The sequence below is a fragment of the Eublepharis macularius genome, chromosome 4, assembly GCF_028583425.1.
Source record: "Eublepharis macularius isolate TG4126 chromosome 4, MPM_Emac_v1.0, whole genome shotgun sequence".
Lineage (NCBI taxonomy): Eukaryota > Metazoa > Chordata > Lepidosauria > Squamata > Eublepharidae > Eublepharis > Eublepharis macularius.
In genome coordinates this window covers 182,499,894-182,611,432 of record NC_072793.1, presented here as the reverse complement: position 1 = coordinate 182,611,432, position 111,539 = coordinate 182,499,894, and the positions used below count along the sequence as shown (strand labels likewise).

General features: G+C 46.3%; 3 protein-coding genes and 2 pseudogenes across 4 annotated transcripts; 4 read left to right on the top strand and 1 right to left on the bottom strand.

The window, feature by feature from the left end:
- Window positions 1-222: 222 nt before the first annotated feature.
- Window positions 223-17,357, bottom strand: LOC129329135 (zinc finger protein 93-like). Of its 2 annotated transcripts, none has more exons than XM_054978575.1 (5): window positions 17,327-17,357; window positions 15,595-15,680; window positions 14,817-14,943; window positions 14,183-14,275; window positions 223-11,519 (listed from the first exon to the last, which is right to left on the bottom strand). In XM_054978575.1, the coding sequence occupies exons 2-5, from the start codon at window positions 15,607-15,609 to the stop codon at window positions 9,871-9,873; spliced, it is 1,884 nt and encodes a 627-aa protein (XP_054834550.1). In that variant the 5' UTR covers window positions 15,610-15,680; window positions 17,327-17,357; the 3' UTR covers window positions 223-9,870. The 2 variants fall into 2 exon arrangements, with proteins under 2 accessions (XP_054834550.1, XP_054834549.1); XM_054978574.1 differs by lacking the exon at window positions 17,327-17,357 and adding an exon at window positions 16,953-17,037.
- Window positions 17,358-26,314: 8,957 nt separating this feature from the next.
- LOC129329116 (zinc finger protein 91-like) lies at window positions 26,315-41,100 on the top strand (annotated as a pseudogene).
- A 20,587-nt stretch (window positions 41,101-61,687) lies between these two features.
- LOC129327990 (zinc finger protein 679-like) lies at window positions 61,688-71,379 on the top strand. Its single transcript, XM_054976733.1, has 6 exons — window positions 61,688-61,847; window positions 64,055-64,111; window positions 65,758-65,843; window positions 66,552-66,678; window positions 67,702-67,794; window positions 70,450-71,379. The coding sequence occupies exons 1-6, from the start codon at window positions 61,688-61,690 to the stop codon at window positions 71,361-71,363; spliced, it is 1,437 nt and encodes a 478-aa protein (XP_054832708.1). The 3' UTR covers window positions 71,364-71,379.
- A 9,058-nt stretch (window positions 71,380-80,437) lies between these two features.
- LOC129327989 (zinc finger protein 557-like) lies at window positions 80,438-97,674 on the top strand. The gene is made up of 6 exons (XM_054976732.1): window positions 80,438-80,501; window positions 82,119-82,181; window positions 82,888-83,014; window positions 83,521-83,613; window positions 97,323-97,556; window positions 97,640-97,674. Exons 2-6 carry the CDS (start codon window positions 82,167-82,169, stop codon window positions 97,672-97,674), a joined length of 504 nt encoding a protein of 167 aa, XP_054832707.1. The 5' UTR covers window positions 80,438-80,501; window positions 82,119-82,166.
- On the top strand, window positions 97,614-111,209 carry LOC129329147 (zinc finger protein 91-like; annotated as a pseudogene).
- The last annotated feature ends 330 nt before the right edge of the window (window positions 111,210-111,539 follow it).

The following is a 111,539-nucleotide window of genomic DNA, read 5'->3' as shown; positions in this document are numbered from 1 at the left end:
AACCTCCTTTTGAATGTTTCAACGAGAGGATATTAAAAGAGACCCGTGGAGGTTTGTCTTGCCACAAAAATCTATTCAGAATTGATTGCCATTTTTTCAATTGGTTTGTTGATATTTTCACCGGAATAGATCTAAACAGGAATAGAAGTTTTGATACATAGAAGGATTTAATTATGTGGAATCTATCCCACCAAGAAAGGTTCAGTTTTTTCTTATTTTGCATATCTGATTTTATGTCTGAAATTATTTTATCATGATTAAGTTTAATAAGATCATTAACATCCACTGATATTTTAATACCTAGATAAGTTAACTGTTTATTAGTCCACTGGAAGTTGTATGAGTTTTTTATCTGATTTATCCTGTGACTAGGCAAATTCACTGACAAAATTTGGGATTTTCCTTGATTTACTATCAGTCCTGAAATTCTACCAAAGATTTCTAAAAGGTGATGTAAATGCTTTAAAGACTGATTGGGGTTTTTCAGATAGAGCAACGTATCGTCAGCGAATAAGCTGATTTTATACTTGGATGTCCCTATATCTATACCATTTATGGAGTCATTTTCTCTAATCGCTATCGCTAGTGGCTCAAGGGCGATGGCAAACAGTATAGGTGACAACGTGCATCCCTGCCTAGTACCACGTCCAATGTTGATTGAATTTGATAACTGCCCATTTACCTTGATATTTGCTTTTGGTTGATTATAGATAGATTGGATTATAGATAGAAAGTTATCGCCAAAGTTCATCATTTGCATAGTTTTAATTAGGTATTTGATTTCAACCGAATCAAAGGCCTTTTCCACATCTAAGGACAGAAAGGCCGCTTCTATTTTATTGAATTTACAATGAGCCAGGAGATTTAAAGTTCTATGAATGTTATTAGTTATGTCACGTTTTGGGATGAAGCCTGCTTGATCTGAGTGGATATATTTGTCTATAAAAGTATTAAGACGTTTTGTCATTATTGCAGTAAGGAGTTTGTAGTCGTGATTAAGTATTGAGATAGGCCTGTAAGAAGCTGGATTTAATGGATCTTTACCATGCTTTAGAATTATTATTGTAGCCATTTCCCAAGTAGGTGGTGTTTCCCCTGATGTTACTATGGCGTTGCATGTCTTTGTTAGATGAATGGCTAGTAACTTTGCATATTTTTTATAAAATTCCACAGGGAACCCATCTGGACCTGTCGTTTTATTATTTTTGGCATTTTTTATAGCTTCTAAAATTTCTTGTTGGGCAATTGGTCTTTCTAGAAATTCTCTATCTGCCATAGTCAATTTAGTAAAATTTCTAATCTTTCCTAGAAAGTTGGTAATTCTAACCTCATCTGGGGCCTTTGAGGAGTATAAATTAGAAAAGAAATCAGTGAAGATGTTTAAGATTTCCTTAGTAGTAGTTTGCACATTTCTTTTTTTAGCCTTAAGACTATTACAGCCCAATCCTAAGAAGGGCGGGGAAAGTGAATAGGAACCGAACTAAGGCTTGCGACCGCGTATCTGGGCTTTACGCCCGCGTAAGTCGCCCTCCGCCCGCGCTGGGACGCGGCGCTGGCCCGCCGGCGGGCTTACACTGGTGCAAGCCTCAGGCGCCCGGGCGGCGGCGTAGGAGTGGCGTAGAGCCCTGCACCGGCGTGGGGGGAGGGTGGGGCCGGAGTTAGTCCGCTCCCTAAGCCCCTCCAGAAGCGGGAACGCCCACAGCGGCGCAAAAAAGCTACGCCATGGAAAAAGAAGGCGTAGCCCATAGGCGCCCATGGAACGGCAAAAAACCGACCCTCTCTCTGAGCGCCCCGCCCCGCCCCCATGGCCTGAAGGAGCATAGGATGAGAACTATCCCGGGGACCAATCAGCATGCGCGCCCGGAATGGACGAGCCCCCCTCTCTGCACCCAATCATCTGTGAACGTGCCCTACAAAACATCCGGCCAGCGCCGCCCAAACCCCAGGTAAGTGTGCACTTGGCCGGAGGCTCTGCCCCTCTGTCCGTGTGCTGCGTGGCATTGCCCCTTTCAACACCGAAGGGGGGTGAGGGCATTCACGGTGGCAGGCACAGAATGCACTCGGGGGACTTTGCGAAAAAGTGGAGGAACTTCCCGTAAAAGGGAAGAAGTGCAAATGTCTGCCTAACTCCCTTTCTACCCTGACAGAAAGAATGACTCAACATCTAACTGGACTCATGCAAGCTCGTTGCTTCTAACTAAGCACAAACAAATTAACCCTTCCGAGGCAGAAGGGAATGACACTTGGCAAATTAACTGCAGCCTCTCCTGTTTCCTTGCAGGTGCCCTGACTCTGGCGCTCCCGCCTGGTGATGACCGACAGAGCGCTGACAGGTGAGGAGGAGGTAGGGGAGGGGGGGCTGTTCCGCAGATTAGTGCAAACCGCCCATTCACCTGAACCCACCCGCTCACTTGCTGCTTTGGGTGAGGCCTAGCAGGGGTGGGGGGCAACCATGGCCGCCCCAGCCGCCTCAGAGGCAGGTGCCCCGAAAACCACATGCGACCAGGTGTTTGTTATGACCAGCTCATTCCCTCCCTTAAAGGTAAAGGCTTGCCAAGGCTGAGCGCATCCTCGCCAGACCGTCATGGATCAGCTGGTCGCTGCTGGCGTCGACTATATGCATCCTCCCGGATGGCGGAGTGTGGGGCTTGCCTCGCCAGTGGAACGAGGCAAAGCCCACATGTGTCTTTTTCCCCCACAGGCACGTCCAGGGCAGGGCTGCTCCCCCGCGTCCCGCCCTCCCCAAACATCTCTGTCGGACGGTTGGCTGCAGCCCAGGAAGCACTTTCGCGCCGTGGCCTGCATCCCAGCCCCACCCCTCCGAGTGGGAAGGAGGGCTGTGTGGAATGCTCCGACTCCCTTGCTAGCCTAAAAACAAGCCCACTTGTTCCAGTGCAATAAAACGAGTTGTCAAACAACTGCCTTCTGTTTCTGCGAGTCTGACTTCGTCCTCCGCCCCTCCCGCAACACTCCCGTCACATATCTCCACCTGCACATCGCCACAAATGTATCCGACAGACCCCGTTCTGCCTCCCCGCCCCCCCTCCCCTCACAGTAACGTCAGGTAGAGGGTTGGGGCAGGGCATGTCAGCGGGGAGGGGGGAGCCACCAAGGGCGATCAGTCCCTGGTAGGGCGAGCAGCTGGCACCCGATAATAAGCCAGGGAGAGGGTTGCCAGGGGTGCTGCTGCAGGGGGGCGGGAGATGGCAGGGGAAACGGTCCGCTCTCCCAAATCCTAGCCGCATCAGCAAAGAAACTAGGGTAGAGGCAGGCGGATGCCATATTCCGGGCAGGAGGTTCCACGCGCCGGAGGAGGGAGCGGCTAGAGGTGCATGCCGCATGGGAGGAGGCGAACAACTGCGGGCGGGAGTTCATGGCCGCGGTACTGGAGGTGGGAGAGGGGCTCCGCGCCTCTCAAGCCCGTGCCGAAGCCCTGCTCGGGCGGCTCGTCACCATCCTGAACCCGCCGGCCCGCCCGCTGCAGCAGCTCCACCTGCCCCAGAGGCGCCCCTCCCTCGGGCCCAGTTGCATGCAAGAGGCCGGGCCCGTGGACGGCCAAGGGGGTCTGGCCGCCAGCCTCGCCGGTGAGCCCCGCTGCCACGTTCCGGGGGGTGGGGTGTTCTGCTGGACAGGCGGGCCGCAGACAAAGGTGTTATACAGCTGCTGGAGACAAGGGGGAAGGGTCCTGGGGGGGGCGGGGACAGCGAAGCGGGGCTTGGCCGCGTGACCTGGTTGCCGCAGCCGGGAAGGCGGGTGGAGAGGCAGCTGCTTCTGACCATGCACTCGCACAGGCGCTGGACGGCACAGGGGGCGAGCGGGGAGGGGGCTGGCGAGGCAGCGCCCGGGCCGTCGACGGGCCCCTGGCTGCCTGTCCTTCCAAATGGGCTCTGCCCAGCCCTCGACACCCTGCCTCTCCTACACGCCTCCCCTTCCTCAAGTCTGCTGGGGGAGGTGGGATGGTATAATAATAAAGACTGATTTCTGTGCAACGGGTGTCTGTGGTCTTTGCCTTGGGACGGGGACTGGGGCAGGCCCGCTGTGTCTGCCTCTGGGTGGCGGCCTCAGGCCAACCCTCCCGGGACTGGCTGCTGCCCTGGATTCCTCATGGCAGGGCGCCTGGCAGTCCCATGCCAACCTCTCTGGACACAGCTGCCACGGACTTGGCGCTGCATTGGGCAAACGAGGGAGAGGCTCCTCAGACCATGCCCACCCCTCTCCTTCCCGACTGCGAGCCCCGCCCAACGCACGAGCCAGTGTGGTCTTCCGGCATGGGCGTGATTTGCCTGCTGCTCTGGGGCCTGGCCGGGATCGCGTGCTGCCCATTGGCAGCGCCTATCCTGGCCCCTCCTCCTGCCGCTTGTCAGGAACAGCGCCCTTTGGCTGCGCCCGGCGGCGGCCGTGCATCAGACCCGCCCACAACACTTTCTGGTTCTACCAATTTGCATCTCTGCGCTGCTGCTGGCGCCGCTGTGGCCACAGTTTGCTGGCACAGGATCCGGCCCGGCGCCGCCACCACACCGCATGTGCAGCTGCACCGGCGTTGGGGCCGGCCATAGGATTGCGCTGTTAATCATGGTAGACCCTCTTTTCTTCTTTATTCTGCTAGAAATCATACGAAGGGCCTTAGGCGAGTTGAACCAGTATTTCTGTTTAAGATATAACAAGTTTTTGTGAATATCCCTTGTTTCTAATGTTGCAAAACCTTACGTTTGTTAAGCAGTTTTCTATAGTTTTTTTCATTACCTGTTTTTTTATGGTTTGTTTCCAACTGTTTAATTTCGGCCAAGAGTTCCTGTTTTTGCTTTATTTTTTCCTTATTAATTCTGGAAGTTAGTGAAATTATATGTCCCCTAGCTAGTGTTTTAATAGTATCCCAGAAAATGTGTGGGTCTACCTCTTGCGAACTATTCTCTGCTATGATTGTCTCTAAATTTTTTTCTATTTCTGCTGAACTTTGTTGATTATACAATAATTTTTTAGGAAAGCACCACTGCCTATTCTGAGATTGGCAGCACTTATTTTCAATCGTTATGCTGACCCATGCATGATCTGATATTAATATATTACCCATTTCAGAACTTAAAAGTTTATCACCTAGAGAGGAAGAAACAAGGATATAATCTATCCTCGTATAAATTTTGTGTCTGGGGGAGTAATATGAAAAGTCTTTTTCTCCTACATGAGTGTGCCTCCATGCGTCTAGGAGATTGTTACTCTGAAGCAATGTGGCAAGCCTTGTAATAGATTTCCTTTTTTGTTTTTTCTTTTTGCTTTTAACTGTTTTGGTATTGAGCACTGTTTTGTCTAGAGAGTGGTTAATGATATAATTCAGGTCTCCTCCTATTATCAGCTGACCTTCCTGAAAGGAGGATAAGGTATTAAGAGTTTCCTCTATGAATACAAGTTGTTGGTTGTTTGGTGCATATATTGAAGCAAAAGTGTATGCTTGTCCTTCTATCATACCTTTAACAAAAATAAATCTCCCTTTGGGATCCTTGAGAAGCTTTTTCTTTTGGAAAGGTAGGTTTTTAGTTATTAGAATGGCAACTCCCCTAGATTTGGATGATCCTTCTGCATGAAATTGTGAACGTATCCAATTGGCTTTTGATATGTTGGAATTTCCTGGTCTGAAATGAGTTTCTTGTAGTAGAATGACTTGTGAGTTTGTTTTTGCTAGAGTGGAAATTATGTGCTTACGTTTAATGGGGTTTCCCAATCCTCTAACATTAAGAGATGTTATTTTAAGTTTAGTGCACATTATGCACTCTTGTCCTCTTTTAAAGAGTTAAACAATTTTCTATTTATTATTCCCAGTGTACTTGTAACAGAGTATACTATGCTTTAAAATACCCTTATAAAGTGATAGGATCTAGAATTATTCTAACCCACCAAGGGGATCTTATTTTGTATTTATTTATTATTATACTTAATGTATTTATTTAATTATTCAAATTTGTCTAATGAGAAACTACCTAACTGTGATAACAATTGTTTCTTATTTTACAACCCTAATGATTGTAAACTGAGGCAGTAGTTTTGTCTTACTTTGTCCAAATTAAGTACCCTAACTCAACTAGTTTAAAAACAATCCCCTCTAATAATAAAGTCAAAAATTAGCAAAGCTAACCTTGTTTGTTATAAACACAAATCCAATAAATATGTGCTAGAGTTTAAGCAAAAAATAGAATGCCTAAAGCCAAAATTGCAAACACCCTGTTATAAAACTATTGACTATTTTGTTTTTTGTACCACTTCACAGTTAGTTGCCTCCATTAAAGTTTGCTGTTTCTCCTTCTTCATATTCTTGCAAAGTAACTTAGATTTGGCTTTATTTATATAAAAACCAGCCAACTCTCCAAATTTCTTGATTCTTTCCAACAGTAATGGCATTCTTTGAATTGGATCTTCTACAATAAACATCACATCATCAGCAAAAGCTCTGTATTTATATGAATATCCTTTGATCTTTATCCCTCTATTAGCTTGGTCTTCTCTTATTTGTTTCAATAAAATTTCTAACACCGTCACAAATAACAATGGTGAAAGTGGGCATCCCTGTCTTGTACCTTTTCTTACTTCAAATCTTGTCGTAACATTGTTATTCACACAAATTATCGCATTTTGCTTGTTGTAAATTGTTTTCACTGCCTCTATAAAGTCCTTCCCTAAATCTAATTTTTCCATTGTCGCAAACATGAAATCCCAGTTCAGCTTGTCAAAAGCTTTTTCTGTGGCCGAGATCACATGTGGAGCAGGTAGCAATGCCCACCCCCCCTCCATCACCAGCCAGCATAAGTGATGGAGGAGGAGGGAATGCCTTCCTATCCGCCCCCTCCTTTCTACAGCCTGTTGTATTTTCCCCCCACAATGGACTATGTTGCTAGTATATATATGTATATATATATGTGAGTATGTATATATATGTGTGTGTGTATATATATATATCCTGCTACAGTGAAGTGGCTGAAAAATAACAAATTGAAATTGAACCCAGACAAGACTGAAGTGATGCTTGTTGGGAAAGCAGAGATTTTGAACTTCCCACTTTTGATTGTACTTCTCACATTCGATGCAGTTCGTCTGACCCTTGCAGACTCGGTTAAGAGCCTAGGGGTTACACTGGATCCAGTGCTACTACTAGAAAAACAAATTAAGGCAGCTGCAGAAAAAGGCTTTTTACAACCTCACTCTAGCCTGGAGGATGGCTTCTTACCTCGACACGGCCGACATAACCACGTGCATCCATGTCCCGGTAACGTCTAAACTTGTCTATTGTAATGCGTTATTCATTGGTCTTCCATCTAAGTTAACTAGGAGGCTCCAATTGGAGCAAAATGACTGTTAGCAGGAGCGAGCAGGAGCATGAACATCACTCCCACCCTACAGTCACCCCATTGTCTACCTATCAGTTACTGTCATGCTCAATTCAAAGTCTTGGTTATTACATACAAAGCTCTCCAGGGCCTTGGCCCAGCATACCTACGAGATCACCTCACTCCTTATGTCATCCTCACAGCACCTTCGTTCATCTGAACAAGGTCAACTGCAGCTGCCAGCCTGCCAACCTACAAGGCTATTCGGAGGCCAGGGTTCACATCTCTCTTGCTATGCTCTGCTGCGACAGCTTCACTCATCTGAGCAAAGCTAAGGAGGAAGGAGTACAGCTGCCCGTCGAGAGGCAGTCTCTTATGGCTCCCACTTGGGAGATGTGGCTGCACACAGGAAGGCGCCCACAACTGAATCAGAACTGTTTAAGGCAGCATATTTCTCGAGTGGATGGTGGTGGAAAGTGCTGTCAAGTCATAGCTGACTGATGGTGACCCCTGGTGGGGATTTCAAAGCAAGAAACTAGCAGAGGTGGTTTGCCATTGCCTGCCACTGCAGAGTGACCCTGGACTTCCTGGGAGGTCTCCCATCCAATTACTATCCAAGGTCAGCCCTGCTTAGCTTCTGACAAAAGGCCAGAGTGGGCTTGCCTGGGCTATCCACGTCAGGGCAAAAGCACAAATAGCCTCTCCCAGTCACTCATGACGGAGGGAGGGGTGATTAAAACATAACTTATTTTATGCAGTGTCCTTCCACACTCAAAACATGTCTATAGCTCCTCCCCTGTGTCAGTTCTTTGATGGGAAGTCAGGTTTCCACCCACACTGAAGCTTTTTCCACATACCAGGCACTAATGGTTTCTCCCTTGTGAATTCTCGGACGAGGAGTTAGTTCATTCTTCTGTTTAAACCCTTTCCCAAATACTAGACATTTATACGGCTTCTCCCCTGTGTGAATTCTTCTACCAGAATTTATCTGTCATTTATTTTATTCTATTTATGTCATTTATAGTCCACCTTTTTCACTGACACTCAAGGCGAACTACACAGAATGAGATCAGGACACTCAGTTTCAAGGACATTTCCATAAACCATGTCATAGAGTCGATAAACACCATTTTACAAAGACATAGCATTAGTAAGAATCCAAGACAGAGTTGAAGAAATGCTGAAACTGAACATAAGCAATTTTAAGGCTGACATTAGACCATAAGAAGCACAGGTAGCTCACGGGAGCAGGTATTTAAGACAACAGGTAGTACATAAGGAAATATAGTGATGAAGTCTATGATCCTGGTCCTTAACTCATTAGTAAAGCAACTGAGAGCCCTTGCCTACAATATAAAAGCCTTCTTGAATAATTCTGTTTGCATACTTTGCGGAAAGCCAGGAGGGTGGGGCCTCTCCTGACCTCCTCAGGCAGTCCATTCAACAGGGCAGGGGTCACCACAGAGAAAGACCACGTATGGGCTGCTGTTGATTTCACCCATGTACAGGGTGGCACCTGCAGGAGACCCTCTTCAGATAAGTGAAGCTCATGTGGAGGAATATAGGGAGGGAGGCCCTCCTGTAGGTATGCCAGGCCTGTGAAGAGCTTTGAATGTGATAACCAATACCTTCAACTGAGCATGGTAGCTGATAGGTAGCAAACAGAGTGACTGCAGAATGGGGCTGGTGTCCATGCTCCTGATAGCAGTCGTGCCAAAGCGTTTTGCACCAATTGGAGTCTCCTAGTTAATTTGGATGGGAGACCTATGTATAGTGCATTACAATAGTCAAGACTTGATGTTACCGTAGCATGGATCCAGGTGGCCAGGTCAGCCATGTCGAGGTAAGAAGCCATCTAGCATGCTAGAGAGGGTTGTAAAAGTCATTTTTTGCTGCTGCCTTAACTTGTAGTTCTAATAGTAGCACTGGTAAGAATTAAGGATTCCACTCGGTCGGAAGCTGTTTCCGCACTCCAGCCATTAATGTTTTCTCTCATGTGTGTATTCTTTGATGGGAATAAAGGCCTCCACAATCTCTGAAGCTTTTTCCGCAGTTCTGGCATTTATAAGGTGTTTCCCCTGTGTCCATTCTTCGATGGGAATTAAGGCCTCCACTGCGACTGAAGCTTTTCCCACACTCCAAGCATTTATAAGGTTTTTCCCCATGTGTATTCTTTGATGGGAATGAAGATGATCACTGCGACTGAAGCTTTTTCCACAGTCCAAGCATTTATAAGGTTTTTCTCCTGTGTGCATTCTTCGATGGGAATTAAGTTCTCCACTTGTTCAAAAACTTTTCCCACACTCCAGGCACTTACATGGTTTTTCGGCTGTGTGCATTCTTCGATGGGAATTAAGGTCTCCACTGTGTCTGAACACTTTTCCACAGTCCTGGCATTTATAAGGTTTTTCCCGTGTGAAGTTTTTGATGGGAATTAAGGTTTCCACTGAAGCTTTTTACGCAGTCCTGGCATTTATACGGGTTTTCCCCTGTGTGTATTCTTCTATGAGAATTAAACTGTCTGCTGTGACTGAAGCTTTTCCCGCAGTCCTGGCATTTATGAGGTTTTTACCCTTTTGTGCATTCTTCGATGCGAACTGAGACTATCGCTGCGACTGAAGCTTTTTCCGCAGTCCTGGCATTTATAAGGTTTTTCCCCTGTGTGTATTCTTCTATGAGAATTAAGGTATCCACTCTGATTGAAGCTTTTCCCGCAGTCCTGGCATTTATAAGGTTTTTCCCCTGTGTGCATTCTTTGATGGGAATTAAGGTGTCCACTTCTTCGGAAACTTTTCCCACACTCCAGGCATTTATAAGGTTTTTCCCCTGTGTGAATTCTTTGATGGGAATTAAGGCTTTCACTCTGACTGAAGCTTTTCCCGCACTCCTGGCATTTATATGGTTTTTCCCCTGTGTGTATTCTTCTATGAGAAGTAAGGCACCCGCTCCGATTGAAGCTTTTACCGCAGTCCTGGCATTTATAAGGTGTTTCCCCTGTGTGTATTCTTCTATGAGAATTAAGGCACCCGCTCCTTTTGAAGCTTTTCCCGCAGTCCTGGCATTTATAAGGTGTTTCCCCTGTGTGAATTCTTTGATGGGAATTAAGCTGATCCCTGCGACTGAAGCTTTTTCCGCAGTCCTGGCATTTATAGGGTTTTTCCCCTGTGTGTATTCTTCTATGATTATTAAGGCATCCACTCTGATTGAAGCTTTTCCCGCAGTCCTGGCATTTATAAGGTTTTTCCCCTGTGTGTATTCTTCTATGAGAATTAAGGCATCCGCTCCGATTGAATCTTTTCCCGCACTCCTGGCATTTATAAGGTTTTTCCCCTGTGTGTATTCTTCTATGAGAATTAAGGCATCCACTCCGACTGAATCTTTTCCCGCAGTACTGGCATTTATAAGGTTTTTCCCCTGTGTGCATTCTTCGATGGGAATTAAGCTGTCCACTTCTTCGGAAACTTTTCCCACACTCCAGGCATTTATAAGGTTTTTCCCCTGTGTGAATTCTTTGATGGGAATTAAGGCTTTCACTCTGACTGAAGCTTTTCCCGCACTCCTGGCATTTATATGGTTTTTCCCCTGTGTGTATTCTTCTATGAGAATTAAGACACCCGCTCCGATTGAAGCTTTTCCCGCAGTCCTGGCATTTATAAGGTTTTTCCCCTATGTGTATTCTTCTATGAGAATTAAGGCATCCGCTCCGATTGAATCTTTTCCCGCACTCCTGGCATTTATAAGGTTTTTCCCCTGTGTGAATTCTTTGATGGGAATTAAGGATTCCACTGTGACTGAAGCTTTTCCCACACTCCAGGCATTTATAAGGTTTTGCCACTGTGTGAATTCTTTGATGGGAATTAAGTTTTCCACTCTTTTTGAAGCTTTTCCCACACTCCAGGCATTTATATTTTTCCTTTGTGTTATGGCTTTTCCAATGGATGCTACTGTTTGATTTTTCAGAAAAAGAATTCCCACTTGCACTGCCCCCATTTATATTGCCTTCTATGTACATTTTTTCAAGTAGTGGGATTTCATGAGCGTATTCACCTTGTAAAAGACCAGAATCACTCCTTCCTTTAGATGGATGCTTTCTCTCCTCCTTCCTCAGGGTATCAGAATATTTAGCCCCTTTCAGATCTGAATAGGTGTCCCCTTTATCCATCACTGGATGCTGAGATGTTTCATTCGGTGACCTCCACAGGCCTCCTGCAGAAAGAAAGAGAAACCTGGTGTGAGGATAGGACACCTTTACAAGCCATCTTTAGAAGAGTATCATCCTTTGCTTTGTGATGATTGTGTTTGCACGGAGGTTAAGATCACACAGTCTGTACCCGGTTCTCCCCCTCTCTTTCTTTATTCCTTCTAAGTTCCAAACTGGCAAAGCTGGCAGAGAAGCCATTCCTATGGTAATAAGTGTAGCCCAAGACAAGAAAGGAGAATGCACAAGAGAGATTCCCCCACACACACTTCTCAAAGTGACTCAGTCACTTTATGTTTTTCTTTCCCTGCCTAGGAGAATTGAGAGAGAGAGAGTGATTTGGGGTTGTTTTGGGGAGAACAAGGGCACCATTTAAGACAGGGAGAGTCAGTTCAGCTTTAATGTACCAAGCTGAGGGTCTGAAAATTTGGGTTTTTCAGCTCCATTGCCATGTGGATGCCCCGTTGCTGCTGCACTTTATCTGCAGCTGCACCAACAAGGGGGAAGCTACAGAATCCGCTCCTCGTGCGGAAGCCACCAATACCAGGGTTTGGTGCCTGGACACACTTTACAGAGTTTTATTTTTGCGTATGGTCCCGTGACCAACTAGATCGTATTAGCCAATCCATGTGTGTAATGTGCCATCAAGTTGCTTCTGACTTAAGGTGACCCTGTACATGAAGACCTCCGAAATGCTCTATCAATATAAGCCTTGATGAGGTCCTGCGAACAGAAGGCCAGGGCTTCCTTTATCGATTCAAGCCATCCTCTTTTCCGGCTGCCTTGACTTTCCCAGCTTTGCTGTGTTTTCCACCAAGTCTTGTCTTCTCATGCTGAGACCAAAGCCTCCGTTTAGTCATTTTAGCTCCTAGGAAGAATTCAAGACTGACTGGATCTAGAACCCACACCCTAGAACCCACACCCCGATCTGTAGCTTGTGGCAATTAAATGAAGAACAGCACTTCACTGGGACGGTTACTGGCAGATAGACAAGGGAGAGAGAGAGAACTCTGGCCTGGTCATGTAAGCAATGGAGATCCCAGTGGCGTTTCTGTCCCGGCTTCTTTTCACAAGGGGATTTACTAGACCAAAACACTGACTTTAAGAAGGGGGGCAGCCATTCTTTAGAGGGGTCTTCCAAGGTTAAATATGCCTTGAGCAGGCAGTCAGAAGCAACCATCAATGAGAACAGGGATACAACAGTGGATGATTGGAGGAGAGATGTCAGCCAGAAGAAGAAGGGAACAGGATTTACTATAAGCTGAACAACAAACCTGGAACCAGCAAACCAGATTTGCATCTCTCTTTAAACCCCTCACAGGGATCAGTGAAGCATGAGGAGAAAATGTGCTTTTCACATCCTTGATTGTCCTGGGCACAAACATTGTCCTCTGCAGAGTTCCATTGTTTGTTTTTTATTGGGGTGTGTGTGTCCCCAGTATGCTGTGCATTGAAAATAAATATTTCTCATGCAGTTTTTGTACCCATCAGAAGCTTCCATTTCACATTGGAGGAAAGCAAGAATGGAGAAGAAAATTAAGAGTCAAGTTTACATTGAAAAGGAGAAGCTGGCTTCAGAAGGGACAGTTCACTCTCCAGTCACATTGGATCCCCCCCTGCCCCAGGCCCAAGAGTGGCCGCTGTCTGTCTGTCTGTCTGTCTGACGCTGCTATTAAAGCTATTGTCTTAAGGTGAAATTAAAACAGGAAAAACCTTACTCAATATTCAGTCTCGGATATTGAATTATTGCCCCTATATATTTTGCCACAGAAAGGGAATCATTTGTATTCAATGATCACCACGTCACCTGGGCTCTCTTATTAGGTCGTTCCATATTTTTAAGCAGAGGGGTAATTAAGCGAGCTGTCAGTTCATTACAGACGGGACGGTCTACAACCATGTGTTCGATGGTTTCAACTTCATCATCAATCTTGCATCACCTCCGAGGGGAAAAGCACTCCTGCCCCCCACCAGAGCCCCCTGTTCACCCAGAGCCTGTGCGGCATCCGAGTCAGACCTGGTCCAGCCTGGCTGCCCTTGCAACACCATCTGCCACCGCTCTGTCCCACCCCCTTTCCCTCTGCCAGGGTCTCTGTGGAGCAGCCCTTCCCCTGCTAAACCACTTCCGCACAGTGTGTGGGGAACTAAATCAGCCTCCTGAGGGGCTGCTTCAGACAACTGGCCATTGGCTGTCAATTGGAAGAGTTTAATCCTGGCTAGGGTGGAAAACAGGCTGGGAAAATTTCTGCTGCAAGGGGCTGAATGTTGCACAGCGACACCATCCTGCAGTTCCCTCTGGAGTCACTTACAACACAGCTCTGTGCTCGGGGGTGGAGGCAGGATGTGTCCACGTGAGTTCTGGCCGGACTTGCTGTGGGCCATCATGTCTCGGAGGAAAAGCCCCTGCTTTGCTTGGCAGACCCAGCATCCCAGGATCAAGGCCTGCCAGGGAGCCGCTGCCTCACCGAGTGGACAGCACCTGGCACAAGTGATCCGACTGGGGAGGGGGAAGAGGCCTGCTTTCAGGCGTCCAGGGTCTACAAGCACCATTTCACCTTCCCCAACCCAGCCAAGCTCTTGCGTGAAGAAGCTCAAAGAGAAAAAGGCCACAGAAATCCCTCGGAAGGAAGCAAAAGGAACAGACAATCCCGCAACAAATTAAAATGGATACCTGCCAATCCCCCCTCTTCATCAGAGATCCGGAGAAAGGGCTCTTCTTCTCCTTCCAGCTTGGAAATGAGGTCAGGTTTGGCAACCTCGGGCCCTTTTGTGAGGAGAAAGAAAGAAAAACAAGATTGTGACTCTTCTGTGTGTTCATAAACTGGGCAATTCCATGCCGGGATGCCAGCCCATCCAGAAATACACAACAGACAAGGAGTAGGGGAAGGGTGGTACGGAGCCATATCTGGCATTGGCAGTACTGTGCCAGCTGAGAACTCACTCAGTGGCTAGAAATTGGGACAAGCCCACAGGGAACCTACTACAATATGACTAACACAGTGTCACTAAATTACTTGGATCAATTTTTATAAATATTTTTATCATTCAAAGTGCCAGTGCTATAAATAAATTCAGTGTACAACTTCAAAAATATGATGCCCTCTCTTGCAGTCCAGGCACAGACATGCCAGATGGGGGGGGGTGGCTCCTTCTCCACAACCCCTCCCACAAAGAGTGGCAGAGATCAGCCACTGAGCCCAGGGCAGGCAGCCTGACCACGTCCTCCCTCAATCAGGAGTTGCTTACAGTCCCTCCTCACAACCTCACGAGCAGAAGGAGGCAGCCCAGGGGAAAAGGACCCTCACCCAGAGAGGCCACGGTCCCAAAATTCTCCAGCATGACCTCCTTGTACAGGGCTCTCTGCGCTGGGCTCAGCAGGCTCCACTCCCCCTTGGAGAAATGCACAGCCACCTCTTCGAAGGACACCCGGCCCTGGAAGAAGGAGAAGAGAGTTTCATTATATTGCTGGAAAGGTGGTCCATGAGAAAGAAAATCCAAAAGGCTGGTGTGATGTAGTGCTTAGAGTGAAGGACTAGGACCTGGGAAGACTGAGTTCAAATTCCTTCGGAGACATAAGTTTGCCCAGGTGCATTGGTCCTATCCAAGTCTTTCACCCCAACCTACCACACAAGACTGTTGTTGGAAGGGTTAAGTGGAGGAGAACAGTTTAAAAATAGGAATCTTCTTACTATATAATTGAGTAAGCATATTCAAGACGACTCACTTCATACCCTGGTGCAGCACTAGAGGGCGCTGCCACGGAGGGAAGCCCAGGCAAGGCACCAGGTCCCTCCAGAAAATGTGCCATGGCGGGAAGCCCAGGCTGGGAGCAGGAGGGGAGCAGGTGGCAATGCCCACCCCCCCACCTTTACCCAGCTGATATTAGGAGCAGAGCAAGTGGAAGTCTCTTGAGGACTTCTTAAGGCCAGCAGTCTTCCTTGGGGACATCTCAGGGCCCCTCATTTTGCAGGTGGCTATGAGCCTTGTGGGGGAGCAGCCAGAGATGTCCATGGAGGAGCAAATCCCTTGCAAAGGGAAATTTAGGACAACACATGGCGTGAACTACCCCTCCCCCCCACTTACCTGAGCTGGCTGCATGGCTGGTCTTTTCCCTTCACCACACTGAGGAGACAGCGGAGAAATAGCTGAGGGGGCCTTTCTTTGGCCACCTGGGAGGGAGAGAAAGAAAGATGGAGGGTAACGCTTTTTGCTGCACTCAAATTTCTTTGCCCTTCAGCAAAGCTCTCTCTCGATTTGCTGTGAGGTGCAATTCAGGGTCTTGGATACAGAGTCTTTGGCCTGGTATCTCCCCGCCCCGCCATTCTTTACAGGGGAAGGGCCCACCTTGCTTATCCATTCAGCCCACTTTGCTCATCCATGGCCATGTTTCCACCCAAGCTTCACCCAGTCGTTTCCCGAGTGCTGAGGGGTCCCTGGCCCTGGAAGCCACTCTGGTCCCTCCTCTCCTCTGAGGGGAAACGAGACCCTCCGGCCTGCCCCACACAACTAGGGGGAGGTGCTGGGAATGAGGGGCCCGGAAGTGGCGGGATGTGAGACTGCAGGTGGGAGAAGCCAGCTAGGAATTGAAATCTGCCCACGCGGAGAAAACCAGCCCTGCCCGCGAAACGTTTCTGCCCTTTGTCTTTGCCTGTCATTGCGCCTCTCTGTGACAGGGTTTAGCAGAGGGAAGCCTCCCAAAATGGGTTCTTCCTTGTGCAGTCTGAAGAGAAGCCACCTTGAATGTATGTGTGGAGAAAGTGGGGGGGGGCAGTGTCTGAAATTGCCCTCCACCACCTCAGGCCTCTGCCAGCTCTTCCTCATGGCTGTGAGGACCAAATATGAGACTCTGGTTTAGTCCCTGTGCCAGGCAGGGGCTGTTTCTCTTCCCTGCCGACTCTTCCCCCAGTGGTTGATAATCTATGGGAGGCAGGAGGGAGAAGCCCCCTTTGCACATGCCCAGAGGATGAGAAAAGCAGCCAAGACGTTATAACAAAATGTACTGAGAGGGGGGGACATCTGAGATATTTCCCCCAGGGGAAGAAGCTTGTTGAACAGGAAGAACAGGCCATTGCTACTATTTTTAAAAAATCCCCTAGGGATTTTGCGGACACGGAAACGGCCGCCAGAGAGCCTGGTGGGGGGGAGGAGATCCAAACTTTCCTGTCCTCAAGGTAGGAATCGAGTTTGGCAAGGCAGGGGGGGCGCAGGTCTTCCATCAGCCACTGGCCTGTGCCCCCCCTTCCCCCCACCCGGGCTGAATCCTGCTCCGGGGCCTTCGGGCTTTGCACCAAGGAGGAAACTGCAGGATGGTGGGGAGGCGGGGGGGGGGGGAAGAGAGGAAGCCCAAAGGACCCGCTGTGCAGCCCGCCTCTCCATCGGACAAAGGGGGGGGCTGTTCCCCTTCTTGTCTCCCCTCCGCCTCCAACGCGGTTTTAACTCACCAGTTGCGCCTGGGACGGAGCAGAGGCTGCCCTGGGGATGCCAAATGCCCCCTTCCGCTGGAGGGAGGGGGCAAAGCAGGAAGTGACCTCACCAGCCCCCCCCCTGCACGTCTCTCGTTTAACCCGCTGGTCAGCTGGAAAACCTCACTCCCCCCTCCACCCAGCCTTGCCCGGCTGCTGCGCGCCCCTCCGGCTTCTCCATGCAGGGGCCTCCGGGCTTTGCACTAAGGAGGAAACTCAAGGATGGTGGGGTGGCGGGGGCGGGGAGGAAGCCCAAAGGACCCGCCGTCCAGCCCGCGTCTCCTTGGGGCAAAGGGGGGGGCTGTTCCTGTTCCCCTCCCCCCCGCCCCGCCCCCAACGCGGTTTTAACTCACCAGTCGTGCCTGGGGCGGAGCAGTGGCTTCCCTGGGGTTGCCAAAGGGGCCACCCGCCTCTGGAGGGAGGGGGCATGGCAGGAAGTGACCTCACCAGCGCCCCCCTCCCGTCTGCACGTCTAGGAGTCGGGGCTCACTCGCTTTAACCCCGTGGTCGACCGGCTCCCCCTCCCCCCAGCCCTGCTGCTGCCCCCCCCCCTCCGGCTGCTCTTTTGGGCAAAGGCGCGGCGGGAGTCGCGTGCCCGTTCCTGGGGAGGGGGGAGGGGGCTGGGGGGGCCCGGAGAGAAAGGAGGCGGCCATGGGGTGCCTTCGGGGACCCCTCCCGGGCGGAGCGCGTCCGCTTCTGCCGGGCCAGCCCCTTGGGGCTCCCTTGCCCCTGCAATGGTGGGTCGGCAGGCTGTGAGCCAGTAGTAAGATCTTTAAAAGGGGGCCTGGCGCGCTCACGGAGCAGAGGTCGATCCCTCACCTTGGGGGAGAAATGGAACCTCCTTGGCGTGAAGCAGTGTACCCCCGACGAGGGAGCAGCAGCGGAGGCTCTGCTCTTGCCTCCCTGTCCTGCTTGCGGCCTCTGCTTGGGCACTGCAGAAAGAGGGCGCTGGCAAAACGGACCTTTGCTCTGATCCCGAGGAGCTCTGCTGAGGTTCTCGCCCAAGGAAGGCTTCGACCGGTGGGCCTCTGCTGGGGCTGCCAGCCTCCAGGTGGGGGCTGGAGATCTCCCGGAATTACAACTGATCTCCAGGTGACGGAGATCAGTTCCCCTGGCGAAAATGGCTGCTGTGGAGTGTGTTGATGTTGATGTTCGCATCAAAGACATCACACAGGGGAAAAACCTTATAAATGCCAAGGCTGCGGGAAAAGCTTCAATCAGAGTGTTCATCTTCTTTCCCATCAAAGACTACGCCCATGAGAGATGCCATATTAATGGCTGGAGTGCGGAAACAGCTTCCGACCGAGTGGAATCCTTAATTCTTACCAGTGCTACTATTAGAACTACAAGTTAAGGCAGCAGCAAAAAATGACTTTTACAACCCTCTCTAGCATGCTAGATGGCTTCTTATCGCGACACGGCTGACCTGGCCACCTGGATCCCTGCTACGGTAACATCAAGTCTTGACTATTGTAATGCACTATACATAGGTCTCCCATCCAAATTAACTAGGAGACTCCAATTGGTGCAAAACGCTGTGGCACGACTGCTATCAGGAGCATGAACATCAGCCCCATTCTGCAGTCACTCTGTTTGCTACCTATCAGCTACCATGCTCAGTTGAAGGTATTGGTTATCACATTCAAAGCTCTTCACAGGCCTGGCATACCTACAGGAGGGCCTCCCTCCCTATATTCCTCCGCAGGAGCTTCACTTATCTGAAGAGGGTCTCCTGCAGGTGCCACCCTGTACATGGGCGTAATGAACAGCAGCCTGTACACAGTCTTTATCTGTGGTGGCCCCTGCCCTGTGGAACGACCTGCCTTAGGAGGTCAGGAGAGGCCCCACCCTCCTCGCTTTCCGCAAAGTGTGCAAAACCAAATTATTCAAGAAGGCTTTTGTATTGTAGGGAAGGGCTCTCAGTTGATTTACTAATGAGTTAAGGACCAGGATCATAGACTTCACCACTATATTTCCTTACGTACTACCTGTTGTCTTAAATACCTGCTCCCGTGAGCTACCTGTGCTTCCTGTGGTCTAATGTCAGCCCTAAAATTGCTTATCTTCTGTTTCAGCATTTCTTCAACTCTCTCTTGGATTCTTACTAATGCTATGTCTTTGTAAAATGGTGTTTATCGACTCTATGACATGGTTTATGGAAAGGTCCTTGAAATTGAGTGTCCTGATCTTATTCTGTGTAGTTCGCCTTGAGTGTCAGTGAGAAAGGTGGACTATAAATGACATAAATAAAATAAAATAAATGACAGATAAATTCTGGTAGAAGAATTCACACAGGGGAGAAGCCGTATAGATGTCTAGTATTTGGGAAAGGGTTTAAACAGAAGAATGAACTAACTCCTGATCCAAGAATTCACAAGGGAGAAACCATTAGTGCCCGGTATGTGGAAAAAGCTTCAGTGTGGGTGGAAACCTGACTTCCCATCAAAGAAGTGACACAGGGGAGGAGCTATAGACATGTTTTGAATGTGGAAGGACACTGCATAAAATAAGTTATGTTTTACTCACCCCTCCCTCTGTCATGAGTGACTGGGAGAGGCTATTTGTGCTTTTGCCCTGACGTGGATAGCCCAGGCAAGCCCACTCTGGTCTGATGTCAGAAGCTAAGCAGGGCTGACCTTGGATGGTAATTGGATGGGAGACCTCCCAGGAAGTCCAGGGTCACTCTGCAGTGGCAGGCAATGGCAAACCACCTCTTCTAGTTTCTTGCTTTGAAATCCCCACCAGGGGTCACCATCAGTCAGCTATGACCTGACAGCACTTTCCACCACCATCCACTTGAGAAATATGCTGCCTTAAACCGTTGTGATTCAGTTGCGGGCGCCTTCCTGTGTGCATTAGGCAGCCACATCTCCCAAGTGGGAGCCATAGGAGACTGCCTCTCGATGGGCAGCTGTACTCCTTCCTCCTTGGCTTTGCTCAGATGAGTGACGCTGTCACAGCAGAGCGTAGCAAGACAGATGTGGACCCTGGCCTCCAAAAAGCCTTGTAAGTTAGAAGCAGCACCCAAAATTGGGCCTGAACAGTAATGAATAGATTATGGAGCAATTATGGAATGTGTTTAATGTGCAATCTGGACCTCAAGCTAATAGTGGGTGACTTGAGGCATTCTGTACCCATTGGATTTTCTGCCTTCAATAGCAGATCCATGTGGAGTGTGTTAAAGCAGTCGAGCCACATGGTTGTTGTGGCATAATTCTCCTCCATTTTCTTTTCACAACAACCCTGTGAGGTAGGTGAGGCTGAGCATGTGTCTATCCCAAGGTCACCCAGCATGCTTCCATGGCAGAGTCGGGATTTGAACCTGCCTTTCCCAGACTCTAGTCTGACAGGGTAGGGGCCACCCCAGAGAAAGCCCACATGGGGGCTGCTGTTGATTTCGCCCAGGTGCAGGCTGGCAGCTGCAGTTGACCTTGTTCAGATGAACGAAGGTGCTGTGAGGGGACATAAGGAGTGAGGTGATCTCGTAGGTATGCTGGGCCAAGGCCCTGGAGAGCTTTGTATGTAATAACCAAGACCTTGAATTGAGCATGACGGTAACTGATAGGTAGACAATGGGGTGACTGTAGGGTGGGAGTGATGCTCATGCTCCTGCTCGCTCCTACTAACAGTCTAGCTGCAGCATTTTGCACCAATTGGAGCCTCCTAGTTAACTTAGATGGAAGACCAATGAATAGTGCATTACAATAGCCAAGTTTTGATGTTCCCGTGGCATGGATGCACGTGGTTATGTCGGCCGTGTCGAGGTAAGAAGCCATCCTCCAGGCTAGAGTGAGGTTGGAGTAAGCCTTTTTCTGCAGCTGCCTTAATTTGTTTTTCTAGTAGTAGCGTTGGATCCAGTGTAACCCCTAGGCTCTTAACCAAGTGTGCAAGGGTCAGACGAACTGCATCGAAAGTGGGGAGTACAATGTCTTTCAAGATCTCTGCTTTCTCAACAAGCATCACTTCAGTCTTGTCTGGGTTCAATTTCAATTTGTTATTTTTCAGCCATTTCTCTGTAGCAGGATACACACACACACACACATATATACTTACTCACATACATATATGTAACAAAGCCCATTGTGGGGGGGAAATACAACAGGCTCTAGAAAGGGGACGGCGGATAGGAAGGCATTCCCTCCTCCTCCATCACTTATCCTGGCTGGTGAAGGAGGGGGGTGGGCATTGCTACCTGCTCCACATGTGATCTCGGCCACATGAAGGGGTGGGTGGGCTTTGCGACCTGCTCCACACCTGATACAGGCCGGGTAAAGGGGGGCGTTGCCACCTGTTCCGCTCCTGATTGCAGGCGGATGAAGGGGAAATGGGCATTGCCTCCTGCACGCCTGATTACAGATGGGTGAAGGGGATTGGCTATGGCCACCTGCTCAGTGCCTTATTCTAGTAGGTTGAAGGGAGTGAGCATTGCCTCCTGCTCTGCACATGATCCCAACTGGGTGATGGTGGGGGGGTGGGCCTTGCCTCCTGCTCCCCTCCTGAACCATCCAGGTGAAGTGAGGCAGGCATTGCCATCTGCTCTGCTCTTAATACCAGCTGAGTGAAGTCAGGGCATTGCCACCTTCCCCTCTCCTAATAACAGCTGGGTTAAGGTGGTGGGTGGCTTTACCACCTGCTCTACTAATATCAGCTGGGTGAGGGCATTGGATGGGCACTGCCACTTGGTTTGCTCCTAATACCAGCTGGGTGAAGGTGGGGTTGGGCATTGCCACCTGCTCTGCTCCTAATATTAGCTGGGTTATTACAGGGATTGGTGGGAATTGCTGGGCGTGAGCATTTTGACCTGCTCCACTCCTAATACCAGGTGGGTGATGGTGTGGGGTGGGCATTGCCACCTGCTCCCCTCCTGATCCCATCCAGGTAAAGTGAGGCGGGCATTGCCATCTGCTATTCCTGATCTCAGCTGAGTAAATAGGCGTGGGCATTACCACCTGCTCCATTCCTAATACCAGCTGGGTTAAGGGGGGGTGGGCATTGCCACCTTCTCTGCACCTAATACCAGCTGGGTGAAGTTGGGGCATTGCCACCTTCCCCACTCCTAATACCAGCTGGGTTAGGGCACTGGATGGGCACTGCCACCTGCTCTGCTCCTAATACCAGTTGGGTGAAGGTGGAGTTTGGCTTTGCCACCTGCTCCTCTCCTAATATAAGTTGGGTTAAGATGAGCGGTGGGAATTGCTGGGGGGTACGCATTTCCATCTGCTCTGCTCCGAGTACCTCACCAAAAAGAGAAGCACCCTTAGAAACAGAACAGAAACTGTTAGAGTGGAAATGCACAGCTAAGGGGAAAAAACAACAGAACATTACAAATTATATAAAGTGATGGTTAAGCATATAAAGTGGTGCATAAATTAACAATATTCAATAAATTACAAGTGTAATATAACAAATTCCATACACATTATTGCACTAGAATCCGGCCAACTGTAGAATGAACACTAAATCCAACGTAGGTGGAAACACAGAGGAGATAACAAAGTCCGTTCACTGAAGAACGTGGAACAGAACGGTTCCTATTGTATTCATTTAAACAGTCATTTTCATAATCTTGCACCCGGACAAAAAGATAGGGGTGCGTCGTCCTGTCGCCTGAAAGACTGTAAGCGGCAGGTCTGTTGATCCCTGAAGCAGTTTGGAAACAACTGTTACCCATAACCGGTTCCTTGTTGGGTCTTCCGTCCTGGACGTATATCATTTCCTCGTTCCACCTGGAAAGAGATAAGATTATGAAAAAGGGCTGAGTGTCACCTGCATATTGGGGACAACCAAGCCCCCATCCAGATGTCCCCATCCAGGGGTTTCTGTAGGACCGGAACCCCCATAGAACGGTGCCTCCCAATCCCAGCCTGGATCAGCAGTCCAGAGAGATGCCATAATTAATGGCATTGGAAGCCCCAGAGAGGTCCGGGAGAACCCACGGAGCTGCACTCCCTCTGTCCATCTCCGGGCGCACGTCATCCACGAGGGCCACCGAGGCAGATGCTGTCAGATCCAAGATGAATGGAGGGTTTTAATAACTTTTCTGCCGTTTGTAATCCACCTCAGGCAGACTCACCGGAGAGGCAGAATAGAAAATGTCCAGATCAATACATGAGTAAGAGACTCGATTCAGCTGAGTTGCCAGGTCCAGGTTGGGAAATTCCTGGAGATGTGGGGGGGTGGGGCCTGGAGAGGGTGGGGTTTAGGGAGGGAAGGGGTCTCAGAAATGGTATAATGCCATAGAGTCCCCCCTCCACAGCAGCCATTTTCTCCAGGGGAACTGATCTCTGTCACCTGGAGATCAGTTGTAATTCCGGGAGATCTCCAGCCACCTCCTGGAGGCTGGCAGCCCCAGCAGAGGCCCACAGGGGTATACTGCCTAAGGCCAAGGAGGTTCCATTTCTCCTCCAAGGTGAGTGATCGACCTCTGCTCCGTGAGCGCGCCAGGCCCCCTTTTAAAGATCTTACTACTGGCTCACAGCCTGCCGACCCTTCATTGCTGCGGCAAGAGAGCCCCAAGGGGCTGGCCCGGCAGAAGCCGACGCGCTCGGTCCGGGAGGGGTCCCCGAAGGCACCCCATGGCCGCCTCCTTTCTCTCCGGGCCCCCCCATCACTCTCCCCCGAAGGGCAGACCGGAGCCCCCTCCCCCCCTCCCCAGGAACGGGCGCGCGACTCCCGCCGCGCCTTTGCCCAAAAGAGAAGCGGGGGGGGGGGGTGCAGCAGCCCGGCAGGGCTGGGCGGGGGGAGAGCCGGTCGACCACGGGGTTAAAGCGAGAGAGCCCCGACTCCTAGACGTGCAGACGGGAGGGGGGCGCTGGTGAGGTCACTTCCTGCCATGCCCCCTCCCTCCAGCGGCAGGTGGCCCCTTTGGCATTCCCAGGGCAGCCTCTGCTCCGCCCCAGGCGCGACTGGTGAGTTAAAACCGCGTTGGGGGAGGGGGGAGAGGGGAAGGGGAACAGCCCCCCCCCTTTGCCCCAAGGAGAGGCGGGCTGCACAGCGGGTCCTTTGGGCTTCCTCCCCGCCCCCCCCCGCCTCCCCCCCATCCTGCAGTTTCCTCCTTGGTGCAAAGCCCGGAGGCCCCGGAGCAGAATTCAGCCCGGGGGGGGATTGGGGGAGGCACCAGCCAGTGGGTGATGGAAGACCTGATCCCCCCCCCTGCCTTGCCAAACTCAGTTTCTACCTTGAGGACGGGGAAGTTTGGATCTCCCCCCTCCCACCCAGCTGCATGTATCCTCCCCCCCCCCCCCGTTAACTTGTCCGCAAAAGCCGGAGGGGATTTTTTTATATATATCAGTTGTCTGTTCTTAAAACAATGTAACTGTCCGGTTCTGAGAATTCCCAGTTTGCATTTTTAAAAATCGCATCTCTGGCCCCTTTCATGGCAGAGATAGGTCTTTCCTTGTTGTTTTCACAACAGCCCGGTGGGGCTGGAGATTTACTTGTTAAAATAAGCAAAGCTGGGAATTCAAGGAATTTGTTCCACATGGAGGTATAACACTAAGCCAATCTAGTTATGCCAGTTCAGCCCCCAGCTTTTAAAACAAGGAGGTGGGCATGAAAGGGTTAGGTGGCGGAGTACATTAATGGAAGACGGGGCAGGGGAGATACAGGAACCCTGCCCTGTGGAAGCCCCATGGCCACTGCCTTGTCTTGCCTCTTCCACAGGCAGTAAAGGATATTCCCCTTGTGGAAAACCCCTTAGATGTCCCCCGCTCCCCCTGCCTCACTCCACTTTGACATCCTAGCCGGTCTCCTGTAACCTTTTGACTGCTTTTGTCATCCTCTGGGCACGTGCGAAGGGGACTTCTCCCTCCTGCCTCCCATAGATTATCAACCAGGGGGGCAGGGTGTTTTTAAGAGTTGACAGGGAAGAGAAAGAGCCCCTGCCTGGCACAGGGACTAAACCAGAGTCTCAGATCTGGTCCTCACAGCCAGGAGGAAGAGCTGGCAGAGGCCTGAGGTGGTGGATGGCAATTTCAGACACTGCCCCCCACTTTCTCCGCACATACATTCAAGGTGGCTTCTCTTCAGACCGCGCAAGGAAGAACCCATTTCGGGAGGCTTCCCTCTGCTAGACTCTTCCTGTCACAGAGAGGCTCAATGACAGGCAAAGACAAAGGGCAGAAACGTTTCGCGGGCAGGGCTGGTTTTCTCCGCGTGGGCAGATTTCAATTCCTAGCTGGCTTCTCCCACCTGCAGTCTCACATCCCGTCACTTCCGGGCCCCTCATTCCCAGCACCTCCTTCTAAATATGTGGGGCAGGCCGGAGGGTCTCGTCTCCCCTCAGAGGAGAGGAGGGACCAGAGTGGCTTCCAGGGCCAGGGACCCCTCAGCACTCAGGAAACGATTGGGTGAATCTGGGTGGAAACATGGCTGGAAGGAGAAGGGGGTGAACAGATAAGAAAGGTGCGGGGAGATACCAGGCCAAAGACTCTGTATCCAAGATCCTGAATTGCGCCTCACAGCAAATCCAGAGAAAGCTTTGCTGAAGGGCAAAGAAATTTGTGTGCATAAAAACAGTTGCCCTCCATCTTTCTTTCTCTCCCTCCCAGGTGGCCAAAGAAAGCCCCCCTCGGCTGTTTCTCCGCTGTCTCCTCAGTGTGGTGAAGGGAAAGGACCAGCCATGCAGCCAGCTCAGGTAAGGGGGGGAGGGGTAGTTCACGCCATGTGTTGTCCTGAATTTTCCTTCGCAAGGGATTTGCTCCTCTTCATGGACGTCTCTGGCTGCTCCCCCCACAAGGCTTATAGCCCACCTGCAGAATGAGGGGCCCTGAGATGTCCCCCAGGGAGACTGCAGGCCTTCATAAGTCCCCAAGAGACTTCCCCCTGCTCTGCTCCTCCTCAAACCAGCTGGGTAAAGGTGGAGGATGGGCATTACCACCTGCTCTGCTCCTAATATCAGCTGGGTGAAGGTGGGGGGTGGGCATTGCCACCTGCTCCCATCCTGCTCGCAGCCTGGGCTTCACGCCATGGCACATTTTCTGGAGGGACCTGGTGCCTTGCCTGGGCTTCCCTCCGTGGCAGCGCCCTCTAGTGCTGCACCAGGGTATGAAGTGAGTCGTCTTGAATATGCTTACTCAATTATATAGTAAGAAGATTCCTATTTTTAAACTGTTCTCCTCCAACAACAGTCTTGTGTGGTAGGTTGGGGTGAAAGACTTGGATAGGACCAATGCACCTGGGCAAACTTATATGGTACTGAAGGAATTCGAACTCAGTCCTCCCAGGTCCTAGTCCTTCACTCTAACCACTACGTCACACCAGCCTTTTGGATTTTCTTTCTCATGGACCACCTTTCCAGCACTATAATGAAACTCTCTTCTCCTTCTTCCAGGGCTGGGTGTCCTTCGAAGAGGTGGCTGTGCATTTCTCCAAGGGGGAGTGGAGCCTGCTGAGCCCAGCGCAGAGAGCCCTGTACAAGGAGGTCATGCTGGAGAATTTTGGGACCGTGGCCTCTCTGGGTGAGGGTCCTTTTCTCCTGGGCTGCCTCCTTCTGCTCGTGAGGTTGTGAGGAGTGACTGTAAGCAACTCCTGATTGAGGGAGGATGAGGGCAGGCTGCCTGCCCTGGGCTCAGTGGCTGATCTCTGCCACTCTTTGTGGGAGGGGTTGTGGAGAAGGAGTCCCCCCCATCTGGCATCTCTGTGCCCGGACCACAAGGGAGGGCCTCAGAGGAGGTGCCAAGGGGGCCTTGATAAGGAGAGGGTGGGAGTGTATAAGCAGGGTATTTCCCCCCCGGCTGGGCCTTGCCTTACCCTGGCTGAGTTTCGTCTGTGGAGGGAACTTGGCTGGCTTCTCTGCCCCTGAGTGAGTTTTCAGCTGGCACAGAACTGCCAATGCCAGATATGGCTCCGTACCACCCTTCCGTACCACCCTCCTTGTCTGTTGTGTATTTCTGGAGGGGCAGGCATCCCACCATGGAATTGCCCAGTTTATGAACACACAGAAGAGTCACAATTTTGTCTTTCTTTCTTCCTCACAAAAGGGCTTGAGGTTGCCAAGCCTGACCTCATTTCCAGGCTGGAAGGAGAAGAAGATCCGTTTCTCCGGATCTCTGATGAAGAGGAGCGGTTGGCAGGTATCCATTTTAACTTGTTGCGGGATTGTCTGTTCCTTGTTTAAAAAAAATATTTTTAATATCTAACATAAAAAACTACAAAAGACTACAAAGATATAAGGGAAAAAGGGGGGACTGGGGAAAAGGGAAAAGCAACATATAGACAAAAAGACACACACACACTCTGCATGTCTTGTATGCCCTTCCTACTGCATTTTTTCTTTAAAGTTAACTTTCTAATATGCTATTAGATTGGTAGATCTTATACAATACAGACTATATTCAGGATCAGGTCTTCTCCCCCCCCCCCCCGTGTCTCGGTCTCAGTTCTCTCTGCGCAGTTGCAACAGCTGCACTCGTTCTCTCCTCACCCCCACTTTCCCCTTCAGACTTTGGACTTTCTTCTTGCTGAAACTCCTGATGGTTGAACAAAAAGTCTGTCAGCTGTACCAAACGCCTTCCGGAAACAACCATTTATATTTTACATCACATTTCCTCAGGAAAGCCGCAAGTGTTTTATACTTAAATCTTCTTTTACGAGCCAAAAATGGAACATCCTTCAATATTTTAACCTTGTTGCCCAAATCGTCCAAGTCCACATTATACGAATTATATAAGATGGTGTCCCGAGTCTTCTTAGATGAAAAGTCAATAATAATCTCGCGAGGCAGCTGATGCTTCATTGCATACTTTGAAGATGTCCGACGGACTTCCAAAATATCGCTTTTTAACACTTCTTTAGTTGCCTTTGCCAATGGCGCCAAAAGTCCCGACACCAAATCTTTTAAATTTTCACTTTGTTCCTCTTTTACACTCTGAAGACGCAGTACCATTTGGGCACGGTCCACTTGCAATCCTATTATTTGATTCTCCAAGAGCTTCACTTCCTTACTTGTCGCTTTCATGAGTACTGCGTTCTCGCGTGCAGACTGCTCTGCTCGAGATGCTGATCTTTAATGGTTTTCACTTCGCTTTCCACTGAATCAACCTTTTGCCCCATTTCATTTAACTTCGCTACAAAGGGCTGCACAGCATCAAAGACTGCTTGCCTCACCATTTCTTCCAAGGTTTCCCCCTTCCCCTGTAACGTCGCCATCACCAATTTACTCATTGCTGGGCTCTGCTTTTTCATGGCCATCTTAGGGGGGGGGGGGCGCCAGCTAAGTTCCGAAACTCCGTGAAGGGGAAGAAATCCGCGCCTTCTTAGCTTCAACTCCCACCAATCCTTCGCATACGCTTAGAAATCAGAAGGGATTCGCTTACTTACAGGTTTTCACCTTAAATCTGCTTATTGCCGTTCTCTTTTTTTTTTTTTGAAAAATTTTTTATTGGGTTAGAACATTTTTATTTTTACATTACAATCAATTTTCCCCTAATTTTTCATTTCTAACCCCCTCCCTTTCCCCCCCTTTTGTTGACTTCCAACAGCTTTCCCACCCTCTGTCCCTTTTCCCTTACTTCTATTAAATTCCTCTGTCTAAAACAGATATACATTCTCCATTATATTAAGCAGTACATCTTTAACTCCCTTACTTATTATACACCCAAACTATACGTCTTTAGATAAACAATTTATCCCATTTTCCAGTTTTGAATATTTCTATATAAACCTATATATCATAAACCATAAAAATTTCCCACATTTAAATCAAACAATTTGATTTGTTCTCTATGTATTACTCATTTCATCTTTTTATGGTAATTCTATATAACTCCTCAGATAGTCAATCAATTTAACTCTTCTATACATTCAGTTTGGTGCATATAAATCTTGTCAAAGAAAGAAAATATTGTTAGTTAGTCAATCCTCATGTTTAAACCTTATCATTAATTATTCTCTATCAGTTAACCTATACATATCTATATATATCTCAATCAATTAATCTAACTGCTTATAAATTCACATTTCTCTTCCTCCCCCGGTAAAGTCACCCCTCTCTTTTATACTTTTATTATACTTCAGTAGTTCTCAAACTGCCACAGTTTTCCTCCCACCTCCCATTTCTTCTCCAGATATTGTTTCAGCTTCTCCCAGTCTGTGTTAAACTGCCCTGAGTCCAGATCTCTCAGTTTTCTTGTCATCTTATCCATTTCAGCCATATACAGCAATTTGTAGATCCAATCTTCAATAGTTGGCACTTCTTGTACTTTCCATTTCTGCGCATACAAAAGTCTAGCTGCTGCAGTCATATAAAAAATCAACGTCCTATGATGGGCTGGAATTCCCTCCATTCCCAAGTTTAGCAGCAGGAGTTCTGGGTTCTTATTTATTTGAAACTGTAAAATTTCCCTCATTTCTCTTATTATTTCCCCCCAGAACTGCCTAGCTACCTCACACGACCACCACATATGATAGAGGGAGCCCTCATGTTTCTTACATTTCCAGCATTTATTAGAAGTATTCAAATTCCCTAGCGCAATCTTCTTTGGTGTCATGTACCAACGATAGATCATTTTGAAAATGTTCTCTTTAATATTGATACACGTCGTTGTCTTCATTGTAGTTTTCCACAAGTATTCCCATGCCTCCATTGTTATTTCTTTATTGAAATTTATAGCCCATTTCACCATCTGTGTTTTAACTATCTCATCCTCAGTATACCATTTCAGCAATACTTGGTATACCTTGGATATTCTTTTCTTGTCTTCTTTAAGAAGGGTCTGCTCTAGTTCCGAGTTCTCTGTTCGTATGCCCCCTTTTGCAAAGTCTGAGTTGTATAAGTCTCTAATCTGTCTATACTGAAACCAATCATAGTTAGGTGATAGTTCCTCTTGCGTCTTTATTCTAAGTTTAGATACTTCAATCTTAGTTATTTCTTTGTACGTTAAACATTGTTGTTCATTATCCACAGCTCTCGGATCTATCACCTCATATGGAACCACCCACAAGGGGGTTCCTTCTTGTAGGTAAGTTCTATACTTCTTCCAGATTGTAAATAGACTTCTCCTTACAAAATGATGCAGGAACATCGAGTTGACCTTTACTTTGTCATGCCATAGGTATGCGTGCCATCCAAAAATTTTTTTATATCCCTCTAGGGCTAATAGTTTCTTATTCTTTAATGTCATCTACTCTTTTAACCAAACTAGGCAGATTGCATCATGGTAAAGTCTCAGATTGGGCAGTTGCATTCCGCCTCTCTCCTTTGCATCTTGTAAAACTTTTACTTTCACTCGAGGCTTCTTGCCTGCCCAAACAAAATCTGATATTTTCCTCTGCCATTTTTCAAATTGTTTAGAGTCTCTGATGATTGGTATTGTCTGTAACAAAAACATTACTCTTGGTAACACATTCATCTTAACTGCTGCAATCCTGCCCAACCATGACAGGTTCAATCTATTCCATTTGATCAAGTCTCTCTCTATCTGAGTCCATAATTTTTCATAATTATTCTTGAACAAATCTATATTTTTTGCAGTCAGCTCAATTCCCAAGTATTTCACCTTACTAGTTACTTCACAATCCGTTGTTTCCATTAACAATTGTTGTTTCTGCTTAGTCATGTTTTTGCATAATATCTTTGACTTCTTTTTGTTAATGAAGAAACCTGCCAAATCTCCAAACTCCTTGATCTTGTCTATCACTTTTGACATGTTCTCCAGTGGGTCTTCTACAATTAACATTATGTCGTCTGCAAATGCTCTGACCTTATATGAATAGTCCTTTATTTTTATTCCTCGTATTTCCTCATCTTGTCGAATTTGTATCATCAGAATCTCCAATACTAAAATGAACAACAATGGAGATAACGGGCAACCTTGTCTTGTTCCTTTACTAATCGTCAATTTTTTGGTCAATTCATCATTCACTACAATTGCTGCAGTCTGGTCTCTATAGATTTCCTTGATTGCTCTGACGAATCTTTCTCCCAATTGTAGCTTTTCCATAGTGGCAAACATAAAGTCCCAGTTTAAATTGTCAAACGCTTTTTCAGCGTCTACAAAGAAGAAACCAACCTCTTTGTCACAACGCTTGTCGTAGTATTCAATAGCATTGATCACTGTCCTTAAGTTGTCTCTTATTTGTCTGTCTGGCAAAAAGCCTGCTTGTTCCTCCTCTATGACTTCCGAGAGCCACCCCTTCAATCTCTCCGCCAATATCTTCGCAAAAATTTTATAGTCATTATTGAGTAGTGATATAGGCCTATAATTTTTCACGCTAGTCAGATCTTGGCCCTCTTTTGGGATCAATGATATATTCGCTTCGCTCCAAGTGTCTGGAATTCTTTGATCCCTAAAAACTCCGTTCATCACCTCTTTTAGGAATGGTGCCAGTTCATTGGCCATTGTCTTATAAAATTTAGCCGTAAGTCCATCTGGCCCTGGCGCCTTTCCTAGATTTGCGGATTGTATTGCCATATTTATTTCCTCATCAGTTACTTCACTGTTCAGCTTATTTCTCCAAGCTTCCGAAATCTCTGGAAGTTTGGTTTTCTCCAAATATGATGCTATTGATTCTTTGTTTACTTCTTTTTTATTATACAGCTTAGCGTAAAATTTATAAAAAGCTCTACTAATGGTAGTCTGCTCCAAATACGTTTTGTTTTCTTCACAAATTTTATTTATTATTTTCTTTTCCCTTTTCTTCTTTAATTGCCATGCCAAATATTTCCCAGGTTTATTAGCACCCTCAAAAGCTTTTTGATTCAGTCTTTTAAGGTTCCACTCCAATTCTTTGTTACTCATTGCTGTTAATTGTTCTTGAAGAATTTTGATTTCCTGATGTATTTTCTTTTTCCCTGGTCTCTTTTTTAACTGTACTTCTTTGGCCTTTATTTTCTCCTCAATCTCTTGTCTTTTCTCCTCTTTCTTTTTCCTTGCTCTACCATTTAAGTCCATTAGTATGCCCCTTACAACCGCCTTGTACGCGTCCCAAACTTTACTGGTTGGTACTTCTTTATTCACGTTGTATTGTATAAAAAACTTAGTCTCTCTTCTCAGTGTTTCCATATTCTCACTTTCCTGTAACAGGTCCTCATTTATTATCCAGGCTTTCCTTTTTCTCCTTTTTCCAAATTTCCACATAATTGGGTTGTGATCTGAGCCTACCATCGGCATTATTTCTACCTCCTTAGTCCATAGCGCTAAGTCCTTTGAGGCCCAGATCATATCAATTCTTGATAATGTAAGATGCCTTGCAGAATAAAAAGTAAACTGTTTGGTTTTAGGATATTCTCTCCTCCATACGTCTTCGAGAGTCTCTTGTTGAATCAACTCAAAAAAAAGCTTTGGCAATAGTCCTCTTTTCTTTTGTGCTTTTGTAGTCTTTTTGTCTAATTCCAAATCTGTCACTCCATTGAAATCTCCAGCAAGAATTATCTGGTCATATACAAGATCGTCTAGGTGCTTCCTTAAGTCCTCAAAGAAGCTTTCCTTTGCACCGTTAGGTGCATAAAGTCCGACTACCAACACTCTCTTTAAGTTCCAATTACATTCCACTGCTACAAATCTAGCTTCCACATCTCTCATAACAAATTTTGGCTGCAGCTCCTCTTTTATATACAACACCACTCCTCTTTTTTTCTTGTTGGAAGCCGCTACAAATTCTTTGCCCAATTTTCCAGATTTTAAATATTTTACATCCTGTTTTCTAATGTGGGTCTCCTGCAAACAAACAATATCACATTTTTGTTTTAGTAGCCAATGAAAAATATTTTTTCTCTTATTCGGTGAGTTTAGTCCATTTACATTCCAAGATAATACTTTACACTCCATATTCATGGTTTTGTTGGTAAGTCTTTTTCATTGTCCTTGATAAATCTCTCCATCTCCCGCTCAGATCTGATGCGTTTTTTTGCCCCTCCAAACTCAAAGGACACTCCTTCCGGTAACTCCCATCTGTATCTGATATTCATGTCCTTCAAAGTCTGAATTAGCACTCTATATTTTTTCCTGTCCAATAACACTGATCTGGGCAGTTCCTTCATTATAATAATCGTCTTGCCATCAATCTCCAATGGATCTTGAAATTGTTTGGTCACAATCCTCTCTTTCATATTTCTAGTTGTAAACTGCACAATCACATCCCTTGGTAGTTTCCTCTGGGTTGCAATTCTCGAGTTCACACGATACGCCACATCTAGGATAGCCACAATTTCCTCCTCCTCCTTCCCCAGGTAATCAGCCAACACCTCAGTCATCTGTTCTTGCGCTGACTTCCCTTCCACTTCTGGCAGACCGCGAAAACGAAGCTGCTTCTCCATGTGTTTAGTTTCTGCAACTGACATCCTCCCCTTCACCAGCCTCATCTCTGTTTGTTGCGTGTCTATTAAATTCTCCATCGCGTCTTCTACTGTTTTAACTCTCTGCTGCGTTCCTTGTAATTCACTGCTAATCGTTTCCACACCTTTTTTCACTTCTGACAGCTCCGACTTTACTGTCTGTGTAACTTCCTTGACCTCTTTAATAAGCTCCAATTTCGTGTCCTTAAGTTCTTTCATCATGTCTATAAGTTTTTTGTCCAAGTTTTCTATTGCTGATTGCCACTCTTTTTTCGACATCGTGGGGCTTGCTTTAGCTCGCTCCCACGAATCTGCTCTCTTCCTCAGCTCCGTGGCGTATAATTAAACGTTTTCCTTTTTTTTAAATGTCCCAATCTTTACCAAAATTAATTTTTTATATCCAAAATGTCGGGCGTCTTTTCTCTATGGTTTCTCTATGTTATTATAATCCAAGATGGCCTACTTCCTCTTCCGCTGAAGCCACGACCCTTCCACTTTCAAAGATGGCGATTCCCCACTTCCTGTCCTTTGGCAAGGGCCGCTTCCCTCCAGCCACTCTATTGTTGTTACGCACTTCCTGTCTCCCGTCTTCCCACAGCAGGTCTCGCGATGGTGTCTTTTTCCCACAGCTCCAAAACCACAGGTATTCAAAACAATAGTCCGATTTTTGTAATAACTTCTTTAAACTTAGTCTCTTTTAAAATACAACTCCTGCCGAGTCTTCACCTCCTTTTCGCTAGTCTGTTGCAGTTTAAAAGTCTACTTTCTTTCCTCTCTGTTTTTGTCAATCTGTCCCGTTTCAAGAGATAGCGATCTTTACCTTCTCTCCAGCTTTCTCGGGTTGTAATCGCTGTTTCGATCTTAAATTCTCCTCTCGACTTCCCTCCCCGATCGAAGCTTGGGTATGTAGGTCTTATGCCAGCCGAATTGGCCCCAAAATTGCCGCAGAGATTATAGCCGACCCGTCGCAAGGTGGGACCTCAAGGATCGGGGGGGAGACTCCTTGTGTAGAGCCCCCCCTCGTCCGAGATCTAACTCACCCTAGGGTCTTGAGCGTTCTTTGCCTGCTCCCCGCCTGAGAGCAGTCGGCCGCGGGTTATTTTCACCCCTCCGGCCGGTTAAAACGGCAATCCGGTCAGCTCCACAAATGGAGCTGCGTTAGACCTCCATGAATCCCAAACCGGAAGTCCCCCTGCTTATTGCCGTTCTCCATGGCCCGGCGGCACGCCATGTGCTGCGCAAGTCTGCCAGCCTCGGTTAGAGCAAACGGGCAATTTACCCCCTGCATTGCTTTCAGGGGGTTCTTCCCGCCACGCGCTGGACCCTGCCTCCCTCACTGGGAGTCCTGGTCAGGCTGCTCGGATGTTTCCTCCCGGACCTGCGGAGAGGAGCGTCCGACATGGCCGGGAAAACAAAAACGAATCGCGGGTTTGTCTGTTCCTTTTGCTTCCTTCCGAGGGATTTCTGTGGCCTTTTTCTCCTTGAGCTTCTTCACGCAAGAGCTTGGCTGGGTTGGGGATGGTGAAAATGGTGCTTGTAGACCCTGGACGCCTGAAAGCAGGCCTCTTCCCCCTCCCCGGTCAGATCACTTGTGCCAGGTGCTGTCCACTCGCAGAGGCACTGGCTCCCTGGCAGGCCTTGATCCTGGGATGCCGGGTCTGCCAAGCAAGCAAAGAAAGGAATTCAAGACCACCTAACGACAACCTCTTCTATTGTAAACATTCATATAATCAATGCAGAAATGACAAATTGCCAGTATATGGGCTAGTAAAACCACTAGTTCATCGTCCACAGCCATATAGCTTCCAGTCATAAGTCCATAAGCAGGATAATTCAATCTGATACAATTCAATACATCAGTGTGAATGGCCAGAGAAGCTATATGGCTGTGGAGAATTAACTAGTTGTTTTACTAGCACTGAGCACTTTATGGGTCTTGCAACGAAGACTGTATAAATGTATTGATACAACATTGAATTATGATGGATATTGAATATTGTATGAACTGCACATATATTGGCAATTTGTCATTACTGTATTGATTATATGAATGTTTACAACTGAAGTGGTTGTCGTTAGGTGGCCTTGAATTCCTTCGTTTGCCACCCTTTGTCAGGACCCTCCTGCTTCGGTTATCTCTGGGTCTGCCAAGCAAAGCAGGGGCTTTTCCTCAGAGACGTGATGGCCTACAGCAAGTCCAGCCAGAACTCACGTGGACACATCCTGCCTCCACCCCCGAGCACAGAGCTGCGTTGTAGGTGACTCCGAAGGGGCCAGTAGGATGGTGTCGCTGTGCAACATTCAGCCCCTTGCGGCAGAAATTTTCCCAGCCTGTTTTCCACCCTAGCCAGGATTAAACTCTTCCAATTGACAGCCAATGGCCTGTAGTCTGAAGCAGCCCCTCAGGAGGCTGATTTAGTTCCCCACGCACTGTGCGGAAGTGGTTTAGCAGGGGAAGGGCTGCTCCACAGAGACCCTGGCAGAGAGAAAGGGGGTGGGACAGAGCGGTGGCTGATGGTGTCGCAAGGGCAGCCAGGCTGGACCAGGTCTCCCTTGGATGTCGCACATGCTCTGGGTGAACAGGGGGCTCTGGTGGGGGGCAGGAGTGCTTCTCCCTTCAGGGGTGATGCAAGATTGACGATAAAATTGAAACCATCGAACACATGGTTATAGACTGTCCCATCTTTAATGAATTGGTGGCTCACTTAATTAACCCTCTGCTTAAAAATATGGAACGACCTAATAAGAGAGCCCAGGTGACGTGGTGATCATTGGACACAAATGATTCCCTTTCTGTGGCAAAATATATAGGGGCAATAATTGAATATCACAGACAGAATATTGAGTAAGGTTTTTCCTCTTTTAATTTCACCTTCAGGCAATAGCTTTAATAGCAGCGTCAGACAGACAGACAGACAGACAGCGGCCAATCTTGGGCCTGGGGCGGGGGGGGGGGATCCAATGTGACTGGAGAGTGAACGGTCCCTTCTGAAGCCGGCTTCTCCTTTTCAATGTAAACTTGACTCTTAATTTTCTTCTCCATTTTTGCTTTCTTCCAATGTGAAATCGAAGCTTCTGATGGGTACAAAAACTGCATGAGAAATATTTATCTTCAATGCACAGCATACAATGAATAACCCCTGCAAAAAACCCCCCAAACAATGGAACTCCGCAGAGGACAATGTTTGTGCCCAGGACAATCAAGGATGTGAAAAGCACATTTTCTCCTCATGCTTCACTAATCCCTGTGAGGGGTTTAAAGAAAGATGCAAATCTGGTTTACTAGTACCAGGTTTGTTGTTCAGCTTAAGGTCAATCCTGTTCCCTTCTTCTTCTGCCTGACATCTCTCCTCCGATCATGCGCTGGTGTATCACTGTTCTCATAGATGGTTGCTTCTGACTGCCTTCTCAAGGCATATTTAACCTTGGAAGACCCCTCTAAAGAATGGCCGCCCCCCCTTCTTAAAATCAATGTTTTGGTCTAGTAAATCCCCTTGTGAAAAGAAGCCGGGACAGAAACGCCACTGGGTTCTCCATTGCTTATATGACTAGGCCAGAGTTCTCTCTCTCTCCCTTGTCTATCTGCCAGTAACCGTCCCAGTGAAGTGCTGTTCTTCATTTAATTGCCACAAGCTACTGATCGGGGTGTGGGTTCTAGGGGGTGGGTTCTAGATCCAGTCAGTCTTGAATTCTCCCTAGGAGCTAAAATGACTAAACGGAGGCTTTGGTCTCAGCATGAGAAGACAAGACTTGCTGGAAAACACAGCAAAGCTGGGAAAGTCAAGGCAGCCGGAAAAGAGGATGGCTTGAATCGATAAAGGAAGCCCTGGCCTTCTGTTCGCAGGACCTCATCAAGGCTTATATTGATAGAGCATTTCGGAGGTCTTCATGTACAGGGTCACCTTAAGTCAGAAGCAACTTGATGGCACATTACACACATGGATTGGCTAATACTATCTAGTTGGTCACGGGACCATACGCAAAAATAAAACTCTGTAAAGTGTGTCCAGGCACCAAACCCTGGTATTGGTGGCTTCCGCACGAGGAGCGGATTCTGTAGCTTCCCCCTTGTTGGTGCAGCTGCAGATAAAGTGCAGCAGCAACGGGGCATCCACATGGCAATGGGGCTGAAAAATCCAAATTTTCAGACCCTTGGCTTGGTACATTAGAGCTGAACTGACTGTCCCTGTCTTAAATTGTGCCCTTCTTCTCCCCAGAACAACCCCAAACCACACTCTCAATTCTCCTAAGCAGGGAAAGAAAAACTTAAAATGACTGAGTCACTTTGAGAAGTGTGTGTGGGGGAATCTCTCTTTTGCATTCTCTTTTCTTGTCTTGGGCCACAATTATTACCATAGGAATGGCTTCTCTGCCAGCTTTGCCAGTTTGGAACTTAGAAGGAATAAAGAAAGAGAGGGGGAGAACCGGGTACAGACTGTGTGATCTTAACCTCTGTGCAAACACAATCATCACAAAGCAAAGGAGGATACTCTTCTAAAGATGGCTTGTAAAGGTGTCCTATCCTCACACCAGGTTTCTCTTTCTTTCTGCAGGAGGCCTGTGGAGGTCACCGAATGAAACATCTCAGCATCCAGTGATGGATAAAGGGGACACCTATTCAGATCTGAAAGGGGCTAAACATTCTGATACCCTGAGGAAGGAGGAGAGAAAGCATCCATCTAAAGGAAGGAGTGATTCCGGTCTTTTACAAGGTGAATACGCTCATGAAATCCCACTACTTGAAAAAAAGTACATAGAAGGCAATAGAAATGAGGGTAGTGCAAGTGGGAATTCTTTTTCTGAAAAATCAAACAGTAGCATGCATTGGAAAAGCCATAACACAAAGGAAAAATATAAATGCCTGGAGTGTGAGAAAACCTTCAAAAAGAGTGGAAACCTTAATTCCCATCAAAGAATTCACACAGGGGAAAAACCTTATAAATGCCAGGATTGTGGGAAAAGCTTCAAATGGAGTGGATGCCTTAATTCTCATAGAAGAACACACACTGGGGAAAACCCTTATAAATGCTTAGAGTGTGGAAAAAGCTTCAGTCGCAGTGGAAGCCTTAATTCCCATCAAAGAATTCACACAGGGGAAAAACCTTATAAATGCCAGGAGTGCGGGAAAAGATTCAATCGGAGCGGATGCCTTAATTCTCATAGAAGAATACACACAGGGGAAAAACCTTATAAATGCCTGGAGTGTGGGAAAAGCTTCAGTCGCAGTGGAAGCCTTAATTCTCATAGAAGAATTCACACAGGGGAAAAACCTTATAAATGCCAAGAGTGCGGGAAAAGCTTCAAAAGGAGTGGATGCCTTAATTCTCATAGAAGAATACACACAGGGGAAAAACCTTATAAATGCCAGGACTGTGGGAAAAGCTTCACTCAGAAAGGACACTTTAAGTCCCATCAAAGAATACACACAGGGGAAAAAGCTTATAAATGCCTGGAGTGTGGGAAAAGCTTCAGTTACAGTGGACACCTAAATTCTCATCGAAGAATGCACACAGGGGAAACACCTTATAAATGCCAGGACTGCGGGAAGAGCTTCAATTGGAGTGGATGCCTTAATGCTCATAGAAGAATCCACACAGGGGAAAAACCTTATAAATGCCAGGAGTGCGGGAAAAGCTTCCGTCAGAGGGAAAACCTTAATTCTCATAGAAGAATACACACAGGGGAAAAACCTTATAAATGCAAGGACTGCGGGAAAAACTTCCGTCAGAGGGAAAGCCTTAATTCTCATAAAAGAATACACACAGGGGAAAAACCTTATAAATGCCAGGACTGCGGAAAAAGCTTCAGTCGCAGGAATAATCTTAATTCCCATCAAAGAATTCACACAGGGGAAAAACCTTATAAATGCCAGGAGTGCGGGAAAAGCTTCCGTCAGAGGGAAAACCTTAATTCTCATAGAAGAATACACACAGGGGAAAAACCTTATAAATGCAAGGACTGCGGGAAAAGCTTCCGTCAGAGGGAAAGCCTTAATTCTCATAAAAGAATACACACAGGGGAAAAACCTTATAAATGCCAGGACTGCGGAAAAAGCTTCAGTCGCAGGAATAATCTTAATTCCCATCAAAGAATTCACACAGGGGAAAAACCTTATAAATGCCAGGACTGTGGAAAAACCTTCAGTACGAGTGGAAATCTTCATTCCCATCAAAGAATGCACACAGAGGGAAAACCTTATACATGCCAGGACTGCGGAAAAAGCTTCAATGAAGACCTTAATTCCCATCAAAGAATTCACACAGGGGAAAAACCTTATAAATGCCTGGAGTGTGGGAAAAGCTTCAAAAAGAGTGGAAACCTTAATTCCCATCAAAGAATTCACAAAGGGGAAAAACCTTATAAATGCCTGCAGTGTGAGAAAAGCTTCAGTCGCAGTGGAAGCCTTAATTCCCATCAAAGAATTCACACAGGGGAAAAACCTTATAAATGCCTGGAGTGTGGGAAAAGCTTCAAAAAGAGTGGAAACCTTAATTCCCATCAAAGAATTCACACAGGGGAAAAACCTTATAAATGCCTGGAGTGTGGAAAAAGCTTCAGTCGCAGTGGAAACCTTAATTCCCATCAAAGAATTCACACAGGGGAAAAACCTTATAAATGCCTGCAGTGTGAGAAAAGCTTCAGTCGCAGTGGAAGCCTTAATTCCCATCAAAGAATTCACACAGGGGAAAAACCTTATAAATGCCTGGAGTGTGGGAAAAGCTTCAAAAGGAGCGGATGCCTTAATTCTCATAGAAGAATACACACAGGGGAAAAACCTTATAAATGCCTGGACTGCGGGAAAAGCTTCACTCAGAAAGAACACTTTAACTCCCATCAAAGAATACACACGGGAAACACCTTATAAATGCCAGGACTGCGAAAAAAGCTTCAGAGATTCTGGAGGCCTTTATTCCCATCAAAGAATACACCCATGAGAGATGCCATATTAATGCCTGGAGTGTAGAAAAAGCTTCAGACTAAGTGAAGTTCTTAGTTCTTACCAGTGCTACTACTAGAACAACAAGTTTAAGGCAGCTGCAAAAAATGACTTTTACAACGTCACTCTAGCCTGGAAGATGGCTTCTTACCTCGACATGGCTGACCTGGCCACCTGGATCCCTGCTACGGTAACATCAGGTCTTGACTATTGTAATGCACTATACATAGGTCTCCCATCCAAATTAACTAGGAGACTCCAATTGGTGCAAAATGCTGTGGCACGACTGCTATCAGGAGCATGGACACCAGCCCCATTCTGCAGTCACTCTGTTTGCTACCTATCAGCTACCATGCTCAGTTGAAGGTATTGGTTATCACATTCAGAGCTCTTCACAGGCCTGGCATACCTCCAGGAGGGCTTCCTTCCCTATATTCCTCCACAGGAGCTTCACTTATGTGAAGAGTGTCTCCTGCAGGTGCCACCCTCTAAATGGGCGTAATGAACAGCAGCCTGTACACAGTCTTTCTCTGTGGTGGCCCCTGCCCTGTGGAACGACCTGCCTTAGGAGGTCAGGAGAGGCCCCACCCTCCTCGCTTTCTGCAAACTATGCAAGACTGAATTATTCAAGAAGGCTTTTGTATTGTAGAGAAGGGCTCTCAGTTGATTTACTAATGAGTTAAGGACCAGGATCATAGACTTCACCACTATATTTCCTTACGTACTACCTGTTGTCTTAAATACCTGCTCCCGTGAGCTACCTGTGCTTCTTGTGGTCTAGTGTCAGCCCTAAAATTCCTTATCTTCTGTTTCAGCATTTCTTCAACTCTGTCTTGGATTCTTACTAATGCTATGTCTTTGTAAAATGGTGTTTATCGACTCTATGACATGGTTTATGGTAATGTCCTTGAAATTGCGTGTCCTGATCTTATTCTGTGTAGTTCGCCTTGAGTGTCAGTGAGAAAGGTGGACTATAAATGACATAAATAGAATAAAATAAATGACAGATAAATTCTGGTAGAAGAATTCACACAGGGGAGAAGCCGTATAAATGTCTAGTATTTGGGAAAGGGTTTAAACAGAAGAATGAACTAACTCCTCATCCGAGAATTCACAAGGGAGAAACCATTAGTGCCTGGTATGTGGAAAAAGCTTCAGTGTGGGTGGAAACCTGACTTCCCATCAAAGAACTGACACAGGGGAGGAGCTACAGACATGTTTTGAATGTGGAAGGACACTGCATAAAATAAGTTATGTTTTACTCACCCCTCCCTCCGTCATGAGTGACTGGGAGAGGCTATTTGTGCTTTTGCCCTGACGTGGATAGCCCAGGCAAGCCCACTCTGGTCTGATGTCAGAAGCTAAGCAGGGCTGACCTTGGATAGTAATTGGATGGGAGACCTCCCAGGAAGTCCAGGGTCACTCTGCAGTGGCAGGCAATGGCAAACCACCTCTGTTAGTTTCTTGCTTTGAAATCCCCACCAGGGGTCACCATCAGTCAGCTATGACTTGACAGCACTTTCCACCACCATTCACTTGATAAATATTCTGCCTTCAAGTATTCTGATTCAGTTGTGGGCGCCTTTCTGTGTGCATTAGGCAGCCACATCTCCCAAGTGGGAGCCATAACAGACTGCCTCTCTGTGGGCAGCTGTACTCCTTCCTCCTTGGCTTTGCTCAGATGAGTGACGCTGTCGCAGCATAGCATGGCAAGAGAGATGCAGACCTTGGCCTCCAAAAAGCCTTGTAGGTTAGAAGCAGCACCCAAAATTGGGCCTGAACAGTAATGAATAGACTCTGGAGCAATTCTGGAATGTGTTTAATGCGCAATCTGGACCTCAAGCGAATAGTGGGTGACTTGAAGCATTATGTACCCAGTGGATTTTCTGCCTTCAATAGCAGATCCATGTGGACTGTGTTAAAGCAGTCGAGCCACATGGTTGTTGTGGCATAATTCTCCTCCATTTTCTTTTCACAACAACCCTGTGAGGTAGGTGAGGCTGAGCATGTGTCTATCCCAAGGTCGCCCAGCATGCTTCCATGGCAGAGTCGGGATTTGAACCTGCCTTTCCCAGACTCTAGTCTGACAGGGTAGGGGCCACCCCAGAGAAAGCCCGTGTGGGGGCTGCTGTTGATTTCGCCCAGGTGCAGGCTGGCAGCTGCAGTTGACCTTGTTCAGATGAACGAAGGTGCTGTGAGGATGACATAAGGAGTGAGGTGGTCTCGTAGGTATGCTGGGCCAAGGCCCTGGAGAGCTTTGTATGGAATAACCAAGACCTTGAATTGGGCATGACGGTAACTGATAGGTAGACAATGGGGTGACTGTAGGGTGGGAGTGATGTTCATGCTCCTGCTCGCTGCTACTAACAGTCAAGCTGCAGCATTTTGCTCCACTTGGAGCCTCCTAGTTAACTTAGATGGAAGACCAATGAATAACGCATTAAAATAGACAAGTTTAGACGTTACCATGGCATGGATGCATGTGGCCAGGTCAGCCATGTCGAGGTAAGAAGCCATCCTCCAGGCTAGAGTGAGGTTGTAAAAAGCCTTTTTCTGCAGCTGCCTTAATTTGTTTTTCTAGTAGTAGCACTGGATCCAGTGTAACCCCTAGGCTCTTAACCGAGTCTGCAAGGGTCAGACGAACTGCATCGAATGTGAGAAGTACAATCAAAAGTGGGAAGTTCAAAATCTCTGCTTTCCCAACAAGCATCACTTCAGTCTTGTCTGGGTTCAATTTCAATTTGTTATTTTTCAGCCACTTCACTGTAGCAGGATATATATATATACACACACATATATATATACATACTCACATATATATATATATATATATATATATATATATATATATATATATATATATATATATACTAGCAACATAGTCCATTGTGGGGGGAAAATACAACAGGCTGTAGAAAGGAGAGGGCGGATAGGAAGGCATTCCCTCCTCCTCCATCACTTATGCTGGCTGGTGATGGAGGGGGGGTGGGCATTGCTACCTGCTCCACATGTGATCTCGGCCACAGAAAAAGCTTTTGACAAGCTGAACTGGGATTTCATGTTTGCGACAATGGAAAAATTAGATTTAGGGAAGGACTTTATAGAGGCAGTGAAAACAATTTACAACAAGCAAAATGCGATAATTTGTGTGAATAACAATGTTACGACAAGATTTGAAGTAAGAAAAGGTACAAGACAGGGATGCCCACTTTCACCATTGTTATTTGTGACGGTGTTAGAAATTTTATTGAAACAAATAAGAGAAGACCAAGCTAATAGAGGGATAAAGATCAAAGGATATTCATATAAATACAGAGCTTTTGCTGATGATGTGATGTTTATTGTAGAAGATCCAATTCAAAGAATGCCATTACTGTTGGACAGAATCAAGAAATTTGGAGAGTTGGCTGGTTTTTATATAAATAAAGCCAAATCTAAGTTACTTTGCAAGAATATGAAGAAGGAGAAACAGCAAACTTTAATGGAGGCAACTAACTGTGAAGTGGTACAAAAAACAAAATAGTCAATAGTTTTATAACAGGGTGTTTGCAATTTTGGCTTTAGGCATTCTATTTTTTGCTTAAACTCTAGCACATATTTATTGGATTTGTGTTTATAACAAACAAGGTTAGCTTTGCTAATTTTTGACTTTATTATTAGAGGGGATTGTTTTTAAACTAGTTGAGTTAGGGTACTTAATTTGGACAAAGTAAGACAAAACTACTGCCTCAGTTTACAATCATTAGGGTTGTAAAATAAGAAACAATTGTTATCACAGTTAGGTAGTTTCTCATTAGACAAATTTGAATAATTAAATAAATACATTAAGTATAATAATAAATAAATACAAAATAAGATCCCCTTGGTGGGAATAATAAATAGAAAATTGTTTAACTCTTTAAAAGAGGACAAGAGTGCATAATGTGCACTAAACTTAAAATAACATCTCTTAATGTTAGAGGATTGGGAAACCCCATTAAACATAAGCGCATAATTTCCACTCTAGCAAAAACAAACTCACAAGTCATTCTACTACAAGAAACTCATTTCAGACCAGGAAATTCCAACATATCAGAAGCCAATTGGATACGTTCACAATTTCATCCAAATCTAGGGGAGTTGCCATTCTAATAACTAAAAACCTACCTTTCCAAAAGAAAAAGCTTCTCAAGGATCCCAAAGGGAGATTTATTTTTGTTAAAGGTATGATAGAAGGACAAGCATACACTTTTGCTTCAATATATGCACCAAACAACCAACAACTTGTATTCATAGAGGAAACTCTTAATACCTTATCCTCCTTTCAGGAAGGTCAGCTGATAATAGGAGGAGACCTGAATTATATCATTAACCACTCTCTAGACAAAACAGTGCTCAATACCAAAACAGTTAAAAGCAAAAAGAAAAAACAAAAAAGGAAATCTATTACAAGGCTTGCCACATTGCTTCAGAGTAACAATCTCCTAGACGCATGGAGGCACACTCATGTAGGAGAAAAAGACTCAGGGGCCCTTCTCCCACCCCTCCTCCCACCCCCCACCAAGGCTCAGCCTGCTCCCACTTGGGGGGGCCATTTCATGGCCTCCCCAAGTAGGTGCTCTGCTCTCATCTCTACCACTGACAGCTGGGGGAGGCTTGTGTTGCCAGGGGTGGCATTTTGCATGCAAAATGCCCCCCAGCCCTCTGGGGCCCTTCTCCCACCCTTATAAAGAGAATCACAAAGCACAATTCCTGTTAAAAGCACTTTATTTCTTGAACAGCTTTAGGTTACACAGCAGGGGGGAACACCAAAGGGCATGGCAGCACTATCTTACACAAAAATAACACAACTCACTTAACATCAGAGAATCACAAAAACACAATTCCTGGCAAAAACACTTTATTTCTTGAACAGCTCTAGGTTACACAGTAGGAGGGCACAACAGGGCATGATAGCAATGTACTACAAAAAATAATACAACCCACTTCACCGTTTTTGACAGCAATTGTGTTTGTGTGATTCTCTGATGTGAAGTGAGTTGTGTTATTTTTGTGTAGTACACTGCTTTCCTGCTCTGTGGTGCCTTCCTACTGTGTAACCTAAACCAGTTACAGAAATAAAGTGCTTTTGACAGCAATTTTTTGGGGTGATTCTTTAATGTGAAGTGAGTTGTGTTATTTTTGTGTAAGATAGTGCTGCCATGCCCTTTGGTGTTCCCCCCTGCTGTGTAACCTAAAGCTGTTCAAGAAATAAAGTGTTTTTGACAGGAATCATGCTTTGTGATTCTCTGATATTAAGTGAGTTTTGTTTTAATTTTTCTGTGTGGGGGACTGCTGGTGTAATGTGTCATAATGCTTTGCCTACTTGTACTTTGGAAGGGAGAATATAATTTTTTTAAAACTTTATTTTGTGTTGTTCTTGTTTTATTCTTTGTTGTGCAGTTGGTTCCCATCATAGGGAACAATGGGGCTGGCTGGCCAGCCATCTCTGTAGGTGGTGGGGGAATTTGAGGGAGGGTGTCTGTGGTTCAGGTGCTCTTTCACAGGGACCAGCTGGCACTCAGAAGTGTGCCCACCATTGTGGCACCCCTGGGCTGTGCAGAATTGCCCAGGGAAAGAGAGTTTAGAAGTTCCCAGCATAGGGAACAAAGGGAGAGGGCTGGCCTTTGCCAGCCTGTTCCTGGGGTTATGGGTGTGGGGCAGGTGGGGGTGGATTTGGGTCTGTGAGGGGCTAATGTGGGGATTTGGGTCTGTGTGTGGCAGCTGGGGGGGAATTGGGTTTGTGTGGGGCTGTAAGGGGTGGACTTTAGGGGCTGAGAGGACCTACTTGGGGAGGCCATGAAATGCCCCTCCAAGTGGGAGCAGTCTGAGCCTTGGTGGGGGGTGGGAGGAAGGGTGGGAGAAGGGCCCCAGAGGGCTGGGGGGCATTTTGCATGCAAAATGCCACCCCTGGCAACACAAGCCTCCCCCAGCTGTCAGTGGTAGAGATGAGAGCAGAGCACCTACTTGGGGAGGCCATGAAATGCCCCCCCCAAGTGGGAGCAGGCTGAGCCTTGGTGGGGGGTGGGAGGAGGGGTGGGAGAAGGGCACCAGAGGGTTGGGGGGCATTTTGCATGCAAAATGCCACCCCTGGCAACACAAGCCTCCCCCAGCTGTCAGTGGTAGAGATTAGAGCACCTACTTGGGGAGGCCATGAAATGGCCCCCCCAAGTGGGAGCAGGCTGAGCCTTGGTGGGGGGTGGGAGGAGGGGTGGGAGAAGGGCCCCTGAGGGCTGGGGGGCATTTTGCATGCAAAATGCCACCCCTGGCAAAGGAAGCCTGCCTCTTCATTTTTTCCCCATAGGAAATAATGAAGAAAGATCAGCAGCAGCATGCTAACAATATGCTGCTCCTTCGCTTTCTTATGGGAGGATGGGGGGACCTGCTTTGGGGGGCCATAACATGGCCTCCCAAAGTCCAATCTGTCTGAAACTTGGGTGGTTGTTAGAGAAGGGTTAGCGGAAGGTCCCCACCAATTTTGGGCTTATTCGGTGGGAAAATGCCTCCTCCAGGCGTCCTGGAAGACGGAGGCATTTTCCCATAGAAAAGCCGAAAGAAAGCCGAAAGAATCCCGAAACGTTTCGGCTTTTTTCTTTCGGCTACCCGAAACGTTTCGGCATTCCCCGAAACGTTTCGGCATTCCCCGAAAGAAGCCGAAACACTTTTGTTTCGGCATTCTTTCGGCATTCTGAATGCCGAAACGCACATCCCTACTCCTGGCTCATTGTAAATTCAATAAAATAGAAGCGGCCTTTCTGTCCTTAGATGTGGAAAAGGCCTTTGATTCGGTTGAAATCAAATACCTAATTAAAACTATGCAAATGATGAACTTTGGCGATAACTTTCTATCTATAATCCAATCTATCTATAATCAACCAAAAGCAAATATCAAGGTAAATGGGCAGTTATCAAATTCAACCAACATTGGACGTGGTACTAGGCAGGGATGCCCGTTGTCACCTATACTGTTTGCCATCGCCCTTGAGCCACTAGCGATAGCGATTAGAGAAAATGACTCCATAAATGGTATAGATATAGGGACATCCAAGTATAAAATCAGCTTATTCGCTGACGATACGTTGCTCTATCTGAAAAACCCCAATCAGTCTTTAAAGCATTTACATCACCTTTTAGAAATCTTTGGTAGAATTTCAGGACTGATAGTAAATCAAGGAAAATCCCAAATTTTGTCAGTGAATTTGCCTAGTCACAGGATAAATCAGATAAAAAACTCATACAACTTCCAGTGGACTAATAAACAGTTAACTTATCTAGGTATTAAAATATCAGTGGATGTTAATGATCTTATTAAACTTAATCATGATAAAATAATTTCAGACATAAAATCAGATATGCAAAATAAGAAAAAACTGAACCTTTCTTGGTGGGATAGATTCCACATAATTAAATCCTTCTATGTATCAAAACTTCTATTCCTGTTTAGATCTATTCCGGTGAAAATATCAACAAACCAATTGAAAAAATGGCAATCAATTCTGAATAGATTTTTGTGGCAAGACAAACCTCCACGGGTCTCTTTTAATATCCTCTCGTTGAAACATTCAAAAGGAGGTTTAAACTTTCCTGACTTGGCAATTTACCAAAAAGCAGTTAGTCTGTTTAACATTCTACAACTCTTATCAGCGCCTGAACTCTCTAGTTGGAATATACCATTGTGTTCACTCCCAAAATCATTCTCACTTGGTGACTTGATTTGGAATCAAAGAAAGGATCGCCTTCCATTACATAATAACATATTTCTGTCAGCAATACTATCAGAATGGGATTTAATAAGAGATAAAATAGTTCCTAAGATTTCAAGATTCTCCTCTTTTCACAATCAAACATGGTTTCCACCAGGAAAAAACAGTAATTATAACTTGGTCCTCAAAGATAGCTTCTGGAAAAGATATTATGTCAAAACAAGAACTGGAAAATAAAACACAAAAGAAAATTCAGTGGTATGTTTACATGCAGATTAAAAACATGACAGAGAGTATAAATCTTAAAAAACTTATGAGTACCCCTTTGACTGATTTTGAACAAATTTTAAACCATACACAGAGGGAGAAAAAGGGGGGTGGTATCTAAAATGCATGCTATTCTGCTCTCTTGTTTAAAAAGTACTGATTTACCTTGCCAATCCAAATGGCATCAGGATTGCAATATCGAAAAAACACAGGAAAAATGGGAGGAAATCTGGTCATCTTCAATATTTACATCAAAAGTAATTTCTATAAGACTCCAAACGTTTAAAATTATTCACAGGTGGCACTTGACGCCTAAAAGATTGTCTACAATGTCATCCTCTTGCTCTCCCCTGTGTTGGAAGGGTTGCAATGAGGTAGGTTCCTTCTCTCATTGTTGGTGGGGTTGTCCATGGATAGCCACATTTTGGAAAGAAATATTGGAAGTAATAAAACAGATTACGAGTTATGATATTCCATTATCGCCTTCAATTATATTTCTAGACCAATGGAATATTCCGCAGGTCCCAAAAGCTATCAGGAATCTTATAGCAATTTTTTTAGTTGCAGCGAAATCAGCGACAGCTTCAGTCTGGAAACTAAAGAAAGTGCCAACTAAAGAGATGTGGCTCTCTAAGATATGGGACCATTTCATCCTGGATAAAATTGATGACAATCTCCTCAATGCTGAACGCTTTCCTGCCAGGTCTAATTTCTATGACAAATGGTTCCCTTTTCTTGAATTTATAGACATGCACGATTTACATCCCAAAATAAGAATTGCTCAGACGTTGACACAGTTTTCTGATATTTGGTAATATTATGTATGCTTTGTTTAAAAGTTATTGTAATGTTCATATTCTTCAAAACTTGTAAACTATTATTGATTAGTTGTTGTGTTACAGTTGATGTTCATTGTTGATTTCTATTTGTTGTATGTTATAAAGCTTAATTTAAAAATATTTAGGGATAGATTTAACAGCTAAAAATATTGACTTGTTTAAGAATTATGAAAAATTATGAGTTCAAATAGAAAAAGATTTGATTAAATGGAAGAAGTTAAATTTGTCACTATTAGGTCGTATTTCAGTAGTTAAAATGAATGTACAGCCTAGAATGATGTTTTTGTTATAAACGATACCAATTGTAAAGGATAAAAAACAGTTTGATAAATGGCAGAGAAAAATTGCAGAGTTTGTTTGGGCGGGGAAGAAACCAAGAATAAAAATGAAAGTACTTTGTGATGCCAAAGAAAGAGGAGGCCTCCAACTGCCAAATTTGAGATTATACCATGAGGCAATATGTTTAACTTGGTTGAGAGACTGGATTAAATTGTCCAAGCACAAACTATTGGTATTGGAGGGACATGACAAGTTGTTTGGATGGCATGCATATTTATGGTATGAAAAACATAAAATGGATTCGATGTTTCTTCATCATTATATTAGAAAGAATTTATTTGTAGTTTGGCAAAAATATAAGGTATTTCTTGGGGAATTTAGTGGGGAGCGTAATCTTTACCATTTAAAGAAAAGTTTTAATTCCTGTAAAGTTTAAATTTTAAGTAGATTTGAGTTTAATGGGAATTATTTAGTTTATTAATGTAATAAGAGTTAATTATATAGAGAGAGAATAGAAAAATAAGTTATAGAATAAGATATGGGTTGGAAAACTGTTGGAAGTCACCAGAAAAGGGGGGAGGGAAAGGGGGGGGGAAATTGATATCTAGGTTTAATAATTGAAATAATGTTTGTAAATTTGTACTCACCTAATAAAAATTTCTTTAAAAAAAAAAGAAGAAGAAGAGTTAATGTCAGAAGATGGACAAAAAATTATTGCTAAGATATACAAACTTTTGTTGAAATGGGACACAGAAGATGAAACAGTTAAAGTTCAAATGGTAAAATGGGCAATGAACTTTAATAGGGAGATTTCAATGGATTCTTGGGAATATCTTTGGAAAAATACAATGAAAATATCGACAGCAACAAGTATAAAGGAGAATGGATATAAGATGATGTATAGATGGTACCTAACACCAAAAAAATTAGCCAAGGCTAATAATCAAATGTCAAACAAATGTTGGAAATGTAAAAAAACATGAGGGTTCAATGTATCATATGTGGTGGACCTGCGAGAAAGTGAAATTATTTTGGTCTGTGATTTTTGATGAAATGTTAACAATTTTGAAAAGTAATGTAGAAAAAAGTCCTGAAATGTTATTACTGGGATTAAAGAGAGAGTATTAATTTACTATATGATGGTGTCGGCAAGAATATTGTATGCTCAAATGTGGAGACAAGAGGAGATACGAGAAATTCAAGATTGGATACGGAAAGTGCTGCACACGGCAGAAATGGACAAATTAACAAGGAATTTAAGGGGGGAAAATCCAAAGGAATTTATTGACGACTGAAGTAAATTTAAGAAATATTTAGAAAAGAAATGGGATGTAAAGGGCTTATTATGGTCTCTTGATAATTAACTACTAAAATGTAAATTTAGACTTTACCTCAATTAATATGAGGAAGTTGAGTAGATTAGAATTATTTACTGATAATAAGGATCTGATAACCATTGGAAGCCAACACAGAAAAGGGGGAGGGGTGGGATAGCATATTTGGGTCTGATCTTTAGTTATTGTATGTTTGAAATATATGTGAACTCATCCAATAAAAAATTTATTGAAAAAAAAAGTGATCTCAGCCACATGAAGGGGTGGGTGGACTTTGCGACCTGCTCCACGCCTGATTACAGATGGGTGAAGGGGGGTGCTTATGGCCACCTGCTCAGTGCCCTATTTCAATAGGTTGAAAGGAGTGAACATTGCCTACTGCTCTGCACCTGATCCCAACTGGGTGATGGTGGGGGGGTGGGTATTGCCACCTGCTGCCCTCCTGAACCATCTGGGTGAAGTGAGGCAGGGATTGCCATCTGCTATTCCTCATCCCATCTGGTTGAATGGGTGTGGGCATTACCATCTGGCTCCTCCTAATACCAGCTGGGTAAAGACAGGGGTAGGAATTGCTGGGGGTGTGCATTGCCACCTGGCTGGGGAGGCAGGCTTTGCCACCTGCTCTCCTTCTAATACCACCTGGGTTAGGCGGGGTGGGCGGGATAACCCACGTCCATGGGTGTTCTTTCGGCGCGAATATTATGCAACTGTGTACGGAAATAGCAGGTTGCCCCTGAGGAAGTCCTTATGGACGAAGAACTATAGGAAAATCTGCCAGTCTTAGTTCCGGGCACCGCTGGGCTTTCCAACTTTCATCTCTGGACCAGCCACGTACCTTTCCATCTTGGCTTTTGAAAAATTTGAAAAAAGGAAAAAAGAAATAAATTAAAGAAGACACGTTATTATGAGTCTTTAAAGAATTTTCCTGCTGCATTGCCGTCACACCCTCAGGTCCTCTTGCAGAGGACTCTTGTTTCTGTGTGTTATGAATGATAAGATTGTTGAAAAATGATATGGGAAATGATATGTAATATGTATTATGTATTATTGTTAATCATGTATTATTGTTAAAATCACTTGAAAAGATTTATAAACTGTTGCACTATAGTATTGTAGAATTTTTCTTCCCGATGGTCTTTTGACCACCTTTATTTAGTGACTGTAATCGGGAACAGCTTTATCTTTTGGCTGCTGCTAATCCCAGCTGGGTTAATGCAGGGGTGAACATTGCCACCTGCTCTGCTCCTTGTATTAGCTGGCTTAAGGGGGTGGGTGGGAATTGCCAGGGGTGGGCATTACCACCAGCTCTGCTTCTAATACCAGCTGGATGAGGTGGGGGCAGGCATTGCCTCCTGTTCCATTCCTGATCCTAGCTGGCTGAAGGGGGGTGGGCATTGCCACCTGCTCTGCTCCTTATACCAGCTGGGTTAAAATGGTGGGTGGACATTTCCACCTGCTCCACTCCTAATACTAGCTGGTTGAAAGCAGAGGGGGGGCACTGACACCTGCTCGGCTCCTGATCCCAGATAGCAGAAGGAGGGCAGGTATTGCCACTTGTCCCGCTCCTAATACCTGCTGGGTTAAGGTGAGGGTGGGCATTGCTGCCCGCCCTACTGCTAATACTACCTGGTTGAAGGCAGGGGATGGACATTGCCATCTGCCCCGCTCCTAATACCAGCAGGGTTAAGGTGGGGGTGGCTATTACCACCTCCTCCGCTCAAAACACCAGTTGAGTTAAGGCATTGGATGGGCACTACCACCTACTCCGTTTCTAACACCATCCATGTTAAGGCGGGGGTGGGCATTGCCACCTGTTCCACTCCTAATATTAGCTGGGTTAAGGTGGGGTGTGGGAATTGCCAGGGGTGGGCATTGCTACCTGTCCTGCTCCTAATACCAGCTGGGTTAAGGTGTGTGGGATGGTAGGCATTACCACCTGCTGCACTCCTAATATTAGCTGGGTTAAGGTGGGAGGTAGGTATTGCCACCTGTTTCTCTCCTAATACCAGCTGGGTTAAGGCATTGGATGGGCATTACCACCTGCTCCGCTCCTAATACCAGCTGGCTTAAGGTGGGGTTGGGCATTGCCACCTGCTCCGCTCCTAATATTAGCTTGGTTAATGTGGGGAGCTGGTATTGCCCCGTTCCCCTCCCAGTCCTGGCCTTGCATTGGCTTCCCTCCACAGCAGTGCCCTCTGGTGGTGCACCAGGTTATAAAGTGAGTTGTCTGAAACACACTTACTCAATTATATAGTAGGATTAGACTTCATTCAGTGTGTATGTGTGTTCATTTCTTTTAATTGGGTCAAATACACAGACACGCTTATAAGTGTACAATATTACTACGGCTGTCAGGCAGCCATCTCAGATTTCTACTGCATTTTTGGGGAGAGCAATGGCAAACCACCCTGTAAAAAGTCTGCCAAGAAATTGTGCTGCAACGTCCCCCCGTAGGGCAGTAATGACTCGGTGCTTGCACAGGGACTTACCCCTTTCCCTTTAAGTCCAGAATGGGTCTGCCCCGGATTTTGCAGCTGTGGGTGGGTTTTTCCCCCCCTAGAAAGGGCAGGAAAGCTTAGATTGGAAGAAGGCATGTCTCTTCTTCCCTTTTGAGGGGATATCCGATGGATTCTGTTTTTCTTCTCCGCTGGAAGGATGGAGATTTGTGTGTCTGCAGGAACAGCGAGTTTAAGATATTGGGAAAAGATCTTGGGCAAGAATGGGTGGAAGGGAGAGAGCAGGAGAGGCGAGGAGGAGCTGGGTGGAGGGCTGACTGGAGAGGGGGCTGCTGTGGGGGCAGCGATGGTGCCCTGGGCCTTCCCAAGTAAAACCCCAGAGCCAGAGTGGGGGAAGTCAGTTAAGACCCTTGCCTTCTCCTCCAGGCCTGAAGGAAGCAGGGGGAAAGGAAAAGGATGTTTGGAGAGGGAGAGATGTCTGCAAGAGACGTCCCATCTGTTGCGACCCTAATTGGCCCCACACCATTCCGTCATGCGGCATCAGAATTTTTAAAGAAATATTTTGACTTCCGGTTTGGGATCCATGGAGGTCTAACGCAGCTCTAAATGCGGAGCTGACCGGGCTGCCGTTTCAGCGGCCGGCGGGGCAAAAAATAGCCTGCGGCCACCTGCTCTCAGGCGGAGAACAGGCAAAGTACGCTCAAGTACCTCAGGGCGCGTTGATCTCGGGCGAGGGGGGGTTCTGCGCTAAGGACTCTCTCTCGACCCTTGAGGTCCCACCCTAAGACAGGTCGGCATAAATCTCTGTGGCAGAACCGGGGCCAGTGCGGCTGGCATAAGACCTACGTGCCCAAGCTTCAACAGGGGAAACTAAACGGGAACTTAAGATTGAAGCAGTGATTACAACCCAGAAAGATGCTTGAAAAGGTAAAGATCACTATCTCTTGAACCGGGATGGATTGTTAAAAGCAATGAAGTTTCAAAATGATTTTTTAAACTGCAACAGACTGATTATAATGAGGGGGAAACTCGGCAAGAAATAGATTGGAAAAAGGACTAAGTAAAAAGAAGTAATTCAAGAAAAGGGACAATTGTTTTTCATACCTGTGGTTATGAAGCGATAGCAGGCTGTGGGAGAATTTCTATCATCGCGAGAGCTGCAGCAGAGAGTCGGGAAGCAGGAAGTACGTAATAGTGATAGAGTCGTCAGAAGGAGACGGCCCCTACTGGAAGACAGGAAGAAGGGAATCGCCATTTTTGAAAAGGGAAGGGCTCTGGCTTCAGCAGGAGTGGAAGTAGGACATCTTGGATTACAAAAGACTATAGAGAAACCATAGAGAAAAGACACCCGACATTTTGGATTTTTGGAGCGGCTTTTGTTTATTTGAAGAACCGGGACTTTTAAAATAACTAAAAGGAATATTAATTCAGATGCCACGGAGCTAAGAAAACGTGCAGACTCGTGGGAGCGAGGTAAATCAAGCCCCACGATGTTGAAGAAAGAGTGGCAAGCAGCCATAGAGAATTTGGACAAAAAATTTTGTGAAATGTTAAAGGAACTCAAAGAAACACAACAGGAGTTGGTGAAAGAAGTTAAGGATGTTAAAGAGACAGTTAAAAATGAGCTGGCAGAAGTAAAGAAGGGAATGGAAACAATACAAACCGACTTGCAGGCAGCGCAGCAAAAAGTCAACGTTGTGGAGAAGGTGATGGAGAATCTTACAGAGACGCAGCGAACGGATATGAGAGTAATGAGGGGAAGAATGGCAGTTGCGGAGAGTAAATATATGGAGAAACAGCTGAGGTTTCGAAGTTTCCCGGAAGTAGAGGGAAAGACAGCACAAGAACAGGTGATTGAAGTGTTAGCTGAATACCTGGAAAACGAGGAGGAGGAAGTTGTGGCTTTCCTGGATGTGGTGTACCGAATACATTCCAGATTTGCAACCCAGAGGAAAGTACCAAGGGATGTGATAGTGCAATTTATGACAAGGAATGTAAGAGAAATGATAGTGACTAAGCAATTTCAAGATCCATTGGTAGTTGATGGCAAGACGATTATCATTATGAAGGAGTTACCCAGATCGGTGCTTTTGGACCGGAAAAAATACATAGTGTTAGTCCAGAGTCTGAAAGACATGAAAGTAAGATACAGATGGGAATTACCAGAAGGGATATCTTTTGAATTTGGAGGAGTGAAAAAACGCATCAGATCTGAACTGGAGATGGAAAGGTTTATGACGGACAATGAAAAAGACTTACCAACAACAAGGCTTTGAATATGGAGTACAAAGTTTTATCTTGGAATGTAAATGGACTTAATTCACCTAATAAGCGAAAAAGTATTTTCCACTGGCTATTAAAAGAAATATGTGATATAATCTGCCTACAAGATACCCATATTAGAAATCAGGATGTAAAATATCTTAAAGTGAGTAAACTGGGAATTGACTTTGTAGCGGCCTCAAAAAAGAAAAAAAAGGGAGTGGTGTTATATATAAAAGAGGAGCTACAGCCAAAGGTAATAATTAGAGATGTGGAAGCTAGATTTATAGCAGTGGAATGTATTTGGAATTTAAAGAAAGTGTTGGTGATTGGAATATATGCACCTAATGGAGCCAAAGAGTGCTTTTTTGAGGATTTAAAGAAGCAACTAGATGAACTTTCATATGATCAGATAATACTTGCAGGAGACTTCAATGGAGTTACGAACTTGGAACAGGACAAGAAATCAGTAACTGCACAAAAGAAAAGAGGACTATTACCAAAGACTTTCTTTGTATTAATGCAACAGGAAGCGTTGGAAGATGTATGGTGAACGCAGAATTCCACAAGTAGACAGTAAACTTTTTTCTCCGCAAGACACTCTACCTTATCATGTATTGATATGATCTGGGCCTCAAAGGACTTAGTACTTTGGACTAAGGAGGTAGAAATAATGCCTATGGTAGGCTCGGATCATAATCCAATTATGTGGAAGTTTGGAAAAAGAACTAAGAGGAAAGGATGGAGAATAAATGAAGATCTGTTGCAAGAGGGAGAAAATATGGAGATGTTGAGAAGGGAGACCAAGTTCTTCATGCAGTACAACATGAACCAAGAAGTACCAACCAACAAGGTATGGGATACATACAAAGCAGTAATCAGAGGTGTATTAATGGACTTAAATGGAAGACTTCGAAGGAAAAGAGAGGAGAAGAGACAGGAGATTATGGAAAAAATAAAAGCCAAAGAAATACAATTAAAGAAAAGACCAGGGAAAAAGAAAATTTATCAGGATATTAAAATCCTTCAAGAGCAGCTGACGGCTATGAATAACAAAGAATTGGAATGGAATCTTAAGAGACTGAATCAAAAGTCGTTTGAAGGTGCGAATAAACCTGGGAAATATTTGGCATGGCAACTGAAGAAAAGAAAGGAGAAAAAGACAATAAACAAAATATGTGAGGATAATAAAGTACATTTGGAACAGGTCGCCATCAGTAGAGCTTTTTACAAATTCTATGCCAAATTGTATGATAAAAAAGAAGTGAATAAAGATGTGATAGCTGCATATTTGGGGAAAATGAAGCTTCCAGTAATTTCGGAAGATTGGAGAGTTAAATTAAACAGTGAAGTAACAGAAGAAGAGATAAGGAAGGCAATACAGTCAACAAATTTGGGGAAAGCGCCAGGGCCTGATGGACTTACAGCTAAATTTTATAAGGTAATGGCCAATGAACTGGTACCGTTTTTAAAAGAGGTGATCAATGGTGTTTTGAGGGACCAAAGAATCCCAGATACTTGGAGTGAAGCAAATATATCATTGATCCCCAAAGAAGGACAGGACTTGACTAATGTTAAAAATTATAGACCTATTTCCTTACTCAATAATGACTACAAGATCTTTGCGAAGATCTTGGCAGAGAGAATAAAGGGATGGCTAGCCGAAGTTATTGGAGAAGAACAAGCAGGCTTTTTACCAAATAGACAAATTAGAGACAACTTAAGGACAGTCATAAATGCTATCGAATATTATGATAGGCATTGTGATAAGGAGGTTGGTTTCTTCTTTGTAGACGCTGAAAAAGCATTTGACAATTTGAACTGGGACTTTATGTTTGCCACTATGGAACAGCTGCAAATGGGGGAAAGATTCATAAGAGCAGTGAAAGAAATTTATAGAGACCAGAGTGCAGCAATTGTGGTGAATGATGAGTTGACCAAAAAATTGATTATTGGAAAGGGTACAAGACAAGGTTGCCCACTATCCCCATTGTTGTTCATTTTGGTTTTGGAAATTTTGATGATGCAGATTCGAGAAGATAATGCAATCCGTGGAATAAAGATAAAAGACTTTTCCTATAAGGTCAGAGCGTTTGCAGATGACATAACGTTAATTGTGGAAGATCCAATTGAAAACATGCCCAAGGTAATAGAAAAAAATCAAAGAGTTTGGAGATTTGGCAGGTTTTTATGTAAATAAAAAGAAATCAAAGATACTATGTAAGAATATGACTAAACAAAAACAACAGTTACTAACGGAAATAACAGACTGTGAGGTAACAAGTAAGGTGAAGTATTTGGGAATTGAACTGACTGCAAAAAATATAGATTTATTCAAGAATAACTATGAGAAATTATGGACTCAAATAGAGCATGATTTGATCAAATGGAATAGACTGAATTTGTCATGGTTGGGAAGAATTGCAGTAGTTAAGATGAATGTGTTGCCAAGACTTATGTTTTTGTTACAGACAATACCAATCATTAGGGACTCCAAGCAATTTGATAAATGGCAGAGGAAAATATCGGAGTTTGTGTGGGCAGGCAGGAAGCCTCGAGTGAAAATGAAAGTACTACAGGACGCAAAAGAAAGAGGTGGAATGCAACTGCCCAACCTGAGACTTTATTATGATGCAATTTGTTTGGTATGGTTGAAGGACTGGATTACGCTAAAAAATCGCAAATTGCTGGCCTTAGAGGGATATAAAAAATTATTTGGATGGCATGCATACCTATGGTATGATAAAGTAAAAGCAGACTCTATGTTTTTGCATCATTACATTCGGAGAAGCCTCTTCACAATTTGGAAGAAGTATAAAGAATACCTACAAGAAAGAATTCCCCCCTGGGTGGTTCCATATGAAGTAATAGATCCAAGAACGGTCGATAATGAACAACAGTGCTTAACATATAAGGAGATAACTCAAATAGAATCCTCTAAAATAAGAATAAGAACGCAACAAGAGTTATCTCCAAACTACGACTGGTTTCAATATAGACAAGTTAGAGATCTTTATTATTCAGACTGTGCGAAGGGAGGGATAAGAATGGAGAACTCAGAACTAGAGAAAGTAATTTTACAAGAAGACAAAAAGGAAATTTCTAAGGTTTATAAAGTGTTGTTAAAATGGTATACTGAAGACGAGACAGTTAAAGTGCAAATGGTGAAGTGGGCTATAAACTTTAACAAAGAAATAACAATGGAGGCGTGGGAATACTTGTGGAAACATACGTTGAAAACTACGACATGTACTAGTATTAAAAAGAACATTTACAAAATGATCTACCGTTGGTATCTGACACCAAAGAAAATTGCGCTAGGGAATTTGAATATGTCTAATAAATGCTGGAAATGTAAAAAACATGAGGGATCATTGTACCACATGTGGTGGACTTGTGAGGTAGCTAGGCAGTACTGGGGGGAAATAATAAGAGTAATGAGTGAAATTTTACAATTTCAAGTTAATAAGAACCCAGAACTCCTGCTACTGAACTTGGGAATGGAGGATATTCCAGCACAACATAGGACATTGATATTTTATATGACTGCAGCAGCTAGACTTTTGTACGCGCAGAAATGGAAAGTACAAGAAGTGCCAACTACTGAGGATTGGATTTACAAATTGCTGTACATGGCGGAAATGGATAAAATGACAAGAAAACTGAGAGACCTTGATCCAGGGCAGTTTAACACGGACTGGGGAAAGCTGAAACAATATCTGGTGAAAAAATGGGAAGTGGGAGGAGAACTGTGGCAGTTTGAAAATTATTGAAGTATATTAAATGAAGAGAGAAGTGACTATACCGGGGGGGTGGAGAGTTAACAGAAAAATTCTAAGCAATTTTATATGACTATTAAGTACAATATTAAGTATTAATAGTGTTGTTACTATAAGAATTATAGGGATAGAAACTAATTAATCTATATCTTTTGGAAGATAACTGTACAATATAGAATGAATACATACATAAAGCTGAAGATGGGTCTAATTGTTAGACTTATGTATAGGTAAAGAACAATATATAGATTAGAAGTTTAATTAAATGATAATATGTATGCATAATATGTATGTAATGTTTATAGAAGTATTTGAACTTATGTATAAAGGGGGGCAAATTGTTTGTCCCATATTGAAGAGAGCAGAAAGAGTAAGACAGAGTACAGGTTATCAAAATGATTATTATTAGTAGTATCAATGAAGAAGATAGGTTAAGAGGGTTTTATTCATATGACAATCTATATGGGAGGGAACTAGAAATAGTATTACTATTATAGATATGCTTAGAAGAGATTGAAAGTATATTATAATAAATAAATAAAATAGTTTTGAAATGAGTACAGGGAAAGTGGATAAGGGGTTGGAAAACTGTTGGAAGTCAACAAAAGGGGGGGAAGGGAGGGGGTTAGAATTAGAAAATTTAAAGCAATGTGATTGTAATTGACATCTTATGCTTCTAATCCAATAAAAAAAATTTTTTTTTAAAAAAAAGAATTTTTAAAGAAATATTTTATTGCTATTAGTTGATGTTTTCCATTTTCATTAGTTCACTGGTCTGTGGAACTCCATCTTGTGTCCAGAAGCCCAGCAACAAAAAGACATGATGCCAGGGGAGATCACTAAAGGTATGCCAACTGAGGGAGGAAAACGGCTACAGAAGGGGACAGGTGAACCTCCAGGGAGAGAATTTCAGAGTCTCCGTCACTACTCCAGAGGAGTTAGCCATGTTAGTCTGTAGTAGCAAAATCAAAAAGAGTCCAGTAGCACCATTATGACTAACCAATTTTATTGTAGCATAAGTGTTATGACCTGTACTTTCTTTGGGGTAGATTGTTCTTTTAATCTTCCCTTTACACCCTCTGGGTAGTTTGCTGCCACCAGGAATATATTATTCCAAAATATTTTATTCAAATTTCCCCTTTGGTAACGTGTTTAAGCATCAGGCTCCTTCGTGGTTCTATGTGGCCCTGAGGATAGGAACGGGAGATATAGCAATGACTGCTACTCTGGGATATAACAAAACAAAATAAATGTTTATTTTTCAAGAAGCGTATTGGTTTCATAAAAGTAGTTCTTAGTTCTCAAAGTTACTTCCTATAAACTCATTCATACAGATCTTTTCTAAGGCCTCACACACAGTTAGCCTCTTTTTCTAGACTCTATCTTTCTCTCACAGACTCTATATTTCTCTCCTCAGGCAGCACACAGCTAGCCTCTCTGGCTCTTATTCACAGGAATATTGAACCTGCTCAGGCAGCACACAGCTGGCCTCCCTTTCCCTGACTGAGTGTCCTTTCACAAACATGCTCAGTTCAGGTTCCACACAGGTTATGTTTCTCTCATAAAACACTTCAACATATTCAGGCAGCGCACAGCCAGCCTGCCTTCTCCTGACTGAAATCTTTTCTCTCTGCTCTGTCAGTCTAAACTGCCTTCACTCCGCCCACCCTCTCAGTCATCAACCAATCACATCACTCACTCTTCCCTCTCTCTCACCCCCACTCTCCACCCAGCTCAAACCAAGCATTTAAAGACACAGGCACACATTTAAGCTTTCGAGAATCACAGTTCTCTTCGTCAGATGCATGGAGGGCAGAAAGAAACTGGTCTCCTCTCCTCCTCTATATCTAACCAGTTTCTTTCTGCCTTCCATGCATCTGACGAAGAGCACTGTGATTCTTGAAAGCTTATGCTACAATAAAGTTGGTTAGTCTTAAAGGTGCTACTGGACTCTTTTTGATTCCATCACTACTGAGTCCCAGAGTCACTGCGGAGGAGGACCTCTCTGGGTAGCCACCCGCCAGGTCTTGGAAGGTGGGGGCACCCGAAGCAGGGCCTCCGAAGGTGACTGCAGTGGTCAGGGGGGGGGGTCTCTTTACATCCCCAGGATGTAACAAGGATGTCTGCCAAAGCAGGATCAAGCAGAAGTACAAAAAAGGGCTGAGTGTCACCTGCATATTGGGGACAACCCAGCCCCCATCCAGATGTCCAGGGGTTTCTGTAGGACTGGAACCCCCATAGAACAGTGCCTCCCAATCCTGGGCTGGATCGGCAGTCCAGAGAGATGCCATAATTACTAATATTCGAAGCCACAGAGAGGTCCAGGAGAACCCACGGAGTTGCACTCTGTCAGTCTATGGAAACCTAGTATGGTAAATCCAACTCCACTCCTTGCAGCAAGAAAGCCCAAGCAGAGGCCGCAAGCAGGACAGGGAGGCAAGAGCAGAGCCTCCGCTGCTGCTCCCTCGTCAGGGGTACACTGCTTGAGGCCAAGGAGGCTCCATTTCTCCCCCACAGGTGAGGGATCGACTTCTGCTCCGTGAGCGCGCCTGGCCCGCTTTTAAAGCATGGCGCTCTACTGGCTCGCCGACCCATCATTGCCGGGGCAAGAGAGCCCCAAGGGGCTGGCCCGGCAGAAGCGGACGCGCTCGGACCGGGAGGGGTCCCCGAAGGCACCCCATGGCCGCCTCCTTTCTCTCCGGGGCCCCCCATCACTCTCCCCCAAAGGCAGAGCGGAGCCCCCTCCCCCCCTCCCCAGGAACGGGCACGCGACTCCCGCCGCGTCTTTGCCCAAAAGAGCAGCCGGGGGGAGGGGGCAGCAGCCGGGCAGGGCTGGGGGGAGGGGGAGCCGGTCGACCACGGGTTAAAGCGAGAGAGCCCCGACTCCTAGACGTGCAGACGGGAGGGGGGCGCTGGTGAGGTCACTTCCGCCATTGCCCCCTCCCTCCAGAGGCAGGTGGCCCCTTTGACATTCCCAGGGCAGCCTCTGCTCCGCCCCAGGCGCGACTGGTGAGTTAAAACCGCGTTGGGGGCGGGGGGGAGAGGGGAAGGGGAACAGCCCCCCCTTTGCCCCAAGGTGAGGCGGGCTGGACAACCGGTCCTTTGGGCTTCCTCTCCCTCCCACCCACCATCCTGCAGATTCCTCCTTGGTGCAAAGCCCAGAGGCCCCAGAGCAGAATTCACCCCGGGGTGGGGACTGGGGGGCACATGCCGGCGGCTGATGGAAGACCTGATCCCCCTCCCTGCCTTGCCAAACTCGGTTTCTATCTTGAGGACAGGAAACTTTGGATCTCATCCCTCCCGCCCAGCTGCATGCACCCCCCCTCCCTGGCGGCCGTTTCCTTGTCTGTTCTTAGAACAATGTAACTGTCCAGTTCTGAAGATTCCCAGGCTGCTTCCACACACATTGGATAATCCACTTTCAATACTCTTTAGTGAACATTTGAAACTGATTTTCCATGTGTGGAACAAAAAATTCACTTCAAAAGGATTGCGAAAGTGCATTGAAAATGCATTATTCAATGTGTGTGGAAATGGCCCCCCGTTTGCATTTTTTAGAAGCGCATCTCTGGCCCCTTTCATCACAGTGATATGTCTTCCCTTGTTATTTTCACACCAGCCGGGTGGGGCTGGAGATTTACTTGTTAAAACAAGCAAAGCTGGGAATTCAAGAAATTTGTTCCACATGGAGATATTGTAACGGCCGGTTGCCCATGTCTAAAACTAAGCTTCAACTAGCCAGGAGAAAGATGGATCTCTCTCTGGGGAAGCTGAAAGCAGTTAGTCTTTAGACCTGTCAAACAGATAAGTTCTTTGAATTAGCTGTTTATCAGTACATTTATTTATATAGGGTTCAATATTGCTTTGCAACTCCTTATCAAACACACAGACCCCAATCTAGAGTTTATTTCACTTTATTGCACCCTAGTTTTTTAATGAAGCAAGTAATCAAAATATAAATGGCTATTAATATGAATCCTATAACAACAGAACATAGAAAGGCAATAAGAAATAAGTTCACTAACATTTCTTAATAAATCCTAAGTTTAACATTGCTCAAAGTTTCTATGAAATACATAGGCAGAATAAGTTCTCACCTAGATTCTCCCAAGAGATCTCTTCCATCAGTACCCTGCTTATTCTTTCTGTGTTTGCAATTATATACCTAATCATATGCAATTATTTAGGGTCTATTCACATGATAGCACAAACAAATAATGATTGGTTTGACACTTCACTGAATATTCATAATTTCATAGTACAGTCTTCCAATTAGTTAAAAAAATTATGTCATAGTCTGATCTGCAAGAGAATACTATAAATCTATGACAAGTGTCAAGAAAAAGTTGGGCGATCACCATTGGTTGAATCTCTGATAGAGGAACATCAATCTCGGTAGAGTCCACTATTTTAATTAATTGTCAAAGGATGAAAGCACACCTGCTGAATTACCTTACACATAGAAAAAATACACTGAAAGTTCATGCAAAGTTTAAAAGTTCATCTAGAGAGTATAGAAGCTAGGCCTAGTATTGTTCAGTATTGATTATTGGCATATGATTTTAATCTATATTGGCATAACAGTACAACGCTAAGACAATATAGTTATACCAGTTCAGTCCCCAGCTTTGGGGGCTGGGGCCTGGAGAGGGTGGGGTTTAGGGAGGGAAGGGGTCTCAGAAATGGTATAATGCCATAGAGTCCCCCCTCCACAGCAGCCATTTTCTCCAGGGGAACTGATCTCTGTCACCTGGGGATCAGTTGTAATTCCGGGAGATCTCCAGGGGGGGGGGGGGCGCAGCAGCCGGGCAGGGCTGGAGACGGGGGAGCCAGTCGACCACGGGGTTAAAGCGAGAGAGTCCTGACTCCTAGACGTGCAGAACGGAGAGAGGGGGGCTGGTGAGGTCACGTCCTGCTTTGTCCCCTCCCTCCAGAGGCAGGTGGCCCCTTTGCGATTCCCAGGCGTGTTTGTTCCCTCCCAGGCGTGTTTGGTGAGTTAAAACTGCCTTGGGGGCCCGGGGCAAGCTGATGGGGGGAGAAGAGAGAAGGGGAACAGCCCCCCCTTTGCCCCAAGGAGAAGCGGGCTGGACGGCGCCCCGTCCCGCCTCCAACCATCCTGCAGTTCCCTCCTTGGTGCAAAGCCCGAAGGCCCCTGCAGCAGAATTCAGCCCGGGTGGGGGGATTGGGGGGGCACTGGCCAGTGGATGATGGAAGACCTGCCCCCCCTCCCTGCCTTGCCAAACTCGGTTTCTATCTTGAGGACGGGAAAGTTTGGATCTCCTCCCTCCCACCCAGCTGCATGCATCCCCCCCTTCCTTGTCTGAAAAAGCGGAGGGGATTTTTTAAAAACAGCAATGGACTGTTCTTAGAACAATGTAACTGTCCGGTTCTGAGAATTCCCAGTTTGCATTTTAAAAAAGCGCATCTCTGGCCCCTTTCATCGCAGTCTTTCCTTGTTATTTTCACAAGAGGGGGGGTTGGGGTGGCGATCTACTTGTTAAAATATGCACAGCTGGGAATTCACGGAATTGGTTCCACATCGCTAAGCCAATCTAGTTATGCCAGTTCAGTCCCCAGCTTTTAAAACAAGTGAGGCGGGCATGGAAGTGTTAGGGGGCGGAGGACACTAATGGAAGATGGGGCAGAGGAGATACAGGAACCCCGCCCTGTGGAAGCCCCATGGCCACTGCCTTGTCTGGGCTCTTCTGCCAGCAGCAAAGCTTGTCTCCCTTGCGGAAAACCCCTTAGATGCCCCACCACTCCCCCTCCCCCCTTCCATTTTGAGATCCTACCCTCACTCCTGTAACTTTTTGACTGCTTTTCTCATCCTCTGGGCATGTGTGAAGGGGGCTTTTTGCTCCACACTCCCATAGATTATCAACCACAGGGGCAGGATGTTTTTAAAGTCAGCATGGAAGAGAAACAGCCCCTGCCTGACACAGGGACTAAACCAGAGTCTCAGATCTGGTCCTCACAGCCAGGAGGAAGAGCTGGCAGAGGCCTGAGGTGGTGGAGGGCAATTTCAGACACTGCCCCCCCCCCACTTTCTCCACACACACATTCAAGATGGCTTCTCTTCAGACCGCGCAAGGAAGAACCCGTTTTGGGAGGCTTCCCTCTGCTAAACACTTCCTGTCACAGAGAGGCGCAATGACAGGCAAAGACAAAGGGCAGAAACGTTTCGCGGGCAGGGCTGGTTTTCTCCGCGTGGGCAGATTTCAATTCCTAGCTGGCATCTCCCACCTGCAGTCTCACATCCCGTCACTTCCGGGCCCCTCATTCCCAGCACCTCCCCCTAGTTGTGTGGGGCAGGCCGGAGGGTCTCGTCTCCCCTCAGAGGAGAGGAGGGACCAGAGTGGCTTCCAGGGCCAGGGACCCCTCAGCACTCAGGAAACGATTGGGTGAAGCTTGGGTGGAAACATGGCCGGAAAGAGAAGGGGATGAACGGATTAGCAAAGTGGGCCCTTCCCCTGTAAAGAATGGCTAGATGGGGAGATACCAGGCCAAAGACTCTGTATCCAAGATCCTGAATTGCACCTCACAGCAAATCCTGAGAGAGCTTTGCTGAAGAGCCTGGCAAAGAAATCTGAGTGCAGCAAAAAGCGTTGCCCTCCACCTTTCTTTCTCTCCCTCCCAGGTGGCCAAAGAAAGCCCGCCTCGGCTGTTTCTCTGCTGTCTCCTCAGTGTGGTGAAGGGAAAAGACCAGCCATGCAGCCAGCTCAGGTAAGTGGGGGGGGGGAGGGTAGTTCATGCCATATGTTGTCCTACGTTTCCCTTCGCAAGTGATTTGTTCCTCCATGGACATCTCTGGCTTCTTCCCACAAGGCTCATAGCCACCTGCAAAATGAAGGGCCCTGAAATGTCCCCAAGGAAGACTGCTGGCCTTAAGAAGTCCCCAAGAAACTTCCCCCTGCTCTGCTCCTCCTAAGACCAGCTGGGTGAAGGCAGACAATGGGCATTACCACCTGCTCTGCTCCGAATATCAGCTGGGTGAAGGTGGGGGGTGGGCATTGCCACCTGCTCCCCTCCTGCTCCCAGCCTGGGCTTCCCGCCATGGCACGTTTTCTGGTGGGACCTGGTGCCTTGCCTGGGCTTCCCTCCGTGGCAGCGCCCTCTGGTGCTGCACCAGGGTATGAAGTGAGTCGTCTTGAATATGCTTACTCAATTATATAGTAAGAAGCTTCCTATTTTTAAACTGTTCTCCTCCACTTAACCCTTCCAACAACAGTCTTGTGTGGTAGGTTGGGGTGAAAGACTTTGATAGGACCAATGCACCTGGGCAAACTTATATGTCACCGAAGGAATTCGAACTCAGTCCTCTCAGGTCCTAGTCCTTCACTCTAAGCACTACATCACACCAGCCTTTTGGATTTTCTTTCTCATGGACCACCTTTCCAGCAATATAATGAAACTCTCTTCTCCTTCTTCCAGGGCCGGGTGTCCTACAAAGAGGTGGCTGTGCATTTCTCCAAGGGGGAGTGGAGCCTGCTGAGCCCAGCGCAGAGAGCCCTGTACAAGGAGGTCATGCTGGAGAATTTTGGGACCGTGGCCTCTCTGGGTGAGGGTCCTTTTCCCCTGGGCTGCCTCCTTCTGCTCGTGAGGTTGTGAGGAGGGACTGTAAGCAACTCCTGATTGAGGGAGGATGAGGTCAGGCTGCCTGCCCTGGGCTCAGTGGCTGATCTCTGCCACTCTTTGTGGGAGGGGTTGTGGAGAAGGAGCCCCCCCCCCAATCTGGCATGTCTGTGCCTGGACTACAAGAGAGGGCATCAGAAGAGGTGCCAAGGGGCCTGGATATGGAGAGGGTGGGAGTGTCTAAGTGGGGCTCCCCCCCCCCACTGGGCCTTGCCTTACTCTGGCTGAGATTCAGCTGTGGAGGGAACCTGGCTGGCTTCTCTGCCCCTGAGTGAGTTGGCGCGCGTTAGAAAGCACTGCCGCCTTGACCGGAGTATTCAACCAATGAAATCTCATTGCATTTGCTGTAGCGGTTACTCTTGAGGAAGCGTATGCAAAATCTGTGCTTCAGCTGGCCCCAGACCGGGTGCTGAGAAGACTGTTTTGTCAGCTTTAATCCCGCGGCTTTTCTGCTTGCTGGGAGGACTTGACATCAAACACACAGCTTAAGAAAGAACTTACACGGAAACAGGGTTTGAATAACAACTTTATTGCGTCTGGTTGCTTCAGTGGGATGAACTGTGAACTTTGCATTGCTGTACTTCGAGTAGCTGTTTGTATTCTTAATGGATTATCATGTATATTTTTGAAGTTGTACACTGAATTTATTTATAGCACTGGCACTTTGAATGATAAAAATACTTATAAAAATTGATCCAAGTAATTTAGTGACACTGTGTTAGTCATATTGTAGTAGGTTCCCTGTGGGCTTGTCCCAGTTTCTAGCCACTGAGTGAGTTCTCAGCTGGCACAGTACTGCCAATGCCAGATATGGCTCCGTACCAGCCTTCCCCTACTCCTTGTCTGTTGTGTATTTCTGGATGGGCTGGCATCCCGGCATGGAATTGCCCAGTTTATGAACACACAGAAGAGTCACAATCTTGTTTTTCTTTCTTTCTTCTCACAAAAGGGCCTGAGGTTGCCAAACCTGACCTCATTTCCAGGCTGGAAGGAGAAGAAGATCCGTTTCTCCTAATGTCTGATGCAGAAGAGGGATTGGCAGGTATCCATTTTAATTTGTTGCGGGATTGTCTGTTCCTTTTGCTTCCTTCCGAGGGATTTCTGTGGCCTTTTTCTCTTTGAGCTTCTTCACCCAAGAGCTTGGCTGGGTTGGGGATGGTGAAAATGGTGCTTGTAGATCCTGGACTCCTGAAAGCAGGCCTCTTCCCCCTCCCCGGTCGGATCACTTGTGCCAGGTGCTGTCCACTCGGTGAGGCAGCGGCTCCCTGGCAGGCCTTGATCCTGGGATGCCGGGTGTGCCAAGCAAAGCAGGGGCTTTTCCTCAGAGACATGATGGCCCACAGCAAGTCCAGCCAGAACTCACGTGGACACATCCTGCCTCCACCCCCGAGCACAGAGCTGTGTTGTAGGTGACTCCAGAGGGAACTGCAGGATGGTGTCGCTGTGCAACATTCAGCCCCTTGCAGCAGAAATTTTCCCAGCCTGTTTTCCACCCTAGCCAGGATTAAACTCTTCCAATTGACAGCCAATGGCCAGTTGTCTGAAGCAGCCCCTCAGGAGGCTGATTTAGTTCCCCACACACTGTGCGGAAGTGGTTTAGCAGGGGAAGGGCTGCTCCACAGAGACCCTGGCAGAGGGAAAGGGGGTGGGACAGAGCGGTGGCAGATGGTGTTGCAAGGGCAGCCAGGCTGGACCAGGTCTCACTCGGATGTCGCACAGGCTCTGGGTGAACCGGGGGCTCTGGTGGGGGGCAGGAGTGCTTCTCCCTTCAGAGGTGACGCAAGATTGATGATAAAGTTGAAACCATCGAACATAGGTTATAGACTGTCCCATCTTTAATGAATTGGTGGCTCACTTAATTAACCCTCTGCTTAAAAATATGGAACGACTTAATAGGAGAGCCCAGGTGATGTGGTGATCATTGGATACAAATGATTCCCTTTCTGTGGCAAAATATATAGGGGCAATAATTGAATATCACAGACAGAATATTGAGTAAGGTTTTTCCTCTTTCAATTTCACCTTCAGGCAATAGCTTTAATAGCAGCGACAGACAGACAAACAGACAGACAGACAGACAGTGGCCACTCTTGGGGCTGGGGGGAGCAACTCAATGTGACTGGAGAGTGAACTGTCCCTTCTCAGGCCGGCTTCTCCTTTACAATGTAAACTTGACTCTTAATTTTCTTCTCCATTCTTGCTTTCTTCCAATGTGAAATCAAAGCTTCTGATGGGTACAAAAACTGCATGAGAAATATTTATCTTCAATGCATAGCATACAAGGGACACCCCCTCAAAAAGCCAAACAATTGAACACCACAGAGGACAATGTTTGTGGCCAGGACAATCAAAGATGAGAGAAGCACATTTTCTCTTCATGCTTCATTGATCCCTGTGAGGGGTTTAAAGAAAGATGCAAATCTGGTTTACTAGTACCAGGTTTGTTGTTCAGCTTATAGTAAATCCTGTCCCATTCTTCTTCTGGCAGACATCTCTCCTCCGATCATGCGCTGGTGTATCCATGTTCTCATTGATGGTTGCTTCTGACTGCCTTCTCAAGGCATATTTAACCTTGGAAGACCCCTCTAAGGAATAGTTGCCCCCCCCTTCTTAAAGTCAATGTTTTGGTCTAGTAAATCCCCTTCTGAAAAGAAGCCGGGACAGAAACGCCACTGGGTTCTCCATTGCTTACATGACTAGGCCAGAGTTCTCTCTCTCTCCCTTGTCTATCTGCCAGTAACCGTCCCAGTGAAGTGCTGTTCTTCATTTAATTGCCAGAAGCTACAGATCGGGGTGTGGGTTCTAGGGTGTGGGTTCTAGATCCAGTCAGTCTTGAATTCTTCCTAGGAGCTAAAATGACTAAACGGAGGCTTTGGTCTCAGCATGAGAAGACAAGACTTGCTGGAAAACACAGCAAAGCTGGGAAAGTCAAGGCAGCCAGAAAAGAGGATGGCTTGAATCGATAAAGGAAGCCCTGGCCTTCTGTTCGCAGGACCTCGTCAAGGCTTATAGTGATAGGGCATTTTGGCGGTCTTCATGTACAGGGTCACCTTAAGTCAGAAGCAACTTGATGGCACATTACACACATGGATTGGCTGATACGATCTAGTTTGTCATAAAACCATATGCAAAAATAAAACTCTGTAAAGTGTGTCCAGGCACCAAACCCTGGTATTGGTGGCTTACACACGAGGAGCGGATTCTGTAGCTTCCCCTTTGTTGGTGCAGCTGCAGATAAAGTGCAGCAGCAACGGGGCATCCACATGGCAATGGAGCTGAAAAACCCAAATTTTCAGACCCTCGGCTTGGTCCATTAAAGCCAAACTGGCTGTCCCTGTCTTAAAAGGTGCCCTTGTTCTCCCCAGAACAACCCCAAACCACTCTCTCTCTCTCAATTCTCCTAGGCAGGGAAAGAAAAACTGAGTCACTTTGAGAAGTGTGTGTGGGGGAATCTCTCTTGTGCATTCTCCTTTCTTGTCTTGGGCTACACTTATTACCATGGGAATGGCTCCTCTGCCAGCTTTGCCAGCTTGGAACTTAGAAGGAATAAAGAAACAGAGGGGGAGAACCGGGTACAGACTGTGTGATCTTAACCTCTGTGCAAACACAATCAACGCAAAGCAAAGGAGGAAACTCTTCTAAAGATGGCTTGTAAAGGTGTCCTATCCTCACACCACGTTTCTCTTTCTTTCTGCAGGAGGCATGTGGAGGTCACCGAATGAAACATCTGAGCATCCAGTGATGGATAAAGGGGATACCTATTCAGATCTGAAAGGGGCTAAATATTCTGATACCCTGAGGAAGGAGGAGAGAAAACGTTCATCTAAAGGAAGGAGTGATTCCGGTCTTTTACAAGGTGAATACGCTCATGAAATCCCACTACTTGAAAAAAAGTACATAGAAGGCAATAGAAATGAGGGCAGTGCAAGTGGGAATTCTTTTTCTGAAAAATCAAACATTAGCATGGATTGGAAAAGCCATAACACAAAGAAAAAATATAAATGCCTGGAGTGTGGGAAAAGCTTCCAAAAGAGTGGAAAACTTAATTCTCATCAAAGAATTCACACAGGCGAAAAACCTTATAAATGCCAGGACTGCGGGAAAAGCTTCAGTCAGAGTGAAAGCCTTAATTCCCATCAAAGAATTCACACAGGGGCAAAACCTTATAAATGCCAGGATTGCGGAAAAAGCTTCAGACACAGAGGACACATTAATTCCCATCGAAGAATGCACACAGGGGAAAAACCTTATCAATGCCAAGACTGCAGGAAAAGCTTCAGTCGCAGCGAAAACTTTAATACCCATCGAAGAATGCACACAGGGGAAAAACCTTATAAATGCCAGGACTGCGGGAAAAGCTTCAATCAGAGTGGAGGCCTTAATTCCCATCGAAGAATGCACTCAGGTGAAAAACCTTATAAATGCCTGGAGTGTGGGAAAGGTTTCCGAAGAAGTGGACAGCTTAATTCACATGGAAGAATGCACACAGGGGAAAAACCGTATAAATGCCAGGACTGCATAAAAAGCTTCAGTGGAAACCTTAATTCCCATGGAAGAATGCACACAGGCGAAAAACCTTGTAAGTGCCTGGAGTGTGGGAAAAGTTTTTGAACAAGTGGAGAACTTGTTCATCAATGCCAGGACTGTGGGAAAAGCTTCAGTCGCAGCGGACACCTTAATTCTCATAGAAGAATACACACAGGGGAAAAACCTTATAAATGCCAGCACTGTGGGAAAAGCTGCAGAGAGAGTGGAGTCCTTAATTCCCATTGTAGACTGCACACAGGGGGAAACCCTTATAAATGCCAGGATTGTGGAAAAAGCTTCACTCACCATGGAGGCCTTCACTACCATCGAAGAATGCACACAGGTGACAAACCTTACAAGTGCCTGGAGTGTGGGAAATGTTTCAGAAAGAGTGGACATCTTAATTGCCATGAAAGACTTCACACAGGGGAAAAACCTTATAAATGCTTGGACTGTGGAAAAAGCTTCAGTCGCAGTGATCATCTTCATTCCCATCAAAGAATTCACACAGGGGAAAAACCTTATAAATGTCTGGACTGCGGGAAAAGCTTCAATCAGAGTGGAGGCCTTAATTCCCATCGAAGAATGCACTCAGGTGAAAAACCTTATAAATGCCTGGAGTGTGGGAAAGGTTTCCGAAGAAGTGGACAGCTTAATTCACATCGAAGAATGCACACAGGGGAAAAACCGTATAAATGCCAGGACTGCATAAAAAGCTTCAGTGGAAACCTTAATTCCCATGGAAGAATGCACACAGGCGAAAAACCTTGTAAGTGCCTGGAGTGTGGGAAAAGTTTTTGAACAAGTGGAGAACTTAATTGCCATCGAAGAATGCACACAGGAGAAAAACCTTATAAATGCTAGGAGTGTGGGAAAAGCTTCAGTCGCAGTGGAGGCCTCAATTCCCATTGAAAAATGCACATGGGAAAAACCTTATAAATGTCTGGGCCGCGGAAAAAGCTTCAGAGATTGTGGAGGCCTTTATTCCCATCAAAGAATACACACATGAGAGAAAACATATTAATGGCTGGAGTGCGGAAACAGCTTCCGACTGAGTGGAATCCTTACTTCTTACCAGTGCTACTAGTAGAACTACAAATCAAGGCAGCTGAAAAAAATGGCATTTACAACCTCACTCTAGCCTGCTAGATGGCTTCTTCCCTCAATGTGGCCGACCTGGCCACCTGGATCCATGCTACAGTAACATCAAGTCTTGACTATTGTAATGCACTATACATAGGTCTCCCATCCAAATTAACTAGGAGACTCCAATTGGTGCAAAACACTGTGCCACGACTGCTATCAGGAGCATGAACATCAGCCCCATTCTGCAGTCACTCCGTTGGCTACCTATCAGCTACCATGCTCAGTTGAAGGTATTGGTTATCACATTCAAAGCTCTTCACAGGCCTGGCATCCCTACGGGACCGCCTCCCTCCCTATATTCCTCCGCAGGTGCTTCACTTATCTGAAGAGGGTCTCCTGCAGGTGCCACCCTGTTCATGGGCGTAATGAACAGCAGCCCGTACGTGGTCTTTCTCTGTGGTGGCCCCTGCCCTGTGGAACGACCTGCCTTAGGAGGTCAGGAGAGGCCCCACCCTCCTGGCTTTCCGCAAAGTATGCAAAACCGAATTATTCAAAAAGGCTTTTGTATTGTAGGGAAGGGCTCTCAGTTGCTTTACTAATGAGTTAAGGACCAGGATCATAGACTTCACCACTATATTTCCTTCCGTACTACCTGTTGTCTTAAATGCGTGCTCCTATGAGTTACCTGTGCTTCTTGCTGGTCTTATGTCAGCCCTAAAATTGCTTATCTTCTGTTTCAGCATTTCTTCAACTCTGTATTGGACTCTTACTAATGCTATGTCTGTGTAAAGTTGTGTTTATCTACTCTATGACATCGTTTATGGAAATGTCCTTGAACTTTTTTTTTTAATAAAAATTTTATTGGTGAGTATAATTTCCATTCATTGTTTACATTCCCATCCTATCTAATTTAATCTAATCCCCACCCTTTCCCCCCCTCCTTATCGACTTCCAACAGCTTTCCAACCCCTAACCCCTCTTATTACTTAACATATTTTATCTTAAATGCTACTACCATACATATCTCTATATAATATTTCTTACTCTAAGCAATTTCAAATTCCCTTATATATACTATATATATACTATATCAAATTTACTAGTATCTCAATCTTACTTTTCAATGATTAACTATAAGTTCTACACACAATATACTTAGCTATAATCCTGGCTTAGATTAAAATAGTTAAAGTTTTCTCTTAGTGGTAAAGTCACCTCTCTCTTCTGTTTATGATATCTCAATTTAATAATTCTCAAACTGCTACAGTTCCCCTTTCACATCCCATTTTTTTTCTAAAAATTGTTTCAGTTTCCCCCAATCTGCGATATATTGTCCTGGATCCAGATTTTTAAGTTTTCTTGTCATTTTATCCATCTCTGCCATGTACAGCAATTTGTAAATCCAGTCTTCTACAGTTGGTACTTCTTGTACTTTCCATTTCTGCGCATACAAAAGTCTTGCTGATGTAATCATGTAAAATAACAATGTTCTATACTGTGTTGGAACATCTTCCATTCCCAAGTTCAGTAGCAACAATTCTGGGTTCTTATTGATTTGGGTTTGTAACACCTCATTAATTGCTTTAATTATATCTCCCCAGTATTGCTTGGCTACTTCACAAGTCCACCACATATAGTATAATGATCCTTCATGTTTTTTACATTTCCAGCATTTATCTGACATATTGGTGTTTTCTAGCGCAATTTTCTTTGGTGTTAAATACCATCGGTATATCATTTTATATACATTCTCTTTAATGTTCGTACAAATTGAAATCTTCATTGTATTTTTCCACAAATGCTCCCAGGCCTCCATTGTTATCTCTTTAGGAAATTTATTGCCCACTTCACCATCTGTACTTTCACTGTTTCATCCTCCATATACCATTTCAAAAGTATTTTATAAATCTTTGAAATTTCTTTCTTGCCTTCTTCTAATATCACTTCTTCTAATTCTGAATTTTCCATTCTTATTCCTCCTTTTAGACAGTCCGATTTGTAAAGATCTCTGATCTGCCTGTATTGAAACCATCCATAACAAGGAGATAGCTCTTCTTCTGTTTTTATTCTTAGCATTGAATGTTGTATTTGTGTTATCTCCTTGTAAGTTAGACATTGTTGTTCATTATCAATAGCTCTCGGATCTATTACTTCATACAGTACAACCCATGAAGGAGTTCTGTGAAATGTCCTTGAACTTGAGTGTCCTGATCTTATTCTGTGTAGTTCGCCTTGAGTGTCAGTGAGAAAGGTGGACTATAAATGACATAAATAAAATAAAATAAATGACAGATAAATTCTGGTAGAAGAATTCACACAGGGGAGAAGCCGTATAAATGTCTAGTATTTGGAAAAGGGTTTAAACAGAAGAATGAACTAACATCTCATCCAAGAATTCACAAGGGAGAAACCATTAGTGCCCGGTATGTGGAAAAAGCTTCAGTGTGGGTGGAAACCTGACTTCCCATCAAAGAACTGACACAGGGGAGGAGCTATAGACATGTTTTGAATGTGGAAGGACACTGTATAAAATAAGTTATGTTTTACTCACCCCTCCCTCCTTCATGAGTGACTGGGAGAGGCTATTTGTGCTTTTGCCCTGATGTGGATAGCCCAGGCAAGCCCACTCTGGCCTGTTGTCAGAAGCTAAGCAGGGCTGACCTTGGATGGTAATTGGATGGGAGACCTCCCAGGAAGTCCAGGGTCACTCTGCAGTGGCAGGCAATGGCAAACCACCTCTGTTAGTTTCTTGCTTTGAAATCCCCACCAGGGGTCACCATCAGTCAGCTATGACTTGACAGCACTTTCCACCACCATTCACTTGATAAATATTCTGCCTTCAAGTATTCTGATTCAGTTGTGGGCGCCTTTCTGTGTGCATTAGGCAGCCACATCTCCCAAGTGGGAGCCATAGGAGACTGCCTCTCGATGGGCAGCTGTACTCCTTCCTCCTTGGCTTTGCTCAGATGAGTGACGCTGTCGCAGCATAGCGTGGCAAGAGAGATGCAGACCTTGGCCTCCGAAAAGCCTTGTAGGTTAGAAGCAGCACCCAAAATTGGGCCTGAACAGTAATGAATAGACTCTGGAGCAATTCTGGAATGTGCTTAATGTGCAATCTGGACCTCAAACTAATAGTAGGTGACTTGAGGCATTCTGTACCCATTGGATTTTCTGCCTTCAATAGCAGATCCATGTGGACTGTGTTAAAGCAGTCGAGCCACATGGTTGTTGTGGCATAATTCTCCTCCCTTCTCACAACAACCCTGTGAGGTAGGTGAGGCTGAGCGTGTGTCTAGCCCAAGGTGACCCAGCATGCTTCCATGGCAGAGTTGGGATTTGAACCTGCCTTTCCCAGACTCTAGTCTGACAGGGTAGGGGCCACCCCAGAGAAAGCCCACGTGGGGGCTGCTGTTGATTTCGCCCAGGTGCAGGCTGACAGCTGCAGTTGACCTTGTTCAGATGAACTAAGGTGTTGTGAGGGGACATAAGGAGTGAGGTGATCTCGTAGGTATGCTGGGCCAAGGCCCTGGAGAGCTTTGTATGTAATAACCAAGACCTTGAATTGGGCATGACGGTAACTGATAGGTAGACAATGGGGTGACTGTAGGATGGGAGTGATGTTCATGCTCCTGCTCGCTCCTACTAACAGTCAAGCTGCAGCAATTTGCTCCAATTGGAGCCTCCTAGTTAACTTAGATGGGAGACCAATGAATAGTGCATTACAATAGCCATGTTTTGATGTTACCATGGCATGGATCCAGGTGGCCAGGTCAGCCGTGTCGAGGTAGGAGGCCATCCTCCAGGCTAGAGTGAGGTTGTAGTAAGCCTTTTTCTGCAGCTGCCTTAATTTGTTTTTCTAGTAGTAGTGTTGGATCCAGTGTAGCCCCTAGGCTCTTAACCGAGTCTGCAAGAGTCAGACGAACTGCATCGAGAGTGGGGAGTACAATGTCTTTCAAGATCTCTGCTTTCCCAACAAACATCACTTCAGTCTTGTCTGGGTTCAATTTCAATTTGTTGTTTTTCAGCCATTTCACTGTTGCAGGATATATATACACACACACACACTCATATACATACATACATACATACATATGTGTGTGTATGTATACACACACACACACACTAGCAACAAAGCCCATTGTGGGGGGGGGAATACAACAGGCTCTAGAAAGGGGACGGCGGATAGGAAGGCAGTCCCTCCTCCTCCATCACTTATCCTGGCTGGTGAAGGAGGGGGGTGGGCATTGCTACCTGCTCCACATGTGATCTCGGCCACATGAAGGGGTGGGTGGGCGTTGCTACCTGTTCCACACCTGATACAGGCCGGATAAAGGGGTGCGTTGCCACCTGCTCCGCTCCTGATTGCAGGCGGATGAAGGGGAAATGGGCATTGCCTCCTGCTCCACACCTGATTACAGATGGGTGAAGGGGGGTGTTTATGTCCACCTGCTCAGTGCCTTATTCCAGTAAGTTGAAGGGAGTGAGCTTTGCCACCTGCTCTGCTCCTTATCCCAGCTGGGTGAAGGGAAGAAGGGCATTGCCTCCTGCTCTGCACCTGATCCCAACTGGGTGATGGTGGGGGGTGGGCATTGCCTCCTCCTCCCCTGCTGAACCATCCAGGTGAAGTGAGGCAGGCATTGCCATCTGCTATTCCTCATCCCATCTGGTTGAATGGGGGTGGGCATTACCATCTGCTCCATTCTTAATACCAATTAGGTTAAGGGGGGTGGGCATTCCCATCTGCTCCTCTCCTAATACCAGCTGGGTTAAGACAGGGGTAGGAATTGCTTGGGGTAGGCATTGCCACCTGCTCTGCTTCTAATACCACCTGGGTTAGGCGGGGTGGGGGGTGGGTATTACTGCCTGCTCCATTCCTAATACCAGCTAGGTTAAGGGGGGTGGGCATTGCCACCTTCTCTGCTTGTAATACCAGCTGGGTGAACTTGGGGCATTGCCACCTGCCCCACTCCTAATACCAGCTGGGTTAAGACAGGGGTAGGAATTGCTGGGGGTAGGCTTTGCCACCTGGCTGGGAGGGCAGGCACTGCCACCTGCCCGCTGCTAATACCAGCTGGATTAAGGTGGTGGGTGACTTTACCACCTGCTCTACTCCTGTTCTCAGCTGGGTGAATAGGGATGGACATTACCACCGGCTCCATTCCTAATACCAGCTGGGTTACAAGGGGTGGGAATTTCCATCTGGTCCTCTCCTAATACCAGCTGAGTTAAGATGGGGTAGAAATTGCCAGGCGTGAGCATTGCCACCTGCTCCATTCCTAATACCAGCTGGGTTAAGGGGGGTGGGCATTGCCACCTTCTCTGCTTGTAATACCAGCTGGGTGAACTTGGGGCATTGCCACCTGCCCCACTCCTAATAACAGCTGGGTTAAGACAGGGGTAGGAATTGCTGGGGGTAGGCTTTGCCACCTGGCTGGGAGGGCAGGCACTGCCACCTGCCCCCTGCTAATACCAGCTGGATTAAGGTGGTGGGTGACTTTACCACCTGCTCTACTCCTGTTCTCAGCTGGGTGAATAGGGATGGACATTACCACCGGCTCCATTACTAATACCAGCTGGGTTAAGAGGGGTGGGAATTTCCATCTGGTCCTCTCCTAATACCAGCTGAGTTAAGATGGGGTAGAAATTGCCAGGCGTGAGCATTGCCACCTGCTCCATTCCTAATACCAGCTGGGTTAAGGAGGGGTGGGCATTGCCACCTGCTCTGCTCTTAATACCAGCTGACTGAAGTCAGGGCATTGCCACCTTCCCCTCTCCTAATAACAGCTGGGTTAAGGTGGTTGGTGGCTTTACCACCTGCTCTACTAATATCAGCTGGGTGAGAGCATTGGATGGGCACTGCCACTTGGTTTGCTCCTAATACCAGCTGGGTGAAGGTGGGGTTGGGCATTGCCACCTTCTCCGCTCCTAATATTAGCTGGGTTATTGCGGGGATGGGTGGGAATTGCTGGGCGTGAGCATTTTGACCTGCTCCGCTCCTAATACCAGCTGGGTGATGGTGCGGGGTGGGCATTGCCACCTGCTCCCCTCCTGATCCCTTCCAGGTGAAGTGAGGCAGGCATTGCCATCTGCTATTCCTGATCTCAGCTGAATAAATAGGGGTGGGCATTACCATCTGCTCCATTCCTAATACCAGCTGGGTTAAGGGGGTGGGAATTTCCATCTGGTCCTCTACTAACACCAGCTGGGTTAAGACGAGGTAGATATTGCTGGGGGTGGGCATTGCCACCTGCTCTGCTTCTAATACCAATTGGGTTAGGCGGGGAGTATTGCCTCCTGCTCCATTCCTAATACCAGCTGGGTTAAGGGGGTGGGCATTGCCACCTTCTCTGCTCCTAATACCAGCTGGGTTAAGGGGGTGGGCATTGCCACCTTCCCCACTCCTAATACCAGCTGGGTTAGGGCATTGGAAGGGCACTGCCACCTGGTCTGCTCCTAATACCAGTTGGGTGAAGGTGGAGTTTGGCACTACCACCTGCTCCCCTCCTAATACCAGTTGGGTGAAGGTGGAGTTTGGCTTTGCCACCTGCTCCCCTCCTAATATAAGTTGGGTTAAGATGAGCGGTGGGAATTGCTGGGGGGTAGGCATTTCCATCTGCTCTGCTCCGAGTACCTCACCAAAAAGAGAAGCACCCTTAGAAACAGAACACTAACTCTTAGAGTGGAAATCCACAGCTAAGGAGAAAAAACAACAGAACATTACAAATTATATAAAGTGATGGTTAAGCATATAAAGTGGTGCATAAATTAACAATATTCAATAAATTACAAGTGTAATATAACAAATTCCATACACATTATTGCACTAGAATCCGGCCAACTGTAGAATGAACACTAAATCCAACGTAGGTGGAAACACAGAGGAGAGAACAAAGTCCGTTCACTGAAGAACGTGGAACAGAACGGTTCCTATTGTATTCATTTAATCAGCCATTTTCATAATCTTGCGCCCAGCCAAAAAGATAGGGGTGCGTTGTCCTGCCGCCTGAAAGACTGTAAGCGGCAGGTCTGTTGATGCAGTTTGGAAACAACTGTTACCCATAACCGGTTCCTTGTTGGGTCTTCCGCCCTGGACGTATATCATCTCCTCGTTCCACCTGGAAAGAGATAAGATTATGAAAAAGGGCTGAGTGTCACCTGCATATTGGGGACAACCAAGCCCCCATCCAGATGTCCCCATCCAGGGGTTTCTGTAGGACCGGAACCCCCATAGAACGGTGCCTCCCAATCCCGCGCTGGATCGGCAGTCCAGAGAGATGCCATAATTACTAATATTGGAAGCCCCAGAGAGGTCCGGGAGAACCCACGGAGCTGCACTCCCCCTGTCCATCTCCGGGCGCACGTCATCCACGAGGGCCACCGAGGCAGATGCTGTCAGATCCAAGATGAATGGAGGGTTTTAATAACTTTTCTGCCATTTGTAATCCACCTCAGGCAGACTCACCGGAGAGGCAGAACAGAAAATGTCCAGATCAATACATGAGTAAGAGACTCAGTTCAGCTGAGTTGCCAGGTCCAGGTTGGGAAATTCCTGGAGATTTGGGGGGTGGGGCCTGGAGAGGGTGGGGTTTTGGGAGGGAAGGGGTCTCAGAAATGGTATAATGCCATAGAGTCCCCCCTCCACAGCAGCCATTTTCTCCAGGGGAACTGATCTCTGTCACCTGGAGATCAGTTGTAATTCCGGGAGATCTCCAGCCCCCACCTGGAGGCTGGCAGCCCCAGCAGAGGCCCACAGGGGTATACTGCCTAAGGCCAAGGAGGTTCCATTTCTCCCCCAAGGTGAGTGATCGACCTCTGCTCCGTGAGCGCGCCAGGCCCCCTTTTAAAGATCTTACTACTTGCTCACAGCCTGCCGTTCCTCCCTAGGAACGGGCGCGCGACTCCCGCAGCGCCTTTGCCCAAAAGAGAAGCGGGGGGGGGGGGCGCAGCAGCCGGGCAGGGCTGGGGGGAGGGGGAGCCGGTCGACCACGGGTTAAAGCGAGAGAGCCCCGACTCCTAGACGTGCAGGCGGGAGGGGGGCGCTGGTGAGGTCACTTCCGCCATTGCCCCCTCCCTCCAGTGGCAGGTGGCCCCTTTGGCATTCCCAGGGCAGCCTCTGCTCCGCCCCAGGCGCGACTGGTGAGTTAAAACCGCGTTGGGGGCGTGGGGAGAGGAGAAGGGGAACAGCCCCCCCTTTGCCCCAAGGAGAGGCGGGCTGCACAGCGGGTCCTTTGGGCTCCAACTCCCCCGCCTCCGCCTCCCCACCATCCGGCAGTTTCCTCCTCGCTGCAAAGTCCGGAGGCCCCGGAGCAGAATTCAGCCCGGGGGGGGGATTGGGGGAGGCACCAGCCAGTGGGTGATGGAAGACCTGCCCCCCTCCCTGCCTTGCCAAACTCGGTTTCTATCTTGAGGACGGGAAAGTTTGGATCTCCTCCCTCCCACCCAGCTGCATGCATCCCCCCCTTCCTTGTCTGAAAAAGCGGAGGGGATTTTTTTAAAATAGCAATGGACTTTTCTTAGAACAATGTAACTGTCCGGTTCTGAGAATTCCCAGTTTGCATTTTAAAAAAGCACATCTCTGGCCCCTTTCATCGCAGTCTTTCCTTGTTATTTTCACAAGAGGGGGGTGGGGCCGGAGATTTACTTGTTAAAACAGGCAAAGCTGGGAATTCAAGGAATTTGTTCCACATGGAGGTATAACGCTAAGCCAATCTAAGTTATGCCACTTCAGTCCCCAGCTTTTAAAACAAGCGAGGCGGGCATGGAAGGGTTAGGGGGCGGTGGACATTAATGGAAGATGGGGCAGGGGAGATACAGGAACCCCGCCCTGTGGAAGCCCCATGGCCTCTGCCTCGTCTTGCCTCTTCCGCCAGCTGCAAAGCTTGTCCCCCTTGCGGAAAACCCCTTAGATGCCCCACCACTCCCCCTCCCTGCCCCCTCGACATCCTAGCCAGACTCCTGTAACGTTTTGACTGCTTTTCTCATCCTCTGGGCATGTGCGAAGGGGGCTTCTCCCTCCTGCCTCCCATAGATTATCAACCAGGGGGGCAGGGTGTTTTTAAGAGTTGACAGGGAAGAGAAAGAGCCCCTGCCTGGCATAGGGATCAACCAGAGTCTCAGATTTGGTCCTCACAGCCAGGAGGAAGGGCTGGCAGAGGCCTGAGGTGGTGGAGGGCAATTTCAGACACTTCCTCCCGCTTTCTCCGCACATACATTCAAGATGGCTTCTCTTCAGACCGCGCAAGGAAGAACCCATTTTGGGAGGCTTCCCTCTGCTAGACTCTTCCTGTCACAGAGAGGCTCAATGACAGGCAAAGGCAAAGGGCAGAAACGTTTGACGGGCAGGGCTGGTTTTCTCCGCGTGGGCAGATTTCTATTCCTAGCTGGCTTCTCCCACCTGCAGTTTCACATCCCGTCACTTCTGGGCACTTCATTCCCAGCACCTCCTTCTAAATATGTGGGGCAGGCCGGAGGGTCTCGTGTTCCCTCAGAGGAGAGGAGGGACCAGAGTGGCTTCCAGGGCCAGGGACCCCTCAGCACTCAGGAAACGATTGGGTGAATCTGGGTGGAAACATGGCCCGAAGGAGAAGGGGATGAACAGATAAGAAAGGTGCGGGGAGATACCAGGCCAAAGACTCTGTATCCAAGATCCTGAATTGCTCCTCACAGCAAATCCAGAGAGAGCTGTGCTGAAGGGCAAAGAAATTTGTGTGCATAAAAACAGTTGCCCTCCATCTTTCTTTCTCTCCCTCCCAGGCTGTTTCTCCGCTGTGTCCTCAGTGTGGTGAAGGGAAAAGACCAGCCATGCAGCCAGCTCAGGTAAGGGGGGGGAGGGGTAGTTCACGCCATGTGTTGTCCTAAATTTCCCTTCGCAAGGGATTTGCTCCTCTTCATGGACATCTCTGGCCGTTTCTCCACAAGGCTTATAGCCACCTGCAAAATGAGGGGCCCTGAGATGTCCCCCAGGGAGACTGCTGGCCTTAAGAAGCCCTCAAGAGACTTCCCCCTGCTCTGCTCCTCCTCAGACCAGCTGGGTAAAGGTGGAGGATGGGCATTGCCACCTGCTCTGCTCCTAATATCAGCTGGGTGAAGGTGGAGGATGGGCATTGCCACCTGCTCCCCTCCTGCTCCCAGCCTGGGCTTCCTGCCATGGCACATTTTCTGGAGGGACCTGGTGCCTTGCCTGGGCTTCCCTCCGTGGCAGCGCCCTCTAGTGCTGCACCAGGGTATGAAGTGAGTTGTCTTGAATATACTTACTCAATTATATAGTAAGAAGCTTCCTATTTTTAAACTGTTCTCCTCCACTTAACCCTTCGAACAACAGTCTTGTGAGGTAGGTTGGGCTGAAAGACTTTGATAGTACCAGCACCTCTGGGCAAGCTTCCATGGCACAGAGGGGATCCAAACTCAGTCCTCAGGTCCTAGGCCTTCACTCTAAGCACTACGTCACACTAGCCATTGGGGTTTTCTTTCTTATGGACCACCTTTCCAGAGATATAATGAAACTCTCTTCTCCTTCTTCCAGGGCCGGGTGTCCTTCGAAGAGGTGGCTGTGCATTTCTCCAAAGGGGAGTGGAGCCTGCTGAGCCCAGCGCAGAGAGCCCTGTACAAGGAAGTCATGCTGGAGAATTTTGGGAACGTGGCCTCTCTGGGTGAGGGTCCTTTTCTCCTGGGCTGCCTCCTTCTGGCTGAGAGGAGGGACTGTAAGCAACTCCTGATTGAGGGAGGATGTGGTCAGGCTGTCTGCCCTGGGCCCAGGGAATGATCACAGCCACTCTCTGTGGGAGGGGATGTGCAGAAGGAGCCCCCCATCTGGCACCTCTGTGCCCGGACCACAAGGGAGGGCCTCAGAGGAGGTGCCAAGGGGCCTTGATATGGAGAGGGTGGGAGTGTCTAAGCAGGGTGTTTCCGCCCCGGCTGGGCCTTGCCTTACCCTGGCTGAGTTTTGGCTGTGGAGGGAACTTGGCTGGCTTCTCTGCCCCTGAGTGAGTTCTCAGCTGGCACAGGACTGCCAATGCCAGATATGGCTCCGTACCACCCTTCCCCTACTCCTTGTCTGTTGTGTATTTCTGGAGGGGCTGGCATCCCAGCATGGAATTGCTCAGTTTATGAACACACAGAAGAGTCACAATCTTGTCTTTCTTTCTCCTCACGAAAGGGCCTGAGGTTGCCAAGCCTGACCTCATTTCCAGGCTGGAAGGAGAAGAAGATCCGTTTCTCCGGATCTCTGATGCAGAAGAGGGATTGGCAGGTATCCATTTTAACTTGTTGTGGGATTATCTTTTCCTTTTGATTCCTTCCGAGGGATTTCTGTGGCCTTTTTCTCCTTGAGCTTCTTCACGCAAGAGCTTGGCTGGGTTGGGGATGGTGAAAATGGTGCTTGTAGACCCTGGACGCCTGAAAGCAGGCCTCTTCCCCCTCCCCGGTCGGATCACTCGTGCCAGGTGCTGCCCACTCGCAGAGGCACTGGCTCCCTGGCAGGCCTCGATCCTGGGATTCCGGGTCTGCCAAGCAAGCAAACAAAGGAATTCAAGACCACCTAATGACAACCACTTCAATTGTAAACATTCATATAATCAATGCAGAAATGACAAATTGCCAGTATATGGGCTAGTAAAACAACTAGTTCATCGTCCACAGCCATATAGCTTCCAATCATAAGTCCATAAGCAGGATGATTCAATCTGATACAATTCAATACATCAGTGTGAATGGCCAGGGAAGCTATATGGCTGTGGACGATTAACTAGTTGTTTAACTAGCACTGAGCACTTTATGCGTCTTGCAACGAAGACTGTATAAATGTATTGATACAACATTGAATTATGATGGATATTGAATATTGTATGAACTGCACATATATTGGCATTACTGTATTGATTATATGAATGTTTACAACTGAAGCGGTTGTCGTTAGGTGGCCTTGAATTCCTTCGTTTGCCACCCTTTGTCAGGACCCTCCTGCTTCGGTTATCTCGGGGTCTGCCAAGCAAAGCAGGGGCTTTTCCTCAGAGACGTGATGGCCCACAGCAAGTCCAGGCAGAACTCACGTGGACACATCCTGCCTCCACCCCCCAGCACAGAGCTGCATTGTAGGCGACTCCGGAGGGAACTGCAGGATGGTGTCGCTGTGCAACATTCAGCCCCTTGCGGCAGAAATTTTCCCAGCCTGTTTTCCACCCTAGCCAGGATGAAACTCTTCCAATTGACAGCCAATGGCCTGTTGTCTGAAGCAGCCCCTCAGGAGGCTGATTTAGTTCCCCACACACTTTGCGGAAGTGGCTTAGCAGGGGAAGGGCTGCTCCACAGAGACCCTGGCAGAGAGAAAGGGGGTGGGACAGAGTGGTGGCTGATGGTGTCGCAAGGGCAGCCAGGCTGGACCAGGTCTCCCTTGGATGTCGCACAAGCTCTGGGTGAACAGGGGGCTCTGGTGGGGGGCAGGAGTGTTTCTCCCTTCAGGGGTGATGCAAGACTGATGATAAAGTTGAAACCATTGAACACATGGTTATAGACCGTCCCATCTTTGACGGCATGGTTGAAACAGAGCAGGCTGAAATTGAACCCAGTGAAGACGGAGGTCCTGCAGCTGGGACGGGGGGCTGCCAGATGTTGGGATCCAGCTCCCTGCCTTGATGGGACACCACTGGCAACTTTGCCAGTGGTAAAGAGTTTGGGTGTGCTCCTGGATGCCTCCCTATCGATGGAGGCCCAGGTCACGGCGGTTGCCAAGTCTGCATTTTTCCATCTTCGTCAGATCAGGCAACTTTCCCCCTACCTGATGCCCCAGGACCTGGCTACAGTGATCCATGCAATGGTCACCTCCAGGCTAGATTACTGTAACTCACTGTATGCTGGGCTACCCCTGGGCCTGATCCGGAAACTACAACTGGTCCAGAATGCAGCAGCACAGGTCCTGACTGGTATACCTTACCAGTCACACATCACACCTGTCCTGCGCCAGCTGCACTGGCTTCCGGTTGAATTCCAAATCAGGTTCAAAGTGTTGGTTCTTACCTTTAAAGCCCTGAGCGGGTTGGGACCGGCATATCTTCGGGACCGCCTCTCCCTGTACGTTCCCCGGAGATTGCTTCGATCAGCGAATACATATTTACTTGTGGTCCCCGGCCCTAAGGAAGCCCGCCTCGCTTCAACCAGGGCCAGGGCCTTTTCAGTCCTGGCCCCAGCCCGCTCTGTCAATGGAAATCTGGGCCCAGAAGGAGATATTATCGTTCCGCCGGGCCTGTAAGACAGAGCTGTTCCGCCAGGCATTCGGTGATTGAAGGGGGTGGTGCCATGTCGGCCTCCCACCTTTGGGGTGGGGGAGGGTTCTCCCCACCACTGCACTTTGTTAATTTGTTTTATTGTTTGTATATTGATTTTAGTTCTTGTTTTTATTGATTTTAACTGTTCACCACCCAGAGCCCCTGGGGATGGGCAGTATATAAATTGAAATATAAATAAATAAAATAAAATCTTTTTTTTAAAAAAAATTTTTTTTAAATTTTTTTTATTGGAATTAGAAATATTTTGTCATTTATAACAATCAAATTACTTTAATATTCCAGTTCTAACCCCCTCCCTTCCCCCCCCCGTTTGTTGACTTCCAACAGTTTTCCAACCCTTTGTCTATTCTTCCCCTACTCATTTCAACTTATTTTGTCAATTAAACATATACTTTCACACTCTTCTAAGCTAGTCTATTATAACACAGTGCTAAGTCAATTTCCCTTCACTTATCAACTAACTAATACATTCCTGGCATGTTATTCAATAGTAATAATACTGGTAATATTCTCAATATCCTGTACTCTAACTTATTCATTCTAATGTCATCAATATGGGACAAACAATTTATCCCTCCCTATAACTTGAGTACTCATAAGTGATGAATACATTTATAAGTCAACCAATTTAACTTATACTCTATATGTTACTCTTTACTTCCTCTTATATCTCTTATCTTTATAACATAAAATCAATCAATTTGACTTGTGTTCTACACATTTCTAAATATACCTATAAACACAATATACATTCGACATAAGTTAATCAATTTAACCCATTTTCTGCACATTTCTAAATATCGCTATAACCGAAAATACCTTCAGCATAAGTCAATCAATTTAACCTATATTCTATATGCTACTTCTCATTCCTCCCCTTCTTGTATTCATAAATTTTAATTCTGTTAATTCTCAATTACACCCCTATCTGCCAGCAACATAATTAATCAATTAATTTTTTTAAAAATTTTTTTTATTGGATTAGAAATCAAATTATTGTTCATTACAAACAATTCCCTTTAAATATTCCAATTCTAACCCCCTCCCTCCCCCCCTTTTGTTGACTTCCAACAGTTTTCCAACCCCTTATCTATCTCTTTCCTTACTCATTTCGAACTTACTTTATTCTATTAAACATACACTTTCGTTCTCTTCTAAGCTTATCTATTATAACACAGTACTATCTCTATTCCCTTCCCCACTTAACTTATCAGACTAAGTATTACATTCCTAACATATATTCTTTAATAATGTTGCATTTTATCTGTTTTCCATTCTCTATTCTCTAACTTGATCATTCTAGTCTCGTCAATATGGGACAATCAATTTGTCCCCTGTTCTGCATAGCTCTAAATACTTCTATAAACATTGTATACATTCAATATAAGTCAATCAATTTAACTTATACTCTATATGTTACTATTTACTTCCTCCCACCTTTCTTATATTCATTCTATTTTGATTGTATAGTTTACCTATTATACAATTATCTGCCAGAAACATACTTAGTTAACTTATATCCTTATAATTCTTAAAATAACACCTCTATTATTTAATACTGTATATAATAATCTAATAAAACAATTGCTTAGAACTTCTTATTTAACTTCCCTTCCCCCGGTAAAGTCACTTCTCTCTTCTTTTATTGTGTTTCAGTAATTTTCACTGTGTTTATTGTGTTTCAGTAATTTTCTCCTCCCACCTCCCATTTTTTCACCAGATATTGCTTCAGCTTCTCCCAATCCATATTAAACTGTCCTGGATCGAGATCTCTCAATTTCCTTGTCATTTTGTCCATTTCCGCCATGTACAGCAATTTATAAATCCAGTCCTCCATAGTTGGCACTTCTCGTACTTTCCACTTTTGCGCGCACAAAAGTCTAGCCGCTGCTGTCATGTAAAATAACAATGTCCTATGTTGTGCTGGAATATCTTCCATTCCCAAGTTCAGTAGCAGCAGCTCTGGGTTCTTATTAATTTGAAATTGTAAAATCTCACTTATTATTTCTATTATTTCCCCCCAGTACTGCCTAGCTACCTCACAAGTCCACCACATGTGATACAAAGATCCTTCGTGCTTTTTACATTTCCAGCATTTATTAGACATGTTAGAATTCCCTAGCGCAATTTTCTTTGGTGTCAAATGCCAACGGTACATCATTTTGTAAACATTTTCCTTAAGATTAGCGCATGTCGTAATCTTCATCGTATTTTTCCACAAGTGCTCCCACGCCCCCATTGCTATCTCTTTGTTGAAATTTATTGCCCACTTCACCATTTGAACTTTAACTATCTCATTTTCTGTTAGCCATTTTAACAACACTTTATAAGTCTTAGAAATTTCTTTTTATCCTCTCGCAGAATTACCTCCTCTAATTCCGAATTCTCCATTCTTACCCCTCCCTTTACGCAGTCCGAGTTATAAAGATCTCTAATCTGTCCATATTGAAACCAATTATAACTTGGAGACATCTCATCCTGCGTTTTTATTCTTAATTTAGAAAATTCTATTCGTTATCTCCTTATACGTTAAGCATTGTTGTTCATTATCGACAGCTCTCGGGTCTATTACTTCATATGGAACCACCCAGGAAGGGATTCCATCCTGTAGGTAATTTCTGTACTTCTTCCAAATTGTAAAGAGGCTTCTTCGAATATAATGGTGTAGAAACATAGAGTCAGCTTTTACTTTATCATACAACAAGTATGCGTGCCATCCGAATATTTTTTTGTATCCCTCTAGGGCCAGTAGTTTGCGGTTTTTCAGCGTCATCCAGTCTTTCAACCAGACCACACAAATTGCATCATGGTAGAGTCTTAAATTGGGCAGCTGCATTCCACCCCTCTCTTTTGAATCCTGCAATACTTTCATTTTCACTCGAGGCTTCTTGCCTGCCCAAACAAAGTCCGATATTTTCCTCTGCCATTTTTCAAACTGCTTAGAATCCCGAATAATTGGTATTGTTTGTAACCGAAACATCACTCTCGGCAACACATTCATCTTGACTACTGCAATTCTTCCCAACCATGACAAATTCAGTCTGTTCCATTTAATCAAATCTTGCTCTATCTGTGTCCACAATTTCTCATAGTTGTTCTTAAATAAATCTATATTCTTTGCAGTCAGTTCAATTCCCAAATATTTCACCTTATTTGTTACTTCACAGTCTGTTATCTCCATTAATTGCTGTTGTTTTTGTTTGGTCATATTTTTACATAATATCTTTGACTTCTTTTTATTTACATAAAATCCCGCCAAGTCTCCAAATTCCTTAATTTTCTCTATTACCTTTGGCATATTCTCAATTGGATCCTCTACAATTAACATTATATCATCCGCAAATGCTCTGACCTTATAGGAAAAGTCTTTTATTTTTATTCCACGGATTGCATCGTCTTCTCGAATCTGTATCATCAATATTTCCAGTACCAAAATAAACAACAGTGGGGACAGCGGGCAACCTTGTCTTGTACCTTTACCTATGCTCAGTTTCTTAGTCACCTCATCATTCACCACAATTGCTGCACTCTGGTCCTTATAGATTTCTTTCACTGCTCTTATGAATCTTTCCCCCATTTGTAGCTGTTCCATGGTGGCAAACATAAAGTCCCAGTTCAAATTGTGAAATGCTTTTTCAGCGTCTACGAAAAAGAAACCAACCTCCTTATCACAGTGTTTGTCATAATATTCAATAGCATTTATCACTGTCCTTAAATTGTCTTTAATTTGTCTATTTGTAAAAAAACGGCTTGTTCCTCCGCAATAACTTCGGACAACCATCCTTTTACTCTTTCCGCCAGTATCTTCGCAAAGATTTTATAGTCATTATTCAGTAACGAAATAGGTCTATAATTTTTAACATTAGTCAAGTCCTGTCCCTCTTTAGGGATCAATGATATGTTGGCCTCACTCCAAGTATCTGGAGTCCTTTGGTCCTTCAATACTCCATTGATCACTTCCTTTAAAAATGGCACCAGTTCATTAGCCATTACCTTATAAAATTTAGCTGTAAGTCCATCAGGGCCTGGCGCCTTCCCCAAATTTGTTGACTGTATTACATTCCTTAACTCTTCTTCCGTTACTTCACTATTCAGTTTATTCCTCCATCCTTCCGAAATTACTGGGAGCTTCATTTTGCCCAAATACCTCACTATTGAGTCTTTATTCACTTCTTTTTTATTGTATAACTTTGCATAAAATTTATAAAAGGCTCTACTGATAGCAGTCTGTTCCAGGTGAACTTTATTATCATCACTAGGGGTGTGCAAGGAAAAAACTTTCGGCTTTCTTGTTTCGGGATTACCCGAAACAAGATTCTCTACCGTTAAAGCCGAAAGCCGAAACAAGAATCTCTTTCGGGATTCGGGATTCGGGATTCTTTCGGCATTCTTTCGGCATTCTTTCGGGGGTTTTTTTTTGGGAAAATGCCTCCGTCTTTCAGGACGCCTGGAGGAGGCATTTTCCCACCTAATAAGCCCAAAATTGGTGGGGACCTTCCTCTAACCCTTCTCTAACAACCACCCAAGTTTCAGACAGATTGGACTTTGGGGGGCCATGTTATGGCCCCCCAAAGCAGGTCCCCCCATCCTCCCATAAGAAAGCGAAGGAGCAGCATATTGTTAGCATGCTGCTGCTGATCTTTCTTCATTATTTCCTATGGGGAAAAAATGAAGAGGCAGGCTTCCTTTGCCAGGGGTGGCATTTTGCATGCAAAATGCCCCCCTACCCTCAGGGGCCCTTCTCCCACCCCTCCTCCCACCCCCCACCAAGGCTCAGCCTGCTCCCACTTGGGGGGGCCATTTCATGGCCTCCCCAAGTAGGTGCTCTAATCTCTACCACTGACAGCTGGGGGAGGCTTGTGTTGCCAGGGGTGGCATTTTGCATGCAAAATGCCCCCCAACCCTCTGGGGCCCTTCTCCCACCCCTCCTCCCACCCCCCACCAAGGCTCAGCCTGCTCCCACTTGGGGGGGCATTTCATGGCCTCCCCAAGTAGATGCTCTGCTCTCATCTCTACCACTGACAGCTGGGGGAGGCTTGTGTTGCCAGGGGTGGCATTTTGCATGCAAAATGCCCCCCAGCCCTCTGGGGCCCTTCTCCCACCCTTCCTCCCACCCCCCACCAAGGCTCAGACTGCTCCCACTTGGGGGGGGCCATTTCATGGCCTCCCCAAGTAGGTCCTCTCAGCCCCTAAAGTCCACCCCTTACAGCCCCACACAAACCCAATTCCCCCCCAGCTGCCACACACAGACCCAAATCCCCACATTAGCCCCTCACAGACCCAAATCCACCCCCACCTGCCCCACACCCATAACCCCAGGAACAGGCTGGCAAAGGCCAGCCCTCTCCCTTTGTTCCCTATGCTGGGAACTTCTAAACTCTCTTTCCCTAGGCAATTCTGCACAGCCCAGGGGTGCCACAATGGTGGGCACACTTCTGAGTGCCAGCTGGTCCCTGTGAAAGAGCACCTGAACCACAGACACCCTCCCTCAAATTCCCCCACCACCTACAGAGATGGCTGGCCAGCCAGCCCCATTGTTCCCTATGATGGGAACCAACTGCACAACAAAGAATAAAACAAGAACAACACAAAATAAAGTTTTAAAAAAATTATATTCTCCCTTCCAAAGTACAAGTAGGCAAAGCATTATGACACATTACACCAGCAGTCCCCCACACAGAAAAATTAAAACAAAACTCACTTAACATCAGAGAATCACAAAGCATGATTCCTGTCAAAAACACTTTATTTCTTGAACAGCTTTAGGTTACACAGCAGGGGGGAACACCAAAGGGCATGGCAGCACTATCTTACACAAAAATAACACAACTCACTTCACATCAGAGAATCACAAAGCACAATTCCTGTTAAAAACACTTTATTTCTTGAACAGCTTTAGGTTACACAGCAGGGGGGAACACCAAAGGGCATGGCAGCACTATCTTACACAAAAATAACACAACTCGCTTCACATTAAAGAATCACCCCAAAAAATTGCTGTCAAAAGCACTTTATTTCTGTAACTGCTTTAGGAAGGCACCACAGAGCAGGAAAGCAGTGTACTACACAAAAATAACACAACTCACTTCACATCAGAGAATCACACAAACACAATTGCTGTCAAAAACGGTGAAGTGGGTTGTATTATTTTTTGCAGTACATTGCTATCATGCCCTGTTGTGCCCTCCTACTGTGTAACCTAAAGCTGTTCAAGAAATAAAGTGTTTTTGCCAGGAATTGTGTTTTTGTGATTCTCTGATGTTAAGTGAGTTGTGTTATTTTTGTGTAAGATAGTGCTGCCATGCCCTTTGGTGTTCCCCCCTGCTGTGTAACCTAAAGCTGTTCAAGAAATAAAGTGTTTTTAACAGGAATTGTGCTTTGTGATTCTCTGATGTGAAGTGAGTTGTGTTATTTTTGTGTAAGATAGTGCTGCCATGCCCTTTCGTGTTCCCCCCTGCTGTGTAACCTAAAGCTGTTCAAGAAATAAAGTGTTTTTGACAGGAATCATGCTTTGTGATTCTCTGATGTTAAGTGAGTTTTGTTTTAATTTTTCTGTGTGGGGGACTGCTGGTGTAATGTGTCATAATGCTTTGCCTACTTGTACTTTGGAAGGGAGAATATAATTTTTTTAAAACTTTATTTTGTGTTGTTCTTGTTTTATTCTTTGTTGTGCAGTTGGTTCCCATCATAGGGAACAATGGGGCTGGCTGGCCAGCCATCTCTGTAGGTGGTGAGGGAATTTGAGGGAGGGTGTCTGTGGTTCAGGTGCTCTTTCACAGGGACCAGCTGGCACTCAGAAGTGTGCCCACCATTGTGGCACCCCTGGGCTGTGCAGAATTGCCTAGGGAAAGAGAGTTTAGAAGTTCCCAGCATAGGGAACAAAGGGAGAGGGCTGGCCTTTGCCAGCCTGTTCCTGGGGTTATGGGTGTGGGGCAGGTGGGGGTGGATTTGGGTCTGTGAGGGGCTAATGTGGGGATTTGGGTCTGTGTGTGGCAGCTGGGGGGGAATTGGGTTTGTGTGGGGCTGTAAGGGGTGGACTTTAGGGGCTGAGAGGACCTACTTGGGGAGGCCATGAAATGGCCCCCCCAAGTGGGAGCAGTCTGAGCCTTGGTGGGGGGTGGGAGGAAGGGTGGGAGAAGGGCCCCAGAGGGCTGGGGGGCATTTTGCATGCAAAATGCCACCCCTGGCAACACAAGCCTCCCCCAGCTGTCAGTGGTAGAGATGAGAGCAGAGCACCTACTTGGGGAGGCCATGAAATGCCCCCCCAAGTGGGAGCAGGCTGAGCCTTGGTGGGGGGTGGGAGGAGGGGTGGGAGAAGGGCCCCAGAGGGTTGGGGGGCATTTTGCATGCAAAATGCCACCCCTGGCAACACAAGCCTCCCCCAGCTGTCAGTGGTAGAGATTAGAGCACCTACTTGGGGAGGCCATGAAATGGCCCCCCCAAGTGGGAGCAGGCTGAGCCTTGGTGGGGGGTGGGAGGAGGGGTGGGAGAAGGGCCCCTGAGGGTAGGGGGGCATTTTGCATGCAAAATGCCACCCCTGGCAAAGGAAGCCTGCCTCTTCATTTTTTCCCCATAGGAAATAATGAAGAAAGATCAGCAGCAGCATGCTAACAATATGCTGCTCCTTCGCTTTCTTATGGGAGGATGGGGGACCTGCTTTGGGGGGCCATAACATGGCCCCCCAAAGTCCAATCTGTCTGAAACTTGGGTGGTTGTTAGAGAAGGGTTAGAGGAAGGTCCCCACCAATTTTGGGCTTATTCGGTGGGAAAATGTGTCCTCCAGACGTCCTGGAAGACGGAGGCATTTTCCCATAGAAAAGCCGAAAGAAAGCCGAAAGAATCCCGAAACGTTTCGGCTTTTTTCTTTCGGCTACCCGAAACGTTTCGGCATTCCCCGAAACGTTTCGGCATTCCCCGAAAGAAGCCGAAACACTTTTGTTTCGGCATTCTTTCGGCATTCTGAATGCCGAAACGCAAATCCCTAATCATCACATATTTTATTTATTATCCGCTTCTCCTTTCTCTTCTTTAGTTGCCATGCCAAGTATTTCCCAGGTTTATTTGCCCCTTCAAAAGTCTTTTGGTTCATTCTCTTAAGATTCCATTCCAACTCCTTATTGTTCATTGCCATCAACTGTTCTTGAAGGATTTTAATGTCCTGATATATCTTCTTTTTCCCTGGTCTTTTCTTTAATTGTATCTCTTTGGCTTTTATTTTCTCCATAATCTCCTGCCTCTTCCCTTCTCTTTTTTTCCTGGCTCTTTCATTTAAATCCATTAGTATGCCTCTAATTACTGCCTTATAAGTATCCCATACCTTATGGGTTGGTACTTCTCTGTTCATATTATGCTGTATGAAGAATTTAGTCTCACTTCTCAGCGTCTCCATATTTTCTCCCTCTTGTAACAAGTCCTCATTTATTCTCTATCCTCTCCTTTTGGTTCTTTCCCCAAACTTCCACATAATTGGATTATGATCTGAGCCTACCATAGGCATTATTTCCACCTCCTTAGTCCAAAGCGCTAAGTCCTTTCAGGCCCAGATCATATCAATTCGTGACAACGTTGAATGTCGCGCCGAGAAAAACGTATATTGTCTGCTTTTAGGAGTCTGTCTTCTCCATACATCTTCTAGAGTTTCCTGTTGCATTAATGCAAAAAAAGTCTTTGGTAGTAGTCCTCTTTTCTTTTGTACAGTTGCTGATTTCTTATCCTGATCCAAATTAGTAACTCCATTGAAATCTCCAGCAAGAATTATCTGGTCATAAGAAAGTTCATCCAATTGCTTCCTCAAATCCTTGAAAAAGCTTTCTTTTGCTCCATTGGGTGCATAAATTCCAATCACCAACACTTTCTTTAAATTCCATATACATTCCACTGCTAAAAATCTGGCCTCCACAGTTCTCACCACTAATTTTGGCTGTAGCTCCTCTTTTATATACAATGCCACTCCCCTTTTTTTCTTTTTTGAGGCCGCTACATAGTCATTACCCAATTTGTTCAGTTTAAGATACTTTACATCCTGCTTTCTAATGTGGGTCTCTTGTAAACACACAATATCACATTTTTGTTTTAATAGCCAGTGGAAAATGTTTTTTCTCTTATTAGGTGAATTAAGTCCATTTACATTCCAAGATAATACTTTACACTCCATATTCATAGCCTTGTTGTTGGTAAGTCCTTTTCATTGTCCCTAATGAACTTTTCCATTTCTAATTCAGATCTGATGCGCTTTTTCACTCCCCCAAATTCAAAGGACATTCCTTCAGGCAATTCCCATCTGTACCTTATTTTCATGTCCTTCAGAATCTGGACTAGAGCTTTGTATTTTTTCCGGTCCAGCAACACCGATCTAGGTAACTCCTTCATGATAATAACCGTCTTGCCATCGACCTCCAATGGATCTTGAAATTGCTTATTCACAATCAATTCTCTTATATTTCTAGTCGTAAACTGCACAATCACGTCTCTTGGTAATTTCCTCTGGGTCGCAAATCTTGAGTTTATTCTGTCCACCACATCTAGGAAAGCCACAATTTCCACCTCCTCCTTCCCCAGGTACTCAGCCAACACCTCAGTGATCTGTTCTTGGGCCGTCTTTCCTTCCACTTCCGGCAAGCCGCGAAACCTCAGCTGCTTCTCCATATGTCTGCTCTCCGCAGCTGCCATTCTGCCCCTCATCACCCTCATCTCAGTTCGTTGCGTGTCTGCTAGGGTCTCCACCGCATTTTCTACTACATTAACTCTTTGCTGTGTCGCTTGCAGGTCATTTTGTATCGTTTCCATACCCTTCTTCATCTCTGCCAGTTCATTCTTAAGTGTCTCTTTAAACTCTTTCGCCAACTCGGGTATCATGTCCTTAAGCTCCTTAATCCCTTCTGAAAGTTTTTTGTCCAAGTTCTCTATCGCCGCCTGCCACTCTTTTTTCGACATCGTGGGGCTTGCTTTACCTCGCTCCCACGAGTCTGCTCGCTTCCTTAGCTCCGTGGCGTTTGGCTTATTTTAAATGTCCCGGTCTTTTTCCCAAAAAAGTCATTTAAAGAGTCCAAAATGTCGGGCGTCTTTTCTCTATGGTTCCTCTATGGTTATTCCCCTTTATTTGTAATCCAATATGGCTTACTTCCTCTTCCGCTGAAGCCGCGACTCTTCCCCTTTCAAAGATGGCAATTCCCTTCTTCCTATAGTCCAGAAAGAGCCGCTTCTCTCCAGCAACTCTATCACTGTTACGTATTTCCTGTTTCCCAGCCTCCCACAGCAGTTCTCGCGATGATAGGACTTTCTCACAGCCCGATATCTCCTTGTAACCACAGGTATGTAAAACAATAGTCCAATTTCTTTAATAACTCCATTTTACTTAGTCCTTTTTTTGATATAGTTCTTGCCGGAACTTCCCCTCCTTATAATCAATCTGTTGCAGTTTAAAAGTCTACTTTAATGCTTCATTCTTTAAGTAATCTGTCCCATTTCAAGAGATAGTGATCTTTACCTTCTTAAGCACTTTTCGTGGGTTGTAGTCGCTATTTCAATCTCCAATTCCCATCAATTCTTCTTGTCCCTGTTGAAGCTTGGGCATGTAGGTCTTATGCCAACTGCATTGGCTCCTAGGCTGCCGCAGAGATTTTAGCCAGACCTGTCTTTGGGTGGGACCTCAAGGGACGGGAGAGAGTCCGTTGCGCAGGACCCCCCCTCGCCTGAGATCAACGCGCCCTGAGGTTCTTGAGCGTTCTATGCCTGTTCTCTGCCTGAGAACAGTTGGCCGCGGGCAGATTTAGCCCCTCCAACCACCAAAACAGCAGCCCGGACAGCTCAGCACTTAGAGCTGTGTTAGACCTTCATGGATCCCAAACCGGAAGTCAAATAAAATAAAATCTTTAATGAATTGACAGCTTGCTTAATTAACCCTCTACTTAAAAATATGGAACGACCTACTAAGAGAGCCCAGGTGACGTGGTGATCATTGGATACAAATAATAATAATAATAATAACATTCAATTTATATACTGCCCTTCAGGACAACTTAATGCCCACTCAGAGCGGTTTACAAAGTGTTATTATTATGATTCCCTTTCTGTTGCAAAATATATAGCGGCAATAATTCGATATCAGAGACTGAATATTGAGTAAGGTTTTTCTTCTTTTAATTTCACCTTAAGACAATAGCTTTAACAGCAGCATCAGACAGACAGACAGACAGACAGACAGACAGACAGACAGACAGCGGCCACTCTTGGGGCTGGCAGGGGGAGCAACTCAATGTGAATGGAGAGTGAACTGTCCCTAAAAAAGCACATATCTTCAGACCCTCGGTTTAGTATAATAAAGCCTAACCAGCTGTCCCTTTCTTAAAGGGTGCCCTTGTTCTCCCCGGAAGAACTCCAAACCACTCAGTTGGGCAGGAAAAGAAAAACTTTGAGAAGTGTGTGTGGGGGATCTCCCTTCTGTATTCTCTTTTCTTGTCTTGGGGAACATTTATTACCATAGGAATGGCTTCTCTGCCAGCTTTGCCAGCTCGGAACTGAGAAGGAATGGAGAAAGCAAGTGGGAGAACTGGAGACAGGCTGTGTGATCTTAACCTTTTTGGAAACACAATCGTCACAAAGCAAAAGAAAAAGCTCGAACACAGATGGCTTGTAAATGTGTCCTATCCTAACCCCAGGTTTCTCTTTTTTTCTGCAGGAGGCATGTGGAGGTCAGCGAATGAAACATCTGAGTGTCCAGGGATGGATAAAGGGGATAAATATTCAGATGCAAAAGGGGAAGTTGAAAATTCTGATTCCCTGAGGAAGGAGGAGAGAAAACGTCTGTCTAAAGGAAGGAGTGATTCTGATCTTTTACAAGGTGAATACGCTCACGAAATCCAGGTACTTGAAAAAATGTACATAGAAGGCAATAGAAATGAGGGCACAGCAAGTGGGGAAACGTTTTCTGAAACAGCAGACATTAGCATGCATTGGAAAACCCATAACACAACGAAAAAATATAAATGCCTGGAGTGTGGAAAAAGCTTCAGTCGGAGTGGAAACCTTAAGTCCCATGAGAGAATGCACACAGGGGAAAAACCTTATAAATGCCAGGACTGTGGGAAAAGCTTCAGTCGCAGTGGAGATCTTAATTCCCATCAAAGAATACACACGGGGGAAAAACCTTATAAATGCCAGGACTGTGGAAAAACCTTCAGTACGAGTGGAAATCTTCATTCCCATCAAAGAATGCACACAGGGGAAAACCTTATAAATGCCAGGACTGCAGAAAAAGCTTCAGTCGCAGTGAAAGCCTTAAATCCCATCAAAGAATGCACACAGGGGAAACACCTTATAAATGCCAAGTCTGCGGGAAAAGCTTCAGTACGAGTGGAAATCTTCATTCCCATCAGAGAATGCACACAGGGGAAAAACCTTATAAATGCCAGGACTGCGGGAAAAGCTTCAGTCGCAGTGGAGACCATAATTCCCATCAAAGAATACACATGGGGGGAAAGCCTTATAAATGCCTGGAGTGTGGAAAAAGCTTCAGTCACAGTGGAAGCCTTAATTCCCATCAGAGATTGCACACAGGGGAAAAACCTTATAAATGCCAGGACTGCGGGAAAAGCTTCAGTCGCAGTGGAGATCTTAATTCCCATCAAAGAATACACACAGGGGAAACACCTTATAAATGCCAGGACTGTGGAAAAACCTTCAGTACGAGTGGAAATCTTAATTCCCATCAAAGAATACACACAGGGGAAAAACCTTATAAATGCCAGGACTGCGGAAAAAGCTTCAGTCGCAGTGAAAGCCTTAAATCCCATCAAACAATACACACAGGCGAAAAACCTTATAAATGCCAGGAGTGCGGGAAAAGCTTCAGTCTCAATGGAGACCTTAATTCCCATCAAAGAATACACACAGGAGAAAAACCATATAAATGCCAGGAGTGTGGAAAAACCTTCAGCACAAGTGGAAATTTTCATTCTCATCAAAGAATGCACACAGGGGAAAAACCTTACAAATGCCAGGACTGTGGAAAAACCTTCAGTCGCAGTCATGTCCTTAATTCTCATCAAAGAATGCACACAGGGGAAAAACCTTATAAATGCCTGGAGTGTGGGAAAAGTTTCAGAAACAGGGGACATCTTAATAGCCATCAAAGAATTCACACAGGGGAAAAACCTTATAAATGCCTGGAGTGTGGGAAGAGCTTCAGTCGCAGTGGAGATCTTAATTCCCATCAAAGAATACACACAGGGGAAAAACCTTATAAATGCCAGGACTGTGGAAAACCTTCAGTACAAGTGGAAATCTTCATTCCCATCGAAGAATGCACACAGGGGAAAAACCTTATAAATGCCGGGACTGTGGAAAAACCTTCAGTCACAGTGGAGGCCTTAATTCCCATCAAAGAATACACACAGGAGAGAAGCCATATTAATGCCTGGAGTGTGGGAAAAGCTTCAGACTGAGTGGAGTCCTTACTTCTTACCAGTGCTACTACTAGAACAAGAAGTTTAAGGCAGCTGCAAAAAATGACTTTTACAACCTCACTATAGCCTGCTAGGTGGCTTCTTACCTCAACGTGGGCGACCTGGCCACCTGGATCCATGCTATGGTAATATCCAGACTTGACTATTGTAATGCATTCTACATAGGTCTCCCATTCATTTGAACTAGGAAACTCCAGTTGGTGCAAAACACTGCGGCACGACTGCTGTCAGGAGCATGAACATGATATTGTCGAAGGCTTTCACGGCCGGAGAACGATGGTTGTTGTGGATTTTCTGGGCTGTATGGCCATTGTCTTGGCATTGTAGTTTTATTTGACTATCTTTAGGATTAAGTTTTGAGAGTATAAGTTTGCCTGTATCCTTTAGTGTAAGTGTTAAGTGACTTAGAATATGGGTGTTTTATTGTATTCTAGTTTAGGAGCATAGAAGTTAAGTTGTAAGATGTATTTCTGAGTGTGTCCCGTTTGTAGAAACCTGCTCATACCAGCTCGGTTAAAGTGTGTGTGTGTGGGGGTGGGCATTACGACCTGTTCTGCTTCTAATATTAGCCGGGTTAATGCAGGGGTGGGAATTGCAGGGAGTGGGCATTGGTACCTGCTCTGCTTCTAATACCACCTGGATAAGGCTAGGGATGGGCAATGCCACCTGCTCTGCTCCTGATCCTAGCTGGCTGGGGTGAGCATTGCTACTCACAAAAGAAGGATCCATTCTGATGTTTTGTGTTTATGGACTGGTTAATCTGTCATCGGAGGAGAGTTGTATCTATCCTTACAGTTCCGTTGCATGCCAAATACAGGCACATTTTGTGTTTAAATATCACAGCATTTTGATTTGGTGTTTTTATACCTGATAAAAAATAGTGGTTGAATTGTTTACTTTTCCATATGGGGACGTTTGTCTTTTTTGGCTGCTCCTAATACCAGCTAGGTTAAGGGGGTGGGTGGGCATTTCTACCCTAAAACCAGTTGAGTGGCTAGGAAAACCATGGAACGAACCGAACAAAGCACCACAGCTAACTAGCTGGCCCAGGAAAGGGAGGGGAGGACCTGACCATTGGGGGGCTCTGGAGGCTGGCACTTGGGGTCCCCTGGCAGCCATTCCCCTCTCCCTACAAAAAAATCCCACCACACCTGTGAGCAGCCCAGAGAGAACATTGGGAAGGAACGTGCACTTAATTATGTGATTTTGTTAAGAATGTGTTCTGAATGTCTGTTTTTAAGATGGAGTGATTAAGGAGTGTGCTAAGAAAGCAAGGTATATACAATGCTAGGTAGTATAACCGAGTTTTCTTTGGGGTTATCTTGACTAGCACTGTTCTGAATTGCCTCAAAATGTGCTTGTACTCACTTATAGGATATGAATTTGAAATGAGAAGGAGATTGCTACTACTCTGAACTCTGTACATTGCTCAGAAATCGAGTGCACAGCAATTGTTTTCTATTTTGCCCTGGTTCAGACTTCAACCACACATTTACCAAAAGAAGGCATCTGCGATGCCACACTTTAGTAAATTTCAGTACTAAGTCACCCTTACGAATAAGGCAGAATCAAGACTCCTCTAAATGAATGTTCAGGAAAACTTTAAAAAATGTTCTCCGACAGGCTTTTCTGTGTTGCCTTTCTTAGTGTCAAATTTGTGACAATTAGTTTGCCCTATACACATGGTATGTATATTTGTAGATCTTAAAGGTGACTGTCCTAAAAGTGAATTTCAAAAACAGGCCACAGCAGGAGATTGCTGAGATACCCCTCTAACCACTGGCCAACTTTCACCTTTTCCTAGGTTTGGCCCAGCCCAGGGGCATTGTTAGGGAGGTCCCCATGGGTGCCCAGGCCCCCCTAAATTTGTGGGGAGACCCTCCCTAAATCCCCATAGCCCCATCTCCATAGATGGTAGCAACGGAAGCCCCTCCCCGTGATGTCTTTGGCTCCTCCCTATGATGTTACTGCCCCCCTTCTTTTAAGGACCAGATAGACAATGGCTCTGGCCCAGCCCCAGCCCCCCCTCCAGGAAATTGGAAAGTCTACGCCCCTGTCTTCAGGGGTATACTGCTTCAGGCCAAGGAAGTTCCATTTATCCACCAAGGCGTGTGACAGACCTCTGCTCCATGAACATATCTGGCCCCCTTTTAAAGATGTCTTACTACAGCCAGGCTCACAGCCTGCCGACCCATCATTGCAGGGGGCAAGAAAGCCCAACAGGGCTGGCCCGTCAGAAGCAGACTGGCTAAGTCCAGGAAGGATCCCCAAAGGCAACCCTTTGCCGCCTTCTTTCTCTGGGCTCCCCCCCTCCCCATGACTCCCACACCGGATTCCTCCACAGAGCAGAGTGGAGCCCCTTCTCCCCCTCCCCAGGAACGAGGCACGAGAGTCCCGCTGTGCCTTTGCCTGAGAGGGGAACTACAAGTGGCAAAAGGCGCAGGTTGGACACTTGTCAGCTTCCCTCAAGTTTTGGCGGGAAATGTAGGCAGCTTGGCGGAATGTTGGACGAGTGACAGCTGAAAAGTCCATTGGACAGCAGTCAGAGAGCCAAGCTGCAAGACCAGGACGCCTCCATTTCCCATCCAAACTTGAGGGAAGCTGGCAAGTGTCCAACCTGCGCCTTTTGTCACTTGTGGTTCAGCTTTAAGAGAAGCCAGAGGAATGCAGGGGGAGCCCTCCTGGGCCCCCCAGTCCCGCGTCTCCGGGAGCGCGGACCCGGGCAAGGCTGGGGGCTGAGTGCCTGTGTGTCGGTCAACCACGGGGTTAAAGCGGGAGACTCCCAACTCCTAGAGGTGCAGACGGGAGGGGGGGCGCTGGTGAGGTCACTTCCTGCTTTGCCCCCTCCCTCCCTCCCTCCAGAGGCATGTGGCCCCTTTGGCATTCCCAGGGCGGCCTCTGCTCCGTCCCAGGGGCGACTGGTGAGTTGAAACCGCGTTGGGGGCGGGGGGAGAGGGGAAGGGAAACAGCCCCCCCTTTACCCCAAGGAGAGGCTGGCAGGACAGCGGGTCCTTTGGGCTTCCTTCCCCCCCCTCCGCACCACCATCCTGCAGTTTCCTCCTTGCTGCAAAGCCCGAAGGCGCCGGAGCAGAATTCAGCCCGGGTGGGGGGATTGGGGGGCACCGGCCAGTGGCGGATGGAAGACCTGATCCGTCTCCCTGCCTTGTCAAACTCGGTTTCTATCTTGAGGACGGGAAAGTTTGGATCCCCCCCACCCGCCTCCGTGGCGGCTGTTTCCTTGCCTGCAAAAGCCGGAGGGGATTTTTTAAAAAATAGCAACGGACTGTTCTTAGAACAATGTAACTGTCCGGTTCTGAGAATTCCCAGTTTGTGTTTTTAAAAAGCGCATCTCTGGCCCCTTTCATTGCAGAGCTATAGGTCTTTCCTTGTTATTTCACAACAGCCGGGTGGGGCTGGAGATTAAAACAGGCAAAGCTGGGAATTCAAGGAATTGGTTCCACATGGAGGTATAACGCTAAGCCAATCTAGTTATGCCACTTCAGCCCCCAGCTTTTAAAACAAGCGAGGCGGGCATGGAAGGGTTAGGGGGCGGTGGACATTAATGGAAGATGGGGCAGGGGAGATACAGGAACCCCGCCCTGTGGAAGCCCCATGGCCTCTGCCTCGTCTTGCCTCTTCCGCCAGCTGCAAAGCTTGTCCCCCTTGCGGAAAACCCCTTAGATGCCCCACCACTCCCCCTCCCTGCCCCCTCGACATCCTAGCCAGACTCCTGTAACGTTTTGACTGCTTTTCTCATCCTCTGGGCATGTGCGAAGGGGGCTTCTCCCTCCTGCCTCCCATAGATTATCAACCAGGGGGGCAGGGTGTTTTTAAGAGTCAGCTGAGAAGAGAAAGAGCCCCTGCCTGACACAGGGATCAACCAGAGTCTCAGATTTGGTCCTCATAGCCAGGAGGAAGAGCTGGCAGAGGCCTGAGGTGGTGGAGGGCAATTTCAGACACTTCCTCCCGCTTTCTCCGCACATACATTCAAGATGGCTTCTCTTCAGACCGCGCAAGGAAGAACCCATTTTGGGAGGCTTCCCTCTGCTAAACTCTTCCTGTCACAGAGAGGCTCAATGACAGGCAAAAACAAAGGGCAGAAACATTTCATGGGCAGGGCTGGTTTTCTCCGCGTGGGCAGATTTCAGTTCCTAGCTGGCTTCTTCCACCTGCAGTCTCACATCCCGTCACTTCCGGGCCCCTCATTCCCAGCACCTCCTTCTAAATATGTGGGGCAGGCCGGAGGGTCTCGTGTTCCCTCACAGGAGAGGAGGGACCAGAGTGGCTTCCAGGGCCAGGGACCCCTCAGCACTCAGGAAACGATTGGGTGAATCTGGGTGGAAACATGGCCCGAAGGAGAAGGGGATGAACAGATAAGAAAGGTGCGGGGAGATACCAGGCCAAAGACTCTGTATCCAAGATCCGGAATTGCGCCTCACAGCCAATCCAGAGAGAGCTCTGCTGAAGGGCAAAGAAATCTGACTGCAGCAAAAAGCGTTGCCCTCCATCTTTCTTTCTCTCCCTCCCAGGTGGCCAAAGAAAGCCCCCCTCAGCTGTTTCTCTGCTGTCTCCTCAGAGTGGTGAAGGGAAAAGACCAGCCATGCAGCCAGCTCAGGTAAGTGGGGGGAGGGGGGAGGGGTTCACGCCATGTGTTGTCCTGAATTTTCCTTCGCAAGGGATTTGCTCCTCTTCATGGACGTCTCTGGCCGTTTCTCCACAAGGCTTATAGCCCACCTACAGAATGAGGGGCCCTGAGATGTCCCCAAGGGAGACTGCTGACCTTAAGAAGTCCTCAAGAGACTTCCCCCTGCTCTGCTCCTCCTAAGACCAGCTGGGTAAAGGTGGAGGATGGGCATTGCCACCTGCTCTGCTCCTAATATCAGCTGGGTGAAGGTGGGGGGGTGGGCATTGCCACCTGCTCTGCTCCTAATACCAGCTGGGTGAAGGCAGACAATGGGCATTGCCACTTGCTCTGCTCCTAATATCATCTGGGTGAAGGTGGGGGGTGGGCATTGCCACCTGCTCCCCTCCTGCTCCCATCCTGAGCTTCCCGCAATGGCACATTTTCTGGAGGGACCTGGTGCCTTGCCTGGGCTTCCCTCCGTGGCAGCGCCCTCTGGTGTTGCACCAGGGTATGAAGTGAGTTGTCTTGAATATGCTTACTCAATTATATAGTAAGAAGCTTCCTATTTTTAAACTGTTCTTCTCCACTTAACCCTTCCAACAACAGTCTTGTGAGGTACGTTGGGCTGAAAGACTTGGATAGGACCAACACCTGGGCAAGCTTATATGGCACTGAAGGAATTTGAACTCAGTCCTCCCAGGTACTAGTCCTTCACTCTAACCACTACGTCACACGAGCCTTTTGGATTTTCTTTCTCATGGACCACCTTTCCAGCAATATAATGAAACTCTCTTCTCCTTCATCCAGGGACGGGTGTCCTTCGAAGAGGTGGCTGTGCATTTCTCCAAGGGGGAGTGGAGCCTGCTGAGCCCAGCGCAGAGGTCCCTGTACAAGGAGGTCATGCTGGAGAATTTTGGGACTGTGGCCTCTCTGGGTGAGGGTCCATTTCCCCTGGGCTGCCTCTTTCTGGCTGAGAGGAGTGACTGTAAGCAACTCCTGATCGAGGGAGGACGTGGTCAGGCTGTTTGCCCTGGGCCCAGGGGCTGATCTCTGCCATGCTCTGTGATCCTTCCCCAGATGTGGGAGGGGTTGTGGAGAAGGACCCCCCCCAATCTGGCATCTCTGTGCCTGGACCAGAAGGGAGGGCCTCAGAGGAGGTGCCAAGGGGCCTGGATATGGAGGTGGGAGTGTATAAGCAGGGCTCCCCCGCCCCCCCGGCTGGGCCTTGCCTTACCCTGGCTGAGTTTTGGCTGTGGAGGGAACTTGGCTGGCTTCTCTGCCCCTGAGTGAGTTCTCAGCTGGCACAGAACTGCCAATGCCAGATATGGCTCCGTACCACCCTTCCCCTACTCCTTGTCTGTTGGGTATTTCTGGAGGGGCTGGCATCCCGGCATGGAATTGCCCAGTTTATGAACACACAGAAGAGTCACAATTTTGTCTTTCTTTCTTTCTCACAAAAGGGCCTGAGGTTGCCAAGCCTGACCTCATTTCCAAGCTGGAAGGAGAAGAAGAGCCGTTTCTCCTGATGTCTGATGAAGAGGAGGGATTGGCAGGTATCCATTTTTATTTGTTGCGGGATTATCTGTTCCTTTTGCTTCCTTCCAAGGGATGTCTGTGGCCTTTTTCTCTTTGAGCTTCTTCACGCAAGAGCTTGGCTGGGTTGGGGATGATGAAACGGTGCTTGTAGACCCTGGACGCCTGAAAGCAGGCCTCTTCCCCCTCCCTGGTCGGATCACTTGTGCCAGGTGCTGTCCACTCGCAGAGGCAGTGGCTTCCTGGCAGGCCTTGATCCTGGGATGCCGGGTCTGCCAAGCAAGCAAACAAAGGAATTCAAGACCACCTAACGACAACCTCTTCTATTGTAAACATTCATATAATCAATACAGAAATGACAAATTGCCAATATATGTGCTAGTAAAACCACTAGTTAATCGTCCACAGCCATATAGCTTCCAGTCATAAGTCCATAAGCAGGATAATTCAATCTGATACAATTCAATACATCAGTGTGAATGGCCAGAGAAGCTATATGGCTGTGGAGAATTAACTAGTTGTTTTACTAGCACTGAGCACTTTATGGGTCTTGCAACGAAGACTGTATAAATGTATTGATACAACATTGAATTATGATGGATATTGAATAGTGTATGAACTGCACATATATTGGCATTACTGTATTGATTATATGAATGTTTACAACTGAAGTGGTTCTCGTTAGGTGGCCTTGAATTCCTTCGTTTGCCACCCTTTGTCAGGACTCTCCTTCTTCTGTTATCTCGGGGTCTGCCAAGCAAAGCAGGGGCTTTTCCTCAGAGACATGATGGCCCACAGCAAGTCCAGCCAGAACTCACGTGGACACATCCTGCCTCCACCCCCGAGCACAGTGCTGTGTTTTAGGTGACTCCGGAGGGAACTGCAGGATGGTATCGCTTTGCAACATTCAGCCCCTTGCGGCAGAAATTTTCCCAGCCTGTTTTCCACCCTAGCCAGGATGAAACTCCTCCAATTGACAGCCAATGGCCTGTAGTCTGAAGCAGCCCCTCAGGAGGCTGATTTAGTTCCCCACACACTGTGCGGAAGTGGTTTAGCAGTGGAAGGGCTGCTCCACAGAGACCCTGGCAGAGAGAAAGCGGGTGGGACAGCGTGGTGGCGGATTATGTTGCAAGGGTAGCCAGGCTGGACCAAGTCTCACTCGGATGCCACACAGGCTCTGGGTGAACAGGGGGCTCTGGTGGGGGGCAGGATTGCTTTTCCCCTCGGAGGGGATGCAAGATTGATGATAAAGTTGAAACCATTGAACACATGGATATAGACCGTCCCATCTTTAATGATTTGGCGGCCTCGCTTAATTAACCCTCTACTTAAAAATATGGAACGGCCTACTAAGAGAGCCCAGGTGACGTGGTGATCATTGGATACAAATAACAACAACAACAACATTTGATTTATATACCGCCCTTCAGGACAACTTTTTTTTTTGTATTTTTTTTAATTACCTACCTTAACTAACAATACAGAGGGAAAGAAGGGGGGCAGGGGAAGGAAAGAAAAAAAACAGCAACATATAACAACACTACACTACAAATAATGCTTTCCCTTCATACTGCCATTATTAAAAAATTAAAACTTTGTAAGATATTGATGGAGTGGTTGACCTTGCAAAATACAGATTACAATCCAAATTAAGTCTTCCTCCCCCCCTGGGCCTCGGACGCAGTTCTCTCTGAGCAACAGCAACCGCAGTGCTCGTTCCCTCCCCCCCCTTCAGACTTCAAATCCTTTTCTTCTTGCTTGGTGTCTTGCTGAAATTCTTGATTTTTGTCCTCAAAATCCCTTAGTTGATCTTCTGATACTATCTTGTAAGCTTGATCTTTGTAACTAAACCAGATACCTTCCAGAAATAGCCATTTATACTTTATTCCACGTTCCCTCAGAAGAGCTGCGAACTTTTTATACTTAAATCTTTTCCGAACTAAAAATGGGACGTCCTTCAGTATCTTAACTTTATTACCCAGAAAGTCCAGATCCGCATTGTATGAGTTGTATAGGATGGTGTCTCGGATCCTTTTAGATGAAAAATCGATGATGATCTCGCGAGGCAGCTGACGCTTCATTGCATATTTTGAAGAAGCCCGACGGACTTCCAAAATGACGCTTTTTACCTCTTCTTTAGTTGCCCTCGCGGGTGTCCCCAATAGTTCCGAGGCCAGACCCCATAAATTCTCATTTTCCTCCTCTTTCACATTCTGGAGGCGCAAAATTGTCTGTGTTCGTTCCACTTGTAGCCCGATCAGCTGGTTCTCCACCAGCTTTAGCTCTTTATTTGTAGCCTTCACGAGTGACGCACTTTCCCGAGCAGACTTCTCTGCCCCCCCCGCTACTTCCTTAATGGTTTTCACTTCGCTCTCAATTAAGCCCACCCTTTGATCTGTTTCGTTCAGCTTGTCAACAAAGGGTTTTATGGCTTCACCAACCACCCTCTGCACCACTTCCTCCAACGACTCTCCCTTTAGGGCAGCCGAAACTGACTTGCCCAGAGCGGGGCTTTGTTTCTTTGTTGCCATTTTAGGGGGGGGGGAACCGCCAACCAGATTCTGAAACTCAGCAAAGGGGAAGAACGAGCCTTCTTAACTTCAGATCCCACCACTCCTTCGCGTGCGCTTGTAATAACAGAAGGGATTCGCTTACTTACAGGCTTCCGCCTAGTTCTGCTCTTTGCCGTTTTCCATGGCCCGGCAGCACTCGAGGTGCCGCGCATGTCTGCCGGCCTCCATAGGGACAAACGGGCAATTTACCCCCCGCATCGATATCAGGGGGCTCTTCCCACCGCGTCCCGGACCCTGCCTCCCTCACTGGGACTCCTGGGGGCTAATCTTCGCAGATCAGCCGCCCGGTCAGGCTGTTCGGGTGCTTCCTCTCGGACCTGCGGAGAGGAGCCTCCAACATGGCCGAGAAAACGAAACCAAATCTGCCCTTCAGGACAACTTAATGCCCACTCAGAACGGTTTACAAAGTGTTATTATTATGATTCCCTTTCTGTTGCAAAATATATAGGGGCAATAATTCAATATCAGAGACAGAATATTGAGTAAGGTTTTTCTTCTTTTAATTTCACCTTCAGGCAATAGCGTTAAATCTGCAACAGACAGACAGACAGACAGCGGCCACTCTTTGGGCTGGCGGGGGGAGCAACTCAATGTGAATGGAGAGTGAACTGTCCCTAAAAAAGCACATATCTTCAGACCCTCGGTTTAGTATAATAAAGCCTAACCGGCTGTCCCTTTCTTAAAGGGTGCCCTTGTTCTCCCCGGAAGAACTCCAAACCACTCAGTTGGGCAGGAAAAGAAAAACTTTGAGAAGTGTGTGTGGGGGATCTCCCTTCTGTATTCTCTTTTCTTGTCTTGGGGAACATTTATTACCATAGGAATGGCTTCTCTGCCAGCTTTGCCAGCTCGGAACTGAGAAGGAATGGAGAAAGCAAGTGGGAGAACTGGAGACAGGCTGTGTGATCTTAACCTTTTTGGAAACACAATCGTCACAAAGCAAAAGAAAAAGCTCGAACACAGATGGCTTGTAAATGTGTCCTATCCTAACCCCAGGTTTCTCTTTTTTTCTGCAGGAGGCATGTGGAGGTCAGCGAATGAAACATCTGAGTGTCCAGGGATGGATAAAGGGGATAAATATTCAGATGCAAAAGGGGAAGTTGAAAATTCTGATTCCCTGAGGAAGGAGGACAGAAAAAGGCCATCTAAAGGAAGGAGTGATTCCGGTCTTTTACAAGGTGAATACGCTCATGAAATCCAAGTACTTGAAAAAATGTACATAGAAGGCAATAGAAATGAGGACACAGCAAGTGGGGAAACGTTTTCTGAAACATCAAACATTAGCATGCATTGGAAAAGCCACAACACAAAGAAAAAATATAAATGCCTAGAGTGTGGAAAAATCTTCAGTCGGAGTGGAAACCTTAAGTCCCATGAGAGAATGCACACAGGAGAAAAACCTTATAAATGCCAGGACTGCGGGAAAAGCTTCAGTCGCTGTGGAGATCTTAATTCCCATCAAAGAATACACACGGGGGAAAAACCTTATAAATGCCAGGACTGTGGGGAAAGCTTCAGTCGCAATGGAGTCCTTAAATTCCATCGAAGAATACACACACATTATAAATGCCTGGAGTGTGGGAAGAGCTTCAGTCGCAGTGGAAATCTTAATTCCCATCAAAGAATGCACACAGAGGAAAAACCTTATAAATGCCAGGACTGTGGAAAAACCTTCAATCACAGTCATGTCCTTAATTCTCATCAAAGAATACACACAGGGGAAAAACCTTATAAATGCCTGGAGTGTGGGAACAGCTTCAGTCACAGTGGAGATCTTAATTCCCATCAAAGAATACACATGGGGGGGAAACCTTATAAATGCCAGGACTGTGGAAAAACCTTCAGTACAAGTGGACACCTTCATTCCCATCGAAGAATGCACACAGGGGAAAAACCTTTCAAATGCCAGGACTGTGGAAAAACCTTCAGTCACAGTCATGTCCTTAATTCTCATCAAAGAATACACACAGGGGAAAAACCTTATAAATGCCTGGAGTGTGGGAAAAATTTCAGAAAGAGGGAAAATCTTAATAGGCATCAAAGAATTCACACAGGGGAAAAACCTTATAAATGCCTGGAGTGTGGGAAGAGCTTCAGTCGCAGTGGAGATCTTAATTCCCATCAAAGAATACACACAGGGGGAAAACCTTATAAATGCCTGGAGTGTGGGAAGAGCTTCAGTCGCAGTGGAAATCTTAATTCCCATCAAAGAATACACACAGGGGAAAAACCTTATAAATGCCTGGAGTGTGGGAAGAGCTTCAGTCGCAGTGGAAATCTTAATTCCCATCAAAGAATGCACACAGAGGAAAAACCTTATAAATGCCAGGACTGTGGAAAAACCTTCAGTCACAGTCATGTCCTTAATTCTCATCAAAGACTGCACACAGGGGAAAAACCTTATAAATGCCAGGACTGTGGAAAAACCTTCAGTACAAATGGAAACCTTCATTCCCATCGAAGAATGCACACAGGGGAAAAATCTTATAAATGCCAGGACTGTGGAAAAACCTTCAGTACAAGTGGAAACCTTCATTCCCATCAAAGAATACACACAGGGGAAAAACCTTATAAATGCCTGGAGTGTGGGAAAAGTTTCAGAAAAAGGGAACATCTTAATAGGCATCAAAGAATTCACACAGGGGAAAAACCTTATAAATGCCTGGACTGTGGGAAAAGTTTCCGGACAAGTGGACAACTTAATTCCCATCTAAGAATTCACACAGGGGAAAAACCTTATAAATGCCTGGAGTGTGGGAAAAGTTTCAGAAACAGGGGACATCTTAATAGCCATCAAAGAATTCACACAGGGGAAAAACCTGGAGTGTAGAAAAAGCTTCAGACTGAGTGGAGTCCTTACTTCTTACCAGTGCTACTACTAGAACAAGAAGTTTAAGGCAGCTGCAAAAAATGACTTTCACAACCTCACTATAGCCTGCTAGGTGGCTTCTTACCTCAACGTGGGCGACCTGGCCACCTGGATCCATGCTATGGTAACATCCAGACTTGACTATTGTAATGCATTCTACATAGGTCTCCCATTCATTTGAACTAGGAAACTCCAGTTGGTGCAAAACACTGCGGCACGACTGCTATCAGGAGCATGAACATGATATTGTCGAAGGCTTTCACGGCCGGAGAACGATGGTTGTTGTGGATTTTCCGGGCTCTATGGCCGTGGTCTCGGCATTGTAGTTGTATTTGACTATCTTTAGGATTAAGTTTTGAGAGTATAAATTTGCCTGTATCCTTCAGTGTAAATGTTAAGTGATATTCTGACTTAGAATATGGGTGTTTTATTGTATTCTAATTTAGGAGCATAGAAGTTAAGTTGCAAGATGTATTTTTGAGTGTGTCGCATTTGTAGAAACCTGCTTTGTGTTCTTAATTGCTTCAATAAACTCTATTTCTTTTAGCAGTATATGGTGTAAGTGTTAAGTACCCTTAAGGGAAAGAGAAGGAGGCTTCCCCTAAAACCGGTTGAGTGGCTAGGAAAACCACGGAAGGAACCGAACAAAGCACCACAGCTAACTCGCTGGCCCAGGAAAGGGAGGGGAGGACCTGGCCACAAGGGGGGCTCTGGGGGCTGGCACTTGGGGTCCCCTGGCAGCAGTTCCCCTCTCCCTACAAAAAAATCCCACCACACCTGTGAGCTGCCCAGAGAGAACATTGGCAAGGAACGTGCACTTACTTATGTGATTTTG

Excerpts from the sequence above, each read along its gene's own strand:
- LOC129329135 (XM_054978575.1), bottom strand. Across the intron at positions 14,276-14,816 it reads TGGGACCGTGGCCTCTCTGG|GGCCCGAGGTTGCCAAACCT; the intron begins GTGAGGGTCCTT and ends TCCTCACAAAAG. Across the intron at positions 11,520-14,182 it reads TGAAGAGGGGGGATTGGCAG|GAGGCCTGTGGAGGTCACCG; the intron begins GTATCCATTTTA and ends TTCTTTCTGCAG.
- LOC129327990 (XM_054976733.1), top strand. The coding sequence starts at position 61,688 with ATGGCGCTCTACTGGCTCGCCGACCCATCATTGCCGGGGCAAGAGAGC. Across the intron at positions 64,112-65,757 it reads TTCCCTCCCAGGCGTGTTTG|GTGGCCAAAGAAAGCCCGCC; the intron begins GTGAGTTAAAAC and ends TCTCCCTCCCAG. Across the intron at positions 67,795-70,449 it reads TGCAGAAGAGGGATTGGCAG|GAGGCATGTGGAGGTCACCG; the intron begins GTATCCATTTTA and ends TTCTTTCTGCAG.
- LOC129327989 (XM_054976732.1), top strand. Across the intron at positions 83,015-83,520 it reads TGGGAACGTGGCCTCTCTGG|GGCCTGAGGTTGCCAAGCCT; the intron begins GTGAGGGTCCTT and ends TCCTCACGAAAG. Across the intron at positions 97,557-97,639 it reads TAGAAATGAGGGCACAGCAA|TGTGGAAAAAGCTTCAGTCG; the intron begins GTGGGGAAACGT and ends AAATGCCTGGAG.